The sequence below is a fragment of the Diabrotica undecimpunctata genome, chromosome 3, assembly GCF_040954645.1.
Source record: "Diabrotica undecimpunctata isolate CICGRU chromosome 3, icDiaUnde3, whole genome shotgun sequence".
In the NCBI taxonomy this organism is placed as follows: domain Eukaryota; kingdom Metazoa; phylum Arthropoda; class Insecta; order Coleoptera; family Chrysomelidae; genus Diabrotica; species Diabrotica undecimpunctata.
Window position 1 is genome coordinate 60,760,967 of NC_092805.1, and position 125,078 is coordinate 60,886,044.

Sequence of the window (125,078 nt, forward strand, 5' to 3'; positions counted from 1 at the left end):
CATATGATTTTTAAAAATATTTACTTTTGAAACTGTTAGTGTAAGAATTTCTTGAAATTTAATCATTATATCACAATTAAACTAAACTCTAAAAAATAACACGACCAGTAAATAACTTAACAATAACTATAACATAAATATAACACAATATATTAACTAAAAATTAACACGATATAATTTGAATTTAAAATGCTGGCAAGTTTGGATCTGTAACATGAGAGTCTGTCTGACTTAAGGTAATAAATTATATTGAATAGCCTCTTGACGAATGAGACAACGAATATCAACACGTGCTCATGTTTACTGATGGGAATTTGGTAAACGAATGTACTTTATGTAATAATATTTGAAGACAATAGGAGTATCACGATCGCACAGAATAAAAATGACGATACCGGACCACCTATTTTCGAAGCGGGAGTAGAAGCTGCTATAAACAGCATTTAGGAAAAAACCGCAGGGCTAGAACTTACCCCCAAAATACCCCAACAGTCGCTTAGGTCAACATTCATAACAATCCCTAAAAAAAAAACAATGCGAAAAAATGTAAAGGTCCAGGCGCAGTCCGAGGCCGTCCTGGGCCTCGCCCATCATCGCCGACATGATATTAGTGTTCAGCGATCCCAAAAACCACCGAGTAATCGTGGTGGGATTATTTCCGATTTACAAATTTATCATTTTTCATCACTTCGAAATACACATTAGAAAATGAATTTTCCTTGTTCAATAATGCAATTTTCATTTCTAAATCATCATTTTTGTTCACAAAAGTGCTTGATACTCATACGAATCAAATGTAAAAAAGTTTCAATGAGATCCATCCTACTGCTTAAATTTGGTAGATTTATTGCTTCATTGCCTCGCCTATTTCATGAGATGGCTCATTTTTTGTTTCAGTAATAACTGTTATATCTAGAGTATCAGTAATAACTGTTATATCTTCTGTTATATCTAGTTTGAGTTCTACTAATTTATGTAAGACTTCATTAAGTTTTTTTGATAGGCCTTGAACGTTCCTGGTACCAAAAAATCGTGTCATTTTTCGAAACTTATGTTGTCTTTGTTGTTCCATCCAACCTCTTATTCTGAGGTTTGTGATTGGGTCTTTTAACATTTTTTATTTTTTACAAATACTGAGATATTAGCCCAATGCCTTAACCCACAACCTGGGAGACCAGGGGTTTGGGTTCAGAGCTTGTTTCTCCTAGACGGATTGAGGGATCTACCCCTAACGGGTTCGGTTCACCCGGTTTGTTGGTCCGCGGGTGTTATTTTATTTTCCATCTACCCTCTGGCAAATTTCGGTAAGAGCATTCCTCTATCCGCCGCATGGGTTCGCGTCCTTCATGGGTTACAGTCTTCCTCGAGGGAAGTTCAACATTAAAATATTGAAAAACATAGTAACCATGTTCAAAGGTAGGACAGGAAATTTCGTAATTTTAAAGCATCAAGAACTTTTTCGGTAGTAGAACTTGGGCGCATTGAATATTATATGTATACTAATAATACTTGTACAGTAAAAGCCATTCCAGGTAAACTCATCTACAATTTTTATTAACATTTTTTAACTATTCACAGGATCATTTTCCCCTGTTTTCGCTTGATTGATGAGTACAGGGAGACAGGTAGTTGGCAGGAAAGTTCTCAACTTTGACACGACGCGTACCAATGGCAAATAGGGAACATCCTATAGACATATAGGATGGGTGTGAAGAGGGACACACAAACAGACACACACACACACACACATACACATTCAACACTTATAACATGCCCAGTGGCCAAATCACAGCCGCACTACAACTGCATGGTACAGTGGAAAAAGTGTTTACTTAAGCGTGTCCTATAGAGGTAGCGAAATCTGGGGAGATTTTAATCTTAACATGGTAAAGGTTCTTCTCCACTTGTGCGAACAAGAATGGACAACGGGACAAAAGAAAAAGCGATTGCCCAGAAGAGGGCTCTGAAATAGAAGATCCTAAAAAGATCTCCAGTGCAGACTCTGTCTCTTTCTCAAATATTGAGCAATAAAGTATTTCGAGAAGAACAGACAGCAGGAAAAAAATAGCTGCCGGGACCTGTACTAAAGAAAAAACGTACAAAACCAGAGCGGTCGAGCTAGTAAAAGAAGGGTATAAAGAGAACTGAATGACAGAACTATTCAAAAACCTAATTACTACTACTACTTGAAATTCAACTTCCTGTTTATATACATTTTCTGACGTTCCAAACCTTACGAGATATTTCGGGATATTCCAATTACATCTAAAACATTCTAGATTTTTAATATTTCTTTTTCGTCAAGGGACTTTTTCTATATAGAATAAATCTTGTGGAACTGTCGTAACAATACTATGACCCCTTGCAACATAAAAACGCTAAAAATCCTAGGAAGACTAACGAGCAGACTAGGTTATATAGCAACATCATAAAACTATTCAACAGACATTTAACAGTTAGTGCAGGGACCCTGTGGGTGAATTTGTACAATGGATGTACAATCCATTGAAGATCATACAATCTGTCTCCTCAAGAACTTCCCCGTTTATTGTTAAATAATTACAATAGTTGACCTGAGCTCTCCAATCTACAATCCAAGATAGTTTGAACCATGTTCTTTCAACCATCAACTAATAGAGTACCGGCATGTAAGTAATGTTTATTTATTGGTTTATTTATTAATTCATTACAGTTTAATAGACTATGTTACCAATTTGTGGGTCGTACCTTGTCTGCTTAAACTTTTTATTCATTTATAAAACCACAGACATGTAATATTGGCATAATTACTGTAATTTATATAATTTATATCACCTACCTATGTTTTTATCTTTGTTTTATCTTTATTAGACAACACCCTAATATGGGATTATTATTTTCAGCATTTTAACTTTGTATCGTGACCTGAAGATGCTTTGCATATTATAGAAAGCGAAACCGGTCGTCCGATTAGTTAAATTAAATTGATTGTGAGTAAGTCTAACTTATTATTTCTTTTACCTTTTGAAATGGACTTACACAAGCAACACATTCATGATCACAAAAGGTATTAAAAATGACATGTGTTAGATGAGGTGTCTTGTTCGGACCATCCACGCATCTGTTTTGAAATTACAGGTAATAACTCTATCAAGGAAACTTATTTATCGTAGCCCTCGTAAAATATTCTAGACAGCATATTAAGCCAATATTGTTTAGGTAGGGATAAATGGACGATAAGTCATACACTGGCTTAAGAACAATTTCAAGGGTTTGTCATGTCGGCGTTTGAAGATAATTAATTGACCGGAGATACGCCTAACCGAGTGAGGAATTTCAACAAGAAAAGTGCCCTAGAAAGGTGGAATAACAAATTTGTCCTTTGATTGGCATTAAGCTTGTCAAGTAAGGACAGAAGTCAGATAACAATTTTATTGCCAAAAGAGTAAGTGGTTTATTATCGCAAAGTTCTGACTCTATACAATAAAAAAATTAAGAAGGGTAAAAAGAGAATCCTATAAGAAATTGCGAGATGATAAAACAAACTGTAGAAATGTCAAGGCCCTATACGTTCTCTCTAAGCACCTTCAGATAATTATATCCTTACCTGAAAAGGAGTCAGGTGAAAACACTCAAAATGGCGAATATACTTTGAAAAAACTTTTTAATGTGCACTTTTCTGAAGAAGAAGAAATTTCGATTGATTAGGTCCTCTAAACCTTAATGATACAAATCTAAAACTTGTGAGTGGAGTATAGGACCTTGAAGTAATATTAGACTCGAGGCTTACATGGCCAGTAGATAGAACCAAGACAGTGGTGACTACCTTAATTTTATCCAGAATTACTCATGGAAATATTAGGGGATAAAACCAGACATATTGTATTGGGTTTGTAACATGCTGGTAAAAGCGACAGTAGGATATTCATTAGTGGTATAGTGGCCAAAACTGCACCAAAACAGTACTAACTTTAAATTACGCAAGATGCAAAGGAAGGGGCTTCGAGGGGCATGCCAAGAGCAGCTATGTTCGTCCTACTGTGATGACATCTCTCTCCTCTGCACATCGGTATAAGGAAAGAGGGGATGATAGAGTATTTTAGACTTCAAAATTACCTGAGAAATGTAATTTTTAGATCACATTAAATGGTCGATGGCTTATAACCATATGATACCCAGATACAGGCCTAAAATACTTTTTCAGGTGAACATCTGCCCACGAGAGCCATGAGATAGAGAACACACAAGCCAGGCTGCAAGGTTATACTTGGTACACAGCCGGATCTAAAACTACACACGGGTCAGGGGTAGGAATATATAGTAGTGGTGAAAATGTCTTCTTCTTCTTGACTGGCTTTACAACTCGGGGTGAGTCTTCGCCGTATCTACTATAGCCCTCAATCTTCTACGATCTTGCCCAATCTTCTACGATTCTATTTCCCATTGTTGTACCCCAATCCTAGATAAATCAGCATTAACATCATCCTTTCATCTTTTTCTGGGACTGCCTACTGATCTTCTACCGTATGGTCTCCAAAAAAAACACTGTCTTTAGCACTCTGTCTTCCTCTAGTCTTACCACATGACCTGTCCATCTAATCCTTTTTAGCTTTAGGTTAGCTTTGATATGACGATTTTTTAGTACTATACAGAGTCACCAATTCAGCATTGCGGTGCTTTCTCTACACTCCTGTCAATTCATCTCTTTTGAGGTCCAAATATCATTTTGAGAACCTTTCTTTCAAAAATCAGCAGCTTAGTTATTAGAGTCCATGTTTCACTTCCATAGGCTCTATTCCCAGCAGCTATCCTTGTCGAGATCTCTTTTTCTATGTGATTGTCATCTGTAATCATCGTCTCCAGATATTTAAACTATTTTACTACTTCGAAGTTGTGGTCCATAATAATTATTTGAATTTTACAAATAAAAGGCAGATACGAACGCAGTTTTTTATTAAATGTTATGCTCGTTTATGCAGTTTATGCTCGTATCGGGCACAGTTTTTGATTAGATCTTGCCCAAGTACTTTTGCTTTCAGAGCATCTTCAGGGGCATTTTGTCAAAAATTGCCGGCTATCCAGCACATCAATGAATGTTATAAACATTAAATACATTTACACAAAGACTAACTCTAGACAAAGGACAAACAGTTTAAAAATTGTTTCTATGCAACATTGTGGACAACGGCAGGAGACTGGATGGCTTCTGGTCTTAACGGAAATGTTAAAATTTAACATTTAACACTTTATATTTACAATTTGACATTTATTTTAATAAAGTATGTTCTGCCTAACTCTTGGTTTTGGATTTTTGGTTACTATAATGTATTTCGTCTTCTCTTCATTTATTTGAAGACCCAGACTACCTGTTTCCTCCTCGAATTGTGAAAACACCTCTCTCACGTCTCTTGTAAAATGCACTCTAATGACTGCATCTAGATTATCAGCAATGCCAACAACAGTTTTGAATCTCGATTCGCAAATCTCTCTATTAGCTCAGACGATATTTTACTTATTGCATATTATAAGGCAAAATTGAATAGTAACGGTGATATGGGGTCTCCTTGTATAAGTCCTGATGTTATACTATGATGATGATGATGATGATGGCATCGATGTTCTGTTTTATATTTTTACCTTTGTATGTGAGTCTGTCGTGCACATTTGAGTTAGCTCCACTAAATTTTTTGGTATTCTTATTTCTAGCATTACTAGCCATAGTCTACTTCTTTTTATCGAATCATATGATTGATGAAAAACTACGAAAATTTGGTGTACATCTCGGTTCAATTCTCAGTTGTTTTCTAATATTTGTCGGATCGTAAATATTTGATCTATTGTTGACCTTCTAGCACGAAATCGGCATTGGTAGTATCTTTCGAATACGGAGTGAGCCTCTTTAGCAAGATAATTGATCCATCCTTCGATGGTTTCTGTTTCTATCATTATTAGTTCACCTGCTTCATTTCTCTCTCATAGCTTGTCTTACCCTAACAGTTTTAGCTTGTGACTGTCTTCACTTCCCTAAAGAATTTCCATCTCTGATGTCTCTCGCCACTTATGTCCATTTCTCGTATTTGCTGTTCTACGCAGCCCTTCTTTTTAGTTCTGAGTAGTCGCCTTGTCTGTGCTCTTGTTGTATGAAAATCTCTGCATTATTCTCATCTGTGAGAATGTAAACATTTGTATTCTACTATGAGAATATATCTCTGTGTTCTAGGCAGAGATTTATGTAATTTTCCATCTTGGAAGAGAAATTAACATGAAGGCTTTTGAATATATACACAGGTTTCTAGTGTGGGAGTGTCGAGAACTGGATGGACTGGCGGAACATAATAGTGTCACACTGGTATGAGTGCCAGATTATCGGAGAATACATAGCAATGAAAGTGCTAAGTTTTCCAGAAGAAGATTAGCTGCAAAATACTTCAATCCACAGCGGGCGTAGGAAAGCCAAAAAGAAATTCCAGGAAAAAATGCTGGATCCGAACACAACATATAAGGACTCTAACTGGGAAAGTATGCTGGGTCAAATATTGGACGAATACGCGCTAATAGTGCCGAAGTACTTAAAAAAAAGCAGAAATCCGCTCAGAATCATAACAGGCTTCATTACTGGGCATACGCCAATCAAGGGACACATGCATATAATGCGGATATTTCATACATAGGGACTTAAGCTGCAGACTTTGGCCATCTGCAAACAGTTTACCCTGGTCCATTCTGCTAAAATAATGAGGCAAGTTTTGTACATATAAAAGAATAAAAAACATTGAGAAATTTTACCGTAACTTGTAAGGGGTGTTTTTTTCATCATCATCCAGCCTCAAGAGTCCACTGCTGAACATAGGCCTCTTCCTCGTGTTTCCAACCCCGTCTATCTTGCGCCGCTCTCATCCAGTTTTTATTGAGTCTTCTTAAATCGTCAGTCCATCTTATAGGTGGTCGACCGACGCTTCTCTTGTCTTCCCTTGGCCTCCATTCCAATAACCTCTTTGTCCATCGCCCATCTGTCATTCTGGCTATGTGTCCTGCCCATCTCCATTTTAGTCTGGCTATCTTCTCGATGATGTCAGTCACTCCGGTTCTTCCCCTGATGTCTTCGTTGGTTATTCTGTCTCGCAGAGTTATTCCTAACATGGACCGCTCCATTCTTCTCTGCGTGACTCTCAGTTTGGTAGCTGCTGCTTTTGTTAAGGTAAGTGTTTCTGCTCCGTACTTCAAGACTGGGAGGACGCACTGATCAAATACCTTTCTCTTTAGGCATGTGGGCAGCTCACTTTTAAAAGTTTCTCTCATTTTTCCAAATGCTGCCCACCCAAGGCCGATTCTTCTCTTTAGTTCATGAGTCTGGTTATCCCTGCCAATCATAATTTCATGTCCCAGGTATTTATATCTATCTACGAGTTCTATTTCTTTCCCACCAATACTGATGTTCTGGTTGGGTACCAAATTGGTCATGATTTTTGTTTTCGAGATATTTATATTTAAACCTACACTTTCTGTAGCCACAACGAGTTCCTGTACCATCTCTCTTGTCATACCTAGATCTTCGGCTATTATATATTATTATTATTATTATTTTTATTCCCTTTGTCATCCAATCCAAATTCTTAAAAGCATGTTCTAGCACCGTATTAAAAAGTTTAGGTGACATTGGGTCTCCTTGTCTAAGCCCCGGTTCTATTTTTATGCGATTACTGTTAGTATGTAATCTGACAGTGGTTGTTGCCTGCAGGTATATTTTGTATAATAGTTTAGTAAATCTATAATCTAGCCTGCATTCTTTAAGCGCCTGTAATATTTTGCTTAGCTCAATTGTGTCAAAGGCTTTGTGAAAATCGATAAATATTAGAACTAGAGGTTTATTGTATTCCACTGCTTTCTCTATTAGGGTTTTTATACTTTGTAGATGGTCATTTGTTCCGTACCTTTTTAGGAATCCTGCCTGTTCCCTTGGTTGATAAGTCTCTAATTTTCTTTCCATTCTCTTAACTAGTATTCGCGTAAACAACTTATATATATGGCTGAGGAGGCTAATCGGTCTGTAATTCTCTAAATTTGCTTTGTATCCTGCTTTGTGTAATAGAATCATAGTAGCGTTGTTCCAGTCTGTTGGAAATGTAAGTTGGTAACACTTTTTTAACTGTTGGCCATTTTGACAGCTGTCAAGTGATTTATGTTAAGTTTGGTTTGGCATTTCAGCTTAAATAGACTTGACACCTGAACAACATTTTCAAATTGTACAAATTTATTTTGAAAATTGTAATTCTGTCCGAAATACGTATCGCGCACTACGTCCATTTTATAATCAATATTATAATAAGATCAACTAATTTGATTAACCATGAAACGTTTTTGCACCACGGTTACTCTAAATGATAATATGCATCCACAGCCATCTCGTACAGTGCGCACAGACGAAGTTATTGCTGCTGTAGAGCGTAGCATATAGGCAGACCCGAATCAGTCTATCTGCTATGCACAAGCAGTTGGATACGTGTCCATCCACTTTATGGAGGATCTTGCGAAAAAATCTTGCTTTGCGTGCTTACAAAATCCAACTCATGCAAGAATTGAAGGTACATCATCACCTAGCAAGGCGTAGATTCGGTGAGGGGGTCCAAAACGAGTTTGCCGTTGATTCAGATTTTCATAAGCGAATTTTGTTTAGCGATGAAGCTCACTTTTTGTTAAATGACTACGTCAACAAACAAAACTGTCCTATGTGGAGTTAAGATTATCCTGAAATGTATGTTAAGTATCAATTACATCCAGAAAAACTGACTGTTTGGTCTGCTTTATGATCTGGTGGAATTATTGAACCGTACTTCTTCAAAAACGATGCTGGCTAGAATGTTACAGGCAATGGTGTCCGCTATAGAGCCACGATTACTACATTTTTCATTTCCCAATTGAACAACCATGATATGCAGGAGCTATAGTTTCAATATGTCACACAGCTCGTGCCACAATTGATTTATTGAAGGAAATGTTTGGTAACCGCATAGTTTCACGTTTCGGACCATGAATTGGCCACCAAGATCGTGCGATTTAACACTGCTAGACTATTTTATGTGAAGGTGCTAGTCTACGCCGATAAGCATGAAACAATTGACCACTTGGTAGGCAACATCCGCCGCATTATTGCCAATATACAGCGACAAATATTGGAAAAAGTGATCGAAAATTGGACCTCCAGATTAAACTACGTCAGAACCAGCCATGACGGTTATGTGCCGGAAATCATATTTAAATTATAATGCCAAAATATTACCTTTCTAATAAAGTCAATTTATAAAAATTATCTTTGTTTTATTCAATTTCAAAGTTCTATACCTCTAAAAAAACACTATTTACCTATGTATAAAAGAATACTGGAAAAAATTAAAAATATCGATATCTTCTTGCCTTAGTTTTCTTCAAGAATTTATAAACATTTATAAACATAAACATTTATACATGAGCTGTACCATAAAAACTGATGGAGTATAAATTTTTATAACTTGGCTTACGGTAATACGGAATTATTAACAGAATGAAATGCACGGAAATATAGAAAGGTAAAATTATATTTTATGCTTATATTATTACTGTTTGGAGTTAATTTTTAGTTAGCCCTGTTTATTTTTATACAAAATAGAAATAATTTTACTGCACTAAACTTCCTTATTGATTAATTTTCGCCCGTGCATATTGTTAAACAACGGATTTAATGTCGGGTATATTTAAACCCTCCATCGTCAATATGTCACGTTTCAGGACGTCCATGCCTTCAACGTGGCAGTCGACTGATTACCTTTCGACAGTTTTGCAACTAGCAACTGGATTATATACTTATTGGCAAACGGAAACGAACAAAAACTATTTGCAGTATGCAAATTGACGGATAAAAGCCTTTTTGTCGCCGATTTGCATTCGACTATTTTATTTGTATGATTAGCTTTTAAAATTTTCGAATGCTTTTAATAGTATTAACTAGGTTGATTCATTCACTCATGATGATGGAACATTTCTGTCAAACAAACGAACAACATTAACTTCTAAGTGTTGGATGTTTTGTTTTATTGTCAAAATAGATTTGAGAGCTGTCATATGATAATTTGGCCATTTTCTACATCAATTTAAATGTGTTTTAAATTATAATATCTGGCGTTTTTAAAATATATGATAATAAGGTTGACAAACACAGTGACAAAGTTATATCTATATCTAATATATTTATTTTAATCAAATAAAAGGCAGATATTGAGCACAGTTTACTCATTAAATCTTGCCCAAGTACTTTCGCTTCTAAAGCATCTTCAGGGGCATTTCGTCAAGATTGGCCTATCCAACAATATATTTAGAATGTCATAAACATTAAGAATTATACATTAACACGACACGACACAAGGACAAACAGTTTAAAATTTAAAAAAATGACGAAACTACATATTGGCTGGCATCAGAAGAGAGAAACATTTTCGAGCATTGAATCTTATATCATATATATATATATATATATATATATATATATATATATATATATATATATATATATATATATATATATATATATATATATATATATATATATATATATCTAACCTGTCCCTGTGTGATAACAAAAACTGTAACTAAAATTAGAGGAGAAAACCTTCACTAATACAAAACCCAGTGGAAAAACCACTGAGAACAAATAGAACAGGTGGCTAGACATCATTCTAATATATTGTTACCCTAACCTTAAGGTGTAACACCATCGTGCCGAAGGGGTGAATGGCCCAAGGGGAAAAGTGGGTCTCAAGCGATGCCCTAAGGAGGGGCGAACCAAAGCTTTATTTTATTTCTTGGTAACAGAAGATGCTGCTGACGCAAGAGTGAAGGTGGATTTTAGTGTAAGGTACCCGGACCTCCCCGGATCATACGTGGAAGAAGATGAAAATGGAGGAATTGGGACTGTGTCTCAAATAACATGTTTAGTAGAGGTAAATGGGAGAGAGAAGACATCAAAACAATTTGTTCAGAAGCTGAAACAAAGGAGAGGAGAAGAACCAATGGCTGTTAAATTCCTGGCAGCAGCCAGGAAGCTATTCGATGGTATGGAAATAATGGATAGAGAAAAGATATGGATAGCAGCACTAGGAGTGGAAAAATCAAGAAAAGTGCTAGAGTGCGCAGCAAGAGGAAAGAAGGTAACGGCAACGATATACGGCAAAACGTCTAAGGAAAGGCAAATAGTAGCCATAGAAAAGAAAGGGATGGTAATCATCACAAAACCGAAGGACAAGCCCTATGCTGAACTTGTAAAAGAGTTAAGGAAAGAGCTAGGAGAAAGAAAGGATTTCGTCATAAACAAGGTTAGACAAACCAGAAAAGAAGGTGTGGTCCTGGAATTAGATGGAGGCAGGAAAATGGCGGAACAAGTCAGGAATTTAGTAGCATCAAGACAAGGATGCGCAACAAGAGTAGTGGCAAAAGGTGAAAGAGTAAAGAAGGGTTTGATGCTGGCAGACATGGATAGCTTAACCACAGAAAAAGATATCGCCGAATTGGTGGAGGAATTTGCTGGTAGGAAGGAAGCAGGTGAAGTAGTTGGAAAAATAAGGACAAACAGGGAAGAAAGTAGAATTTGTTATGTGGAGGTGGATGAGGACATAGCTAGAAGACTTTAAGCGGCAGAAAGAATAAAGATCGGGATGGTACACGTCACGGTAAAGGAGATGGTGAAGGTGACACTATGCTATAGATGCCAAGCACATGTCTACATAGCAAGAGACTGCGTAGGAGAAGCAAAAGGGGGTGCTGGAAGTGTGGAATAAAGGGCCATGTGCAATCCCAGTGTCAAAGTAACACTGTCGGATGCAGGGGAATTATCAGAAGAGCAAGAGGTGAAGGTGGAAGAAGGGTAGGAGGTTACAGACTGAGCGACAAAATGGGGAATAAGCGTGAAAGAGAAGGCGTGTTAAGAGTGCTGCAAACAAATGTTGGGACGACTAGGCTAGCTCACGACCTCGCTGTGGTCTCCGCAATCGAAAAAGAAATTGACATCCTGATAGCGGCGGAGCCAAATCCCACGTTAGTGCGCAGTAGGAAATGGTTCGTGATACGTCGGGGGTGGTAGGAGTGCGGATACTTAAAAGAAGACTGAGAGTATATGGTATTGATACGCATGAGGGATTTGTGATATTACGTGTGGAGGGAGTAAATGTGGGGTGCTGCTACATTTCATTGATTTGTACAGCTAAGAATTATGAAAGTAGACTGGATGAGATTAGGAATGAGGTAAGATTATTGGGAAGAGAGTGTGTAGTGCTGGGGGACTTGAACTCCAAGGTAGTGGAGTGGGGTTGTCCCAGAACGGACGCTCGTGAACAAATGCTTATGGAATGGATAGGAACTCTGGACTTAGTTGTCTTAAAAAATGGTCGGGAACCAACGTTCGTGAGGGGAAATTTGCATCCATATATCGATGTCACCTGTGCCACACAGAATGCGGCGAGAAAAATTAGAGACTGGACCGTACTACCAGATGACACTGCTACAGAACACCGCTACATTGGCTTTTCGATCGTCGGAGTAGGGACTACCAAAGTGGAGTCATCAGCGAACCAAACAGGAAGCAGAGGTGGAGATAGAGCGGACTGGCTAGCGTTTGATGAGTATTCTAGGTGGTTGATAGAGAAGAGAAGATGCCAACCGCCATCGGTAAAAGGACTTGAATCAGTAATAAGAGAGACTATGAGAAATTGCATAAACGGAGTAGAGTAAAAAATAAAAATGGGAGTGCGACAATGGGAATTACTGGCATAGGACCGATAAACATGGAAGGCAATAATAAATGCGGCAAAGACTCACGAAGAGTTGTAGCGCCATTGATGATAATGATGATGAAAAAGTAAAAATGCCTTATTGGTAGTGCGAAGAGATCGCCAATAAGAGGAAGGAATGCAGTGCCATCAGAAGACAGGCTACAAGGGCAAAAGATAGAGGAGAAGTAACCGAAGTTAGCAGAATGGATATGGTATTCAATTCACGAAAGAAGGAACTAAACAGGAAGATCCGAGCCGAGAAGAAGAGGCACTGGAGAGAACTGTGTGACAAGTTGGTTGAGGAAGTTTGGGGTGAGGGGTACAAAATCGTAATGAACCAGTTCAAGATGTACCCTCTGTATGAGATGTCACTGGATAGGAAGCTTAAGGTTACTCGAGAGCTGTTTTCGCCCGGCCATTGGCAAGGAGTGCAGTGGGACGCCGAAGCTGACCGAGCTGTACCTTTTACCGTAGACGAACTCAACGAAGCGTTGAGTACCCTAAAGACACGAAAGGCTCCGGGACTCGATGGAATAACACCAGAAGCGGTGAAACGCATTGGCAGTATGGAGCCGACGTGGCTTTTGGAACACATAAATGTACTGCTTGAAACTCAGCGATTTCCAGCAAATTGGAAGATCTAGAGGCTCGTGCTACTCCCAAAGGGGGAAGACAATCCATCTGGCGATGACGGAGTACTGATCGAAGCGATCAAACTAGGTGGAAATAAAAATAATCCAGGCTTCGGCCAAGCTTTTCAGCGAATGCATATACTAAGGAAAAACTCCTTCTCAATGGAATAATGCATTCATTACTTTATAGCCCAGTCTGGTTATGCAAAAATCGTTGATTTAACGGCAAAATTTTTCGCAGATATCTGAAGCTTTTAAGACATAGGTGGGGGTTACTAGATGACGAATAGATGAAAAACTACTCATATTTTTACCTTGCGTTTTTTTTAAACAATAATTTATGGTCACAATTTGATTTTTTTGTCTATAAGTTTTTTCGCTTATATTTTAAATAAACAATATTTATATAATTTTTTTATATCAAGAATATCTTTAATTTCCCGTTTTTTTCAATTAAAATTGATAAATAATTTACGGAAATATTTGCAAAAAAGCAGTTTTTTTGCACTAATTTATAAATTTTTTTTTTTTTTATTCAAAATAAAATGTTATTAATACATTTGAACATCGAGGAATTACCGTCTTTTAAATTTGTGCGAACATTCCTCCCGATCGGTCAAATAGTTTTAAAGTTATTTAATTTATTTGTCCCTGACACTAATTCTTTAAATTATTGAACTTGCCCTATGAATGATACTAGACACATTTAGCAAATTTCATAGGATTCTTTAAGACTTAAAATATCTCAGAAATTAAATGCATATTGCGTTTTCATCGAAATTATTTACAAAATAAACGTTTGAAAAAGGAGTATGTTTTTTACTTATAAACAATTGTAATAACTTCTATATTTTTCAAGCTACAGATTTGTAAGTACAATCATTGGATAACTGGTAAAAAAACTCACATTAAAAAAACCTTCTATGACCAATAGGAACGAAGTTAGCGACTATTTTCGTAAAAATCATATCTCCAGTGTTTATAAATATTAAGAAGTAAAATCTGCACAAATTTTGAATGAAAATCTAAACTTTATATTAAATATATCTATAAAATTCATCAAATATTTTGAAATTTACAGCCTTTCGAAACGAAGGTACTTTCGAAAGATCGACATAGAAAAGTGGAGGGGAAACTGTTTCAGCTCCACAATTTCGTCAGTCTCAGTGTAGTGGCTTTAGAAAGCAATATACTTATACTTTTTTGACAAGAATATTTTGTGTATGTTGAACAAAAAAGTTTTAACTAAACGTATTTAATTACTTTTTGATTGAAAATTGTAAGTAATATTTAAAACTATTGAATGAATAATTAATTATAATAAATAATTTAATTAAAACACAGCGATACACTTTCTTTAAATGATTTAAGATACTTACAATTCAGCAGAAATATCGGTAAATATCTTTTAAACTAGAAACTCTGCCACCAACTGAAGGTGCAGCCAAACAGCATGTTCTTCGGGTTTACTATCAATTACAAATGTGGTTAGGTAATAAGTTAGATGCTTATGCCTATGGTTGGAGACAAAGTGCCACTGGTTTTGAACCAATTTATACTCTAGATAATTTAATTCCCGAAGAGACATTAAAGCACATTACATGCAAATGCACCACAAGTTGCAAAACTACTAGATGTGGGTGCAGAAAACGTGGTTTGAATTGTACGAACTTGCATAAATTATACTGAGAAAGAAGTAGAGGACAAAATATGCTGCAACCTCGGTACAGTTACGTTTGACGACGACAGTGATTCTGAAAATGTATATTTAGAGACTGATTTAATGTGAAGACAAACAACCTGCAATAAAAAGGTTCAGAGCTGACGGTGAAGTCAAATGAATTAACCAAATTTTAACTTTTAAAAAAATGTATGTAAAGAAAATAAAAAAAAAGTAAAAGTTCAATAAAGATTGCAAAATTTAATAAGACAGGTGATGAAAAAATCGACTTATTTTATCAAAGCAGTAACGCAGATTAGATTAATATTGTATATCATATGTGTACGAAAAATAGAATAAAAATCAATATTGTTAATTATAAAAATACAAACAATTAGTAAGATTTTACGGTGAATTTCAAATTTTTTCCGAGGTTTCCCATATTTTCCAGCCAGTGAAAACTATGTAATTATTCATATTTCGACAAGCTACCGCAGAATAAAGGAAGCCAAGATAATGTAAATTTTTCCTACGTGTTTCAATTTGAAATTCCGATGTCGAAAAAAAAAGGAGCTGAAACAGTTATCCTCTCCACTTTCCTATGTCGATCTTTCGAAAGTACCTTCGTTTCGAAAGAGCTGAGGGAGATCTATGTCCAGCAATGAGCGCATACAGGCTGATGATGATGATAATATCGCTTTACAAAATACACACATTGCTTATCGCATAAAAACTAAACTTCAAACGCTGAATCACCGACTTAAATAATCAGATCGTAATTTCTACATTTTGCGTGTCTATTATGTGAAAGTCGAGAACTGCTGACTGGAATTTTCGCGAATGAAAGCGAAGCTTAGCGTCGTGAAGTACAGGACCATAATTAGGGGCACATAACAGAACTCCATTCTATTAGGCTGTTGTGCCACCTAAATCGACCCGGTCGTTCTGTCCTTCATAAGGACGCAATCTCTCCAGGTGCACGGCCTTTGGTTTACTCCGTAACGTCAGTTGGAACCTATGTAGGTCATTTATCTTCTTAGTGGTTGGTTGGTAGAGCCAGACTGCATCACCTTCCTTAAAGCTAACGGGAGTAGATTTCTGATCGAACCTAACCTTTATCCGGTCATTGGTGTAGGCCACTGAATATTCGGGGAGTGTCTCTTGCTCCGCCTCTCCGTCTGGTAGATTGCTGTGTAGAAGATCGATAGGAAGCTTCATCTCTCGAGCAGTCAATAATATTGCTGGAGTATAATTAGTTGCTTCATGTTAGAAAGTTCGGTAAGCTAGGAGGAACAGAGGCACCAGTTTGTCCCAGTCATTGATTTTCATGTACAAATAGGGACAAGTAGTTGTTGATGGTCCGGCTATGTCTTTTTACCATGCCGTCGGACTGAGGATGAAGTGGTTTCGTCCTGATCTTCTTAATTCCTAACAAAGCCAACATGGTCTTCCAACCCTCCGATTCGAAATTACGTCCCTGGTCAAAATGAAGCAGAAGTGGAACCTTATGTCAAGAAACGGCATTCTCAAGCAGGACCTCACCAACTGTGACTGCTTCTTGGTTAAGTATTGCGACTAATTCTGGCCATTTGGAAAAATGGTTCATACTAATCATTAAATACTTCTTTCCTGATGTTGTCACTGGAAATGGTCCCAGAATGTCAACAGCTACTCGTTCCCATGGAGTCTCGGTGATCTACCGTTGGAGTTTTTCCCTAAGTCTCATAGTGGGTCCGTTCTTGGATTCACCATTCTCCACGTCTTGCTGACAATAAACCCAAAAATACTACTCTGACCGTCTAGTGTCCAGTCAAATGACAGCTTGCCTTCACCACACTTAAGCATAAATTAACAACGGCTCGAATCCTGGCATATCCGAAAGAACAGGGTCTTTTCGTGCTTGATACGGATGCTTCTCAAAATGGCATCAGGGCGGAAATTTCCTAAGTGAAGGAGGGTGAGGAACACATCATAGGATACTTTAGTAAAACTCTGGGAAAAGCGGAAAGAAACTACAGTGTCACCAGAAAGGAGTTATTGGCGATCGTTAAAGCAGTAGAACACTACAATTCGTTCTCTATGGCAGTATGTCTCTTTTAATATTTTATTTACTCACTTTAGCGGCCTATATTTTTGACAAAAGACTCATGAGCAACTCTCTGTCTTCCTGACGTCGTTTCTCTTCAGCTTCTTGTTGACTTTTTTCTTTTTTTTACCGTTTTTCGTCGGCCTCTTTTTGTTCTTGATGCTGTCTCTCTTCAGCTTTTTTTTCTTCCTGACAACGTCTCTCTTACTACAAAAAAACTCACTTATAACAACTATCGCTTTACAAAACAAATACTTTGCTATTCGGATAAAAACTAAACTTCAAACGCTAGATTACCGCCTTAAATAACCAGGTCGTAATTTCTAGATTTTGCTTGTCTATTATCTGAAATCCGAGAACTGCTAACTGGAATTTTCGCAAAAGAAAAGAGTATGGGGTCGTAATTATGGGCACATAACAATATGTTGAAAGGCAACGTCGGTTATAAAATTTAGCTTGACTTGGAGCGCGTGGTCATCAACAAGTATAGATGGCCTATATCCCGATATACAAATATTAAAAAGTTTACACGATAATATGAAAATAAAAAGACATATACTAGATATATCTCCATTACCCTATTAACCATACCGCTATGCCAACTGCGTCCATAAAAATACTTACGAACTAACATTTGTTACAAAAAAAGATAGCATAAACGGCTACGTCAAATACATGCACCAAACTGAAATGACATAAACGAAGTAATTATTGTTGTCCTCTTAGCCAGTTGATATACAATACGGCCACAACAATATTCAAAACTCACAAGAATAACTGCTTGAAATGCGCCATCCATGATTTCTTACATATCTTCTTAAATATCCGAATAAATTTAAAAATGTAAGGAGTGCGATAGAAAAAAAAGTATCCAACTGAATTCTGTTTTAAAAATACCACAAAATCATGTTTAAAGACTGACACTGTAACTACTTATCTTATTTTAAGCTCAAATCTTTCCACAAAATAGTCAGACATTTTTTGAAATCTTCCTCGTATAAATAATTATGTTAAAACTAATTGAATAACTAGTATATAATACCTACTTTAATGGGAGACAATAATACATACCACTAAATAAGACGTAAAACAAAACATTTCAATGTCATATGAATATACCTAACGAGCAGTTATTTTCGGTATAATTTACTTTAAATAGCTTTAAAAAATTAGTCCAAACTGATTTGAATATATGAGTTATTTGCACATGAATCTCTACGTCAATTCCTTCACTGATTTTAGGGCGTCCTGTTCGAGGAGGGATTTTAACATTACCACATCCATCGTATTTTTTTTGAATTTTGTTTTGAGAATTGACGTTCTATCTACATAAATATTTAGCGTTAAATAAATCGGTGTCCGGGTTCTATTTCCATAGCCAATCATACACAGAATTTCAATTCTTTTGCGTTCGCTGAATGAAGGCATTTTAAAACTATAAACTATATAAAATTATTTCGTTCTATGTTGACTCTGGTAAATATACGTAGCTAAGTAAAACAGTGAACGTGATATTTTATTATACTTTTGAAAGCTCTAGTTAATTTTTGTATGTCATTTCTAGTATTTGCATTAAAAACTTACTGTTATATTTGAACAATAAAAAAATAGTTTTGCGAACATTCATGTATTTTCAGATGAAGCTACATTTTCTCTTAATGGCAATGTGAACAGACAAAATTGTTGGTATTGGAAGCCATAAAATCCTCACTGAGTCTTAAAAGACAACACCATGTTCTGCAATAAAAAATAAATGTCTCGGCAAGAATTGTTAAAGATAGAATTATTTGTTTGTCCCGCTTTTGTAGTATCTGTATTTTTCCAAATACTGGTAACCCAGACATAGCCGACAGTCGTTTATGATTCCAACAAGACGGGGCTTCACCGCATTTTGCAATAAAAGTGCGCTAATTAAATCATTATTTGTTTCCTAATCGGTATATGGGGCGAAGGTGAAAGATATAATGGCCAGCGACATCACCTGAACTAACATGTTTAGACTTTTTTCTTTGAGTATATATTAAAAATAAAGTGTAAAGGGACGAATCAGAGCCAGTGGCGGCCGGTCAGGGTCGGCAGTGCCGACCCACACCTTTATAGATATTATAGTTTTTTTAATATTTAATTTTATATTAATTATTATAATTTTAATATAATTATTATAATTTTTATATTAATTTATATATATATATATATATATATATATATATATATATATATATATATATATATTATTGTGATATTTAAAGTCTTGGTGCGCCAAGCAATAATTAGCTAATTAATTTTTTTGATTAATTAAAATTATTTAAATTATATGATTATGACTCTATCACAATTTTTAATTCTTTTATCTCAGGGTTAAATTCGTGCTTCAATATCTATGCTATTACATGTGAAAGGTAAGGTCCAGAGAATACCGGAATAATAAAAAAAAACACATATGATCTAACACTATATATTGAAATAAAAATAATGAAATAATTCACACTCAAAAGTTTTCAATAAACAAATCTCATATAAGGATTCTCAAAATTTTGTTCTCCGTACGTGAACAATCAAAATTTATGGTACAAACAATATTAATTGAAAACTCAAAATCCCAAACTATTCTAACTCTCCTAATCAAAATATTTATATCCTTTCTAAATTACGAGTAAAAATTGTGTTATCAATAAAAGAAAAAAAAAACTGCAGAAAACAAAAATATCTCTCTCTGATGATGAGTGGTCCAAATCCTTGTTCCTTGTAGACTGTATTATCTCCTCTCAACCGCTCCCTATGTAATCAGCAATCTTACAACAGATTGTTGCAAGTATATCGTCCTTAATGATCTCCTTCAAAAGCAAAAATCATTCAAATTATGATAGCCTTTCTCCTCTCGATAAACTGAATCTCTCGTTGGCCCGAGTGAAAAATGACTCTTGGAATATCTTCTCTTTACGATAAACTGAATCTCTCGTTGGCCTGAACAGTGACTCTTGGAATATAAGTAGGAAAATATGACTTACAATATTTTGCTACTTCAGCTTCTGTCAGATACACTAACTCCACAAAAACTCACTAACATTCAACACTACTGCTTGCTACTTCTTTGGAACCACCAGAGAACAATCACTGTTCCTCTTACAGACTTGGAAAATCAACTGACTATTTTTCTCTCTCCTCCTCAATCTCGCTAAACTTTTTCGTACATACCTATCCCACCTTTTTCAATCTCCGCCAATCAAAACTCGTCACAATTCCCCCATTTTTTCATTTCGATAACAAACAAATTTTTACCTATAATTATAAAATTTCCTAAAACTTATTTACAAATAATATTTTCTATAATTCTTAAAAACTAACAAAAACCTCTATCTAAAATCTCTTCTATTTGTCCCTAATCACTGCATTAATGTATTTTGGAAAACCCCGTTCAATTGTCTTTTTGTTTTCACTTAAAACTATGCGGGTCACTCAAGTATAACAAAGAAATAATTTATGCAAAGCTTACTTTTTGTTTGGTACAGGTAATTCAAGAAATTAATAACTCTCCTTCTTCGAAATGTTTGTTGGATATTATTCTACTTATCTGAATTATTTTAATGTTATTGAATTTTGAAATATTTTTAAACAAACCAATATTTTTCTCGATTTTACATATCATAACAATATATATATATATATATATATATATATATATATATATATATATATATATATATATATATATATATATAAATTACAAATAAGTTAAATAAGTTCCAAAATAGGCTAAGCTATTGTCTAAGATATGTGGCTGTATGACATTTTGAGCACCTGATATTTATATTTATTTGTTGCTATTTGTAGCATATGTATTAAAAACTTAACTAACAAAAAAGAAGGTGATTGGGTGTATACCATAGTTTAACTAAACTTACAGTGAAGTGATAAACTTGTAGTGTAAAACGGTATATATTTAAAATTTAATAAAAAGAAAGGTGCCAAACGGATTGATTAAAATTCCTTCAGAATGTTTTCGATCAGACCATCATCAGTGAAAACATAGTTAGCAATTGAAATTAGGCACTTAATAAGGTGTTCGGTGTTGTATCAAGTTTTATATTCTTGTTGATAAGATAAGTTGATAGATTCCACTTGCTCCAATGTATTAACACATTTGGGGAAAGTGGAAATCATAACAAAGGGGCAAGTGGATACTTGTACTTTATTCAAGTTTATTTTATTTTATTGTTTCTGTTAATTTAAACTGCAATATTGACTGAGAGCTAAAAAAATTTTTCATTATTAAAAAGTTTTTCGAACTCCGCCTCCGGTAGTCGGTCCCAAGCTCGGATAAAGGAGGAGGGTTGAGGCGATGGGCTAGCAACTCATTCCTTGTCAAAAGAAATAAATGTTAAAAATTTCGACCAAAAGCCTCGGAATACAAAGGATGGATTAAAACAAATACGACTAATGCAACGGAAAAGGAAAATGATATTGGCTACATGGAATGTACAAGGACTTAGAACCAAACAAGCAGAAGTATTCAAAGAATTAGCGGAAAGAAAAATAGATATATGTATTCTCACCGAGACCAAGACAAAGGGAAAATGAAATGAAGAGATAGGAGAATATATACATATCTACAGTGGAGTGAGTAAAGATAACAGAGTTAAGAGAGGAGTCTCTATTGCCATTCGAAAAATCTTAAAAACAATATTGAATCGTGGACTGAAGTAAAGAAACAACTGCTAATACTGTAAATGAAAAAAAAAATGGGTACAACATCGTAATTGTCGGAGTGTATGACCCAAATGAAAATGCAGATCCAGAAAGTAAAGATGATTTCTACAACAAACTGAATGAAATACTCTCTGAAGTTAAAGAAAATTGTGAAATCTTTATACTAGGAGATTTAAACGGCAGAGTAGGGAGAAAAGAAAATAACAGAGTCGTAGGAAGATATGGGGAACAAATAACCAATGACAACGGAATGAGTCTTGGAGATTTTTGTGAAACAATGTCTCTCAAAATTATGAATGGATTTTTTCAACATAGAGACATCCACAAATTTACATGGATACAACCTACTAGGAATCTGCGCTCGATAATCGACTATGCAATCCAACGTCAAACTTCCCAGCTGAAAAGAACTGATGTAAGGGTATACCGTGGATCAGAATGTGGATCCGACCATCGTTTACTTATGGCCAACGTGATAGTTAACTGTCGAAAAAACAATAACACTCAGGTACAGAATATAGAAAAGGGACAAGAAGTAACATCTCCTAAATATAACCTAGAAAGCTTAAAAGAAGAGTCAACGAAATTTCTTTACAAATTACGACTGATCACAAAAATTACAAAATCTGGATTAAGAAAATATATCAGCGGAAAAATTATACCAGGAACTTAAAAAATGCATTAATGAGGCTGCAAGTGAAGCTTTGGGTTATAAAGACAAACATGAAACAAAAAATCAAGAATGGTGATCGGAGAATATGCAAACGTTAGTGAACAAGAAAAAAACTGCTTATCAGAAATGGAGATCACGAAAAAAGATAGAAAAAGAATAGAAGTAGTAGAAATGGATTTTCTAAGGAGAGCGTGTGGTGTATCCAAAAAGGATCATATCAGAAATGAAGATATTAGAAGGAAGACAAATACTGTATATTCCAGTGTAGGTAGAATTGAAACGAGACAACTAGTGTGGTATGGTCACGTGAAGCGAATGACTGAAGATAGATGGCCAAAGAAAGCTTTAAATTACATACCACAACAAAGAACAAAAAGGGGAAGGCCTTCAGTTGCCTGGGAAAAAATGTATGGCACATAATGAGAGATGGAGCCATCAAAGAAGACGAATGGATAGACAGAAAACGACGGCGGTCGAAATGCGAGAAGCAGCAAAGGCTGTAGGAACCTCGCTTATATATATATATATATATATATATATATATATATATATATATATATATACATAATTTTCGAAAAACTGAAAAACGTGATTATTTCGACCAAAAAACAATTGATAAGTATGTTGGAAATATCGGTTATGTGGTCTATATTAAATAAAAATCTTTGTTTTTTCTAAAGCTCAATATTTCGCCATTTATTTAATAGCTTCATCGGGAGTAAAGAAGTTAAAAGATTATACACATAAATAAAATTGAATATTAAAATAATAGTATTGCTGATAAGATGGAACAAGTGTTCCATCTTATTTATTGTTAACGAACGTGCTGACTTGACACTGAGGAGTAGGCAGATTGAGACCTCAGTGCCGAGAGACAGTTCAAAGATATTTTAAATTTCAACATGCATTTTATTGGATGTACATATACATCAGCAATAATGTTATTTTAAAATTCAATTTTATTTATATGTATAATCTTTTAATTTCTTTACTCTCGATGAAGCTATTAAATAAATGGCGAAATATTGTGCGAAATATATATATATATATATATATATATATATATATATATATATATATATATATATATATATATATATATATATAGTTTTTCGAAAATTAATGTTTTTTGTTGCAGGTTATAGTGGTTCGAAACTACATTTAAAAACAACCTTCCAGATTGCTAAATGCTAAGATAAGGCACCTACATTCGTGAGAGGTAATAGTGAATCCTTACTGGACATTACACTGGTTTTAACGTCATTTCTAAACAGGGTCGTAAACTGGTCTTTTTTGGAAGAAGAATCGCTCAGCTTACACAAGTATGTGAGTTTTGAATTAGCGAGCAAAAGGCAGAAACGGAAAGATAGGGATATTAAAGTAAAGAGATGTTTAAATGAGAAGGTTTTTGTAGTTGCTTTTGGCTTAATTGATCTGGGATGCAAGGATGTGAGGATGTTAGTAAGTTGATTGAGGGTCTGAGTGCTGCACAAGAGTTAGCTTGTGTAAGATCAAATGGGAGGTATAAAAGAAACCAACCATACTGATGGGACGAGCGGCTTGAACATCTGAGGACAAATTGCATGAGAGTAAAAAGGGAGTGTAAGAGATTAAGAAGAGTGCAAGCAGGAGATTTGGAAGGGAGAACAAATAATTTAAAGCGAATGCAGAAAGAATACAGAAATGAGATAAGAAGATCTAAGGGAGAAAGGTGAAGTAACCTGCTTCAGGATCTCGAAAGAGATATCTAGGGGCAAAACTTCAAGATTGTCTGTACCGAATTGAAGGGGAAAAAGACAACCTACCTCCTGCTTGAGGAGAAGAAACTCCGTTTAATACGGGAACTCTTTCCTCGGATGGAGGATAGACGTGAAAGGGTTACTGGTTTCGTAGAGGTGGAACCTCCTACTGAGTTGGAACTCGGCGAGGCTGTTAAACGGATAAAGATCCGAAACTCACCTCTCATAGACGGAGTCTAAACAAACTGCTTAAACAAAAGCAGTTTCCAACACTGTTGAAAGACGCTAAAGTGGACCTTATCCCAAAAGGTAGAGGTGAAGAGGAAGGGGGCGCTTTGGGCCAATCTGCCTTCTTAATTCAAGCAGTTGTACGAGCCGCTTGTGAAAGGCTGCCTTGAGCGAGAAGGTAAGCATGCGCTGAGCTACCGCCAATATGGTTTAAGGGCTAAAAGACCCACCATAGATGCGGTCACAGAAGTAAACTCCTTAGTCACGCAGATACAAAGAGATGGGTGGCTCCCATCCTGCTTGACGTCAATAATGTATTGGCATCATGGCAATAAAAAACCTTGTCCAGACTGAGAAAAGTGGGCGTTAGTGAGCACCTAGTCTACGTAATTAACAGATACTTTACTGGCAGGTCCAAAAAGGAAAAAGATACCAGCATCAGTTTGTCGCAGGATGTTCCGCAGGGTTCAGTACTAGGTCCCACCCTGTGGAATGTCCTGTACGACGAGGTGTTCAGGCTACAGATTCCAAGGGGTTGAACTCTTGTAGCTGTACCGATGATCTCGCACTGGTTGCGAAGGCGAGTCAGAAAACGGAGTCAGAAAACATAGCCCTGTATCGTATTAGAAGGTAGATCAGACAGAACGATCTATAGCTAGCAACTCAGAAAACTGAGGTGGTAGTTCTCGAAAGGAACCGGGGCAAATCCTCTCTTCGCTTTATAGTGAAAGGTGTGGAGGTTGCACCGGTTAAATCGGTTAAGTATCTCGGAGTCTGGTTTTCGGAAGGACTTAGGTTCGGATTACACATCCAAAAGACGGTAGAGAAGGCAAACCGAAGTCTGGAAGCATTGATACGGCTGATGCTAAACATTGGAGACCTAGGTAGCACCAGAAGAAGGGTTTTAAATGGAGTTTTTCAGTCGGTAGTAACCTACGCTGCCCCTGTGTGAAGTAGCGCACTGAACACGGTGAAATACGTCAAGATAATGGAGACTTTGCAAAGGCGAATGCTCCTCAGGGTATCTAGCGCATACCGGAAGGTTTCAAATAATGCTCTGTATGTCATTGGAACGGTGATACTGATCGTTTTGTTGTGCAAAGAGCGAGCAAGGGTATATGCGAGAAGGAAGGATGGAAATATAGATGAGAATGAGAGAGAGAGAGAACAATAGTGGAATGGCAAAGAGAATAGGCGAATGATAGCGGAAGGACAAGGTGGGCGAAGGGGTGTATTCCCGATCTGAGGCCGTGGTAGGAATGTAAGTTTAGGAAACTAGACTACTTCCTGACACAGTTTCTGACCGGACATGGTAATTTTGGCATCTTCACAAATAGAATAGTCAAATCTACCTCAGACATTAGGCAGACAATATTGTTTGTGGGATACCGGACGCTCCCGTCCATATTTTTAACTGTCAGAGATGGGCAACTAAGAGGGGAGACTTCGATAGGCAAATGGGTTTCAGGCTGGATGAAAGAAACATTATAAACATAATAATGAGATGAGAGAAAGAATGGAGAGAAGTACACTGTCTGATTTCTGGGGCGAAGAAGAAGAAAGAGCAGGAGGACAGAGGAGGAAATTGAACCAGGGATCTGAAATCTTGTTTCTTTTTTCTCGAGAGCCAAGAACTGGTAAGTAGCAAAATTAGTTTATGTCTTCACGGAAATATTTTCGTTCTTTTTATTTCTTTTGGTAATAGGCAATTTTTAAACAATTTTTTTCTGATTTTCGGTGATAGGTATCGTTATTTATAAGTTTTTCTTGGTGGCAAGACCACTACTCTGGAACGGTGGTTAAGATTTTAGCCGGCACACGATTAATTCGGCACTACCCTGGGGTCTTCTGGCCTAGAATCCTACTCGGTCTAAAGATGCTAGGGTGTCTTACTCCGTGACGTTAGATGTCTAAAAAAGATTTCCTCCACCGTTACCTGCCAGAATTCAATGGATACCTTCTTAGGCTCGTACTGGAATCTGGTAATACGACAATTAAATAAAAAAAGCTTGCTAAATGCTATACCCAGGATCAGATTTTTTTTCTTTTAAGACAAGCAGCGTTGACCTGCTTGTCTTAAAGTTATTTAAATTTGAACAATATACTTAGCACTATTGCATATTGTGATCACTTGAACTTAGATACATAATTTTATTTTCCATGCATGTTTGTACCTAAATTTTTAATTTTCCACTTAACCCGGTGTAACTTAACAACCTTTTGATAACATTTTACATGTCTTCAACCTCATAAAATCCTACTCGAAACGGAGACTACATTTGGAACATATTTAAACATATCAAATAATTAACAATATATCTTCGATATTTGGACATCGTACAGTTTGGTGGTACAATGCTAGAATTGGACAGTAATTTCCTTACAATGCTGGGATTATCCAATTTCGGACTTTGCTCGTAACATAGTAATATATATATATATATATATATATATATATATATATATATATATATATATATATATATATATATATATATATATATATATATATATATATATATATTCAATGGTTGAATAGCAGAGGTTTTATCGGTCAATAATTGGCAAATAAAAGTCGTCAACTACTTTATTGATTTATTCGAATACGTTTCGCTTTTATTTTTAAAGCATCATCAGTTCACTACAAATAAAAAAGATTTTAGAATATAAGTAAACAACCAACAGGGTTCATACTTACAAAAACGAACGGGGAATTCCCGCTAATTCCCTCAAGAACCGTACCTGCTTGCTACATTCCAGAGAAACACATGTACGACAATAAGTCACATGTAAAAATTATGACATCTTAGAGCTGATAGAAAACAATCGAAAAGATTAGTGTGGTTTGACCCTCGAAAGAGCTTAAACCAACATTCAAATGAAGCCATCGGTTAAAATCAAATCAACTAGTGTTCTTACAGTTTTTCTTGTATTTTTTTGTTTCGTTTCTCTCGTTTAGTTTTTAATCTTTAATGTTAAGTTATCGTAGAGTTTTTATAACATCTACAAACCCTAAAAATTGTTTTTGTAAGTATGAACCCTGTTGGTTGTTTACTTATACTCTAAAATCTTTTTATTTGTAGTGAACTGATGATGCTTTTAAAAATAAAAGCGAAACGTATTCAAATAAATCAATAAAGTAGTTGACGACTTTTATTTGCCAATTATTGACCGATAAAACCTCTGCTATTCAACCATTGAATATATTTTAAATTTAATCAACGGTCGTATTTTTTGCTATATATATATATATATATATATATATATATATATATATATATATATATATATATATATATATATATATGTGTGTGTGTGTATACACATTTTGGAGTCTGTTTATACTAAACAAAATGCTTCTTCGTTTGATCTCGTTCCGCCTATATATTCATGAAATAAATAGGAATTTTGCCGTCCCCACTCACGAGAGAATGAATTTTGAATTAAATTCACTTTCATGTTGACAACCGTTAGGGTACGATGAAGTACTACTATTATATATGTACAGCAGCTAAGTATGTAAGTTCAATTTAATTTTAAAACTTGTCAGCATAGTTAGAGATATGGTCGCACATGTTTTTGTCTGCTGAATAAAAGAAATAGATGTAATTTCATTTGTAACTTTTATTGCTTACGTATTTAGTGCAGTGCAGTGCCACGTTTTTTCTGCGACACTGCATTCAATTGTTTTGTATTCCGTAATAATATTTGTTTTTTATGTACAACCTAAAGATTTGTACGTTTGGTAATACTTTTTGTTCAGTTAATTTATAGGTATTTTTTTAGATAGCTAGTGATAATGCCGATAATATCATGATAATTATGCTATGCCATTTTCAAAATGTACAAATTCCATTTTGATTTTATATTGCAAAAGTAGGTAAGTTCAAAAAGTCCATAAAAAAATTTAAATAACGTTACGTTTCGAGACATACAGTGCGCGCATAAAGTATGGGAACATAAAGATATCTGTGACATCCCGTATATAGTAGACTAACCAGCGATTTAAAGCTTTATTGACGTTGTCAAATGTACAGTTTCTGAAATATACGGATAATATGCGTATTTTTAAGGGACCCCTGTATATTTTACAACTTTTTGTTACAGATTTTTATTGCCGATGCAAGATATAATCTGTTAATGGCCAATATTGACCATTAATATGCAGAGATGATGAACATTTTTATTTTGTAATTAATTTTTCAATATGACCACCTCGTCTTTGGAAACAGAAATCCATTCTAAATGAAAATTCTTCTAAGACTTGTCTAATCGTTTCCGGAGAAATTAGTGCTATCTCTTCTTCCGGGGAAATTAGTTCGATCTCTTTCAGTTCTTGGATAGCCGGTGGCCTATTTACATATACTTTGCTTTTTAAATAACTCCGAAAAATTATCATCATCTTTGGCTCGACAATTCTCTGTAGATCCTGGCCTGCTCTAAGATTAGTCGCCATTCTGTTCGGTTTTTGGCAACGTGTTGCCATCTTCTGATCTATCCCTATCCCTAAGTCGGTTTCAACTCCATCAATTCTAAAAATGCCCAGCATTATTCATCTATTATTGTTCTATCCCAAAAATAAGATCCAATAATAGTATTATTAATAATTTCTGTCCACACAGTGATCTTTTGTCGATACTGTGTGTGTGCCTCCTCCATTAAATGCGGATTTTTATCTGACCAGTACTTGCAGTTTTGTTTATTAACCGTGCCATTTAAGTAGCCTCATCGGAAAAAAAATGATTTGGTTTAAAAAATTAGGATTAGTATTAAATCTATTTCACATTATGTCACAAAACTTCATTTTGCCATCTGAATCGTCTTCATTCAGTTCCTGTGCCAATTCCTTATAGGGATGCAATTTTTCTTTTTTTAATGATCTCTGAACAGTTGTTTGACTGATTTGATTTTCGGTTTTAATTATTCTAGTAGCCTTATAAGGATCTTCAACCATTGAGAAAAAAAGTCAGCTTTTGTTTCCTATTGAATACTAGCGCGAACACTTTTTAGTTCTCGTACATGTCCAATTTTGTGTCAAAGACAGTAACGGGTTACTGGTTAGTATCGACATTAAGGTAAGATTAAAGTAACATCTAATTATGATATTGTAAAGAATGTTTTTCCATTACAGCAAGTTCTGATGAAGCCCAAAATTATGTGGCAAAAGCTTGACTCTTAATAAAAGACACTCACTTAGAAGCACCCGTTTTTTATTGCTTCCTTAGTATTGGGTCGTTCCCGGCTATCCTCAACTGTCTATATATATATATATATATATATATATATATATATATATATATATATATATATATATATATATATATATGTGTGTGTGTGTGTGTGCATACACATTTTGGGGTCTGTTTATAATAAACAAAATGCTGTTTCGTTTGATCACGTTCCGCCTATATATTCATGAAATAAATAGGAATTTTTCCGTCCCCACTCACGAGAGAAGGAATTTTGAATTAAATTCACTTTCATGTTGGCAACCGTCAGGGTAGGATGGAGTACTACTATTATATATATACAACAGCTAAACAAAGATAAAATAAAGTGATGAATTTAAAATTAAGTTAAAATATTAGAGTCAATGTAAAATATTAAGAGTAACTTTTATTACTTACGTATTTAGTGCAGTGCAGTGTCACGTTTTTTCTGTGACACTGCATTCAATTGTTTTGTATTTCGTAATAATATTTGTTTTTTATGTACAAGCTAAAGATTTGTACGTTTAGTAATACTTTTTGTTAAGTGATCTTTTGTCGATAGTGTGTATGTGCCCCTCCAGTCAATGCGGATTTTTATCTGACCAGTACCTGCAGTTTTGTTTATTAACCGTGCCATTTAAATAGCCTCATCGGAAAAAAAGGATTTGGTTTAAAAAATTAGGATTTGTATTAAATCTATTTCACATTATGTCACAAAACTTCATTTTGCGATCTGAATCGTCTTTATTCAGTTCCTGTGCCAATTCCTTATAGGGATGCCATTTTTCTTTTTTTAAATATCTCTGAACAGTTGTTTGACTGATTTGATTTTCGGTTTAAATTATTCTAGTAGCCTTATGAGGATCTTCAACCATAGAAAAAAAAAGTCAGGTTTTGTTTTTAGTTCTCGTAAATGTCCAATTTTCTCAAATTTATTATTTATTTTAGATCCAGTCCCACGTGTTATAATCGTTCTGTCTTCATACTTATTATTAAATATTTTACATACCTCTTCGTTTGTTCGTGTCCTGCGAATAACGAATATATTAAGATAGAAAAAATCAATCAGTTTTTAGTTGTTACCACCCGTGGAGAAACGATGACAACTATTAGACCGAATTCTGTTTGTTACTAAGTGGTAAACACGATACTATAGCTTATTTTTAATGTACCGTTGTGTGCGTCTTAAAACGTTTTATTTTACATTTTTCATATACATTCATAATATCAAAATAAATCAGCATAGAATATTTTTTGTGTGACAAAACAAAAGCATTTTAGTAAAACATCATACGTTCTAGAATCCCGATGCGTTAGAATCGGGCCACATTCTAGTTTTAACATAATTTCCCAATTTATAAATTTTTTTTGAAAAAAATTTCTGCGTTGGGGTCGAAAAGTCAAAACTAATGTACAATATAATTCTCATTGCAATCAATTGTAGTTTAATCCCTTATATAAATAAAATATTTAAAATTGTGAAATTATAAGAAATTCACGGAATGGCAAAGGTACGTTATAGAGACATAACGATGGAAATAATTGCTAATAAAATAATTCAATTTCAAAAAAGACATGAAATACGGACGCCCCTGAAATTGTGGAATTATTCAATAATTTACGGTGCCAGGTTTCGTTTTTGAAAGTGAGTCACTCTCTCCGATATATTGTTGTAGTTCAATTTATAAACTATAAGTACAATTTATTGTTCTTATTTAAAGTCAGCACCTTAGTGATTGTACCATACAGTGTGTCAATTTTAAAACTTAGAATGGGCTATATCTCACGAACAAAAGCTGATATCGAAAAATGCTTGAAACAGATTCTAGAATAGTAAGGGGGAACTAAAATGACATGAAAGAAATCTCACCCCCATCAACCCTCTAGGCCCCACCCACCACAACCAAAAAAGTTTAAATTTCAAACCCCTACTTGTGATACATCATTGAAGAGACTATAAAAAATGCTATCCAATGGTATAAATAATTATTATAAAGGATGAAGCAATAATTTGGCCTAAATGGAAAATTTAATGAGGTTTTTGTTGAACTCCAAATTTGTTAAAAATGTCAATTAATTAAATGTTCAAAATGGGTTTTGTTGTTTTGTAAATATTAATACAGCCTATAGTCAAATTCTGCACGAACTTTGGCAAATGTTGTTCTAGTAATAGAGCGACATGCTTGCGTAATTCTTTCTCGCAATTCCCTAAGTGACGTGGGTTGAGTTTTATAAACAACTGACTTGAGGTAACCCCATAGAAAAAAGTCAGGTGGTGGTAAGTAAGTCTGGTGACCTCGGTGGCCACTCAGTTGAACATCTCCTTCCAATCCATTTGTTCGGATAATTAGTATCCAACCAGTGCCTAACTGGAGCTGCATAGTGAGGAGGTGCTCCATTTTGTTTGAAGTGCAGCAAATCTTCGTCTAGAGATAGGTTATCTTGATCGTCCCTTTGGTTCTCTAAGTCATGCACAATTAAAGGTTCGATAGCGTTTTCCAGCATATCGAGATAAATGTCGCCACTTAAATTGCCTGGTATGAACAAGGGGCCAATTATACCATCGCATAATATTCCTGCCGAAACATTCAGTTTTTCAGGATATTGAGTTTGATCTTGTATGAATCGATGCGCGTTCGCATCATTCCAGTGCCGGCAGTTTTGTTTATTTACATTATCATTCAGCATAAAAGTACATTCATCAGTGAAACAAATATTTTTTAACATTCTCGGTTCAACGCGAATTATTTCAGTGATTAGTTCACAAAACTCAATTCGTCGGTCTGGATCATCATCGCCTAGTTTTTAAAGAATTTGTGTTTTGTACGGGTGAAACTTATGTAATTTCAACACCTTTCTAACCGACTCATGTGAAAGTCCTGTAGGCTCTACTGCAAAATTTCCAAGGACCTTAATTTGGGATGCTTCATGTGGTAGGTGGGGCCTAGGGGGTTGATGGGAGTGAGTTCTCTTTCATGTCATTTAAGTTTTCCCTTACTTATCCTAGAAACAGTTTCAATCATTTTTCGATATCAGCTTTTGTTCGTGAGATGTAGCCCATTGTAAGTTTTAAGATTGACACACTGTATATTTAGCTTTAATGAAACTATAATTTTTTGTATCGAAAAAATAAACAAACAGAAAACTCATCTTTATTTTCTAAAAATTTTAAAATCATTTATTATATTTAACTTTAACGCCTCTGTTGTGCAGTGGTAAGAGCATCAACTTACTGAGCGTAAAAACGGATCTGGTCGGAGGTAGGATATGAATTTTTACTTAAAAAATATAAATTTTCATCTTCGTATGACGAGTACCTACTTACTCGAAGTTGCTTATTATAAATATCGTTCGGATATAATAAGAAACTCTTTGTAAAGGGCATAAATGCGACTTTATTTAGTAGCAAGAAATTTGCTTAACACACATATAAACTAGGTATTATACAAACAAATTCAGCTAATAATCTAGCAGGGTTGAGGCACAGTAAAGTTGAGGTGATAACTACAAGGAAAAAAATTACTTTTGTTATGCAAGTCACCTAACTTATGGCGAATATTCCAAATAAAAATATATGCTTGCCACAGAATTAAACAAGAATTAATTCTAAAACTAAAATATAGAAAGCAATTTTATAAATACCTTATATCTGTTACTCTTTAAAATATTCCCACCAACTTTTAGATTTTTGGTTCGACGTTAATTTTAAAAAGAAGCATTGAAAATTGAATAAGCCTCTATTATAATATATTGTCCTGATATGCTATTTCTAATATTTTAGAAAAAAAAAGTGAGTGAAAAGAGTGAAAAATATTAGAAAAACCTCCCAGAAAATATAAGTATAAAATGAACAATTTAAATTTTCAATACCAATTTTTATTATCCCTACCAGACCACAGTACCAGTTGCTGTCACTGTCAGTAGTGTCAACAGTAACTTTGTTGTGTTTGTGGAAAGAGGAAAACTTGATATTTTTCGATACTTTTAATTAACAACCATACAATTACACGTGAAATGAGAAAACTAACAGCTTAATTTAAAAATAAATGACTTTGTCTAGAGAAATTGTGCATCTGTTGCCGTAGTCATTTTCACCTTGAAGAAAAGGTAATATACTATTAAAATAATCTGCATTTCCTGTGGATATCCTGTTTCTCATTGAGCTACCACTTAGACGTCTTTTTTGAAAATGAAAACCTGATACCGTGTGAATTTGAACTCACATGAAATAAGACAACTCAGGTACTATTTTATACATTGATTTTTAAATTACTTTCACTCATGTGATGTAATTTTCAGTCTAATGCATTGTTTACTTTACATTACAGTGAAAAATGTCAGAAGAAGGATTGGACTGGTTGGGAAGTATATTATCTGAAGTTCAATTGAGCCAATTTTTGGTTCCTATTAGAGATGACTTGCAAATATCAAGGTTGGAGCATTTTGACTTTGTAACTGCTGAAGATCTGGAAAATATTGGACTTAGTAAACCAGGTAATTTGCCCAAAAACCTTTTGCAAACTTAGAAACATAAAATTATTTATATTTCAGGTGGTAGAAGACTGTTGGAGGCAGTAAAGAAGAAAAGGGCTCACCAGAAAAAGAGGAACCTAATAAATAAATTTATACCTGTTTCAAACAAAAACCATACAAACAAAAAGCATGATGAAGTTGTGGTTACTGATTTTACCTCATGTTTAATTCAAGAAAGTAACATTACTTTGTCTGTCAAACTAGGAGATGGAAGTTTTGGAGTTGTTAGAAGAGGTGAGTGTTTTTTAATAATATAAACAAAGAAACTAGAAAGTATCAAGCAAGTTGTGTATTTAGACTTAATCACTATCCAGATATATTTATGTGACCATCTTAGTAGATGAATGTAGAATGTAAAATTACAAAGTATGATTCTTTGAATTAGATTTTCATAAACCTGTTAACTGAATTTAGTTTTGATTAATTAGTACAAGAATAGAATAGACTAGAAATATGCACAAGGAGATTGTTAAAATATACTTAGTTGTTTTCATATGAATCAGTCTTTTTAAAAGAATGTTAATTTATTGAAAAAATATTTGTCCTTATTGGAATCTCTTTCCATTGTCTTAGTGATTTTATATTGTTTTACCATCAATTGAAAAATCCAGTAGTTATTAGTATTTCTTACAATGAGTACAGCTGTAATTGTCAATTATATCTTAGAAATCTCTTCTTTTTCTTAACATTGCTTTTCCTATTGGAGATTAGAAATCATTTTGGCAATTTGGACTTTATTTCCATGGATCTTAAATAATTGACTTGGGTTCATAATATGTAACTACTCTCTGTTCTAACTCAAGAAATTGTTCTTCCTATGCTGTGCTTTCCCTTTATATTTTATTTTAATATTAGTCCCAGCATTGTATATTTAATTTCCCTCATTACATGAACAAGTCATTCCAGTTATGTCTTTTTTACTGTTTATATTACTCCTTGCCTGTTATCCATTTTTCATTAGCATCCTAATAAGATTTCTTGAAACTAGTGCTCTACATAGTATGCCATATGTAAGCAATTTCTTTGTTTTTCACTTTTTCAAAAAGGAATCTTTTTAAGAAGGCTCTGATTTTTAAATTCCTTATACCTACTTTGTAACTTCTTTATATTAACAACTTTTCAGCTTAAAATCCTTAATTCAAAAGTTTTAAGTTCATTAACATGTAATGTGGCTCATATATTATTATATAGTAGTACATTTAAACAAAAGTTAAGCATCTTAAAAACAACAAACTGAAATTCATTCTGCAATGCATCAAGGACAGGATTTTATTTTGGGGGATATCTACTCATTTAAGTTAACCCCCCCTTTTTCCTACAAAACATTTGGTAATTGAATCCATCAATGGATTATTTGATTTTTTTTAATAATTATTTTTATAACATTTTTTTATAACAAGAATACTTACTATTTTTAATATATTTTTTGAGTGAGCAGTGGTTTGTCATTAAAGAAAAAATGATTACAATACAATGGGGCTGATAAAGTATTTTTGTAGGAATTATTAATGAATATGTAAATATGTAATTTAAAAAATTCTAATAAATAAAAATTTATAAATCATTTTTTGAAATCTTAGGGTGCCAAAAATAATATCGTGTAACTTTATTTAAATACAAAATTTCTAAGTTTTAAGTAAAGAATAAAAAACAGCATACATAACAGTAAAAGTGAATCTAGTTATAATTTGATTTTTCTACTTTTTTACCATTATATCTAGAACATTGGCCCTATTCCTCAAATAGGTTTTTACTTGCTTCATAGTTGAAAATGAGTGAGAGTGAGAGATAAAACTCCAAAGCCACCAAAACTTCGGTATCAGTCTTCAAAGTTCTTATTATTTTACACCATATTAAATACTCTCCTGTCAGTTCTACCAGAGAACATTTATATTCAAAATATGGGGATAGCTTTGTTAACTGGTTAGCTTTAGGAAATGCAAAACCAGGAAGATAAGTATTTAAAATACAGTCAAAATTTCTTCATTGTTTATACATCTTTCTTTTAAACTTGAAATTAGATTGTCTAAACATGGAATGAACATAGATTCTCTAAAATATTCTTCAACTGAAGTTATTGGATGATTATCTCTACAAGAGAGTAGAGTATTTTGAGTTATTTGTGTGCATTGTGCAAATTTATATTATTAATAAATCTCATGAAACCACATCTGTGTATGAGAGTTAAAATCCCAAATTTATCTTTGGACATAAAACAGTTTCTTTAACCATATAGACCGGATGAAGATTCAATAGAAAGGAATTATAATAAAACGAGAGGAAGATGTATTCAGATGAAAAAAAGAAAAATATAACAACTACCATCATTTGTCAGAGTTGGAATCAACCAGCATGTAAGTTACATGTAGTGACGACACATGTTTGTTTACAGTGCAATCAGCTGAATGAGGAAGGTAGTCCGTAAACTGTATTTAGTTAGTATCAATATTTTTGTTTAATGTTTTTTTAGTTTAAGTAAAAAGGATTTTGGAATATAGAGTTAATTTGTGTGTGATTAGTATATAATTTTTAATTTTTTTATAAATAATAATATTTGTGTGTTGTTTTGACATATTATATTTTTTGTGTCAATAAATCAATATTTTGAAATACTAAGGATTCCATATTTAACTGAATACTAACTGGATTTAACGAAAAAAATCCGCACTGTTTATGAATAGACATTCTTATTTGAGTTGCATACAAAATATGCCAAGCGACAAGTTACGTAAAATAAAAAGGCATTCAAAAATCTTATATTTAAAAGTACGTCATATTTTTCACAATGTGGATGTCCGAATCACAATTCTGGAACTGAGAATGGATATAAGAGGAAGCAATGGAAAGGTAAACAACAAATCTGTAGACAACAAAGAATTAAATACAGTAATGTCTCGTTTTATGCGGTGGATACATTCCACAGAAAAGCGCATATAAAAAAAGGCATAAAAAAGACATTACTTGCCTTGAAAAAGTTGGAATACGTTCCGTAGCCTTCTAAAATTACATAAAACCAAGACAAAAACAAAAAAGTTTGCAGAAATTAAAAGAAATAGGCCGCATGAAAAATTACTTCGAATATCTGAAAGAAATTCATATAAAAGCTTAAAAAAACAAGTATTCAAAACTTAATTTCATTTTATTTTATGGGAAAGTAATAGGTACATATAGTTTTACATTTATATTTTTAATCATTATTGCTATCTGATAATGGTTTGCACCGTTTGCGAAATGGCTCAGAATCATCTTCATCGTCAGAAGAAATTGTCTCTGCAATAGATATTTGCGGTAAAGACGATGGATTTTCACAAACTTCATTCTCGTTCTGTGTAGCTCTTCCTTTTCTAACAATGTAATCAGTAATTAAACTTTGCGATGATAATGCTAGTAATTTTTTATGTAGCTCACGATATCGTGGCATGCAGTTCTGCAGCTTACGTTGTAATTTAAACGCTCGTTCAGAATTGGGGTCATTAATAAGAAAATGATTTTCTAAATTACTGCAAAATTGAAGACCTTCTCGAATTAATTTGGCAGTGAGGGGTGTTGGTTTTTCTTCCTCATCATTATCATCTTCTAGACTCACGACGCAATCCAAAGTTAGATCTAAAGTTTGATCAATAATATGATGGTCACTTAATGCATCATCCACAAGCAATTCATCTATATCATTGTGGCTGAAGGTATTAAAACCATCTCCGCCAATTTCATGTGCCAAATTAATTATTTCATCTGATAGTGTAGATGTTTGAATGATTGCATAGCTTATTACACATGCTGGCCAAACTTTTCCAACAGGCATTTAAAGTTCTTGGTCTTATTTGAGCGGAAGCAGATACAACATGAATCAAACAATCAAAAATAGAAAATTGGTTCCACACTTTTTTTACTGTTAATGACTTATTCTCTAGTTTACTCATGATGGATTTGTAAGTTACCTTTATGTAATATTTTTTAAACGTTGCAATTATGCCTTGATCTAATGGCTGAATAAGGCTTGTTGTATTGGGCGGAAGAATTACTATTTTAATGTTTGGATGTTCTAAGTATGGATGACCTGCTGTATTGTCATCCTGTGATAATTAATAAAACTTTAAAATCGAGAGATTTTTCCTTCATATAGGCTTCTACTTTTGGCACGAAGCAATTATTGAACCATTCTGTAAAAATAGCTGTCGTCACCCAGGCTTTCTTGTTAGCCATCCAATGCACTGGCAGTTGTTTTTAAATCTTTGCCTTTTAAAGCACGTGGTCTAAGAGATTTATTTACTAAGAGCGTTTCAACCTCCGATCTCCTGATGCATTGCTACAAAGTAATAATATTATTCGATCTTTACTTGCTTTTTGTTCACTTGCAGTTGTTTTTTCATCCTTTGTGATGTAAGAACGGTTAGGCATTTTCTTCCAATACAGTCCCGTTTCATCAGCGTTAAATGCTTAATAGCTCCTATGGAAATATTTTTGCTTTATAACAGCTTGGGAAGTGGAAGTTGGTGGCTCTGACTGTATCATTAATTCATAAAACTGAAGAGCTTTTTCCTGGATTAAATTACTAATTACAAGATTTCTTCTTTGAATTAGTTCCTCAATCCAAATTGCGATGGCTCTTTGTGTTCTTTCTAATAACACATCCCTTGAGTAAGATGAAAATTTGGCGCTTAATTTAGTACCAGAAATTATAGATTTTTTTATAGCAATCTTTCTTAATTGCTCGTACAGTTGATTCGCCTAAATTAAAATGCTTTCCAATTGCCGTAGATTCTTCTCCTTTTCCTAAGCGATCTAAAATTGCAATTTTCGTTTCCAATGAAATTGATTGTCTTTGATGTTTTTTTCTCAATTGGGCCAAATCAAATCTTAAAAAAAGAAATAAAAAAAATTAGACTTACGATATTGAAAAGCGTGATGCTTATTATACTGCAACTTGGTATCAGCAAAATTTTAAACAACTTATTATAAAACGAAGCACCACTAAGAGAAAAATTATTTTAAAACAATAACAGGTTATACCTTTCAATGCGAAACTCGCAATGATGTAATAGGGACATCATGTAATGTAAATGTAATGTAAATTGAAGTTTATAAGTAAACATATTTTTATATCAGAACTGGTTAATTTAAAGTGACACTTTTGTTTAAAAGTCACTGATAACCTCTATAATTAATAATAATTAAATTAGCTTGCTATTAAAGAATACATTATGTAAACATTAAAAATGTTGTAGTGATTATCAAAAATGAATACTAATGGGAATACTAACAAATAAGTAGACATTGCTTCGTTGTTATTGATATTAACTAACAAACATTTAACATACATTGCGAGAATACTAATATAAAAACCACGAAGGTTAAATAGTTTTTGTAAGCTGTCAATATATTTTTGTACACATAGTAACTTTATTCATTTTGGATTTAATTGGTTTAAAGAAGTATTTAATTATTGGAAATACCAAACAGTATTACTGAGAAATGTAGCATATACATTTTAATGTTAAATTTACTATCTGTTAAGATAAACATAAACACAAATTCAGTATTCACAAGTATTTATATAATGCATTTTAAAAAAAAACCTTAAAACAGTGCATAGTTACAAAATAAAAGATGTTGATATTTATGTGTCAATGTAACAATCTTATAACTAGTGAGTTTTAAGTATGGATTATGGAACAGTTATCTCAGCAATGACTTGCGTGACTTACCAAGCCTTGTTATAAATTTTGGATTGTTAGGGTTTTGTAATAATACTACTCTTATAGTAGAATTTACATCGTTGTCAGATTTTCCGTTTTTCTAGAAATATAATTAACTTTGTTATTTCAACTGGATCACCCTGTATATTTTTTTCTTTTTGAACTCCTTAAAAGTACTGAATGTTTTTATGTTATATTCCCTAAATTTAAATTCCATACATTTGGAGTTATAGCTAAAGTACTTTTCTTATGTAAAAGTGGTTTCAGCTAAATTTGTTGAAATTTTGCAGAGAGGTAGCTTTGGTCATGCTGATCAAGTTATCCATGCGCCAAGACTTGAAATCAATGAAAAAGAAATCAATTGTTTCTGATTTACAGAGGTTCAAAGTGTTGATTTTTAGTACTTTTGAATAATACATCTTCTTCTTCTTCGTCTAGCCATTCACGTCCACATCTGAACATAAGCCTCTTCAAGTCTTCCTTTCCATTGTTTTTTATTGTACGCTACTTGTAGCCAATTTTTCCCGGCAGTCCTTTTCAGATCATCTGTCCATCTCATAGGAGGTCTGCCTCTGGGTCTTTTGTGTTGGTATGGTCTTCAGGTTAAAATTGATCTGTGCCAGTTGTTTAGATCGCTCCTAGCTACATGTCCAGCGTATTCCCATTTCAATTTTAATGATTTTTGCACCACATCGGTGACTTTGGTTTTCTGTCTTATCCATGTGTTCTGTCTTATCCATGTGTTTGTTTTCTTGTCCTTAAGTGATATACCTAGCATTGCTCTTTCCATCGCGTGTTGAGTGACTCTAAGTATATTCATATTCTTTTTTGTGATTGTCCATGTGTGTGCCGCATAAGTTAATATCGGAATAATGCATGCATCAAAAACTTTAGATCTAAGATGTAATTGAATTTGTTGATTTCTGAGTATATAGTTCAGTTTACCGAATGCTGCCCAAGCTAACTTTCTTCTTCTTTTTATTTCTTCAGTTTGAATTTCCCTATTTAGTATTATTTTTTGTCCTATGTATATATATTCTTCAACTTTTTCTATAACTTTATCGTTTATTATTGTCACGGTGTCTTCGGAGTGCATGACTTTTGTTTTGTTTAAATTCATTTTGAATAATACATAATTATTGTAAAATATACAGTTTTAGTAAATACGTGTAACTCATTTCAGGGAGTGATTCTTCATGAAAAATAATGACAGTTTCCTATATAAACGTATGCCCGCAAATGGAGATATGCCTTTTCAGATATACGGGGTGTTAAAATTTTTCTTACAAACTAACGATTTATTTATTGCCCTGAAACTGGTTGAGCTATAAAAATGAAATTTGGTGGTTTTTAAGAGTTGGATACTGCGCATTTATTGATATACAATTATAAATTTTATATTCATTATTATTATTTTATTATTATTATTATAATTTTATATTAAAAAACAGAAAAGCACCTGGTCCTGATAAGATAAACAATGAACTGCTAAAATATGGAGGAGAACACTACGCAAATGGCTCCTAAAATTATTCGTCGATATAATAAATACCGGAGTAGTACCAGCGGAATGGAAGGAAAGTCTCCTGCTACCGATACTTAAAAAGGGAGACTCGAGAAATCCTGAAAATTATAGAGGCATTAGTCTGATGAATAGTACATTAAAATTGTTAACGGCAGTCATAAAAGATAAAATCGAGGAAAAAGCGAACATGGCAGATGAACAACAAGGCTTCCGGAAGAACCGGAGCACAATAGACGCAATTTTTATTATCAGACAAATAATAGAGAAGTCTATTGAATATGGAAAACCAGCATACATGTGCTTTGTAGATTTAAAAAGTGCTTTTGACAGGGTGAAGCGAAATGCCATCTTAAATTTATTACAAGCTGAACAAATAGACCATCAGATAATAAGGACAATTAATGAAATTAACGAGAACAACAAGACCAGAGTTATAATGCCAATAGGGAAAACAGAATGCATAGAACTAAAAGGAGGAATCCGCCAAGGAGACTCGCTCAGCCCATTGTTATTCAATATGGTGATGAATCAAATAATTCACGAAGTAAGAAAACGACACGGATACCACATGGGAGCGCATAAAAGCACGATACTATGCTATGCCGATTATGCAGTACTAATTGCTGATAACGAAGATAACCTACAAAGGCAACTCCACACCTTCAATATCACAGCAAACAAACTTAATATAATATCAGTAGAAAAAACTAAATGTATAGTGATCAGTAAAGAGCCGCGTAGATGCAAACTAGAAATAGACGGCAAAATTGTAGAACAAGTAATGAAATTCAATTACCTAGGAGTAGAGATCACTAGTGACAAGGATATAAGAACAGAGACCACAAGGCAAGCATCAAAAGCGACAAGAGTAAGTGGTTGCCTTCGAGAAACCATATGGAGAAACAAATATCTGACCACGGAAAGCAAAATGAAAGTATACAAGACAACAGTAAGACCAACCCTAACGTATGCAGCGGAGACAAGGACCGATACAAAAAAGACGAAACAACAAATCAACAATATCGAAATGAAAGTATTAAGATCAATAGCGGGCATATCATTAAGAGACAGACAAACCAACAGAAGTATACGCGAACAATGCAAAATTCAAAATATTAACAGGTGGATAAAAACAAGAAGAAAAAACTGGAACGAACATGTAAACCGAATGGGACCAGATAGATTAGCGAACATCTGTAAGAACAACAAGCCGTATAGCAGAAGACCCGTTGGAATGCCGTCAAAAAGGTAGAAAGATAATGTACAGTCAACAACGACTGAAACAGAATAAGAGGCAGACAAACAGGAGTAATCCTAGTCCCGCGAAGAAGAAGAAGAAGATATTCATTATTGGCGTGCATAGAAATTTTTTACATAAGAAACCACTTTTACATAAGAAGAGTGCCGGAGTCCTTTATTATATCCGCACAATTTTATCTGAAAAAGAATTCATTGAGATTTTAATGGTATTCATATTTGGTGATATGGATAGAAGCAACAAGAAACAGATAATATCCTTAATAATTTATATCCTAACCTAAATCTTATAACAAGGTCTACTTTAAGTTGATAACAAAGTGTAACTGGTGCAGTAACAGATTTATTCAAATTAGAATATAGAAAAACTGCGTCAACTGTTGATTCAAGAGTTCAAGTGTTGCAAATCATTCAAATTAAACGAGTTTATTCAATAATAGCTTTAATGTATTATGTTAACTTGGACTGGATTGGTTTAAATAGTGTGTGTTATATAATTTTATTTTATTGTGCCTCAAAATCTTTTAATAAATTTTTAAATGTAAAATATATTACATCACATTACATTAAAAAATTGTTTTAATTTAATTGATATAAATATAATCGGATCTTATGTATTTATTAACACTGACAATTAAATTTTAACGTATTAAAGTTATGTCCAGTATTAGATCATTTCTGACGCAAGCAGGAATTTTAAAATTCCAACGAAATTGCTTACATGATTAATATTATTTTTTCAACTCTATAAAAAATAGCCTATTTCTGGTATGCGACTGGGAAAACCTCTAGCTAGAGATTAGAAATAATCAGGGGTCTGGCGTCTGGTATATCAGTTACATTGGTTACTTTCCTTTGTTTTACATCAGTTTTAGATTAAAATAGGCTTGTTTTTTGCATATTTTATACAAATATGAATAAGAAAAGACAATATTGAACAGTAAAAAAAGTCCTGGTGTTATCATAATATTGTAGGAAGATAGTTTACGAGAGGAATTCAGAAAGTCTGTAGTAAGATACAGAAGTAATTGTCTTTTCATGCGTACCGGACCTCTTTTATTATTTAACCAAGTTCATCGTCTTTTCTTTGGTATTTTCACACAAACTTCATTGAAAACTATAAAACGCTATATATTTTCCTCGATACTTATTTCCTAGAAAACTATTTTTTATGTGTGTGTATTTGTGGTGGGAGAGAGTGGGATATATTTTTTATGTTGTAGTATTCTGCTTTTTATTATCAGTAACATTCAAACAATGTTTTTGGCAATGTCCTTCATCGAACATCTCATTGGGCATTGGGAAGAAATGTATCACATTAACCCTTTCGATACTGTTGCCGTAAAAGTACGATTTTTATTTGCAGCTTTGATGAGCGAGCGCCGTACTATTACGCAAATTAATCTCCATCGTTCAGATTCTGTCACCGTACATTGTTAAGTATTTACATCTTTGAAGAGCTATAATCGTAACAGTACGTTCTACATTGTCCATTTTGCTTACTAGTACCGTTCACTTACGTTACGATCCGCAAATACACCATACTGATGCCGTACATACACGGCAGCACATCACTCACCCTAGCGCCGTACTTTCTAAATACCGTTTTTTCAAGTTTTACGAAAAAAACATTCCACTACTACGATAAAACGAATATAAACAAAATGTCGACAAACGAAAAACGATTCAACCACTTCAATATAAAGACTGTAAACTACGGAGGGGCCGTCTCTATCGCGAAGTGTACAATTTTCCCGGCGCCGTATATGAGCAACGCGCAACCGATACTTGGTCCGTAGCGGAAGGGTTAAGCACATTCGTTTCTAAAGACCACTTACGATCTGCTTGCGTACTCTAGAAAAGTTGGTAACAAATTCCCTTTCTTACAATACCGACCTGTCATCCTGAAAGTGGGTCTGGAAATTCGAATAATTACATCCGTAACTATAATAGATACCGATGGAATTTTAACAAGGGTGACTGGAATAAATACACTGTGTAGTTAGAAAAGTCTGTCAAATGGATCCCTTCTTGGTTAGTAGCCGAATCAACTGATTTATATATCCTCAATTCGCCGGTAATTTTTTCTTGAATTTTGAAATTTAATTCATTTACATCTATGTTTTTTGCAGCCAATATAGCCCGTTCGCTAAACCAATCATGGTTTCTGTAATTTTGAGCAACATCTGGAAACACCTTTTGAATAAGTTCATCTTTTTATCGAGTTAAGTGACAAAAACTTTGAGGAAAGTTCATGCAACCAGTCAAGGTATCTATAGGAAATTTGCCATTACTAATGTGAACTCGACACGCATATTCTTGCTTAGGTGTAATACCTTGAGATGTTTCCACAAATTGGAGGACTTTAAACATGCATTGAGTTCATCAGCTGGCGTTGATCATGGAATCACTGGCAATGATTGACGAAAATCTCCTGCTAATAAAATCATTGCACCACCAAATGGGTTATGATTGCTCCGTAGATCTTGTAAGGTTCTATCTAAAGCCTCCAAAGATTTTTATGTGCTATCGTGCATTCATCCCAAACAATCAATTCACATTGCTGCAAAACCTTTGCCATTGCAGAGTTCTTCGAAATGTTGCAGGCTGGAGTTTCGTTGCTTTGCATGTTTAATGGCAATTTTAGTGCTGAATGGGCTGTTCGACCACCTTCAAGCAAAGTTTCTGCGATTCCCGATGAAGCGAATGCAAGTGCAATTTTATTTTGTGAGTGAATTGTTGCTAATATCAATGAAATCAAAAAAGTTTTTCCTGTACGGTACGTGCATCTAAGCAGTAAATCCCTCCTGTTTTATCATTTGTTACTTTCATAAGTGTATTAAATACATACTTCTGTTGTTTATTCAATAGTGGAAGATTTCTTTGAATTAATTCTTTCAAAGTGTTGAGATCATACAGTTTTTCTCGGTGCAACTCTTAGTTAAAAGCATTATGCATTGGACGATTGGGCGCGGCCAGACCTAATTGAAATACTAGTTTGTTTGACATCATCAAGCACATGTCCTCAATTGAAATCAATACTTCATTGTAAATTTCTTGTTTGATTATTTGTATATTTGGATTTCCCCTTCTAATCCATATTTGATACAAAATATCATCACACATATTATCTTTGTACTTGATCCACAAATCATTTGGGTTTGATGGGAAGCATGTAGATATGATTATAGAAAACAATGTTCGTATTTGATGAGCTTGTGATGATATTACAGCATCATTGAGAGTTTGATCCCAATAAGCGTCATTTTCTAGCAATTGCAAACGTTGGCAGGCTTCTCTGTGATACACACAAATCACCATCAACTGCTCGTAAATGTTGGAATGATGTTGGACCACCTACAGTGACTAATAGTAGTCGTAAATAAAAACATTCATCATTGCTTGGATGTACTGAATATATTCGACCAATCGCATCGGTAGAATATACATCTGGATATCCTGGAACTGGTTTTCCTTGTTTCCGTCGTATAAATCTCCTTGAGGATTGATTCCAAGTATAATATTTTGGCATTTCAGAATTGCGATGTTTGAGCAAAAGCATCGTTTTGGCATATCTCAAAAAAACTGGTTAATATAGTAGATGGTGGCTGAGCAGCTCTTTGTACTGCGTTCTGTGCTGTAAAATATACTCTTTGTCCATTTTCTAAATGTACAGCTAAATGAACAACAGTAGGGTGTCTCTCATGAATAGGAAAAGAAAATATTCGCCAAACTGCTTCATTACTACTAACATAGCGACCCATTTGGTATTGGGTAACTTTATCATTGGAATTCTCTGCATTAATATCAATCACAGCCATATCACTCCCTTTGGTTACATATTTGCAAATGTATTTAATAGATTTTACTGAATGCCAAGATTCAACGTTGATGTGCGCTTTGAAGGTCTTTGATAAAATGGGTGAATATGGAACAATCCAGCGATTATCTATTTCAATATCTTGTTGTTTTAATTTGAAAATTGTTGATCTTCCATTGTCTGCTGTCGATCGGCGACGATACAGTGGATAACCGTCATTACCAGTGATTGTTTCAGATCTTAATGTCCGTGGATATCGCTTTGAACATTTACCAACCACCATAGTATGTGAATTTTGATTAAGAGTTCCACATGGACCATGTATCATGTTTTTGATAACTACCTCATGCAATCCAGGAACTACTTCTACATTAGGGATTTCAGCTGATATTACTGCATTAACTTTATTTGGCCTTATCTTTTCAACTAACCAAATCAAAATGTGTGCATGTTGCAATCCCCGTTTCTGCCACTCCACAGAATATATCCAGCAGCGTGTCTCTCCGAACACATAATGTTTCACAATAAAATCCATTAAAGATTTCAACTTTTGTCTAAAGACTCTGGCTGTAATATCATGACGATCAATGGGTGATTGCCCAGGGAATAACTCCTGCTTGATTTCTATCCAGTGTGGATTGCATGTAAATGTGATGAACAAATCTGCTGTACCATAATGAAGAACATATGACATGGCATCTTGAGTATATTCATGTATATGTCGAGGGCTTCCGATGTATGTTGCTGGAAGAATAGTCATCCGACCAACATTATGTGCATTTCCATCAGTATTAATCGCATCTAGAAGGTGAATATACTCTTCAGATCTGAGTTTGATCTGATTCAACCTGATGAATGTTAATCTCTCCGTTTCAATTTTAACATACATGTCTACAACATACTTGTGATATAATCGCCGACATTTGAGTATGTGATTGTCTTCATTTTCCCGAATCATTAGGCGGTATGAATAATAGTTCATTGAACTGACTTTTTTGTTGGTTTCAGAACCTGAAAAGAGATTTTTATTTTCATAACATTGAAAATTAAAAAAAAATAATATAGTGACTGATAATATATCCCCATAGCTAAACTAATATTTCAATTACCTGTAATGGAATTTATAATCTTGTTTGAGAAATCATAGCCATCTTCACCTTGCCAAAATATAATGGGATATTGCAGTGCGTCATATGAGCGGTGTGTTTCCTTTATACGTTGTAATTGATCATTCCGACGATGTAAAACAATATCACGGGATTCCAAGTTTTCTCCAACTACAACAATGGCAACTTCATCAATAGTTGGTGCATTAAAACGTCTTGCATGTTGGCCAACAGGTGTTTTATCAGCTCTGATTACAATTTTGTGAATATCAGATGGCATCAGATCCAGTGCAGTTTTAAACAACATAATTAATTGATTGTGCTCATGAAATAAAGTTTGTAATTGTTCTACAATAGACCTCTTTAGTGAATTGTTGTGTGAACAACGCATATCAATGAAATGACGCAACCATGAAATAAATTTGCAGAAATTTGTAATTGCTATCTAACACTGGTAACAGTGAACCTGCTCTATGATATATTTGGCCTTGTATCTGTAAATTAAAAAAAAATGATTTGACCAAATATAAATAATATTTGTTCCTAAAAAGTATATGTCTCCTAATTTGAATCACCAAATAATAATTGATATGCTTAGGTATGTCAATATGTAATAATTAGTTGTAACTAATATCTATCATCAAATAATTTTGTGTTTCAAAATAATAAAAGTGTTGCTAATACTGTATCACCAAATAATATTATGACTAAGTAATATATTTCTTGGGGATTAGGGAACTGAAGGTTAATGACACATCTTTACTTAGTTAACAAGGAAATTGTGTGTACTAAAATAATAATGAATCACTGCTATAATACATACCTTAAAAGTTAGCATGAAATTTTCCCGAACTACGTTTGTTGCCCCAAATGACGTCATTTGAAAGCAATTGTTATATTGTTGGATATTTGACAAAAAGTGTATGGAATCTGGTCCTATTCCTGAAACCAATGAGTACAATGGCTCTGGTGGTGGATCCAATGGTATCAATTTCCCATTTGCGCAACACAATCCATTGGCTTCATTTTTGTATTTCAATGCCTTACAATGAGAGCAAATCAAGTTCATAGATCCAATAGTAACACATTGGTAGTTATTGACAAATTGATAAATCGTAATTGAAAGCAGCTGGATTCAAACTTGCGCGATTATGAGTTGAATCTCTCGCTCTACCTTCCCACGTTCGTGATATACGAATTCTTTCACGTTCATTTCGGTCGTCACGTTCTTGTGCAGTATGATTAGATCAGTAATTAGTTTGGTTTGTAGCATTTAGGGTTTTTCTACCTAAATTACTTCGTCTTATAGGAGGCATATTGAATATATTAATCACAGGTATTAAAACACTTTGCACAAAACACGATATAAAACAATCAATCAAAAATAAATCGAAGAAAACTGAAGAATTTGTTTCGTTTATCAAGTTGACAAAAGAAAACTGAGTAGATAAGGTAACAGAAAATCCAAGAAAAACACGTGTGTGTACACCAATATACACCGGCAAGTTGTTGTTGCAGTACAACAGCAAGGTTGTTGTTGTCTGTGAAATCTCTACTTTGTCTGTGAAAGAGAATATAATCAAAGAGGATATAACACTACGTTTTAGTTTTTTTTTTAATTTGATATGACTTAGAGTCAAGTCCTTTAAGTCAAAACAATGTTGTATGTGTATAGATTATACTAAATTAATAATAAATTAATTATTAAAGATAATAAACGCTTTTTAACGCGGTTTGTTTGACAGATGCAACGACGTGAAAACTGATGCAATTTATGTCGCGTTACGAAACTAAAAACAAAAGAAAGAACATTGCGAGGCCAATCAAATCTATAGCTCTTACATTTTTTGACTTTTCAATTTGGTCGGGTTCACGATATTATCACTTTTGTGTGAACGCATTAGATCCTCCAACGCGAATACGCACACACACGAACGCGTACACACATTTGATTGAATTTAAACTTTGTGCAGCGACAATAAAGCGCAAATTGACTCTTCGACGTTAGGAACACACCTACATTCTTTAGACAACAGTGAGTGCTTGTAATTTAATATAAACTTTATTGAATAGCAATAAAGTTCAAATTGACTCTACATTTAGTTAGAAAATATTTGTATGAGAAAAAGAAAAGGGCTGTTTTAGGGTTTTCCCGGAAATTATTCGAATTTTTTTCGCCGTAAAAACCATCCTTAGAGTTCAAGGAACATTTTAAAAAAATAATTGTTAAGATTGGTCCATGCGTTGAGTTATGCGCTTACCAACACATTTTGCGATTCATTTTTACATTATAGATTATTTTATTTTATGGGACTACGTTTACTACTCCACGTAGTGTGGAGTACATGGCATAAATGGCGTGCCCTCCAATTAAAGAATTGGCAGGACCCTGGGCTACCTGGCCTTTCGGCATACGCCCGTTAGTGAAACCTCTGCCCCTACGAGTCCGACACCAAAGTGAAGGTGCCACGGGGCGCGTGCCAAAGACGTCCCGTGGGTCCCCCCGTGGGGGTACCCCGTAGGGTTACCACGACACGTCTAGCACACGCAACCCGCGGGGGCTCCACCTTCCCCGTAGTACCTGTGTTGTGAGTACCTTGCCTACCCGTTACTCCCACACTACGGGCGGGTAGGTTCGGCAGGCGGAGGAATTTCCACCTCACACGTAGACAGGTCGCCGCCGAGGATCTCTCCTCTACCACTCTTGGATCTCCCGGTGGGTACGTGCCGGGGCACCTACACCGCTCCTGACCGCCGTCAGGCGCGGTGTATATACACCCCTCCTGACCGAGGTCAGGAGAGGTATTTACGGGCCCAGCTCGTTCAACCTCACCAGGCTCTTTTGGAATGGGAGTAGAGTGGTCCCACGAGTAGTCTCGTCTCGGATACTAGGAGTGTAGACCGGTGACCGTGTCGCCGAAGCGACCGTGTGCGTTTCTACAAACCCGACACCTCAGGCGACGGCTCTCCACCTCCCTATTCCTACCCATTAGTCGCCTCTTACGACAGGCAGGGCTTTCTGACCCCGGCCGTATTCTTATCTCCGCGAGCCGGACGGAGAGTGTGGAGTACAGTCGTTTTATTGCGTTGAAGTCGTTTTTATTTTATCATACCTCTGCGCGATCCACCGCACCGATCAATTCAATCCTTCCGTAGCCCGCGATAAGAAAGCTATGCTTCCAATAAAAAATAATTGATTGTTTAATTTTGAAAGTTGCTATGTTTCTCCTATAACTGTTTTTGTCTTTAATTGTATTTTGTATTAAAGTTAACGTAAGTTTATTACTGATATTTGTGCTAAAAGCAGAAATTTTAACTTTTAGGTGAGTGGTTGAGTCCAAATGGCAAATCTATTCCAGTTGCTGTAAAAGTACTCAAAGCGGATGCTTTAAGTCAACCAGGAATCTTCGAGGACTTTATAAAAGAAGTTCAAGCAATGCATGTTCTAAGTCATCAGAATTTAATCAGGTATTGTTTTAAAAATTCATAAATATGTAAAATTGTTCAGATTAAATTAAATTAAGGTGATGATAACTTACCCAGAGAAAACAATATTTCCAAAATTGCTGAATCAATAGTTGAATTCGATCTTCAAGAAAGTAGGTACACCAGGAGGAATATACTCAAAAAATTAAATAGCAAAGCTGAAAATAAATAGATTTGAGGTTAAGTTTGAGGTATATAAATAAACATAACAATGCAAACTTCTGCTTCTAATGGCGCTGGCGCTCCAACCCTTTGTGGGTCTTGGCCTGCTTAATAACGGTCTTCCATTCTGCCCTTTCGGACGCTTTCCTTCGCCACTGCCTGATGTACATAGTTTTAAGATCTTCCTCTATATCGTTTTGTCCTATTTCCTTGAGGTTTCTATCATTTGATTACTTTTACAGCTCGATTATCTGGCATTCTTTCTAAATGGCCAAGCCAGTTTAGTCTCTGTGACTTAACAAATCTAACATTATCTGCACTCTGCATTAATTCATACAGCTCATAGTTCATTTTTATTCTCCACGAATCATTGCTATTATGGGTTGGTCCAAATATCTTTTTTAATATTTTGCTCTTAAATATTCTCAATTGATTTTCATCAGTGGTTGAAAGGGTCCACGTTTCACATCCATATGTGACCACTGGTCTAATTATTGTTTTAGATTCTAAGCTTAGACTCACGATTCAGTAACTTACTTTTCATTAAGTCTTAGTATGCATAAAAGCACTTATTACCGCTTAGAATCTGTGCTTGTAGTTCTTGACTGACATTTTTGCTGTTATTTATTATTGAGCCTTGGTATGTAAAAGTGGAGGCATATTCGTAGGTATGGTTGTCTACCTTCAGATTCTCATGTAGATTCGACTTTGTGCACTCTATATATTTTGTTTTACTTTCATTTATATTTAGACCAAATGCAGCGGCTTACCGTTTCAAATCTATAGCTTTGTCGCTTAATATCCTTCTATTCCGGCTTATTATGGCAACATCAACCGCATATGCGCATATTTTAGTGGATCTTGTATTAATTTTGCCGTTCATATTTAGTTATCTGATAATGGCTTCCAAAGTTGGATTAAAAAGTGTTGTTGATAAGGCATCACCTTGCCTAACTCCATTTTCAATATCAAATGCCTCTGTGATATATCTCCATCTATTCTCACCATGGCCTTGAAACCCTCCAAAGTCATTTGTATAATTTTAACTAACTTTTTCCATATTCCTAATATGGATACCTAGAACATTTTTGTCTATCTGCTCCATCAAATGCCTGTTTGAAATCAATGTACAAGTTTTAAATTGGTATTTTATTGTCCACTGTATTATGTTTTCAAGAAAGTACATCAGGAGGAATATACTTACAAAATTAAATAGAAAAGCTGAAAATAAATAGATTTGAGGTTAAGTTTGAGGTACTTATACAAATCATAAAACTTAACAATGAAATAAATAGACAGAAAAAATAATAGATACCCACAATATTAAAAAAATATATTTAAACGGTGTGTACTCTCTGTTTTCATTTATGAGTCAAAAATCTAAAAAGATAAATATGAAAAAGAAAATGTTTTAATATTGCATATCAAACGGAAAAATCGCGAAGGAAATGATTGAATTAAATAAGTTTAGAGGAGAATTTCTTAGCAATCATTAGACATAACTGACAAGTGACTTCTGCTGAGTAAAATTTAAAAAAATATATATATTGTCCATCACATTTAAATGCTTTTCATTGAGCATTCCTGAAAAATTTACTCTACTTTTATTAATGCACACAATAGTCGTTAAATTGACACTTTTCATGTCGTTGCAAAGTAAAATGCCCCAGCTTCAAATTTTCTGAACCTAAAAATTTTGTAATTTGCGACATTTTTAAATAATCCACGAATTTATTACTGCTCTTTCATCAACTTAGGTTGATGAACTATAGGCTATGCAGAAGTTGTTAAAATTGTTATTTCAATAATAAAACAAATGTTATGAAACGTTTTCTTGTGGCACCTCTAAGTTAAATGTTATGGTTTATATTGGATTAAGCCACAATTGATTGTAATGAAATCAGTAAAGGATAGGAAATACGTACCTAATACGTAACCTTTTCGGTTATCTTTAACGTCAAATAAAAATTATAAAAAGTTATTTTATATAATAATCAATTGTGGCTTAATCTCATATACCTAAACATATTATTTAAGTAAAAGAAATAATACAATAGTTTATTTTTTTTTTTTTTTTTAGGTTATATGGAGTAGTTCTTTCTCAGCCGATGATGATGGTAACGGAACTAGCTCCTTTAGGCTCTCTATTAGATTTTTTAAGAAAACAATGCCAACATACTCCCGTTCCCATGCTTTGTGAGTATGCAACTCAGGTAGCAAACGGTATGGCTTACCTCGAAAATAAAAGGTTTCTGCATAGGGATCTTGCATGTAGAAATGTTTTGCTGTCAGCCGTTGATAAAGTAAGTATAAGTTAAATGGCGAATAATTGTTTAAGCATACTTTTTAAACGTGTAACTGCTGCTTTAGGAGGCGAGAAATATTTACAGTACATTTTATTTTTGATGGACGAAAAGATCAAAGTTATTTATTTATATCTGAGCGAGTGCTGAAAAAAGTGTCTCGTCTTGTCATATCTTCCATTATCAGATGTCAAACAAACTAAGCTGTACCATGCAGAATTTGACATATCTAGAGAAACCGCACCTTCCACTGTTTATTTTCGAATGAATGTGAATTTCTGTCGAATATTATCGAACTACAAATGTTACTTACTTAAGAAGTTACTTGATTGATACACTGTTATTTTACTCCACGTTTAGACAAGATGCATTTTAAAGTAGATTAAACACGAAATATCTATGTATACTGCAACCATAATCAACCTAAAATTGATCCTTGTGAAATTTACCAAAGACTAATTTTTATATTATATTATTCAACAGGTAAAAATAGGAGATTTTGGACTGATGCGGGCACTCCCTCAAGAAGAAGACTGCTACGTAATGACAGAACATAAGAAAGTTCCTTTTCCATGGTGCGCTCCAGAATCGTTAAGGTTTCGACAGTTTAGCCATGCCTCTGATACTTGGATGTTTGGGGTGACGGTCTGGGAAATGTTCACATTTGGAGAAGATCCATGGATGGGTTTGATCGGTACGTCCAACAAAAATTATCAAAAACCAAATAATAACAATTACTTTAAAATTGTATGGTATAAGAAAAGTGTGCAAAAGTTATATAAGGCGATGTTTAGGTTTGGGGTGAACTTTTTATAGTCCGATGGGTTTTGATAACAAAAACAAAAAAGGCAAACAAGGTTTTTGCTATAAAAAATATATCATCATTATCATTGGTGCTACAGCTCTATATTAGAGCATCGAGTTTCAAATTTCGCCAGTCAGTCCTATCCATTGCCAACCGTTGCCTGTTTGCGGTATCTCTTTTTCTAGTATCACCATCTACACCATTCAGTACATTAGATATAGACCCTATAAACGAACTTCTACGAACATGCTTCGTTGACCCGTCGCCAATAATTTGTCATTATACAGTGGTTGTTTAAAGCGTTAACAGCGTAGATCCTTAATTTATTTTATGTCATACTAGTTTATTATTGTGTTTTTATTGCTTAGTTACCAACTACGTAATAGTTTACTTTATGTCCGCTCTGGCATAAAGTGTACTTTATGGCCCGCACGGGTGTAAAGATACAAACAAAAAGATAATAAGTTTTCCGTAGCGTAGCAACATAACACGGACGATAGAATGTCTACTAGTAAATATATTGTCAAAATGAAATCGAATTTTCGGATTTTTTAGAACATATTTATTTGTAGATCAGTGGCGGCTCGTGGCTTGAGAGACAAGATCGGCAAGGTATTTTTTGTCTCCTCAGATAGGTATACCGTCTAATAAAGACTTAAGTAAATCATCATAGGAGATTTTTTGTTTTCTTGTTTTTTGTTTTTTTTTTGTTTTTTCCTATAAATTTAGAACCTAAACATGTTTATAAATTAACTCAAGTCTACGTTGTTTGGAAGTAGCAAAATGGGTTATAACGTCATCGTAAAATTTATTAGAGTTTTGGAGAGATTTTAAAAGTTTTTTTTCTATTGACATTTGAGACAAGCTTGACATTCTCTCTTGTTTCATGGTATTTCGACAATAAGTTTTGATTCTTTTGGGGCAAGAGAAATCTCGTTCATTTGAGGCAGACGTTGGTGGTAATGAGAGAATTAATGACAATAATTTATTAATTTCGGTAACAGTTTGTTGTAATGAATTGTAGTATATAAAATTATACATATCTTGTAACTTATCCCATCTTCCGAAAATATTTGGATCAGCATATAAAACTTTTAATTCATTTTCTAATTTTATTTTATTAAAGAATGATGGATAATTTTTAATTAACCTGTCTAATAAATATCTTGGAAATTCTTTGGCGTAACTTTTAAATTTTGAATCGTCAAAGAGGTCAAAAATGTGCAAATCTTCAAAATTCGAAAAACGAGTATCTATTTGCATAATAATAGTATCCAAAATTTCAAAATATACTCGTTTTTCGATATCTGTTTCTGTGTCATGCCTTTGTTTTTTTTTTTGGGGTTCGGAAATATCAAGCGAGTCCAAAACTTCACTGCGTATATACTGGAAATTACTATCATTACGAAAATCTCTGAGATTTTGCACCAGTCTTGTTATTCTATTTTTGGAATGAATAATGTCAGTTAACTGATTTTGAACAACATTGAATATCAAATCGGTTTGGGTAAACACTTTCTTAAAAATATTTAAAAGTATGTTAAAAGAGTAATCATTTAATAAAGTTTTCAAACCGATTGCTTCACGGATCGAGATATCATCACTTTCAAAATCGTCGCATTCAATAATAAAATTAAAAACTTCCAAAAGCTGTTCACGAAAATCTGCTACAGTGAAAACTAACCGAGATTTAAAATTCCGTCGCGTCTGACAAACTGTTGGCATTTTTTTCGAAACAAACCGTTCTAAAACATTAGTCCGTTTAGGTGAGCTTGAGAAAAATGAAGCAAATCCGCTTAAACTAGCAAAAAAAAGACGACATTCTTTAATTTTTTTACATGTATCCTGCAAAACTAAATTCATTCACCGCAAAACTATTTCACCGCAAAGCTTGCGGTGCAATAGTTTTAACTTTTGCCTGGAGACCATTTAATTCACCAGACATCACGGCAGCGCCGTCATAAGTTTGCCCTACCAATTTATTTTTGATATCAAAAAATTTTAATCTGTCCTTTAAAACACCAAAAATATATTCTGCCTTATGGTTTTTACTCACGTCTGTAAAACCTAAAAACCTCTCATAGATATTACCACGTAACGCGTATCGAACAACAATTGATAATTGTGAATGACATGATATGTCGGTAGTTTCATCTACTTCTAGTGAAAAGCAAATGGTTTCCTGAATCTCAGATTCAATAACGTTACTCAAATTGTAACTAATTGATTCTATTAATTCATTCTGGATTGTTTTAGATACACCGCTAAATGTCTTCGAATCAGAAAGTAAATTAGAAAATTCCAAATCGTATTTCTTAAACATTTTTATTAGTTCTCTATAATTACCTTGATTTAATGAATGCTCCGATTTATCGTGTCCCCTAAAAGATAATTCCTGACAACTTAAAAAAATTACAATATCAGTTAAACGACGTAAAACTGCGTGATTATTTTTTACAATTTCGTTATGTTTAATAGCATTTTCACGTTGGGCATTATCTAATGAAACATAGATATTTTGTTTTCCAAATAACTCTTAATTTAATCTGGCTGTAAGTATGATCTTTCGAAATATCATGTTTATGTAAAGCCCTAAATAATTCCTTTAAATTATCGTTACCAGATTCACACCACAGATTTTGATGTTTGCCCCTATTTGTCGAAAATAAAATGCAAGGCCAACAGAAAAGTTTGTTTTTTATTTCACTCCCGGTAAGCCATGAATACTTGCTGTACCAATTATCTGAAAATGATCTATTACTTCCCTTACCTGCACTAATATTTATAAGCCGGGACATTTTAGGCAAAGGACGCCCCTTATTTTTAATAACAATTTGTTCTTCGTATGGAATAGATGAAAACCCATTATGCAAAATATAATTTACAATATCGGACTTATCAATACTTACAGTTTCTCCCATGGCTTGCATTTTTTAGGTTAATTTACCTGAATTTGTTTACACTTTAATTAAAAAAAAAACTTCTATGTCAAACCCTTTAACCTTTAACTATTTACGGCCTACGTAACGTATCACAGTATTTAGAAAATAAAATTAAATCACATAAAGAAAGGCTAGTTCGTGCACCTAATATCACTTCACTTTACTACTTACGTTCTTATATGAAATAACATTTCATCCCGCGGTTGCAATGTACAGTTCGCGACCAATCACCAATCTAAATGAAGCATCGGCAAATTTAATTTTGCCGTACTTGGTAATTAAGTTCATATGAAAAGAAATGTATATTTGGTTGCTAATCAACTAATATTCCGTTGATTTTTACAAGTAAATCGTCAAGATTGGGATCGGCTCGCCGAAAACGCAAAACGTGCCTTTTTAAGAATCCACAGGCGGATGGATGTCTCCGATATCGGATCATCAATTCGAAAAGTGTCTACGCAGGGATCACTTAACACTCAGATTGGACGAATTCTTTTAAAAACCATGAATAAAATTTAGTCTGGTCGAATTGGTCGAATTCTTTTAAAAACCATGAATAAATTTTAGTCTTTATTATCTCATTATCTCACATATATTTTTTTATTTCACAAAAACAAATGACATCAACTGATTACCTGTCGCAATTAATTATTGAAATACTGATTAAATTAAATATTAAAAAAATCTATAATATCTATAAAGGTGTGGGTCGGCACTGCCTACCCTGACCGGCCGCCACTGTTGTAGATGCAATAACGAACTAGTATGACAAAAATTTGTATGCACCACCAGTAAACCCTCGGGCCAGAGGCCCTGGTTTCTGAATGTGACTGTCTTCTGTCTTTGATTTTTAATTTGTTGAATTGGTACTAAACGAAGTATACAGACAATAAAGAGTTAAAAAAATGGTAAGATTAATGAGATACATAGAATCATTGCGCTTAAAAGTGAACCAAACTACTGGGTCGAGAAGTCGCCCAACCTGGTACTGGTCGTTTTAAAATTCACCCGGTATTAGGAAGATTAACTAAAGAGTATTTTTAACGAGTACTTACCGTTGTAAACGTTAAGCACGATTTGCTTTGCATCGTGTGTGAGATGAATATAACCAGAACGTTTTTCAGGTTCAGACTGGTCTTCACTTCCTGAAATAGTGGCAGGAATGTACAGAACATCGTCACTAATCATTTCTATATCACTCATATGTATAGTTATTACACTGACTTCTGTTCTAAATGAACGACAAAAGAAAAACGAAATTCTTTTCAAATAAACGTTCTTCTCACAGACGCCTATTTAGTGATAATTTGATATTAAGTAAACATTATCCCTTTACCTGAATAAAATTCCAAGAAATTTTCTAATCCCTTATAAACACTGGCTTTACTTACCTTGAAATTTGTAATTCTGAATTACAATTAAAAAATGCAATTAACTGATTAAATTTAAATACAAAATTATGCTCAAAATTTTATTTACCAATCGTTAACAACTCAAAATTGAAATACGTACCTGGCTACACCTACTTTGTATCATTTAGTAAAGTACCTTTAAACTTTGGATAGAATTTAAAATTGAACCTAATGTAACGAAAGACTAAGGGTGACTATTCGTTACAGCATTAAGGGAGTACAGTCATTTTGTGCTTGATATCGGCCCAGTCTCTTAATTTGGGGAATTCCATCCGAATTATCTTGCAACGGATGGTACCTATTCAAAAAACATATTATATATATATATATATATATATATATATATATATATATATATATATATATATATATATATATATATAACCAATAATATATATATATATATATATATATATATATATATATATATATATATATATATATTTGAATAAAGAATTGTCGTACCGTGAACAAAGAATATTTTAAATGCTATTTATATTGGTTTTTTAATAATTATGATAATTTGTATTCAAATTGTGATAATTATATTCTGGAAAAATTTATCTTTGTATCTGATTTTTTAAATAATTCAAATATAACAATATATTCTAAAAAGGACAAGTATTGGTGTTAAGGGTGCTGAAGCTTTTTGAATCCGAAAAAAGCTGGATAAACTTATTAAAGCTTTCCTTCTAGTAAGTTTAAAATTATTTTAAATTTAGCAATATTTTACCTCAGCATAACAGGTCTTAAGACGCTATGCTTTCCAAATATTATAGTCCAGTCGTCAGAGAGTAGACCTTTAAAAATCATACGAACAAGCTGAATTTTGCAGAGAATATTAATTTTGAGACCCCAAAAAAGATGCATAAAAGTTTACTACTTTACCCCCGGACTTTCCCCTAAAACTCACCTCGCAGGGGGGAAAAAACCTAAAAAAATCGATTTACGAAGAATCTGTACACCGTAGAAAAAAAGGTTTCAAATAAAAAATGTAGCTGAGTTAAACAAAAATGTTTATAAGCATGTTTTGTGTAGAATGAACCGTTCACTTAGAAACAACGTTTGAAGAGACCGTCGATTTTGCATGTCAGTTACGCGCGCGAAATCAATGTTCAATAAAATTTGTATCAGCTGGACGGTAAAAATTCGATATCTTTTGATCCAAATGAAATCGTAGGCTTCCACGGCCAGAGTCAGAATTATAGTTTATTCGTCTTCCGGGTTTGGACCGTGTCATTTGTGAGTGACCCAAAAGTGGGTTCATCTCGACGTTTCGCTACAATTGTATGTAGCTTCTTCAGGAGAACAAAAAAGAAAAAGAAACAAAAGAAAGGAAGATGGGTAGTTAGCAACGGTAACTCAGTTACTCAACGCAACCAGAGGCGAATACTAACTACCAAGATGGGCATTTGGTCACAGTAACTCAACTACTCAACGCAGCCAGAGGTGAAAACCAAATGCCAGGACAGGGATTCACGTCCAACAGCTCAGAACACTAACGCGTCGAGAGGCAGGGAGTGAATCCGACGATTACTCCGCTACCGCTCTATTTATAGTCGCGGTGACCTGTCGTGTCGGGACGTATCGGCACACTCCGTGGCGCGAACGTCAAGAAGCGCGCGCTGGCCAATCATGTGGCTGCATTGTGGTAGCGGGACCGGACGGCGGCTCTAGACTGGGATTCCAGATGGGAGACAAGTAGTATCAATCGAGAGGAAGGATACTACTTGTCTCCCATCTGGAATCCCAGTCTAGAGCCGCCGTCCGGTCCCGCTACCACAATGCAGCCACATGATTGGCCAGCGCGCGCTTCTTGACGTTCGCGCCACGGAGTGTGCCGATACGTCCCGACACGACAGGTCACCGCGACTATAAATAGAGCGGTAGCGGAGTAATCGTCGGATTCACTCCCTGCCTCTCGACGCGTTAGTGTTCTGAGCTGTTGGACGTGAATCCCTGTCCTGGCATTTGGTTTTCACCTCTGGCTGCGTTGAGTAGTTGAGTTACTGTGACCAAATGCCCATCTTGGTAGTTAGTATTCGCCTCTGGTTGCGTTGAGTAACTGAGTTACCGTTGCTAACTACCCATCTTCCTTTCTTTTGTTTCTTTTTCTTTTTTGTTCTCCTGAAGAAGCTACATACAATTGTAGCGAAACGTCGAGATGAACCCACTTTTGGGTCACTCACAAATGACACGGTCCAAACCCGGAAGACGAATAAACTATAAATCTTTTGATCCAAATGTCCTATCGACAAAAATCAAGATGCGTTTTAAAGGCAAAGAGAGTAGCTTTAGAGCGTTAGAGCAAGATAGCGTTTATTTAACACCTGTATAAAATCTGAGTTTATTTGCGCAAAATACAAAAACTTCATACAATAGCTAAACTCTTTACCTATAAAACGCATCTTGGTTTTTGTGATAGGTCACTTAAATCAAAAGATATCGAATTTATACCGTCGAGCTGATACAAATTTTATTGAACATTGATTTCGTGCGCGTACCTGGCATGCAAAATGGACGGTCGCTTCAAGCGGTATTTCTAAGAGAACGGTTCATTCTACACAAAAAATGGTTTAAAACATTTTAGTTTAAAATTATCTCAGATACATTTTTTATTTGAAACATTTTTTTACGGTGTACAGATTCTGTGTAAATCGATTTTTTTGCGTTTTACCAAGTGGTTTTAGGGGGAAGCCCGGGGGTAAAAGTGGTAAACTTTTTTGCATCTTTTTTGGAGTCTCAAAATAAATATTGTCGGCAGAATTCAGCGTGTTTGTATGATTTTTAGAGGTTCAGTGGCATTTTCGTCTCTGACCACTGAAGTATTAATGATGACTGATAATCAGGAGTACACATCAGAAGACCGTAGCAGAAAAATCAGTGGGAAGTTACAATAATATTAGACTGTCTACCTATCTATTTCTTGAATTTTTCCTTGTTTTATTTCCCTTTTCCCATCTGTTTTATTCTTAAGATCTTAATTATTAGACGAAAAGACAGATAAGATTTGATTTCACGTATAGTGGCTCTGTATATTCGCTTATACGTATTTCATTCTAGCAGGAATCATCAGAACGACTGGTACATAAACTCTAAACGTGAAAACAAATCTTTTTCGCCAAAAGAAGTAACGATAAAATGCATCTTTAGCATCGTCTGTTTTGCCTTGCAAGTTATAGAAGACAGATTAAAGCAAAAATCTGAATTTTGGTTTCGTCAATAGAAATCTTCGCATTTCTACTTTCGTGATTTATCTTAATTATTCTTTCAATATATCTGCCGACAATTTGCTTTCCCCTGTGTGTTTATAATTTTCCTTTATTACTTCTTTTATCTCTTCTTTTGTTGGGTATTGTATTGTTTGTTCTTGGTTTTTTCCTGTATTCGTTTTATTTATGTTATTGTTATTTTCTGCATGTCATTTTATAAGTCTGAAATATTTTTCCCATCTGTTTGATTCTACTGCTACATCCCCTAAAATAACTAGGTTTTATTTTTACAAATGTTTGTATAACTCCACGGTGCACCTCTGTCTTTTTTATTTTCTTTGCTTCTAATGCTCGCTTCCATTCTTTCTAGCATTTTCCAGTTTTATTCTCTTTTGTATCTATTTATGTCCCATGTCCCATTGACTGTGATTTTACGTAATAATAATCATAATTAACGTGATATTTATATACCTAGTTTAATTCATTTTCAGGTTCTGAAATCCTGCGTAAGATAGAAAAAGAAAACGAACGGCTATCCGCTCCCGAAGCTTGTCCACCGCCAATTTACACAATTCTTCTCCGTTGCTGGGCGAAAAATCCTCAAGATCGTCCCACCTTCGCTTCGCTCAAGGATTTCTTTCGAAAGAATATGACTCCAGTAATGAAAGCCATGGGCCGGCAAGAAGAACCTGGCAAACTAAAATTTGAAGAGGGCGATGAAATTGCCATTATAGATGGTAGTGCTGAGTTGTACTGGTGGAAAGGTCAACATCAACAGACGTTTGAAATTGGACTGCTACCTAGATGTTTGGTGGATCCGATGAGGCCGAAGCAACCAGAGGATATTAGGTAAAACTTAGATGTATATTTCTGTTACCGTGACACTTAGAGATTTTTTAACAATGGCTAACGTTGCTTTGAGGTTTCTTAAGTCTTTGACCCTGCTGGGACAATATTTTAATAAGCATGAAAAGAGAATTAGAGTTTCTCGTTCAAAATCTTCCGCAGAAAGCGACAATTTGTTTAAAAAAAAACTTCTTAAAAAAAGAAAAACTTTTGCTCTGTCATTTATATCACACTAATGTTATTAATAGAGTTGGGGCCAATTTGAGATCTTCAATTTGTTTATTTGTTACATTTGCAGAGATTTTTACTGTTCTATATTTCACTGTTTGTTTTAGTAGATAAAGGTGTCCCTCGAATTTTTTTTAATGTCTGCTTTATTCTTAAAATCCGACATTATTTGAACCGCAAATTCAAAGCCTCTTATTAGGGCCTATCGAACGATACTAGGAATAACCCTCTATGTCGACTTGCATCTACAGTTCACCTTTGAAAACAGTATCTTTTTCACTCTTTACGTAGAGAAAAGCGTTAAAATGAAAGCAAAAGATTGTATTTCAATTCGAATTCACGTGTTTCGAGTTATATCAAGTCTCATCAGGAACACTTGTAGAAGTTTAAACTGAAATGAAATGCAGTCTAATATTTGGTCTTCTTCTTCTTCTTCTTCTTCTAATGGCGCTACAACCCTTTGTGAGTCTTGGCCTGCTTAACAATGTTCTTCCATTCTGCCCTGTCGGATAATTTCCTTAGCCACTGCCTGATGTTCATGGTTTTAAGATCCCTCTCTACGTCGTCTATCCATCTTTTACGGGGCCTTCCTCTTGTTCTGTTTCCTTGGGGCTTCCATCTCTGGACTACTTTTACAGCTCGATTATCTGGCATTCTTTCTAGGTGACCAAGCCAGTTTAGTCTTTGTGATTTTACAAATCTGACAATATCTGCGCTCTGCATTAGTTCATCCAGCTCGTGGTTCATTTTAATTCTCCACGAACTATCGCTGCATTGGGTTGGTCCAAATATCTTCCTTAGTATTTTGCGCTCAAATATTCTTAGTTGATTTTCATCAGTGGTTGAGAGGGTCCACGTTTCACATCCATATGTGACCACTGGTCTAATTACTGTTTTATAGATTCTCAGCTTAGACTCACGATTCAGTAACTTACTTTTCATTAAGTCTTTGTATGCATAAAAGCACTTATTACCGCTAAGAATCCGTGCTTGTATTTCTTGACTAATGTTGTTGTTGTCATTTATTATTGAGCCTAGGTAGGGAAATGTGGAGGCATATTTGTAGGTATGGTTGTCTACCTTCAGATTCTCATGTTCATTCGATTTTGTGCACTCCATATATTTTGTTTTGTTTTCATTTATATATAGACCAAACGTAGCAGCTTCTCGTTTCAGTTCTATGACTTTTTCGCTCAATACCCTTTTGTTGCGGCTTATTATGGCAACATCATCCGCATATGCGCATATTTGCATAGATCTTGTATTAATACAGCCGTTTACATCCAGTTTTCTAACAACAGCTTCTAAAGTTAGATTAAAAAGTGTTGTTGATAAGGCATCCCCTTGTCTAACTCCATTTTCAATATCAAAGGCCTGCGTCATATCTCCATCTATTCTCACCATAGCTTTGGAACCCTCCAGAGTCATTCGTATAAGTTTAACCAACTTATTGGGTATCCCTAACATAGATAGTTGATTTAACATCTTTTGTCGATCTACTCCATCAAACGCCTGTTTGAAATCGATATACAAGTTGTAAATAGGTATGTTATATTCAACACATTTTTCATGTATACCTCTTAACATATGTATTTGGTCTATAGTTGACCTCTTAGGTCTGAAGCCACATTGGTATTCACCAATAATCTCCTCCGAAAACGATTCCAGGCGGCTATATATAATTCCTAATATTTGGTCATTATAATAAAAATAACATGCCTGGTATGCTAGCGTAAAATGTAAAAGTTTTAATTTAGCGTTTTTATGCATATTTCAAGAGCTTTACATTGATTGCCAAAACTCAAAGACCAAAATTTCATGCTATAGGTTTTGACTATTGGGCTCTAACAATGTAAATTCCATAGTAACGGGTGAATAAAAGTAATACATTTTATTGATTTCATGGAATTAATAAAAAGTGGCAAAACTTTATTTGCGGCAAAATACAAAAATTGCATAAGAAACCTGTACCCTTTACCTTTTAAACGGATTTTGATTTTTGTCAATAGGACACTCTGATCAAAAGATATCGAATTGAAAATCGCCGGTCGCTTCAAGCGTTGTTTTTGAGAGAACGGTTTATTCTACACGAAAAGTGCTAATAAACATTTTTGTTCAACATTATCTCAGCTACGTTTTTTATTTGAAACATTTTCTACGTACAGATTCTTGATAAATCGATTTTATCCGTTCCGAAGCCGGAAGGTAGGAGTGGTAAACTTTTTTGGATTTTTTTGGGGTCCCATAATTGACATTTTCAGCCAAATTCAGCTTGTTCGTTTAATTTTTAAGGGTCAAATCTCTGACGACTATGCTATTATACAAATATGTACTTAAAATACATTTCGGCGCGCATAAAAGCATCAGAGATATAATGATACACATGATATTCTATATACTATGATATTCTGTCATATTCTAATGATGCACATATAATAAAACACAAATAATGTTCTATGTATAAACTAATTTGCTGGCTGCAAAGCAAAGGGCTCCTGTTGGCTTGGTGAGGTCTTCTCCAGTGACAAGACCACTATGGGATTATGTTCTATTAGAGGTTAAAGTAAGGGGTTACTGTGTGATTCCAAGGAAGAAGATCTGTTGGCCGAAGGCAGAACTCATGGTTGAAGAATCTACGTGATTTGTATCAATGCAGATCGATTGATTTGTTTAAAGCAACAAGTTCAAAAATAAAAATAGCCATTATGATTGCCAACCTCCGTAGGGAGACGGCACTCTAAGAAGAAGAAGTGTGTGTTATCGCGTGCGCAGTATTTTCGATTGGCTTCTTTGAATTATGGTTGTATTTGACTTGCTCGCACATCCCTAGAGTTGAAATCCATACTCCAAACAGGTGTTATAACAGCTTTATACACAAGGATTCTATTTTCTAGGGTCTAGCCAGTTTAGATCATTCATTCTTAGGTCAAAATGTCTCCGCTTCTTAAGAATATGTTCTTTTCAATGGAGTTTTGAGTCACGATGTATTCCTAGGTATTTGGTGCTAGAGGATTGAGGAAGTTGGATATTGTTAAGTGAAACTGGGGGACTATGGTCTCTTCTCAAGGTAAAAGTCACTTGGACTGATTTTGTTTTATTCATTTTAATTTTACACTTGTTTGACCACACGGCTGATGGTATCGAAAAAAAAAAACGTCGATAAGTATTCATACGATGACAAAACTGTAGGAATTGAAAAAGAAAGTGTACGGCAAATTTTACATACCAATTTTAACGTATAAAAAATTTCTGTTGTAGACTATGCCGGAGCTTCATACTATGTTTTCTGTATTTTTAAGGTTTAAATAATATATTTAAAATTAAATAAAGTAATTTTATGTTTAATTTATTTGTTATATTTTAAACAAATTCAGTAAATTATTATGTTTGTTCCAACTCCAACTGTTAACGTATTAAAGCATGCGGTGTTTATTTAAAACAAACCTGTCAAATTTAGACAAAATATTTATAATAAAATAGAAATAAATATCATTTGATAGTAAATTTAATTATTATACAGGATCTCCAGAAAGTCCGAAAATGCTTCCTAATGGAGCTGACCTCTTTAAAGATGGTGCCTTGTAATTAGTTTTTTTTTTTAAATACCTCCAGAACGCTTCTAGTTAAAAAAACGAAAGTTGGTGCAGTTATTTATCCTCCATCGAGTTGAATCGATTCCATTAATTGCGAATTTCTAGTACCGTTCATAGGCGTCGGTTTTGTGAAAGAAGCACAGTTTGGGGAAAGAAGCAAAAAATCAATTTGAAACAAAATTTTTTTAAAGGTTTTTCAAAACTAAGTATTTATTAAGATGGAACGAAACTACGAGTAACACAAAAGAACATGTATCAACGGTAGATAGTAGCAAAAGATGCTCAATGTGATGACCATTATTCGTTGCAGGCATCTTGTACCCTTAGCCAAAGTTCTGCATGATTTTGTATGGGAACAGAATAAACAAATGCTTTTATATATCCTCAATACAATAATCGCAAGGGTTCAAATTCGACGACCTTGCTGGCGAAGTAACTGGACCGCCTCTTCCAATCCAGTGGTCTTCGTAGTTATTATCAAGAAAGTCTCGTACATTTCTGTTAAAGTTAGCCCGACAGCAGTCATGTAGAAACCACGAGTTTTGCCGAATATTTAAAGGCACATCATTTAATAAATTAGGTAAAACATTTTGTAGAAAATGTAAATAATCAGCACCATTCAAACGGACAGGCTATTCCAAGGGTCCAAGTAGATAATCAACTATCCTATCCAGACGTTTATGGTAAACCTATGCTGATACTTAAATTCTTGAACAACTTGGGGATTGTCACCAACGTACGAATAATAATGTGCGTTATTTACATTAAAAATTTAATTTTTTGTGAATGTAGCTTCGACGCAAAACAAAATGAATCTGAAAAAATCTTCATTTTGATTTTTCTGATTTTGTAACCATATAGCGACTTTTTCACGAATAGGAAAATCTCCTTGTAGCAGTGTTTCTACCTTTGTAAAATAAAAAGGTTATCAATTTTCGTTGTGTAAGATATTTCCTGCGGAAGATTTTGAAATTGTAGGAAACATGGTAGGTAGTCTTCGAACGCCAATTTCTAAATTTTTCTTAACTTCCATTAAAATAACATCCTCATGTGCTGCTGTTATATAATTATATCGCCCTGTTTCATTATTTTTTGGGAACTCTAAACTTATTTCTCTTAATCGGGAAATTTTTCAGCGTATCTTTGTTACTACTCGAGCGTTACACCTCATTTCGCAATAAACTAAATGTATATCAGCGTATTCCTTATCAGTAAAAACCATTTTTGTTGAATTGAAATTGTTGTGATTGAATGCAAAAAACTAAAAGAGAAACTTCACGGACTGATAACAATTTAACAATGTAATTACTATTTAAATGGGAATAAGCCACAATTAAAGGTTAAATACTCCAGTCACTGTGGAGGAAAAGAGGTCAATACCTCTAAATTTTTTATAACTGAATCGATTTTGCTAATAATTTGGAATTAGGCTTATCTTACCTCCCTCTTCAAAAGTTCTATATGCGATAGGTGAGCTTTTTATTTTTAAGGGGTGAAATCACCCCTTATTGAAAATAATGAAAAAAATTTATATTAAAGCATTTTATGGATTTAAATCGTGTTAAATTAGGTAATTGAAATATTGTCAATTATATTAATGGATATTGTGTACATTCTCAACCCTTAAATAATCTTAAAAACCACCCCGTTTAATAAAAATAATTGTAAAAAATCGTTTAACAGGTTCAAACGCTTTTGTAGTGCATTTATATCATCTACAATGTAATTCTCTGCTTATATAAAATAATTTTGGTTGATTGCAACACTTCAACCCTTAAAAACTACCCCCTATGTCAAAATATATAAAAAAATCTTTTTAAACAACTTCAAAAGTTTTTAATGTACATTTATATTCAAAAATTCCTTTCTTATCAATAAAATATTTTTTGATTGGTTGCTTATTTTCAACCCTTAAAAACCACCTATATGCTCACGAAACAAATTCCCCTTTGGTAAATGTCTAAATAAAAAAATTAAGTATACTCATGCTGTTTTTATTGTAAAAAATTATGCATGAAAATACTTTACATTAGAAAGTATACAAAATATATTTACAAAAATAAAAATTATTTACAATATATCAAATTATTCATTGTCTGAAGCGTCATTCTCGTCGTGTTCTAACTCCACCTCTTCGTCTATTGCAGGACAGTTTTGACAATTGTCGCCAGAGCATGTTCCACACGTAGCATTGCAAAATAGACCTAGTGTACGACAGCCACACGCTGTGCTTTTGCAATTGCAAAAAATCAGTTTCAATAGTTCTTCTGGTGCAGGTGAACTTGTCATTTTTATTGGTTGTAAAATATCATCACTCTTGAACCATCCCCAATCCGTTATATCAATCTCTTTGTTTCCAAGCCATATCTGAGTTTGTAAATAAACTCTTTTGATATGCTCATTCAGGGCACATACAGTTGGTACAAGAAATGATAATTTAACTGCACTATTTTTAGTTGTGGCTTTAATAAACGATTCGTATCGCATTTGTTTAAGTAATGATGAATAATCTTCGACCTTATTCATTTTGTTCATGTGGGTGTCTTTGGCAAGGCCATACAGCAAAATTGTACAGTATCTCCCAGCTTCTAAAATGTCTTCGAGATCTGAAGTACTCCTGTCATTGGCACTCATTGGCGGCTTGCCCACGCAACTTCAATGGAGTGTCGGTTCTCTTTGTTCGTTAGTTCTCTGAAGCAAATGTTCAGTTTAGAGGTGCCTATATTATATACATAACATATATATGTATGTATGTATGTATTATATACATATTTGTGTGAGTGTTAGTGTGTCTGTTACCAGTTTTTCGAATATACTTGAATAAAGCATTTATATATACAGAAAATAAGTTGATGCTCCAAAATATAAATAACATGCTCCACAATTTTTTTAGAATAACTCCGTTAATTTTTAAGCTACAGTGTCCATTAAAAAATATTTTGAAGGTCATTTCAAAAGCTACAAGACTAAGTAGATTAAAATATGTTAAAATTCTTTCTTTTTAAATAGTAAAGGGCCAAAGTGCTGATTACAGGTGTGTCAGCCGCTGTATCTCAAACTTAAATTGGCTATATCTCTATTATTTTTCGAGCTACAACGAAAATAAAAAAATCAAAATTTTTGTTAAGAAAAAAACTACATTTTTTTATAGAACCATTTTCACGTATCTCTTATAGTTTTAGATTTATTTTGAAAAAATGTAAATTTTTAGATAATTAAAAAAAAAGATGTTTTAATTTAAACATGATTTTTTCAAAAAATACGCATTTTAAACAGGCTAAACCTTTAAAACTTATAAATAACACTAAAATAAAATGAATTGTAGAAAATATACGTTTAATTTCAATTCTGATCGAAATAGTGTTACTTATACTGCTCGTTTTTTTTTAAACGCTAGAGTAATTCAAATTCTTTCCTTCGTATGTCGCTTTGTTTTAATCGAAATGGCTTTTAACATAGCTCATTTTAAAGGTTTTTTCTAGCTCTTTAAAAAGTGTTGTATGAGTTTTTATCAAAAAAGATGTCCATTTTCCGATATTTGATGTTAAATGCATCATGAGTATAGTATCCCAAAAATAAAAAGTCATCTTTAAACAATTATAAATCGCTTAGTATTGTACTTATAAAACTCAATAAAGAAAGAATCTCTTTGTTTTTTATAAGCTTTTTTTTGCTCATTATAGATTTTTCAATAAAACGCTTTGTTTTTGAGTTATTCGTATAAAATCATTGGAAAACATGTTATTTTTTGCGAAAAGTTTACTTTTTCAAGTGCGTATAACTCAAAAAGTATTAATTTAGCGAAAAAAATTTATATGACATTTTTTGTTTAAAATTTGATTCTATATCAATTCCCGGGGTTATTTTGAGTGTAAAAAGTTTAACCTCCTAGATGGGGTGCCAACCACCCCAGGGGTAGAAGCACACATCGACACCATATAACTTATGTTTTTTGAGTAATTTACTACCCACTGTAAAAATTTCAGATAAATCGGTGCAGTTATAAAAAATTTAAAGGGAAAATGCCACAGTAACTGGACTAAAAGTACGTTTATTGAGGTTTCAATTTCCACTTCCGAAATCGTTCTCAAAATACAAACATCAGTAAATTAAACAAATTTTGTTTTTTTGTTACTTAGTGAAAAATTCTTCTAATAATTTAATTTTATGTGACTCATTTATATTGACAATTCAGACATACATTATACATTTTAAAGTAGACAACTTTAAAATGATATTGCCAATATTGTTGAGTTGCGTTCCTGGGACGACTTTACTTGTAAGTCGACCTGGGACGACATTCGATTACGTGAAATTTACTTTAACTTGAGAATATCCGTCAGAAAAAATCATAGCATGTAATTCGTCTTTAAAAAGACAAACACATGCCGTGATGACAGTAAAAATCTCCTGTTAGTGATTGCATAGTAAATTATGAGGGAAAAACCAGGAAAAAACCTCATAATACTATCCCGACATGGTAAGTATTTGGTCGTGCATTTAGTTTACTTTCAATAAACACCAAATTTTTTTCCCTAGGACTTTCCCTGGACTAGGTGAATTTGGTTAAATTGTCTTAAAATTATCTGAGGAATCTCCGGTATTCGTTTGCCAGGAGAGTTAAGAATTTTGGACTAGGTGAATTTAGTTAAATTGTCTTAAAATTATCTGAGGAATCTCCGGTATTCGTTTGCCAGGAGAGTTTTTGGACACCCAGTATAAACTAAATAATATGTTTGAAAATAATAATTGTATTTATATGAAATTATTTTAAAACAAGAATTATTATAAAACTTTAAACAGAGATTTAATGTTGTTATTAATCGGATGATATTTATGATTTTTGTTAAATTTTGACAATCGTTACGAATCGAATCTTTTAGTGACAGATATTCTTTTAATTTTTTATTTCCCATTTAATGTCTATATTTTGTTGGTTACTTTTCATGCGGGTTTTAATTTAAGCCTGCTTAGAGTAAATATATGATGACTAGAACGAATTGATCTAGAGCATTTTATTGTAGAGAAAAAAAAGGAATATAACGCCAGTATAGAAGCTTTGCTTCAAGAATAGTTTTTTTCTTATTATAAAATACATATCAACATACACTGTATTGTTATTATACTTGTATATTTTTAGCAAACCGCTTCAACATTCATTTATCCATACCGGTCATGGATCTGCATTCGGAGAATCATGGGGTAGCCCCTCTCACATCGATGAAATGTACCTGAAAAATCCAATGGATCCACCTGACGTCATGGGTCTGCAGAGGCAACCCAAACCGTTACCTGAACTCTGTGATAGAAGGAAATCTTCAAAGAATTGTTGTAAGTATAATGATAACTAGACAATACAGTTCTTTTCGAGGTCTGTTTTCAGTACCTTTTGTTATAAATATTGTTACAAACATGCTCTCGGCATGGCCCAGGTAAAGGTTGCATTGCATCTCTAATACCCTTCCAGAAGCTTCTCCGTGTATCGAGTGCGAGAGAGAATAACCGGTCACGTAGGCGAACTAGAGGTGGGACAACGCCAGAATATTCTCGAACGTAGTAACTGTAGTATATATAGGTGACAATGTTAGAAGTAGAGTTAGTTATTAAGATACTACCGAACTGTAAAGTTATAAATAAATATATGTATATAAATTCGAACCGCTCGTTTTATTTAATCTCGTTACAGTTGGTGTCCGGTGTGAGATTTGCAAATAAATTCAGCAGTGATTTTTGGAAAAGACTTTTGAACTTTTGAAAAGTATTGTTCGTCGGGAACATCCGCGTAGTTCGGTAGTGCCCTTTGTACGAAAGAACATTTAAAAAAGTACGTGTGTGCCTAAAGAAAGATGCTGCTAGTACAACTCTCAGTAAAACAGTTGCGAGAGCAACTAGAAGAACGCGATGAAGATTGCAACGGGTCCAAGAAGATCCTCCAAGAACGACTGAAGAATGTTCTTAACAAGAATGGAGATGATCCAGAGACATTCCATTTTCAGTCAGCAGAAGAAGCAGTTTTATTGAAGATAGAAGAAACTTCTAAAAAAACTGATGATAAATTCGAGACTGTTTCCAAAAGATTCGATGAAACGTCTCAAATGATTGAAGTAACTTCGCAAAAAATTGAAGAATCTTCTCGAAAGAACGATGAAAGATTCAATGAAACGTCTCAAATTATTAAAGAAATAGCTAGACAAAATGACGAGAAATTTGAAAATGTGTCTAGAAGATTCGACGAGACTTCTCAAATAATTAAAGAAGTATGTAATCAAAACAATGAGAAATTTGAAGAAGTCTCAAGAACATTCGATAACATACAGAAAAATGTAAACAACGTAGAAGACAAGATCAAACAGTTAGAGAGCATGATAACTAATACAAAAGTGCTACCAACAGTTAATACAATAGCCTTAGATCCGGTAGTGAAAGAAGAATCACCTAGAGACGAAACGACACATAATATGAGATTCAAATTGCCACCATTTGATGGAAAGTCTTCTTGGTCCATATACCTTAGACAATTTGAAGCTATTGCGACAGCCAATCATTGGACAGAACAAGAAAAAGCTGTTTCCTTGACTGCTGCTTTACGAGGTGATGCTGCAGATATCCTAAGATCGATTCCTAAGGGTCAAGAAAAATGTTACCAGACCTTGTTTACCCGACTAGACAAACGTTATGGAGATGCCCATCTACAACAAGTCTACAAGGCGCAACTAAGAAGTAGAATTCAACGAGCAAGTGAAAATCTGCAAGAGTTTGAAGCAGATGTTGCTCGTATAGTGCGGTTGGCTTATCCGGAGGTACCAGACAACATTTTAGAAGAAATTGCTGTAGATACCTTCGTCAATGGGTTAAAAGAAAGTGAATTACAGAAAGCTTTAAGACTAGCAAGACCAAAAGTTCTAGATGAAGCGCTCGCTATTGCCTTGGAACATGAAACAGCCAGTCAAACTTCACGGAGTCATCGAGTAAGAACCATTGAAGAAGGCGACGAACCAAACGATGAACGTCTGGAAGAAATGGTACGAAAAGTAGTTCGTAACACGATGCCGAAGAGACGCCAGCCCAGATGTTGGAATTGCGGTGACGTAGGTCATATTCGCCGTAATTGCAAGAAAATGATACAACAGTCGGAAAACTAGAACGGGTCGACAACAAGGGGCAACTGCCGACCTCGAGAAACACAGCCCCCATAGTAACTGTGAACATTACGTCCTCAGGTGGAATTCATAGCTTGTACATAGAGGGTCGTATCAATAATAAATGTAGATCGTTTTTGGTAGATACAGGTGCAACGAGAACTATTGCACGGCCAGAAGTAGTACGAGGCCATCTTAAATTATTGCCTGCAACAGTAAAGCTTAGAACAGCAACTGGTGAGATAATTAATACATATGGCGAGGCTAATATGTCAGTATCCATTGGCCAGACCACAGTGAAACATACAGTATTAATTGCAGAGATCTCCGATGAGTTCATATTGGGGATGGATTTACTAAGGAAAGTTGGGGCTGTATTGAATGTCAAAGATGGAGTTCTCGAGATCAGTGGTGAAGAGTTGCCGTTTCATGAAGACAAAGAAGACGTTATCAGCTTAATAACTACTTGTGACGTAACAATACCCGGTAATAGTGAGAAAATTTTGATGACCAGACCTGATGGTAACTGCCGAGAGGGAAGTTTAAGGATGGTCGAAGATGTGAATAATGCCGAGTTCCTAACGGCAAAAGCTTTGGTGAGAATTCGAGATGTCGTCCCTGTAAGAGTTATGAATTTAAAGGGAAATGCTATTAAGTTAAGTAAAAGAACTTTGATCGGACAGTGTGTTCCCGTGGCTTCGATTTGTTCCATGAATACTAATGAGAAACCGTCGAAATCTAAGTATCCAAAGGAGCTTGTTGAGACGATGATTAAAACGTGCCAAGACCTTGATGATGAACGAACAAAAAAAGTGAAGTCTATGCTGATAGAATTTCAAGATGTTTTTGCCATGGATAAGAAGGATAATGGCAAAACAAGCATAGTAAAGCATAAAATTAATACCGGAGACGCTCAGCCAATCAGACAACAACCTAGACGACTTCCATTTGCGAAAAGAGATGAAGCCGAAGACATCATCAAAGATATGAACAAACAAGGGGTAATTGAACCATCAAATAGTCCATGGACATCACCAGTAGTGCTAGTAAAGAAGAAAGATGGTTCAACACGTTTTTGTATTGACTACCGACAGCTCAATGCAGTAACTAAAAAAGATAGTTATCCTTTGCCCCGAATAGACGATACTTTGGATACACTTTCTGGTTCTCGTTGGTTCTCCACACTCGATCTGAAAAGTGGATATTGGCAAGTAGACATGGAGCCAGCTGATCGTGAAAAAACCGCATTCTCGATAGGATCAGGGCTTTGGCAGTTTACAGTTATGCCCTTTGGTTTATGTAATGCCCCGGCCACATTTGAAAGATTAATGGAGGCAGTTTTAAGAGGTCTAACATGGAAAACATGCCTGGTTTATTTGGATGATGTAATTGTGGTTGGAAGATCCTTCGATGAACATGCCAATAATCTGACAGAAGTCTTTCAACGATTGAGGGCAGCGAATTTAAAGTTAAGTCCAAAGAAATGTCACTTGTTTCGACGAGAAGTGAAGTACTTGGGACATATTGTAGCAAGTAATGGTGTAACAGCTGATCCTGAAAAACTTTCAGCAATTAAGGATTGGCCTGTACCAAGAGATAAACACGAAATTAGAAGTTTTCTTGGCCTATGTACATATTACCGACGTTTTGTCAAAGGATTTGCCAACATCTCCAAGCCATTAACAAAGTTGACAGAAGAAGGCAAAGAATATACATGGAGCGAAGAGTGTCAAAGAGCTTTCGAAAACTTACAAATGGCTCTAACCAGCGCACCGATTTTAAGCTACCCTAGACAGGCAGGAAAATTTGTGTTGGACACCGATGCAAGCAACAGTGCAATAGGAGCTGTTCTCTCACAAATCCAAGATGGACAGGAGAAAGTCATCGCTTACTTTAGCAAAGTCTTGTCAAAACCAGAAAGAAACTATTGCGTTACTAGGAGAGAATTGCTAGGCGTAGTAAAGGCTTGCGAGCATTTCCATAAATACTTGTATGGCAGAAAGTTTCTTCTTCGCACGGATCACGCTGCTCTAAAATGGCTTCTACAATTCCGTAATCCAGAGGGCCAGATGGCAAGATGGTTAGAACGATTGCAAGAATATGATTACGAGATCGAACACAGGGCTGGCAGAGTTCATTCAAATGCTGATGCCCTTTCGAGACGGCCGTGCAGTGCAAACTGTAATCACTGTCTTAAATTAGAAGAACGACTTTGCCCCGTGAGACGAACCACCGTCATTAATGATCAATGGCAGCCTCAACAGCTACAAGACGCTCAAGCAGATGATCCATGTATAAAAAGAGTATTGGATTGGATGCGTCGAAGTGAAAGACCTTCTTGGCAAGACATTAGTGCATGTAGTCCAGAAGTCAAGTGTTACTGGAGCCAATGGAATTGTCTAGTGCTGAAAGATGATCTTCTGTATAGAACCTTTGAGAACGATGATGGTACAGAAACTAAGCTTCAGTTGATTGTACCTAAAAGTAAAGTGTCAGAAGTATTGCGTCAGTTGCATGACGGTGCATCAGGTGGACACTTTGGTATCACGAAGACTCTGCAAAAGGTTCGAGAACGGTTCTATTGGGTGAACTGTAAAGATGATGTAAGAAGATGGTGCCGGAAATGTGAACTGTGTGCAACCAGTAATGGGCCAGCTGGTAAAAAGAGGGCACCCATGAGACAGTACAATGTTGGTAGTCCTATGGAAAGAGTAGCAATCGACATTGCAGGTCCACTTCCAGAGACAAATGATGGAAATAAATATATCCTGGTAGCCATGGATTATTTTACGAAATGGACTGAGGCCTATGCGATACCAAATCAAGAAGCTGCTACCGTTGCAGAGGTACTTGTTAAAGAATTCTTTAGCCGATTTGGTGTTCCTTTGGAGATCCACTCCGACCAAGGGCGAAACTTTGAGTCAACCCTATTCCAAAACGTTTGTAAATTGATTGGTGTCAATAAGACCAGAACGACACCCCTGCATCCTCAATCAGATGGAATGGTCGAGAGAATGAACCGAACAATGGGTAAACACCTGTCCAAAGTTGTATCAGAACATCAAAGAGATTGGGACCAGCACATTCATTTATTCCTAATGGCCTACCGCTCGGCCGTGAATGAAACTACAGGCCAGACTCCAACCTGTCTGATGTTAGGTCGTGAAGTTCGTTTACCCTGCGACCTAGAGTTTGGCTGCAGACCTTCCGAAGAACATGTTGCAAGCGAAGATTATGTCGACCGCCTGAAGTTAAGAATGAACAACATTCATGAACTTGCCCGACAACACATCCAGATAGCCAGTGACAGAATGAAAGATCAATATGATTCTCGATGCAAGAGTGAAAGCTATAAAGTAGGTGATCTTGTTTGGCTTTATAATCCACAACGTCGTCGAGGCTTGTCTCCCAAACTGCAAAGACAATGGGAAGGTCCATATGAAATTAAAAAGAAAATAAATGACGTAATATACCGAATTAAGAAGTTGCCGAAAGGTAAACCAAAAGTAGTTCACATAAATCGTCTTGCACCATATGCTGGCTCAAATGAAACAGAAGAAGCACGAACCCTTCAACATGAGAGCAACGATGACCGGCGACCAAGCTTTAATGAATTTATGTCAAATTACGCAGAGAGAAAGAGTGCTAGATTCGGCGTGACCACAGAAGTTCAGCAGGATCTTTTTAGTGTTCCGCATAACGTCTCTCTAGCCCACTGTGTTGCCCAAGATCTTGAGATGACTAAAGGAATCTCATCCGTATTTTATAAGAAATTCGGTCGTTTGGACGAGTTAAAAAACCAGCAGCCTAAAGTTGGAAGAGTACTGAGATTAGAAGATGGTTCTCGATCTTTGTTGTATATGGTGACTAGGAGGTCGTATACAGACAGGGCAAGCTACGAGGATATATGGCGTGCTCTAACTAATTTGAAGAAAATTGTGTGCAATTACGACATCAAGAATTTGGCCTTACCCAAGATAGGCCATGCACTAGATAATCTGGATTGGAAGATTGTCAGAAGCATGCTTGAAGTAATCTTCCGAGAAACCGGCGTACGAATTACTGTGTGTTGCATTAACCCGATGAGATCGTATCCTTCAAAGTCAGTAGACTGTTATTTCTTTCTAAAGGGTTCATGCAGAGCTGGAGAGTCCTGTAGATTCCGCCATCCTGTGCCTACATATAGAGTTGATGATCGGGACGATCAGATTTAAGAGGGGAGCAGTGTTACAAACATGCTCTCGGCATGGCCCAGGTAAAGGTTGCATTGCATCTCTAATACCCTTCCAGAAGCTTCTCCGTGTATCGAGTGCGAGAGAGAATAACCGGTCACGTAGGCGAACTAGAGGTGGGACAACGCCAGAATATTCTCGAACGTAGTAACTGTAGTATATATAGGTGACAATGTTAGAAGTAGAGTTAGTTATTAAGATACTACCGAACTGTAAAGTTATAAATAAATATATGTATATAAATTCGAACCGCTCGTTTTATTTAATCTCGTTACAATATAATTGTAAGTAACAAAAAACTGTACTTCGGTGATTATTTCTCAGAATAAAAGAAAAAAGTGAATCACTCACATATTTTTATCTATTCAGAATGAATATTTTTATACAATACTTTATAACTACGATACCAACTTAAAATACGATAATATTTTGTGTGTTCATTATAACGTAGAAATATTATTTCTATATTTGTTTTCTTTTACAATTAAACTATTTCTCATGCGCCAAGATATTCTAAAAAATATTTATGTTAAGAATGTAGGACAAAAGTTAAGACCTATTGTAGCTCCGCATGAAATGTGTTTAGAATAGTTAACAGTTATGTAAAATTTTAGACTTTTCTTCTTTGTCGTTCCAGTTATTTCCTCCATTAGTCTAAATATTCATTTTGCTTTTTTCTTTATAGAATCACAGTCGTTCGTTCTTTATTTTTGTGTCTTGAATATCATTATTTTGTCTTAAAACTGCCTCTATGCATTGCCAGTTTAACCTATTAGACAACGTTTGGTCTGACGACAAAAAAAGTATTTTGGAAAGAAGCAATTGAACAGATAAAATAAAAGTCTTAGTTAATTTATACTTAGGTAAGGACTTAAGTATCATTTAAAGCTAGACCGGAAAAATGGGGAAACTATATCAGGTATGCCAAAAACGGTGCTAATGATTATTGAACGACAATAAAGGTACTTGATGCTAGTAACATATCTCCTGTTGTTATTAATTTAAATAATGAATCAGTTGTGAATTGGATTATGAGTGATGGGAGGACACCGAGGAAGCAATTTAAATAAACTACTGTAACGCTTAAAATATAAAACCATTGATGTGACATTTGTATATAAAATTACAACATTTAAAAATTTGATAATAGGCAGCAGGGATACAGATTGTGACTTAATTGAGTAGAGTTTCAAGAAAACTGGTTCTCATGACGTCATACTTTCTATGATTATACTTACATATCGCAGATTATCAAACCAATACAACATTCTTTTCAAGAACTCCATAACTCCAAGAAAAGCCCGAATCCGAATTGGCTCAGCATTATAACTGGACATGCGCCAGTTAATGGACACCTTCATACAATGGAGCTGTTTCATCGATAATTAATGAAACCGAATCTATGGCATAGAACCTGAATCCGTCAACCAGATTTTGAATGACTGCAAGGCACTAGATTGTAGGTAGCAAACTAGGCATCAGCTAATTTAACAAAAAATCCCCTTAACGTTTTTTTTAAGAATTAAATTTTTTTTCATTCTTTTTTTGATACACTCCCAGAAAAGTACGCCACTGGCAAACGGGAATTTTGTAGACACGTTCATTCTGGTCAACACTTTAAACAGTATACGCTTCTTTCTGCCCTTTTATATATATTAAACTGGAACGTTATTGGTGATTTTTAGTATATTTACAATTGAAATGACTATTTTTTTCTTCAAATAAATCAATTTAAAACAGTTATTACAAAAGTAAGGAAACACAAACTTTATTTTTTAATCCATATTTACTGAAAACAATCCTGACCATCAGATTTATCTAGAATTATTGCATACAGTACTCGACGTACCCATAACACAACAATACATTAGAACTGAAAAAATGTTTTGGTAAGAAATGTACGTGTCAAATCTTAAATTGCTAGTAAATAGCTGGTATAAATAAAATCACAAAAAAAAACAGTGGGATTAGCCGAAATCAGTAAGATACTATCAATGACCATATTTTTTCACTTGATTGTTCTATTCGTTATTGCAGAATATAAGACCTCTTATTTCTTAAGTTTCCTCTTATTTTCTAAAATTTGGGTAGTTGGAGCATATATAGGACAGGACCATATTTTGAAAATGTTTTTAAACATACAGGGTCACCCATATTGACAGGGTAAAACAAACTATCTTTTTTTTAATGGTACACCCAGTATATTTTTGGGCTCTTCTCGATGTTCTCGTTTTTACAATATAAGGTATTGTAATGTAATGCCAGACGGAACCTAAGATGACGAACCACGCAAAAAAAGGAAAGCGAGAAGGAAATATAAGCCCACAATCAGATTACCAACATGGAACATTGCTTCTTTCAACAACAAAGACCAGGAGATAATAGAAGAACTGATAAATAAAAACATAGACATTTGTGCAATCCAAGAAACCAAGAAGAAAGGTAAAGGCCAAAGAGACTATAACCAATATTTTCTAGCATACAGTGGAGTGAAGAAAGAAGAACGAGCACGAGCAGGCATTGGTATACTTGTCCATAAAAAAATTAAAGACAATATAAATAACTGCCGTTATATCTCCGAAAGAATAATACATATGAACATCACAATAGGCTACGAAAAATTAAATGTCATATCTATCTATAGCCCCGAGAACGGCAAATCTAAGGAGGAACGAGAGGCATTCTACGAACAATTGCAAACCATCCTGGATGAAATACCTCATGAAGAGCCCTTAATTCTTTTGGGTGGCTTTAATGCACGAATCGGAAATGAAATAGTTCCAGGAGTAAAACAAAGATTTAATGAAAATCATGTCAACGCAAATGGAGAACTCATGGTTAATCTCTGTGCATTTAACGAACTGAGAATCAATAATACATTTTTCGACCATAAGCTCCAGAATAAGTATACATTTGAAAACTCCAGGGGGCACAAATCTATGATTGATTTTATATTCACTAATAGAAAAATCCACCCAAAGCAAATTCAAACACAAAGGGAGTGAACACAAACTAGTACTAGCAAAAATAAGAATGAAAATAACACCAAAACATTTTCTATAGGAAATCACCGAGGAAAAATTCAATGTAGAATCACTGTGGAGCGACTCTACAAGAGAAATGTACCAAAGGAGGCTAGCACATAAGATACAGCTGAAACAAATAGACGACATCGAAGATATAAACGTGAGCTGGGTAAAAATTAAAAATAAATTTGAAGAAGCAGCAACAGAAGCTCTAGAAAAACGCAAAGTCATACTGAACAAAAGAAACAATACACCATGGTTCAGAAAAGAAATAAAAGAGAAATGTAAAGAGAAACGAGAGGCCTATACGAAGTACAAAATATCAAATAATCCAGAATCCCGAGACACCTATAGAAGAATACGAAATGAAATAAATCAGTTAGTAAGAACAACAAAAACTGAACACTGGGAACAGTTTACAAAAAGGATGGAAAGCTACTTCTACGATACACAAAAACAAATATGGAGATTCATAAGAAACCAACGGAAAGAAATCGCAAAATTGAAGGAATACAATAACATACCGACAAAGAACTGTTTAAAGGAAAGGAAAATAATAATCAACACAATAACGTACCTGAATTAAGACACGAAATAGAAATCAGTTTTCAGGAAGTAGAGATAGTCATAAATTCACTCAAAAATAAAAATTCACCAGGACCAGACGGAATAACCAACAAGCTTCTAAAATACGGAGAAAGTATAACCCTAGAGACGACAAAACATATACAAAAACTAATATTGCATTGCAAGATACCAGACGCATGGAGAAACAGCATCGAAATATAAATCTACTGAACACCGCACTTAAACTTACCAGAAAAGTCCTAACCAACAAAATCAATAAACTGATCAGATGAACAACAAGGATTCGGATCTGGAAGATCCTGCGTAGACGCCGTATTTGTACTAAGACAAATCATAGAAAAGGCCATCGAGTACAATAAACCAGTGTATCCATGTTTTATAGACCTGACAAAGGCTTTCGATCGCATCCAAGACGAAGACGTCTTACACGTACGGTAAAAAAGAAACATACCAATTAATATTATACAAACCATCGAAAACATCTATTTCCATAATCGAATACAGGCAAAGAATGGAAAACTAATACAGTGTGTACCAGTACAAAGCGGGGTCAGACAGGGTGACTCGTTAAGCCACTTCTCTTTAATATAATAATGGACGAAATAATACAAGCAGTACGTAAAAGTTATGGTTACAGAATGGGGAACAAAGAAATCCAAATATTATGTTATGCAGACGACGCCTCATTAATTGCCGAGACAAAAGACGAGCTCCAAAGATTACCACACATCTTCAATAATTAAAGAAATACAATATGATAATATCAGCAGAAAAAACCAAATATATGACATCTAAATACCCACTACGATGTAAAATCGAAATTGATGGGAAAATAATAAAGCAGAAAGCAAGTTTTAGATATTTGGAAATAGATATAACTAGTTACGGAGATGTTGAAGAAGTACGACAACAAAGCTTAAAAGCAAGTAAAGCGGCGGGATCTCTTAATGACACAATCTGGAAGAACAAACACCTAAGGCAAGACACACAAAAACAAGAATCTATAAAGCAGCAATTAGACCTATATTAACATACACGGCGGAGACAAGACTTGACCCATCTAAAACAAGACAACTACTAGAAACAACAGAGATGAAAATCCTTCGAGGAATATCAGGGAAAAGTCTGTTGCATAGGGAGAGAAGCGAAAACATAAGAAGAGCATGCAATATAGAAGACATAAATGGATGGGTGACAAAACGGAAACAAAAGTGGAACGAACACATTAGTAGAATGGCAGATGATAGGATAGTACGAATAGTATGAGATAAGTCACCAAATGGACGAAGAAGTATTGGCAGACCAAGAAAAAGATTGTGCGATAATTTAACAATTTAGGAGGCTAATATTGAAGAAGAAACAGGCGAAGAAAAAGATTGTGCGATAATTTAAACAATTTAGGAGGCTAATATTGAAGAAGAAACAGGCTTTAAAGCCTACATACAAGAAGGAAGGTAATTACGTTTTTTATTAATTTCATAGCAACATTACCACACTGTATAAGAGATTTGACATCAAAGTCCGTTTATTTAAATATATTATCCAATATTATCCAAATCTGTTGTATTATAGGTATTTTCTGTTGTTGCAAATATTAATCCCTGACTGATTGACAATGGTGGAACAGTAGATCAACTAAATCTTGGGTATGCATTCTGCTCTATTAGCCGTTCCCGCTATCTTAGTATCTCATCTTTCGGGTACGGAAATATATGCGTAACTCGGTTCTTACATCTTTATTCATAACACAATATTTACAACTTATAGTTAATGATTTATATAGTATTTAATTGAAGATGTAACGCGATTTACTTGGATCTGCATGTTGATATCATTGACTACACGTAACTAAAATTACATCTGTTTAATTACACAGTACCGACTGACTAAACTACATTACGTTTATTAAGGGACCCGATTTCTTTCGGCTTAACTTTTTATAATATCAGGTTTCTATTACAAATCAACTCGTTACTAGGGCAAATAAATTTATAAAACTACTTAATCTACAAGGTTAACTTAAAGTGTAGCGAAAGTATTTTGAAACAAGACACGCATGTTATCCAATGCGTGGGCCCTAGCTTTCTATTGAAAAACAATTATTTATTGCAATAGAATATTTTTGATACTTGTAAAATTTTTGGATCATTATATTTATCTCAGTATTTTTAAGATACATCTTTTATACCACTTTAATACTAGTGGTGTGTCAACTAGTTAAACAGAATAACCATTTTTTTGCTATGACATCAGATCATATGATAACAACTAAAATAGCTTTAACATCGATTACTTGTCTTTAAACATTTTATACATATGCAACTATTGAGTAACTATTATACAGTTTTCATTGCAAATACGCAAAGATAGAACCAAAAGTCGTTATTTTGTTTTTAATCCAGTTATAAAGACATATGCTGAATTGAATTAAAGAAAATATTTAAATGCATTAAATTTTTGTTAAATATGTACCAAAAACAGTAAAATATAAATTGAATTTTTCCTGAATTCTTCTAGTAAATGGTTCATTGCGACGACCACTAGAAAACCAGTTCAACTACAAAAAATTAACAAACCAAGAAAGCTTTAAATCAAAAAAACCGCAGAGGCCGCCAGATCCAAAGATAGATACAAGTAGAGAAGGGGTTTTGGTTGACATATCACCGGAAGATGCTCCTGTTCTAAGAAAGAAGGAAGTAGTCACTAGTAGACCGGAGTCACGAGCTGTATCTTTGCTGGATGAGCCTATAGATGTACCTCAACAAGGTAGTGTCGTAGGTAATATATAAATATTTTTAGTATTCTTTGTATAGGTATTTATCTTTATTTGAATACTTTCCAATAACTTAAGAATTTACACTTTTCTTTGTTGAATCCGTACTCACTCGAATCAAAGTTTATAAAAAAAATCTACGCCTAAAATTGGAATAATTGTTACAAACTTTTAGGAATTTATAGTACTCTTAGGAATTTATGATTTATATATATACCCACCCTGTGTGTGACACCCTGTCACCGTCACAATAATGACCACACATACACAATATAATAGTGTTCATGAACTTATTACAATATATGGTGATTGAACATAGTACTGCGAATAAACTCTGTTAGTGTTTGGTCCATCATTAGGAAGAATTTTCAGTTTCAAAATATTTCGGCAACGTGGGTTTCATTGCTATTAAACGAAAATGAAGGAACTGTTCTGGTTTAAATTGCTCAAACGAGAAAAAAGAAGAGAAGAGAAGTGAAAATTGTCCGACACATTCTTGTATCTCTGGGTATAGTTTTGACCACATTGTTTTGGGATTGTTTAGTGGTTTTGTTATTGAATTTTCTTCACGGTTACCGAACCGTTACTAAATCCTTCTAGAAAGGCGGAGATATTCCACATACATTTGCGACTGTCATTAAAAACTCCATTTGGTTCAGACCTTTCACCAATTTTTATAGACGTTAACTAGCTTTCCAGGTGTAAGTACTCCTTTATAAAAAAAACAGGTTTATTATTAACTCTGTAAGTAGACCCTTCTTCTGTCTTACTTGTTATTAAGAACTGCTTTGCTCTTTATTTTTACATAATGACCACAAACCAACAAGTGTATGTTGTGTTGTGACGACAACAAGTTGTAAGCTCTTCAGATACTTAGACCACCTAAGGCAGGTCCATTGAATCTCTAGAATACGGACTAGGCCTATAGCGGCCTGTTCTTGGGCGTTTCTTGGGCCCAGGTTGCTCTGGGCTCTCATATCTGCTGTAATCAGCAGGGGTTCCGAATCCGAGCCTAGGATTTACCATTTCTGATAGGCCAGTGCCGGACACTTCCAGAGGCTCTGTAAAGAGGTTTCCTCCTCCTTTTCACAAAGACGGCACCGTGGGTCATACGCCAATCCAAGCAGATGAAGGTGCCGCCTGTGTCTCAGTGGTCGGTAAGCATACTGACCACTAGAGAGCATCTTCTACGGTCTAGATGGAGAAGTTGGGTTGTAACTTTTGGATAGCCCCACTATATGGCGCCTAGCTTGTCTCATACCTCCACAACTGGCCCAGGAGTCCTGGAACCTCCACAGAAGAAGCTCTTTGTGACTACCCCGACCAGTACTGAAGGGCACCCCAATGATAGGTTCGGGTCTCACAGGCATAGTGAATAAACCCAGTCTTGCCAGGGCGTCAGCCCGTTCGTTCATTTTCACGCCTGTGTGTCCCAGTACCTATACCAAGTTAACCCTATTGGTCAGCGCAACATCAGCAGGTTATCTCTTGACTTTGATACTGCCCCAGCAAACCGTATCTATTATCTCCTGAGCAAATCGTTTCTATTATATTCTGATCACATAGCAGGATCTCAAGGGTATTAATATACTTTTTGTTCATTTCGAGAAGGCGCGTGTACAAAATGAATTATTAGCTAGTATTTTGCTCATTTCAATGCTGATATGTTAACGAGTAATATGCAAAAAGGTTATGGACCAAAAAGAGTGCACATTAACTAATTGTTGCAAATGTGCATGTTATTGATTTTCAATTATTTATATTATTTTGATCTGCACCTACATACATCAAGTTCCAGGACACTGATAATAAAAGATAATCCAGATAATAAAAAATGATGTTTACAAAAGTTGTAAATTTTTTCGAACCTAATGAAAATAAACTGGGAAAGATAAGTTTTCATTTTACAAAGATATCCTTTATTAATTTTCAGATGATATCTGGCCTGACGAATCTCCACCTAAAAATATGGAACTGGCTCCTCCTCCATACAATTCGCCACCTTCCTACTACAATACAACCGCCTTTGCTACTCCCGAACCTACCTTAGATCCCTTTGACACCAGAACAGTATTTCAACCTGTTAGTCCCCAAAAATCGCTCTCTCCGACTACTTCCACACCTACAAGCACTTTTATCGATAAGATCACTCAAAATTTATTCGATACCAGTCCGAGTAGGAATTATAGTAGAATTCAGAATGCAAATTATAGCACCAGTACCAAAGTACTCCAGAATCTTTTGGAATCCAGTCCTAGCAAAAACGCAGAACCAAAGGCGAATTATGTTCAAGGGGATATATCTAATAGGAGTTTTAATTATTTCAGAACAGGTAAATATATTGTATAGAACTAAAATCATACTTTCAAATATGTAACCGTTATAATTTTACTTTTACCATTTACTCTTAATAATCTTAAAATTTCATTTTCAGACATTACAGAGAAAGACTCGAATATAGTTACTTCAAAACAGACTTCTGCAGCTCAAAAAAATTTGACCTCATCCTTTAATAAGACTGATAATAATCTAGACAATGATCTGTTGCTCTTAAAGTTAGAATCTCCAGAGAAGAATGAAGACCAAAAGAAGTTTTTAGCCGAGTTAGAGAAGTGTTTGCTGGGGAAAGACAATGAGATACCAGTTTTGGATCCACCACAACCAGTTAGGAAAGAGAAAAACAGTAATGGGGTGGCAGGGGCGTTTCCAAAAGTACAAAATAGTAAGTTTAATATAAGAATTTGAAAATTGTAGATACATTCGTAGTTGTTTAATCGTGTTTTGTCTTGTAACAAAAAGTCAATTTCGTTGATACATTTTATCCCCTTTTTAATATATTTACAACATGAAACTTGTGATCTATTTTAATCAAGAAAATTTGAAACCTATTACCAGGATTAAAGAAAGATTCAAACCCATTGTTTTTTAATTTCCATAGAATACAATGTTTTTAGCGTTGTACGAGGTAATATTACGATGAACGTGTTTGTACTTCTTTTTTATTTCTTTTATTTGATTTTGAAAACTGGGTATACCTGCAGGTTGTCCGATAACATCTACAGTAAATAAATATTTAAACCGTAGTAACCAGAAATTAAGGTGTTTTCATTGCATATTATAAGTTAATAGATGGATTATGATATAAACACTGAACAGAAATCTACCTCAGGGCTCCATCATTTTGATCATTCTGTTTATTCCGTGTTAACTAGAGTTTTCAGATCTAATTAATGCCTTTGTTTTTACCCCTATTGAGTAGATTGATGGATTCAAGATCGAAGAGCTTTGAACCTCGTAACGGGTATTATTCACACAAAATTACTAAAAACTGTAATAAAAATTATTATGTTTAATAAAACTGTATTAAACATGTTATCAAACTAAATTGAAAAAAATATATATGTACCTAAATTTTAAGATTTCTTCACTGTCAGAATCTGAGCTACTCATATAACCAGTGACCATTATGATTGGTTGAATGTTATTGTCAAGCATATTTTTTCTCGGGTATACCTCTTTTCGTGAAACAAGAAATATTCTTGCCTCCAGACATAGTATTTAAAAAATTCCTATGGTTAATAAGGGACGAACAGACAGAAAGAGTTGCAAAATTTGCTCCGAAAACAAAATTAGAAAGCAGACAACATGTCACTGCGAAAAATGTCCTGATCAACCCGGATTTTGTGTTGAATGCTTTGAAATTGCTCATATGTGAATCAAAATCAAATCAATATGTGAATCTTTCTGTATTTTATAGAATAAATAAAACTTATTTTTGTTTCTAAAACTCCGTTATATAATTATTTTTCTAGTAAACATTGTAATTTGCCATGTGCCCACCGGAGCCAGCCAGAGCTTAGCTATATTTTGAATTTTGAAAATGTACAGATTTTTTAAAAAGAAAAGAACTATAACAGAGTATGTATTGGAGATGATTCGCATAAAAAAGATCAAAATGGTATTAATAATAAGACCTATATAAAAGATCTCTTGTGCAATCATAGTGACCAAGACGACCTCAGCTACATGATGAAGAAACTACAAGAAGAATATACCAAGGCTGGCCTAGATATTAACCTCGCGAAAACAGAGTACCTCTCTACAAGTGAAGAAGACATAGAAGATCTACAGATTGATGGCAACGTAACAATCAAAGGAAATGATAAATTCAAATACTTGGGGTTTATAATCACGAAAAAGGCAACAACAGAGGAAGAAATTACACAAAGATTAGGACAAACAAGAACAGCAATCCGACAACTTAACTCAGTATGGTGGGATAGACACCTAAATATGAAGACAAAAACACAGATTTATAAAACATTAGTGCGAAGTATTATGACATATGGGGCTGAAAATTGGATCATAAACAAAAAAACAGCAGTAAGATAGTAGCAACAGAGATGAAATGCCTGCGAAGATGCTGCAGAGTAACAAGAATGGATAGGAGAAATAATGACGAAATAAAGCAAAGAATATATAAAGAATAGAAACAGACATACTAACATATATATAGAACAAAAAAGACTAAAGTGGTATGGACATGTAAGAAGAACTAGCGACAGCAGATGGATAAAAAGAATAACCGAATGGAGCCCCATAGGAAGGAGGAAAAGAGGACGACCCCGAAAATCCTGGAGGACCTAAGTAGACGCCGCCATGAGTAAAAGCGGCCTAAACGATGGAGAATGAGACAACAGAGAGAGAGAGAGAGAGAGAGAGAGAGAGAGAGAGAGAGAGATGGAAACGGTTGAGCGAGGGAAGGCAGTGAATATGTAGAATCCCTGAATATATATAACAAAAGATCTCCCCAATATATATCACAATTTAATAAATTGAGTTGTCGTAAATGTATCGAATGCAGATATTTTCGTATCGTATGCATCTTATGCAGATAGGGTACAACCCTAAATCAGTCGTCGTTATAAGTGTCTGCCATATTTAGTGTAGAATATCACGTTTTCCATTCCATCACAAACAAACAGTGATTATATAAATATAAAATATAATTAGTAATGTTTTTATGTAATTAAAAGTAATGTTTTTATGTAATTTAAGTGCTTATTGAGAATGGTGAATGTAGCCGAAACGTTTAAGCAATAATAAAGTGTTTTTAGGTCTAACAGAACGACAAACCCAGGAATTAAAAAAATTTCTATTTAAAAATTTACGGTCAGGAAATAACAAATTATATATATATATATATATATATATATATATATATATATATATATATATATATATATATATATATATATATTGATACTAAGACATTTTTATATTTTTTTTTTCGACGTTTCGGCAGGAAATCCATGCCTTTTTCAAGAAATAATATTGATTTGAGGGTTATCAGAACAAATTGCAAATCTTCTGTCTAAACATAACATTACGGTTGCTCATAAAGGGCACAGTCTTTTGAAAAAGAATTTTACTTACAAGACTAAAAACAAAAACCCCTCTATTAAAAAAATCGCATGTTGTGTATGAAATTCCCTGTTCGAATTGTGATGGAGTATATATTGGACAAACCAGTCAGCTACTTAATTCAAGAATACGTTCCCACAAATATGACAAAAAAAACTCAACCGCCCTCACTAAACATGAAAACGAAAAGAAACATAAATTTGATTTTGACAAAACCAAGATCCTAAAAAGTGAACATAACAGGAAGAAGAAAGAACTTCTAAAGTCTATACAAATCAAAAAGAATAATAACGCAATAAATGATAAAAAAGATGTCAAAAATTTAAACAAGATATATTTTAATTTAATTTAAAAACACGCAAAAAGATAATCTCAGAACGCCTATGATGTTAAAATAACTTATTATTTAAATGATAAACTAACATCAATAAACAACATATTAAATTTAAAATACACTTTACATGTAGTGACTTAGTGGGTCTGTCCTATGCTTTTAATATCATTTTAATTTGTGACGTCTATGTTTACTTGTTACTCTTGTTAGCACCGAATTTTTACATGCTTGGTAAGTCAAAAGTTTTTATTTTAAACTGTATTATGTCTTTGATAAAATATTTTTTTAGTCAATATTATTTCTTGAAAAAGGCATGGATTTCCTGCCGAAACGTCGAAAAAATATATAAAAATGTCTTAGTATCAATATATATATATATATATATATATATATATATATATATATATATATATATATATATATACACTCGCGAACATAAAATTCGGGTCACCTTAAAAACCGCCGTTATTTCATTTTTAACGAGCTTTATCGTAAATAATAATAACACAAATACAAACTAATGCATGTTTCTGAAAATTGTTGTCGGGTTAGCAGTTTCCTTTGTAACAAAGAATTTCAATAATGCCGATTTCGCGGAAAACTATACACTTCCCAAAATGAACGGTACCTGTAACTGCCGCTTGTTTTAAATGTCTTATTATGCTTCTGTGACTTTCTGTGTAAACGCAAGAAACAAACGTTTATTATTGCCACCATTAGTGTTTATTAGTGCCATTATTAGTGTTTATTATTGTTTATTTTTTGCCAAAAATACATTGACTATTTTAAAACGGCACGCATTGTTGCTTTTGTGGAAGGCGGTCACACTTAACGGCAAGTCGCAAGAACTGTTGGCGTAAGCCTTTCTACGGTTCAACGAGTGCTTCAACGCTTTCAGAAGACGAGTTTGCTAACCGGACGACCTGACTCTGGACGAAGAAGAACGACCACGGCACGAGATGACCGTTTCCTTGTGTTTCAGGCTTTACGAAACCGGACCTCAACTGCGGTTATGCATCGAAATTGCCTACAGGAAGTACGAAATTGTAATGTTAGCGTTGCAACAGTCAGGAGAAGACTTCGTTCTTCTGGACTATCTTCTCGGGCAATGGCTACAGGACCGCCACTTGACCGGGCGCATCGAGTTGCACGACTAGCTTTTGCTCGACAATACGCGCATTGGGGAATTAATGATTGGAGCAAAGTATTATTCTCAGATGAATCCCGTTTCTGCCTAACTGGATCCAATGGACGTGTAAGAGTTTGGAGGAGAACCGGTGAACGATTTTCACAAGCTTGAATTGCTCCAAGAATGCCATTTGGTGGAGGCTCAGTCATGGCTTGGGGAGGTGTATCTTCTGACTTCCGCACAGAATTACCGTTCATCGAAAATGGGTCCTTAACTGCACGAAGGTACATTACGGAGATTCTGGAAGAACATGTTATGCCCACCATGGCAGGGCTTGGAGAAGACGCCGTTTTTATGCAGGAAATGCGCGACCGCACGTTGTCAGGATCAGTATGCAATACTTGGACGAGGTTAAAATTACGAGGTTACCCTGGCCAGCTAGGTCTCCGGACCTGAATCCCATCAAACATCTCGGGGACGATTTGAAAAAACGTATTCAAACCCATACACTTCCTCCTAACAACGCACAGGAGCTTAAGGATCTGTTAGTGAGAGGGTGGAGTAACAGACCACAACATGTAATCTGGAGAAAAATTAAGAATATGCCCCGTCGTCTACAAGGTTATTAAAGCAAGGGGAGGCAATACACGATATTAGTCATTGAAATTCCACTGATGTTTTACCATGTTCTGTATTTTTCATTTTTTCTTTCGTATGTCTGTTTCAACAATTTGGTTTGTTTTCTGCTTTTTCAATAAAAACAATAAAAAAACCGTTTTTTTTTTCTTTCAAAACAAACATTGATGACAAATAAAAAATACATTAGCCTAAAAAAAGGTTATTACTGCACCAGATGCAAAAATATTCAAGAAACTTAAAATTTTCAAGGTGACCCGGATTTTATGATAGCGAGTGTATATTCAAAGTACTATATAAACATACATACTACAATCAAAACAAAACCTACAATTACCATTAGTTAAAGTAATCACCGACCATCAGTTCGATGTATGCTGTTGTGTACGGATAGACGGTTTAAGTTCATCGTTCATCCTGAATAATGTCATACTTATGCAAAGATTTAACTTCTTACCAAATAAATAGTACACGTGAAAGCCTGTCAGTATTGAACTAATCTAATATTTTTCTTTTTTTGTTAGAAACATATTCTAATATAGGAGATTTCTACGGAAAAACGTTTGACAATTCTCCGCAGAAAAACGATACGGCATCTGTGATAAACAAGATCTGGTGTGAATCGACGAATAACGGAAATATGAAACAAAATAATAAGAATATACAAATGGACAATCAAAATAAGATCGAAAGTGTTGCGAGCAATGGAGATAACGATCCATATCGGTCGACGAGAAGATATGATCCTGTGTACTCCTCAACCAACTCCGTTTTCGGAGGGGGGAATTATTATGATTTAACACCAGAACCATCTGGTAAGTAACATTATTTTTCTTTTAATTTTTCCTATTTATATAAGATATTCTTCATAAAAGTATACTCTAAGAAAAAAAATTTAAGTAATTTTTATACAAGCTAAAAAAAGTTAACATTTAATCCTGACCAGTGCTTCCTTTGTTTGAAATCACTTATTAGTAAAAGCTTAAACACTAAATACATATGTAGTTTTCACAACACCGTGTTAATATGTCATAAACATTTATCCATAAGTTCTTTTTGGAATGTAGCTTAAAGAAATTGAAAAATAATATTGATAAATCGTATAGATACACAAACTATTGCCCAATTATTTAATTAATATAGAAAGTGTGCTACTATGTGTATACAGTGTGTAAAAGCCAAATGGAATAAATTCATTATTTAGGTTACTGTACATATTTATAAAAAATCCCGAAATACGTCAAATTTAAATTATAACTTGACATTCTTTAACGTTAAAATGCAACCCCTACCTTCAACCCCCTTAGAATGACAGGTACAACCCCCACTTTTTAAAATAGGAAGTATAGGCTTGTGATATATCGTTTGAAAGGTCTTTTCATTCTCCATTCAAAAATGTTGTCGCTTTCAAGTTTATTAAGATTAATTAAGATAAAATAAATTAAAATCATGTGGTTACCGAAATTCGCTAAAATATACTCAAAACTTATTTCCCGTTTAGGTCTTGATAATGAGAAAGTGAACAAAAACCATAGCAATGTGGTTTTTAGATGGTAACCATTAAAAAACTTTAAAGAATTTCCGTGGCAACGTTATTTTAACACGCATTAGTAAATTGTTTTATTTTAGTTGTCAGTATTTTAATTTAAGTAAAAAGTTCGTTCAATTCAATTCTGAAAAATGGTTAGATTAACGGAAATGCATAAAATAACAGTTTTACAAATGATTGGTTACGGAGGTAACACCCGAACACAACAAGTAACTCGCCTATTTCATGAGAAATTTCCTAATTTACCGCCTATATCCCAAGGAACAATAAGTAAAATAGAGAAGCAGTTTCGCGAGTTTGGTCATGTAAGGCAGATAAAAAAAGCAGCTGCCAATGCACTGAGTGATGAACTCAAATTAGATGTGTTGCTTGAGTTTCAGGAAAATCCACATACATCGAGTAGACAGGCATCCACTACATTCAATGCTAGCCATACATCGATAGTAAACATATTATATATATATATATATATATAAGCGGGGATCCTACAGCTTCTGCCGCTTCCTGCATTTCGATCGCCATCTTTTTCTATCTCTCCAGGTGTCTTCATCAATTGCTCTATCTTTCATGGTTTCCATAACACCTTGTATCCAAGACTTGGCTGGTCTTCCTCGTTTCCTTCTATTACTTGGATTGTATTCCATAGCTCTTTTTGGCCATCTGTTGTCGTCCATCCTCTGTACGTGTCCATACCATATTAACTGTCTAGTTTCTATTCTTTCAGAAGTTGTATGTACTCTATCTGTTTTTCTTCTAATTTCAGAATTAGGTATACGTTCTACTCTTGATATACGGCAAGCTCTTCTTAGGTAGTCCATTTCAACCGTGTCAACTTTTTTCTTTCCTTTTACTGTCATTTGCCAACATTCTGCTCCATATGTAAGAATGGGCTCTACAATTACTTTGTAGATAGTCATTTTAGTTCTCATAGTAGCTTTGTTGGACCAAAGTATCGAATTCAGAATTTGAACACTCTTCCTGCCTTGTTGCACTCTATAGTCTATATCTCGTTCCGTTGTTCCTTTACTGCAGATAATACTTCCCAAATATTTGTATTCGTAGCACCTTTTCATTTGTCTAATTTCCAAATCCGGGTCTTCGTCTTCATTGCCTATTCGCATATATTCTGTTTTAGACATATTCATACTCATCCCCCATTTTTCGTATTCATCTTTGAGCTTTCTAAGCATATAATCTGCATCTTCTTCACAGCTTGCAATTAGTACTTGATCATCTGCAAAGAACAGCGTTGTCAGATAATGGTTGTTAAGCTTCAACCCCATTCCCGCACATTTTTGTCTCCACTGGTGCAGTGCTTCTTGGATATATATTTTGAATAGGGTAGGGGAAAGACAACATCCTTGTCTCAAGCCTTTCGTTACTGTAAATACCCTTGAGAAAGTATTTCCTGTTTTTACAGTGCTTTGAGGACATTTATAGATGTTCAGTATTGCTTTTAGATATGTTTTACTAAGGTCCGTTTTCGTCAAGACACTAAATAAGAGTTTTAAAGGAACTGTATCATAAGCCTTCTCCAGATCTATAAATACCAGATGCGTAGGGAGGTTTCGAGCTGTTCGTTTTTCAATTACTTGTTGAAGGGTAAATGTGTTGTCCACGCACGATCTTCCTGCTCTGAAGCCGCTTTGTTCTTCAATTTCTTTATACTCCTCTTCTATTCTTAAGTATTCTTAGTAAACATATTAAAAGAAAATAAATTGCATCCCTATAAGACGATACCTACTCAGGAGCTCATGGAAGACGATTTTGATAGAACTTTTTTTTGTGAGCAAATGATGGACATGTTGGATAACAATATTATCCAATTAGAAGACGTTATGTTTTCTGATGAGTGTATTTTTTCACTTAACGGCCATGCTAATCGGCAAAATTGCCGCTACTGTGCCACGGAAAATCCTCACTGGATGAGAGAAGAACACACTCAATACCCTCAAAAGGTTAATGTTTGGGCAGGGATTGTAGGAAACAATATCATTGGTCCCTTTTTCATTGAGAGCAACTTGAATGGCAACAATTATTTGGCACTACTTCAAAATGATGTCATTCCAACGTTGGCAAATTTATATCCTGATCCAGGAAACCCTCAAGTTCCAGCGAATACGATATGGTTTCAGCAGGATGGAGCACCACCACATTACCAACTTAATGTCCGGCAGTACCTCGATACAATATTTCCCAATCGGTGGATAGGGAGGCGAGGATCGATTGAATGGCCAGCGCGATCACCTGATCTTACATTATTAGATTTCTTTTTATGGGGATCTGTGAAGAGCCATGTGTACAAAACGAAACCTTCTGATTTAAATGACTTAAAAGAACGAATAACGCTTGCGATTAGGTCGATCACGCCTGTTATGTTAAATAATGTTAGAAGACAGTTTTATTTGAGATTAGGATATTGCCAAGACGTTCGCGGTGAACATTTTGAATATCTACTTCATTAACATTCATAGTTCTTTTTCGTGTTCTACATTTTATTACGTTTTGCATTACATTTTAGTTTTTGATTGTATTGTAGCGAATTTCGGTAACCACATGATTTTAATTTATTTTATCTTAATTAATCTTAATAAACTTTTTGAAAGCGACAACATTTTTGAATGGAGAATGAAAAGACCTTTCAAACGATATATCACAAGCCTATACTTCCTATTTTAAAAATTGGGGGTTTTACCTGTCATTCTAAGGGGGTTGAAGGTAGGGGTTGCATTTTCACGTTAAAAAATGTCAAGTTATAATTTAAATTTGACTTGTTTCGGGATTTTTTATAAATATGTACAGTAACCTAAATAATGAATTTATTCCATTTGGCTTTTACACACTGTATACAACGACTCGTTTATACTTCTTCTTGCAACTCACGCAATAAGAAAGCCCTATTTTTGATTTCTAATTTATTATTTGCTAGTTAACGTGTTCGTCTAAAATTCTCTATTTTACAACCTAGTTAATTTTGAACACCTTGGTCTGTTTTATATTCATATGATTTATTAATATGAAGTTCCATTTAGTAACAATCGATTTGATTAATAGTTTAAAGAAACATAAGTTATATTATGCAATTTGCAGTTCTCTTCAAGAAAAAGAAGAATTATATTGTCACATATTGGTGTGTAAGATTATTTTATATTTTTATATGGAGTTAACCCACAATTGATTGAACTGAAATTATTTCCACTCCGGAAATCGTTTTCAACAAAGATTATTTAAGAATTTTCTTAAAAAAAGAGTTTATAACCGCCAAATCATAACCATCAACAACTTTGGAGGTTATACCTAGTACACTATTTTTTTATTCTTAATTTTTTTTTTTAAAAACGATTTGCGGAGAGGAAATTACAACGTCAAATTTTTAGTCAAAAATGTATTTTGCATTGCAATTAATTGTGGCATAATCCCATATAAACACAATATTTAACTAAAATCAAAGTACCATCAAAACTGCTTGATACCATGTTCTAAACAATAAATAATTTGTGGTTAGAGTATGATAAAAAGGAATGGTAATGTCATTTAAGAGACCCTAATAATTTTGTGGAATCTGCTATTATAACCGCCACATCATAACCATCAACAACTTTGGAGGTTATACCTAGTACACTATTTTTTTATTCTTAATTTTTTTTTTGAAAACGATTTGCGGAGAGGAAATTACAACGTCAAATTTTTAGTCAAAAATGTATTTTGCATTGCAATTAATTGTGGCATAATCCCATATAAACACAATATTTAACTAAAATCAAAGTACCATCAAAACTGCTTGATACCATGTTCTAAACAATAAATAATTTGTGGTTAGAGTATGATAAAAAGGAATGGTAATGTCATTTAAGAGACCCTAATAATTTTGTGGAATCTGCTATTATAACCGCCAAATCATAACCATCAACAACTTTGGAGGTTATACCTAGTACACTATTTTTTTATTCTTAATTTTTTTTTTGAAAACGATTTGCGGAGAGGAAATTACAACGTCAAATTTTTAGTCAAAAATGTATTTTGCATTGCAATTAATTGTGGCATAATCCCATATAAACACAATATTTAACTAAAATCAAAGTACCATCAAAACTGCTTGATACCATGTTCTAAACAATAAATAATTTGTGGTTAGAGTATGATAAAAAGGAATGGTAATGTCATTTAAGAGACCCTAATAATTTTGTGGAATCTGCTATTAGAAACAAAAAAAAAGCGGATACAAATTATAGTATTTGTTAAATCAAATTTAATTTTCGAATAAATGTCTCATATCTTCATTACTAAAAATGATATCACACAAAGGCTAATTGAAAGAATAAAAAAGAAATGGAAATGAAGTCGGCGTCGTTCAAGGGAAACCTAACAGTAGCAATCGCTAAGTGAAAGATTAAATCAATAAATAGAGTAAGGGGAGGAGATAGAGGATAATATGCTGGTTTTAATCGGTCCATTTTTCGTTTTAGGTTCAAATCAGAATCTCTACAATCATCTTCCACAAACAATCCACAACAACATCACGTCTTCATCACAGTTAACCACCACAAACACATTATACAAAACAAACAACTACAATAACTCAGCGGTTGTTCAGCGAGATCCATACTCTTCAACCAATCTGTACAATAATCAATCAGCTGCGTACGGTTATAGTAGTGTTGCCGGTAGTATTAGTGGAAGACCGTATGAAGAAGTCGGGAGACATTACAGTGACGTGACTGGTAATAGTTTGTACCACGAAATACCAGACAATGTATATAACGATGTAACTGATGATTCTTTGAAACCTCACAGGCCCGCTCCAACAAAACCGGGAAATTTGCAGCCTTTAAGTATGCAACAAATACAGAGGAAGATTCAGCAAGGTCAAGTAAGTATTGATTATTTGCAAAATGAGCAGTTGAAAGTTAAATGGTATAGATGAACAAAACCAAGTGACCAGTATAACATTGTTTTAATATCGTACCAATTATTTCATCAACTACTGAACAAAATTAATACACTGCTAACCTTTTTTTGTAATAAATGACATTTAATATACTAACTGTCTTATACTTAGGCTTTGGACATCCTATGAAATTTAAAGGAAGCTTATTTCAAAATTACTAAACTAGATTAGTTTTCTATGATAATTAACTTAAATTTCTGAGTCACTACAATGAGTGTAAGTTTTCACTGTCGGTGTTTTATAGGGTGTTTCCGCGGTTATAGGCTTTAGTCTGAAATTTTTTCTTCCCAGCGTTTTCTCTCCAGTGAGCCGACAATACTTTTGAGGCTGAGAAATTTATCACCAACGCAACTCTGCCAAATATGGGATTAAGTATCTATTATGTTGCTAGTATACTAGATGTCTACTGTCTCAGCTATCGATCGTGGATTTTTGTTAGCTCTACCGGGTTATCCTCCGTGGTAGCCATTTTCGCGGCACCGAGGCATGGCTCATCAAAAACGGACATCTGACCACGTTAAAGCTCGTTAAACCAGTTTTTGACGGTTGCCAAGAAGGAGAAGATTCACCGTACACGCGCTCTTTGATTTAACTGCGCGATTTCCCTTCCAAAAACAAGAATCGAATCACCGACCGATGTTGCTCTTTTTCCATTTTTCTAAAATCTGCGAACACGCACGCTTTCACACGCGTTAAAAACAAAACTAAGGGTCTGATTCGGCTGAAATCATGGTACAATGAACACAAGGTATGATATTGCGTATGACATTAGACAGCTGAGCCAGGCCTGTGACGTAGCCAAGAACCCTCAGACCCATTATTTGTAATGATAGTTAACGAGTTATTTTGACATTGTAGCAATTTACCGCGTTTTTTCTTCAGTTAAAGCATGATAGTGTCTTAAAAAGTACTTGAGTTGTTTAGTTGCTGTTTAGTTATTATATTGTATAGTAGTTTTTTTGTAAAACTTGTAGTTCCCTTGTTTTTAGTGCCTTGGGTAGCAATGAAGCAAAAGCGAAGTTTATGGAATGCACAAATAAACAATTCGTTCGGGGTAAGTACGTAACAATGATAACAGCAAAGATAACACAATATAAATTCGAAGAAGTCACAAGAGAACCTAACTGTGAACAAGAAATACAGAAAAGAATTATGTCTGGGAACTGCGCTGTATATGCTCTCAATGGGTTGATAAAAACCAAAATATATCTTGAAGAGCAAAACTAAGATCATAATAAGACCGTAATAAGGCCAATAGTGACATATGCTTCTGAAAAATGCATCATGAAACAAAAAAACACCATGAGATTTTATTAGTTTAGGAGCTCAAGATCTGGTAGGAAAAAGTTAAATGGACAATGGATATAAACAAATATCGAGCTAAAGGAGCTCTATCAAGAACCCAACATATTTGCAGCAATTAAGGTTCAAAGACTTAAATGGTTGGGCCATGCGTAGAGAATGATTCCATCTAGACTTCCCAGAATAGTACTACCTAGTGCATTAGCAGGCAAAAGACAAGAAGAAGACCGAGGTCAAGATGGAGCAGCGAAGTTAAAGAAGATATGAGAAGACTTAACGTAACGAACTGGGAAAGAAAAGGGAGTGTTTAAAACATTGTGCAATATTGTATGACTTCGCTACACTCATATTCGATGTCCAGCTAGCTCATCCGATCTAAATAAAGTTGATTTTATCATTATTTATTTTGATTTTGTGTTTAGTTCAGTACATACGTACAAATTTTGTGTACCTAAATTACAAAGTGATCATTAACAAATTAAGAAGTGGAAATATCTTGTATTATTTGAAAATAATTTTAAAATTTTTAACTGTACTCGACCTATTTTTGTGTAGATACCACTTTTATGTATCTTTTTAAACAACTAAAATATTGAACTCTAGAGAGTAAGTTGATCAACCAGTACTTATTTATAATAAAAGATAAATAAAACATGTTTTATAAAGGATATATATGTTAACAAAATAACTGTACCAAAAATAATTAAATTAACTAAGTATAAAATATTTTTTATGATTAAATATTATATACTAACACAATTTTATCATCTTTTCATAATTACTAAAATTATATTAGCCAAATTATATAAAAAAACTTAATATTAAAAGTCTTTCCTATACAACTACCTTCAAATGTTGCGTGAAGAAGGGTTCTTGACTACGTCATGCGCGAAGCGAACCGATTTTGGAGCATTATGTATCATACCTTGTGTTCATTGTACCATGGGCTGAAATTTAGACATTAGCAGTCTACGAGAATGTATTACACGATAGTAGATTTATTTTGAGATAGTGGCGCCATAGGGCGGTTAAGCTACATAAGTACTTATCGGAACGTCTACGTATGTGGCGCAAGTAGCAATGTTAGATGTTTTAAGGAAACAAAATGTCTCATTGGTTTATTAAGAACTGTGCTTTAAAAAACATATTTTTATTCTTGTGATGTTTACTTACTATCTTTAATGAGAATTAACCACAATCTCAGTTGAAAATACGTTTATTTTAACGTTTCAGTATCCACTTCGGAAATCGTTCTAGAAATAAAAATTAAACAAATTATTTTGTTTTATTAATTGGTAATACAAAAAAATCTTTTAATAATATAATTTTTTTGCCTCATTCATATTGACAATTCATCTATCAAACATTTTAAAGTAGATGGATTTAAAATGATATTGTCAATATTATGACATATCCATGTGCCTCTCCCTTATAGGGAACAAGGAATTTTAAATAATTCACTTGTTATAATTATTTGGGAAAATTATTTGTTATAATTCACTTACGACAGAAACACAAGCTTACCTAATCGAAAACTGATAACGCAGCGAAACTATGAGTCTAAAACCCTGACCCAGTTTGGAAGATATAAATTGAACATTTTAGGTTAAAGACAAGGACCGTTCTACTTAGATTTTATCGGTGTCAGATGTTCGGTTGTAACGAGTAATGTAATCAACCCAACGGTTGTAACGAGTAATGTAGGTATAGTAGAAATAAACGTATTCTTTAAAATGTTTTGAATTTGTCTTCGGAAGAATAAGTTAAAAGGAGTTCTAACATCACGCTTTATTGGAGAATAGTTCCTAAAGGCGCGTTTTCACGGGTCGATCTGGATCGAACGATTTAGATCGATTATTAAATTGAAAGCAAATTGAACATGTAAACCGTAAATCGACTTGGCCGTTCGGCGGAGTGAGGCGATTCGACGGAAGTAGAAAGACTGTCTACTTTTGATAGGCGATTGCCGCCGAATCGATGTCGAACGACTGGAATAATCATTTTTTACTAAAATAGATGTTAGATAATAATTATTTTTCTTCCTAAAACGAATTGTCATTAGAACAGGCAATTTTCATTTTTTTTTGTTTTGGTTTTTGGTTTGGTTTTTTGTATACATTAGTCCCATATCCACTATTTTCCTTTGAGATTAAAACATGCAGAAAAGGTAACGAGTTATTTTATTTCTTTTCCATTGTAAATTTTATTGACTCCTCCTTTTACCTTTTATTTATATTAATCAGAAATGTATCCAACACAACATCTACATATTTCCAACATATTGTGGGCTTTAAATTTTGATTAGGAATGTTTGTTTTGAAGTCATTCATCAATATATTAGCTAATAATGAATTTAAAGCACAGCCCAAAAATTTTGTTTATAGAGATCATTGTTTAGATAAAAATAAGTGTTTTCAGTAGATCGTGTCAACAGTTCCATTATAGCTGATACATTTAATTTGGTTCTAGTTGTTAATCTATCATTTTGTAATTTGGTTCTAATTGTTTTCAAAGTTTTATCTAAGAAAATACCATCTTAATGGTGCATTTATAAATAGTCTATTTATGTAAAACCTTACTTAGAAAATATTACATATACAAATCAATGTACCAAATTATATTAACATTTAAAAATATAGATAATTTTAATAAAATTTGTTATTTTTTTTTTCTATCTAATTTTGTTTTATTTAAGTCAAGCATAGCTACAGCTATACAGATCCCTCTTTATAATAATAACTTTTCAGTTTTTTTTTTAATAATACATCATACACAATAATAATACACAAAAAGGGTGCTACATACTTGATTCATTCATGCTTAATTAATATATAACATCAGTCAACCTCCTGTATATAAAATACCAAAGTTTTATTGGAAAAAATGCTGAAAAATATTTTTTTAAATAATTTTTAAAAGTAGGTATTTTAAAAGACCTTTAATTTTGATTTGCTATTATTTACTATTAATTTTAGAGTTATTCTTATAATTTATAATATAATTTATTTATAAAAAATGTTGCCGGTAATGCTTAACGCATATTTGTATCGATTTTTTGAATTTTCCCAGCAGTTTTTTCTAAAAGTTCTTTAAAATGTGCATTATCCATTCTTAAATGATTTCTATAGGCCTCTGGATCTCCCACAACCATTTCTTGGAGCAGGCTTTGTGATGCACCATGAGTATTTCGTCTTAAAATTCACGGTCGGGTCCACCACCTTCGTTTATTTTTCTTTTTGTTTGATTTGGCGATTTCTTCTCGAATTGCATAACAAATTAATTCCATACCTACATTAAGAATTTCACGTGTAGCCATTTTGTACTACAAATAATTCAACATTCATCGACTGTCGTGTAAACCTTTTTGCTTTCGGCACAGATCGCATTATGGTCGAACGATCCAAATCGTTCAACCCAAATCGACCCGTGAAAACGCGCCTTTAGATAACATAAAGTTAACTTTAACTTAAGAATACCCGTCAGATTTGTCTTGAAAAAGATTTGTCTTTAAAAAGACAAACACACTCAATTGTGAGAAAACCCATAAAAAACTTATGAATAGAGCCCAATATGGTATTTATTTGGTCTTCCATTTAGTTTACTCTCAATATTATCATTAAACTCTAATTTTATATGTATGTGACTCTAAAACATAATGGTGTATTCTCGATATATTATAGACTTACTAATAGTGGTATTTTCTTCTTATTGATTTCTTCTTATAATAATGCTAACCAGATCCTACTATATTCTGCCGAGGAATTTGCGACGCAGTTGTTGCATTTAACATAATAAGAGCTGATTCTTTGATTTTTCTTTTCTTTTACCAAGGAGTAGGATCTGGTTACCAATGTTAAAAGAAGAAATCAATAAGAAGAAAATACCGCTATTAGTAGTAAGTCGAGAATATATCATTTTTGTTTTAAAGTCTATTATATAAAAAATTAAAGTTTGGTGTTAATTTTGAGAGTAAACTAAATGTAAAACTAAATACTTACCATGTTCGGATAGTATTATGAGTTTTTTTTTACGATTTACAATGGAGTTAATACCTAGAGAATTTTACTGTCATTATTAGGTGTGGTTGTCTTTTTAAAGATAAATCACATGCTATGATTTTTCGGATGGATATTCTTAAGTTAAAGTTATTTTATGAAATCCAATGAACTACAGTGGAACTTGGATATCACGGCCTCGGTAGTTACGTCATTTCGGTTGTAACGTCAATTTTTAATAGGTCCGGCCGAAAACTATTCGATAACATTATTAAAAACCCGGTTTATCGACTAAAGATAAAGTAAGCCTCGTCTATAGCGTCATAAAATTTTACAGTAGGTTGTCGTTTTTTATTTTATGAAGAATAAAGGGCAATGCGTTTCCGGCTTTGCGGCGTTGTTCCTTCCAAGAATATGAGAGTCCGATTATCCCTTTACAGGTATGTGACCTTGACAGTTCTATGATTTCTCATTTATCAGTGCCATCCTAACAGTCAAAGTTTCTGTTTCAGAACAGTCAGTTTAAGAAATTTTCGCTACCGTGAAATTGTGTTCGGGTCGTTTTGTTTTTAGATGTTAATTTAGTAGTTAACTTTTTTATTTTTTAATATGGCAAGTTATAGTACTAAAAGAAAGGCTTTGCCTATTAAAGATAAAGTACGTGTTATAAGAGCATTTGAAAGTGATCGAAAAATTGCTGATGTATGTCGGCAATTTGGACTTCGACGGTAGACGTTAATTCGACTGTCGGCTCGATGCTAAAAAACAAGGTCAAAATTTTAAAAGCCTTTAATGAGGGAGAAAATGTTAAAAAGATTAGGAAGTGCATTCGTGGTAATCTAGATTCATCTCTACTCAAATGGTTCAAGCAGTGACGCAGTTCTGATATTCCTGTGCTAACGCCACTTTTAAAGGAAAAAGCTACAGAGTTCAGAAAACTGTTTGGTGAAGATTTCACATTGAAAGCACATTTTGAAAGCTTTCAAAACGAAGAGTCGCGGCTTTGTTTGTGCAAACAGGACAGGTACAGAGAAAAGAACGCTTTTGGTTATTGGGAAAAGTTTACATCCTAGATGTTTCAAAACCATAAAAACACTGCCTGTAAACTACACAGCCAACAAAAAAGCGTGGATGACTTCTGCTATTTTTGAAGAATTGAGAAAGTGGGACAAAGTACTCTCTTCAAAAAAAAAAGAAAAATTCTTCTCTTAGTTGACAACTGTGCAGCTCATTACAAGCTTAATTTGACCAATATCAACCTAGTTTTCTTACCAGCCAACCGCACGAGTGTCTTGCAGCCTATGGACCAAGGAGTCATAAGAAGTGCCATAGAGTGCCATTATCGGAAACAACTTTTGAAAAGGATGATTTTTTGTATGAACAATAGGGAACCCGTGAACATTACCATCCTTGATGCAGTTCAGTTTTTAGACAATGTGTGGAGTGCGGTTACGTCAGTGACAATTTCTAAGTGCTTTCGTCAAGCTAATTTGACTGTAGTTTCTCCCAATGTTTAGAATGTTGACGAGAATGAGAAAATGCCTTTGTCAGAGTGGATACAAAAATTTAATGTAAACCAGAGAAAGTTTGGAACTGATCATGACTCCTACATTTCAGTAGACGATCAAGTAGAAACATTTCAAGTTTTTTTAAGTGATAAAGAAATTGTGGAACAAGTGCAAAATGTGGATGAACAATGGATGTTGATGGAAATAATGAAGAAGAAGAAAAAGACGGCGTTGATTGTCTTACAATCCAATAAGCATTGAGCTGCTGAGACCATATCTATGTTTTAATAGTTCAGGGAGTCATCCGCAACTACCAAACCAGCGCAGATTATTAAAAGCACTACAAAAAACTTTATTTTTCGGAAAGGGTTGTGCAGAAGAAAATAACTGACTTTTTTCAGCATTAGAGAACTTTTTCATAAAAAATGTAAGTTTCGTATACATGATATGTTTTCTTTCTTAATTTTTTTATCCTTAATGCAGCTATAGTAATAAATACTGCTGTAATAAAATTTTGCCTCGTTAAAAATTCATTTTGTTATCTACCTCTTTTGTTTTGTCTACCTCTTTTATACCATCACTTAGATATAGCGTCATTTTTTACTGGACCCTTCAATGACGCTATAACCAAGTTCCACTGTATTTTCCAATAAGGTCATCCCAGTAACGCACCTCAAAATCATCTACTTTAAAATTATTGATGGATGAATGGTCAATATAAATGAGGCAGATAAAATTAAATTAACAGAAGATTTTTTTGTATTACCAAACAACAAAACAAAATAATTTGTTTAATTTGTATTTTAAAAACGATTTCAGGAATGAAAATCGAAACGTCAAAATAAACGTATTTTCAACTGAAATTGTGGTTAATTTCCATTTAAAAAAGTAAATATTATTAAAATGCCATAAGCTTCCGAACAATATTGTTATTTTTTGTTTTTGTGTTGCAACAACAAAGGGCAAGCCAGTAATTTGACATTTTTATTTGTTTGTTCTAGCTGACTGCGGACGCAGAAAGGTTAATGACACCTGAATATAGAAGCAATAAAATTAGTCAAGTGAGGGATTGTATACCCGATGTAGATATTGATGAATGTCTATCCGTACTGCAGGCCAGCGGTTGGGATGTTGCCTTTGCTATTAAAACTTTAAAAATTAACAAATTAGTTAGGTAAGAACAGTTTCTACTACAGTTGAAAAATCTGTTTTATATCAAATACTGCGCCAAGGTTTATTCTATATGATTTAACTCTTTAGGGTACTACAGGTAGTTTTGGAACAAGAGTAAATTCTGAATAAAACACATTCTTTAATTCCCTGTTTAAGATTGTGTTTATTACAGATAATTCTACATGTTTATTTTCGCTTTATCTACTTTATTTTGTATTTGTTACTCAATATCACTGAGTAAGTAGACATTATGTAAAATAATATAGGCAAATGTACAATATTCCCATTTGTACCGATCTTTCGAATGACATTTTCTTTTTTGGTGAAGAATATATCAATTGCATAATGTTGAGAGCAAGTGATCCCTACACAATGTTAGAGTCCTTTTCTTTTGCTTTTATATTTATACGTATTACAGTTTTGACAATACTGTAAGAAAAACTCAATTTCACATCTTTTCTATTAAGTGGCAAATTTTTGAAGTTTTTAGAGAATAAATTTTTATGAATTTGTGAGAATTAAGTTTGCGATGTCATATTAATAGAACATAACATTGAAATATCAAGTGCTTTATACATATTAGATCACTATAGTTAACACTTTAAAGGATCAACTTATAGACGCTTAGATGGCTGAGTTTTAATACACAACTTAAATCGAAATTTAAGCTGCTAGGACTTTCTGTCAAACATTTCTGTAAGGGCTCGGTGAGACATATGTTTCAATGCAATTGACAGTATTGGAACAATTCTAATGCGTTTCCGTGTTTAGCCAACATCATTATTTAGAATTGGTCAGATTCCCAAGGTAGTTGCTAGTGACCGCTTGAGATGGTGAAATTGGAAATGTTCTGGGTTTGTTGAGGTTGAGTCTTGTAAAAAATGGCTTTATTCATCTTTGGAAGTGAAAACTTTTGCTATTTAATTTGAATTTTTTGAGGTCTTAAGGAACAAGTTGGTATGGTGTCCCATTGATATGTACAAGATAGCTCTACTTTTTATTATCGAAAAGTTTTTTTGGAAATATCGTTGTCATTGGATTGTGTAAACCACTGTATTAATATGTTCGATATTAAAGTGTTTCTGGATACTCCCCTGTTTCTGGAGGTGTTTGGGAGCCAAATATATGTATATAAAGCCTCAAACGTTATGCGCCATTTCGTGTGATTATCACCTTTCCTTGAAATGTGACAAGCCAGAACGAATAATTAACAGTGTGTACCACATACAAACAGCGCTAAGTTTGTGTAGCGAGTTAAAGGTTCCAGTAGGTTACGAGACGAGAAAAAAAAACGAGAAAAATTCAGGAAATTGTTGAAAAACAAAGTTAAAAATGGAACCCTGTTAGCAATTTTGTCATCTTTTTCCTCTTTATAAGCAATTCTGCTTGTTCATTGGCGGATTAATACCTCTATGGAAAGTTGTCGCTCCATCTTTTGCGCGGTCGTCCGATACTTCTTCTGCCGATTGATGACTTATCTCTTGCTATTTTGAGGACACGGCTCTCCTCCATTCTGCTTATGTGGTTATTCCATTCTTTTTTTTTCTATTTTGTGTCCATTTATACGCTGTACGTTACATTTTCTCCTAATGTCTTCACTTCTCTTTCGATCTCTCAGCGTATTTCCTGTAATTCTTCTCAGTACTCTCATCTCTGCTGTTTCCAGTAGCCTGTGCGTTAGTCTTATACTGGATTTATAAATGCTTGTCTTCATCTCAGTGTTAATGTGTCTATTTCGCCATATAGTGTTATTAAGGCATCCTGTCAGTCTATTTGCTTTTTGTACTTTATCTCTCACTTTATCCACGTCTCCATAGCTAGACAGTGTAATTTCCAGGTATTTTATTTTAATTACTTGTTCAATACTGATACCATCAATTTCTATTTTACATCTGGTTGGTACTTTGCTGACTACTATTGTTTTAGTTTTCTGAGGTGAGATTGTCATATTATGTAAATTCTTTAGCTCTTATGTTAAATCTGTGGACCAGTCTTTGTAGACTATCTTCATCTTGGGGTATCAATATTGCGTCGTCTGCGTAACAGAATATTTTTATTTCTTTGTTTCTCATTCTGTATCCTCTTCCTTTGTTGATGCTTTTGATGATTTCATCCATGATCAAATTGAAGAGAGTGGGGCTCAATGAATCTCCTTGTCTTATTCCGCTGCTTATTTCGATAGGTTCTGTAAGTTGTCCATCTATTCTGACTCCCATTTTGTTGTTTTAGTAGATGTTTTCGATAGTTTTTATAATATTTAGGGGAACTTATCTATTATACAGAAGATGGATTACATCTTTAAGTCTTACTCGGTCAAACGCTTTCTTTAGGTCAATCAGACACAGAAATGCTGGTCTATTATACTCTAGTGATTTCTCAGTAATTTTCTTTATAACGAAGATTGCATATGTACACGATCTTCAACTACGTAAACCCTGTTGTTCACCTGTTAAACTTATCCTCTGATTTATTAGCACTTGTAAAATTTTAGTTGTAAGTTTTAGCGTAGTATTTAACAAGTTGATACCTCTGTAGTTTTCTGGCTGATTTTTATCTCTTTTTTTGAATAGTAGAATTAGTTCGCTCGTTCTCTATTCTTCCGGTATTTTATTGTGTTTTATAATTTTATTAATTAATGTTGTTAATTGTTCCGTCATTGCTGCTCCATAATGTTTCAGTAATTCGTTTGGTATCCCGTCTTTACCTGCTGCTTTTCTGTTCTTCATGTTTTCAAGTATTTGAACTTCCTGTACAGTTATATTAAGTTCTTCATTTGTGATAATTTCTGTTGTTTCCGGTTCTAGCGTCGTTTGTTCTTCCTCTGCATAGAGCTTTTTTAGGTAGTCAATCCACGTATCCTTTTCTATGTGTTTTGGTTCTATTAGTTCCTTTACCTCCGTTTTTTGGCCTCTTATGAAGCGCCATATTTCCTTTTGCAGACCGTAAAAATCATGTTCCATTTCTTTCGAAAAGCGTTTCCAGTGATCATTTTTTATTTTTCTTACAAGTTCATATGTTTCGTTTCTAATTGTCTTGTAATTATGGTATTCCTCTTGTGTTTTGGTTGACATGTATTTCAGGTAGGCTTTTTTCTTTTCTTTACATTTTTCCTTCACTTCTCTACACAACAATGGAGTTCTTCGCCTTGGGAACGATTTATTTTTATTTATATTTCTTTCACCAAGAACTTTCTTGGCTAAGGTATTAAAATTTTTGCCCAGCGTTCTTCGACTCCATCACTTTCTGTGATATATGTGTTTCTGATTTTTTCGGTTATGCTTTTTTGGAATAAGTATCTTATGGAGTCGTCCTGTAAGCTTTTGACTTTTATCTTTGTGGTGTATTCTGGTGATTTGTTATCACATATATGTGTTTTCATTCGGATTTTGCACAATACCAATTTATGATCGCTTCCTATTTCTGCTGATGTTATTTCTCTTATATCTAAGATTTGAGTGGGTTGTAACTCTCTATTCGACATAATATAGTCTATCATAGATCTTTGTCCTCTACTGTTTTCAAAAGTGTATTTGTATTGTTCTTTATGAGGGAAAAATGTATTATTAATACGTATTTCGTTTATGTTGCAGAGGTCGTCAGAAGGTCTCCGTTTTCATTTTTGATATTTTCATTATACCGCTGTTTTATTCCTGGAACTATATCATTGCCAAAACGGGCGTTAAAATCACCCATAATGATTATATATTCATCGTTTGGGGTGTCATTTATTACAGTCTGAAGGTATTCGGAAAAGTTTTCTTTTCCTTGTGGTAGTATTTCTGTTGTTCTCTAGTGCATAGATTGCTATCACATTCAGAGGTTTGACATCCAGTTTAACTTTTACACTTACTATTTTTTCAGAGGTATATTTACATTCTTATACTTGGTGTAAAAATTTTCTTTGTACCAACAGGGCGACTACTCCTTCTTTGGCTTTGGTTTCTTTCGCAATACCACTGTAAATCATCAGGTAGTCATCTAGCATAATTTGACCCTTTCCTTTTTTTCTTCGTCTCTTGTAGTGCACATATGACTATATTTTTTCCTACAAGCTCTTTTGTAATTTCCCTCTCTCTTTTTAGAGACTTTACGTTCCAAGTACTGATGCGTACTTTCTCGCGTAAGTCGTCGTAATGAAATCATTCCTGTTCCAATATCCATAATCCTGTTTCTATGAGCTGTATGGTTTTAAAGTCTATCAGGAGGGTGCTTACCTGGCTGCAGACCCCTCCTTTATCCGGGCTTGGGACCGGCAACAGGTCTGTCGAGCTACTCGATCCACCCAACAAAACTGCAGGCGGAGTTAAGAAGAATTTTGTACCGTCCAAATTTAAAAATAAAAGTAAATAAAAAATAGAGGGTAATTATTTGGTCCTAGGCCAGAAGGAAGTTGTCTGTACAATAAGTTCACATGCCTGAGTATGTATTAAAAAAATAAACAAAAACTTACCGTACTGACTATTATACTTTTGTAAAACTATCTGTCCTCAAATATATGTCTTCACGATATTTATGTTAAAAATAGAAAAGATTGTCACTTATTACTCTTGTAAAAGAAGTTAATAAATAAGAAATTAAAGTCTATGCACTTGGTATAGTCTAATTACACATATATGTGGGTTCTTTAGATGGAAGAAAATTTAAATAACTTACAGTTTTGGATAATTTGCTTGCTGTTTTCCATAAAAAAAAACAGAAATTAGAGCTAAATGGACACCAATAGAGAAATTAACGAAAGACTGGATGCATATATAGTGGATGCTAGATCACATTATCTGGATAATGTAGATTTAACTCGGCACCCATCTGACAGAAAAACTTTTTGCCCTAGATTTTTGACGATTTTGCACTTCAGAAGCAAACTGACAAGGATCAAATACAGATATAAATGTACAGAAGATATTCCACAGATCAAACATTCTGGGCTTTTTAAGTTCATCTACCTGAGAGTCTCTTTAAAGTGAAGATACTCCCATTCGATGAATAATAAATCGAAAATACCGGGGCCGCTTTGGGAGCAACTCCTAAATTGTCGAAGTTAAAATATGTATTATCCGAAAGATAATTCGAAAGTGGTTCATCTCCCTCTGCTGGCAAAAGTAAGTATTGAGGTGCGATTAGGCCGCAAATAATTGATTGATTGAAATATAACTTGTGATGCAATATGAGGAAATGAGGACAGGGTTTTGCAAGAAAAACTTTCTTATAAGCAAGAAGATACTTATTCCTTTAATAGAAAAGAGACAAAAGATTTCAAGCATTGTTCTAACACATTTCATTACACTATAAATACGTGAAACACAAATATTATTTTAAATTCATACAAATAACAAATGGACTTCGTTTTTAGGTTAGGAGTAGCAGATAGTAGCCGATGCGAGACAGCTTTACAACATACCAATTGGAACGTTGAATTGGCAGCATCAGCTATACTTGACACTTAATACTTTTAGGAAATACGTTAAATATGAAATGTAGTTAGGAGTAGCTGAAGATATTCGAAAAGTCACTAGTCGTGCGATAAGTTCTTTCCCTATGAAACAATTATATCTCTAAATGTAGTAGTAACAATCACCTCATAAAAAATGATTTTTTTTAATATTCATTAATTTGTATATATGTACTTATATGGTCCAGCCATGTTTACATCACAATAAATAAATAAGTCAATAGATTTTGTTCTACAGAAAATTATTAAAAAAATTATTTTTTAATAAAATAATGAAATAATTTTTAATTGATTTAGTTTAGAGGTGCTATAAACTGTTTTTTTCGAATTACAAAGTAGCTTTTTAGTAATCATAAAGCCTTGTACTAAGTTTTATATTGCAATAAATTAATCATTTGTGCTATTCAAGATAATTATATAATCCACAGATGGCACTGCTAACGCTTGTTGGCCTTTAAGTTCTGGTGGCTAGAAAATATTTTTACTTTTTAAATTTACTACACTCAAGTAGATGAGAAATACTTATTAATTTTCAAATATATTTTTTTATTTTTGATCGTTTTGAAATTTTTAAGATTCGGAATAAAATTTTAGATTCTATAATGACACATAAAGCATTTGGTTATATAAACAAAAAAATCAAAAGGTTGGATTAAATTAGAAATGACGATCCAACGAGGTATTTTTCAGTTATGGATTGAAAAATACTTTATTATAGTGACATTAATCTAGATTCTGATGGATATTTGGTACTGCCTTCCCAACGTGCCAGCAAGTAGTTTAAAAGATTAAAACGAGTATAATTAAAATGTTAAGTTTAAACCATATATTACAGAGAAAAATTGTTCATGAAATATGTAGCAATTTTCGATATACAATACCAGGCATTTAAGCTACAAACTAACAAAGCACAGGGTTTGTACCAAGCACTAACCTATCAAAATGCAATAACACAAAGTACTATTCTATCTTGTAGAGCAGTCACTTAAAACGATAAGATCTATAGTTAGTCTTAATTTGAAATAAAGCCACCATAATTTTTGAAGAACATAGATTTTAATTTTGTTGAATTTGATTTGACAAAAAACCATGATATTTTTGCAATTTGGTTTTTTACAACTTGTTGTTTAAGTTGTAACACGTTTTGTAAAGAAGAATATGATACAGCAACATAATCATATCCAATGTATCTATTCTCATTTCAGAAAAGAATCGAATATCTGAATATTTTATACATGCTAATAAACCATAGTTGGGAGAGGCCTATGTCCAAAAATGGACGATAGAAGGTTAAGTTTCTTTAAATTGAAATTGAAGAGATAGATTTTTCTGAAACCGAAGCCATCTTATTTTAAGCCAGCTAAAGTTTGTATCCATGAGTAGTGACTTTCCGGTTGGTAATCATATTCTATAAGCTTGCTGTGCTCAAAAACTCTTCATGTTGCATTTCAGTCACCACAACGCTGGGTTTTTTTCTCTTGGAGTTTTTAATGCACTTATCAATTAATGCACAAAAATCAAAGCGTCGGCTTTTACCGTCGATTAAACCATATTGGCCATCATTCGAAAAAAAAAAAGTGCCCAGGTATCCAAAATTTGAGATCTATAATGTCGATATCAACATCTGGAGCAAAGAAACAAATGTCAACTTGTTTCTTTGTAGATTAATTGCAGTTAATTATTAGACATTTTTTTAGCAATTACCCTTTGATAGATTGGGGGATAGATTTGGCAATTGTCAAATCAGCAGTTGCCAGATTACTACAGATGTTTGCAATTAATCTCGAAAGAGACAAATATTTACTCGTTATTACTTTATATAAATTAAAAATTGCAGAATTCATAAAATAGTATAATCAAAATGTACTTTTTAAAAGATTTATCTCTTTATATTTGAAGCATACAACATATGCATTATAACAATATGCCAACACTGCGAAACTGAAATATTTTTGACATTTGCGGCTATATTTAGCTTGTACTTTCGGTAAACTAAACCAATAAACCTGTCTAAAAACAGAATTAATTCCAAAAAATAGTTTGCATTTTTTAGCTTCTGTGCGTGTAATAAAATTAATGCAGCTAAAATTATGGAAATTACGAAATTAGACTTACCAGAAGAGACACCTCATTCACTAGGTATATATTCAGACCCAGACTAACAGAAATCACTAAATGCATCCAATATAAAACTCTTAGTCTTCAGTAAAAACAAAAGTGATAATTTTCAAAATAGTGGATTTATACGATTTTTATTCTGCCTCATATATATTTAGCCAATTCCGTTGGAAGGCACATATTAAAAAAGGTTGAGACAAGAAAAGGTTATATTATGGGATCAGATCTTGTCTTTTTTTAAAAATGATTCTCCTTTTTTATGCTTTCTTTTTTTAATGGAGAAAAACATCCAAAACGATATTCTTACGTCCCCAGACTAGTTATATAAGATTTAGTACAAGCTGCACAGTTAAATAAATATATTTAATCTGAACAGCGGAAATTCTGTCTAGTCTATTACTGATATTTATTTTTAAAATTAACAATTTGTATATATTATGAAAAATGCAACCAGAAGGGTAGAATTTATTTTACAACTAGGTATTAATTGAAGAGGATTTTCTAACGTCATCACATAATTACTCAATTAATTAAGCATTGTTAGATAGTACACGTGCCAAAGGAAATCTACTTAAAATAGTGCGTGCTGATTCATTCATGTGAATGAATCAGCAAAAAAGTAGGACAAAATAAAAATTTAGCCAGTTTAATATTAGCGTAATTTATAAATTTAAGACTTTTTGATCAAATGGTGCACAGTATTTCAGCATTTTTTCTGAAATGTCCGTTGAAATGTTCTGACATTAAAAATAATTATAAAAATTTAAGATAGTTTAAAAAACCATTGATACGTAATAAAACCATAGTACTGAATTAATAAAGTGCAAGAATCGACTTTTAATATATAGATTTTATGGCTAATAGATATTCAGGACAATAACATCCGTTAAAAATTAATTTTATTAAAATAAATCGGCGAGTCGCGCAAGTGGAAAGTTATATATTTAAATGGCCAAATTGGAATGAGTTAGAAATAAATATAAACGGATAGTTCTTTCAGTACGATCAATCACGATATTGAACCGGTATCATATCCAAGAAAAGTTGAAAAACTACTTTCGCTATGGGGCGGGTCTTAAATCACGAATTACCCAGCTTAATAGAATAAAATTTAGAAGTAGAATTTCTACATGGAATAAACGTACTCAATGTGCACCAGGAGAACTGGGTAATGCCGCAAGGAAATGAAACTGCTGAATGTTGATATTTTATGAATCTGTGGCGAGGTGACCTGGAAACGAAATATATCAACAATAAGACACACCGTTCTACTATTCAGGATGTAAAAACAACGATCCACAGCACAGCACGACGTCGGATTATAAATAAGAGCAATGTAGAAATCGGTAATACACGTTGAAAACATGCTCTCAGACCGAATCATCGTGATGCAACTAGCGGGTACACCATTCCACATCAACATCATCTGAAAGTTTGGAATAGTTTTACGCAAAACTGCAAGAAGTACTAGAAACTGTAAGAGAGAATCAGTTCAAGGTGTCGCCGGTTTGGCCTAGGTGAAGGGAATATATGGGAAAAAGTTTGTATGGAACAGGATCTAACCATTCTTACGATTTATACCCAAGACCACAATTCTCTAATAGGAACCTAATTTTGCGGGAAAACTGATACAGATTCCAGAAAAAAAATAAATATACGTCATAAAGGCTGGGAGGGACAATAACAAGAAGGAAGTATTTAAAACTGAAATAGAGAGTAACTTAGAACAACCTAAACCAACTGAGGAGCAAACTGTAGAAGAATACTAGGAAAATATAAAGCCAAATTTTAAGGTGAGCTAAACCTTAAAATTTGGCTTTAGTTAAAACATGAAATATGATAAACGGGCTAGTTCCCAAAGCCGATAATGTCAAGACCACAAACAACATACGTTATGTGGATGACACTGTCATACTCGCAGATAAGTTAGAGGGTTTAGGACAGAGGGACAGGAACTTCTGAATGATGTCGACATAATGGAAAAAGTATTTGGCCTAAAAATCAATATTGATAAAACAAAGTTTAGCAAACAACATAACCAAGCCAAAGCATTAGTGGATAGTAAACTTTTGAATAGAGTTGACAAGTTAAAGTACATTGGAAGCACTATCAATAACAAACTTAATGGTGATGTAGATATAAAAACAGCTATGGCAAGGTCAATAATAGCTAAATTCAAAAATACTTATGCTGGTTGGAGATTTCTCTAAGTTTAAGACTCCGCTTGGTAAAATGTTATATTTGGCCCATAATAACATACGGTTCTGAAACATGGTTTCTTAAATTCAAATCAATGAGTTACATAGAACTATTCGAAATATGGAAAGTATTGCGTATCTCTTTTGTTGATCATGTGACAAACGAGTAAGTATTAAGAAGAGATCAAACCGAACGTGTAATGTTACAAACTATATAACAATAAAAAGTTTTCTATTTGGGACATATAATGAGAGGTGATAAATATGAGATATTAGATATCAGTTAATGAAACTGATCGATCAAGAGTGGTACTACCATTTAGAATTTGACAACGGTATACAATATTTCTAAGTAAGTATTAAAATCTAAAGACGATGCCACTAAATAACCCATTAATTCTTCCGAAACCAGGATTGATTTCACAGCGACTAACTGGTATTGTCAAATGTAAATGTATCTTTAACAATTTGATTTCATTTCATAAAAAACAATGATCTTAACATACAAAATTAAATTCTGTATGAGCTATGTATACAGAGAAACGTTTTACGTTTAGATCAGAGCAAAAAGAATTTTTAAATAACTAATGATTTTAATACTGAAATGGTTTACCGTGTACTTTGGATAAATTGGACAAAATAAATCATGTACTTCTCACAAAAGCATAAAGTAATGTGATGCTAATAATTAAATAAAAATGTGTACTAACTATACGTATAAAAATCATTCAAACTATGTCATACCAAATACAAGTTTGAGTGTATTATTGAATTTCATATATCAATAGATATCTAGTGTACATGTCAAAAGCATAAAAGTAAAAATTACTGTGCTCATATTAGGAGAAATATAGTTGTTTGTGATTAAGTGTACACATATATACTTCCGATGGTTTGCTACTAATTACCTCCAAAACACGACCTTCTCCTATTTATTTTATGTTTATGATTTCTAAAAAAAAAACACTGATGTCCTTTGCTTATTTGGATGGTGTTATGCAAAAAAGTCAAACCACACAAATCTAATTTTGAGATAAATAGCTTAAAAGTCTATAATTTGTTGCAAATCACATGTTTTATTATAGTATACCTGTAATATACCATTATATCAGTAAAATTTGGAATTACTTTTTCAAAATAATTTAAAAAAAAATACCAATCATTATTTCTGTGTAAAAAAAATAAATTTTTTTTAAACAGTAACCCACATACTAATTATAAAATGGTTTTAGATCTTGTTGTACTAGCTTTAATATTTGTTTGAGATCTTTAATTTTTTCTTTGGATAGTGGTTTACCTGTTGGCCATAACTGCTGATCCAACTCAATATCTTTGAACGATTTCTGCAGTCGACTTTTTTTCTACGTCTACTATCTATACGTTTTCTTCTACATTCATGTACAGCAAGAAAGACTCACTCTTTAAAACTTTGATTTCATGGGTCTTGAGCCAATTTACTTTCTCTTTATCTGAGGCAACTTTTCTGTCCGTGATTCATTCCAGTGGTTTATCAATTGAAACCATTTCTTCTCTTCCTATTTTGTTAACAACAAATTTGTTTTTTCTCCTACATTCTTTCATAACATTAATATAGTCTACATCCGTGTTTATCAAATTTAAACCGCTACTATGTAACCGCAATCTTTCCTTCAATCTCCGCTACAGGATTAAATGGTATGTATGGTCCATATTGTTATACGGCATCATGGACGTTAAGAGTTCTTTCCATTAATAAGTTGGATGCCTTCGAAATGTGGACGTTGCGAAGAATGTTCCGCATACCATGGACAGATAGGGTGAGAAACGAGGAAGTCTTAAGAAAGGCAAATACTGAGAGAGAACTACTCAATTTGATCAAGGTACGAAAAATTGGATACCTCGGCCATATTCTCAGACAAAAAAAAATACGCAATCCCTCAACTAATCATCCAGGGAAAGATTGAAGGCAAGAGCGGAGTAGGTCGCAAACAAATGTCGTGGCTACGGAACATAAAGAACTGGACAGGCATAAATAACACTGGCGATCTTCTGCATGCCGCAAAAGACAGAAGTCTGGCCTTAAGATAATTCGCCAACGCACTATAGATATAAGAAGAAGAAGACATCCGTGTTTCAGCACTGTTGGATCTTTAAAGAGCACTTAACATCTCCAAATTCTAAATCATTGGGCAGAAAGGTATATCCTGGTAGTAAGAATCGTCAAGTGATAGAATCGAGAGATATATGGTGTATAAAAAAGGGTGTACATATGTGAAATTATTATAATTTCAGTGTATGAGGATTGTATTCCATAGGGCTGGTTCAAATAAATTAGGATGTATTAAATGGTTATACAGATAATAGCAAATCAAGTTTATAAAAAGTCTTACCAATACTGCTGTTACACACACACTCGCGGTATTTGTAGGCTTTCGCTTGCGGTGGTTCCTCGTACGGCGAAGCTGTCTTTACCTGTTTCTAAACACGTGTTTCGCGGTACTAACACTAAGATCAAGGGAGAGAGCACATTTGCGTCTGTATACGATTCAAAAGAGGATTCCCGGTTTTTTTCGCGTAACTATAAGCGAGAGAGAGAATGTCTGTTACTAGCGACAGTCAACAGTCGAGAGAGAGGACGTCTGTTGCTAGCGAAAATCAACAGCCAAGATAGCACGTCTGTTGCTAGTGGCGGTCAACAGTAGAAAGAGTACGTCTGTTGCTAGCGATAGTCAACAGGCAAAGAGTGTCTTTTTCGTTTGCTATTTTACAACTGTGTATTTCTAAAGGAGTGGGGTTGAAGTGGGAGTAGGAAGTGTTACTAAGGGTTGGACTAGGGTAATGATTTTAAAATTGAGGTAAACAATGATAGGAATTAATACAGCGAAAGATGACATGATATTTCGCGTTTGAAAAATTGAACAGATGGTTATGCAATGTGTGCATCATTATAGAGTACTTAATTAATGCTGTGGTTTTAACCACCACTACAATCTGACCACAGAATCAAGTTTTTAATAGGTGGATTAATACGATCTTTTACGTACTTCCTTAAGCATGATGCATCTGTTGGTTGGGTTCCTCTCCCAGCTTCATGTTCGCTTTAAAGTATAGTAAATAAAATGTTGACTTACCTTTTTATTATTAGGAAAGTTCTACCGCTTTCCACCTGGTTTAAATATATGAAGTTGAATAATATAAAAACTATTAACCAAATAATAAAAGATACGACGATTCTCTAATCTGCCGTTTAACTTTTGTGGCGCTAATATGGGTTGATACAGGATTGCGTGATTATTGCAAAATAAACTGAAACAGCTGACTGTGCGTTGAGTGGTTTTTAGCTTATAATGGCTATAATCTACTATGTAATTAGGATAACTCCGTTTTTAATGTTTTGTGGTTTAACTGCTTTTTACATAACACCATCCAGTTTACCTTTGAATAACGTTTCTAGATACATACGATGTATAAATTCTCCAACACTGGTTTCTATTTTGTGGCATGCTATATGACACGATTCTTTTATATACTATGATTGTGCACAAGGCAAAGGAGAATAATATAACAGAATATCTACACTGAATTATATGGTACAATATTATTTGACAACCAAAAAGTACGATTTTCAATGGTAAACAACTTTTAATAATAATAATATATATATATATATATATATATATATATATATATATATATATATATATATATATATATACATAAATGAATTGGTAACGTTGTATTTAATAATATTTGTTTTTTGGCTCTACAGTAAAATAAGTTTATTTCTGTGATTTTTACATTTATCTTGTAATTTAAGCTTTGTTTACCTCGTTTGATATCGCTTGTTCTTGTATTGATGTTATACAAGGCAGTCTATAACTTTACTATCATCGATGGCATTTCCTAATCGTTGTATTTTACAGAAGTTCTTTTCTCAGTTTCCCTTATTTCTAATTGTTTTCTTTGTCTTATTCTGAATATATCTTTATTAGAAAAGAATGGTAATGGTATTTTTACACTCTACAACACATTAACAGTGCTATTAATAACAAATATGAACAAAAACAGAATACCAATTTTAGAGAGAAGTATAATATCCCTAATAATAAAAAAATTGGATGGCATTTTTTGCCGGGGAGATCCTTTCGGATAGGTTCCGGCGCCAATTGCATCTTTAACCCTGTTTCAAGTAGCTAGTGTCGATGCACATTAGCCCAGGGAACCGAAGGCTTTACGTGCCCTCCGAAGCACGGTGAACGATTCGTGTCATTTTTAGAAAGGAAAATGTCGTTGTTGGTGCCGTGATTCGAACTCGTGCGCTCTGGCTTAGGTCAGTGTCTTGCCGCTGAGCTACGGCCGTCCATCAGCCTAGGGAGAAGTATATACATGAGACTTAATTGCATGCAATAAAAGGAACATATAAGGCCTATATCTAACAAAATCATGTGTACGTCACGTTTGACCATGTCGGATAAATAAACCATGCATCTATAAACATCTTAAATGTAGGACAATCTAACGACATAGAGGAAGAAGAAGAGGTAATGCTTAGATCAAATAAAAGAATAAGTAAAAAAGAAAGAGACCTGATCTATCTCACGTTCACCTTTTGAGTGAAAATTTTATTATGCTTACCTTGTTGCTAATCAGCTCTATAACTGGTGTACTGTCAGATTTTATAATAAATTTAATGCTTCATTGAATTATGTTAGAGAACGGATTATGCCTACCTATTAATTCAATGTCGCACGTTTCCAATATCGGGGAAAGTTTTAAGTAAGGGCTATTCCAAGATTTAATTATCTCTCTATGTTACAGTGTAAACCACACTAATCATTTAAATATTATGTTTATATGGGATCAAGCCACAACTATTGGGTATAATGAAATACACATACACATGCACACATTTTTAACTAACTAGTGTTTCACGTTTCTCGGTTTCCCATAGTTTTTTTATAATAATCCTTTTTTTGAGAACGATTTTCGCAGCGGAAGTCGAAACGTCAAACACTAGTTAGTTAAAAATGTTATTTTTATTACAACTAATAATTGTGGTTAATACCATATAAACATAATATTTCAATTAGACATGCCACAAGAAAGTAGTTTCAGAACCTTTCCACACTACTCATGTAATCATGAATATAAAGATTTCGAAGAAATTTTAACATTTGCTATACCAAAAATTTGATTATTATTTGCTGTCTATGTTACAATGCAAACCACGCCACAAATATAATCATGAATATGAATATTTCGAAGAAATTTTAACATTTCTTCAGCCATCTCTCATTTATGGTCGAAAATCTCAGTAAGCTAATTGATATCAATCAAATTTTAATTATACCCATGTTAAATGTTTAATTATAATATGAATTATAAAATACAACGTCCCCCAAGAAATGTTCGTAACTAACTCGAAATTCAATAGGAGTTTCAGATAACGTTTTAAAAATATAGACTGTGGAGGAGTCTGCTACGAGAGACGATTGCAGTTCAATGGTAGCGTGTAAATTTATTATAGTCTGGGAAATCATTGTAAGGACTCATCCGCATGAAACATTATGCAATGTATTTGATAGTTACTTTAGAATCTTTAACAGAATATTAAGTTATTCAGTCGCCATTTTTTTATTAATTGACGTTTGACTCTTACACAAAAAAATGGTAATAAATGTAAGGTATTACGTACTTACAATATCCTATAAACATAGAATGAAGGATCTCCCAGGTACTTTTCGAAGTTAATAACAAAAAATAAATACAATAGAACTTTATTAGTTATTACTTAAAATATATGTTTAAGCTGAGTCACTCTGTTTCATAAAATGTTAATTCACTATCACTACTATCTACTTCTAGAATAATAATAATGGTCTGGATAATAAAGTCAACACGCGTGTCTACATCTATGTTGGACTATTTATTGCTTTTCTTCTAACAGTGATTTTTAATACTTTATATTGAATTCAGTATGAAATTAAAATAGTGTTTTTAGGATTCTTTTTTTTTTTCGGGCGTGCGTATTTCCAAGGTTCATGAAGTTTTGAAACATCCCTCCCATATTCACGCGCTATTTCGTCGACTGAAAATCTCATGTAAGTGCTCTTATATTTTGGCATTATAGCAAGTAATTGAATCTTAAGCACCGAGACATCAACATCTATATTTTTTTTTATGCAATGTGCAATATCTGGTTTTGAGATGTAAAAGTCGGTATTTTTTCCGTACGACGGCTGCGGTAAAGTTCGATATAACTATCGATCCTGGTTCTATAAGAGTCAGTATAGGTAGAGGAAAACCAATTTTCAAAAATGTTCCAGTTCATATCTACATTATAATCATCCATTTTAACCGAGTTTAAACAAACATATTCAAACTACCTTGTAAAAAACATAAATACTTCCTATATGCGCAATAATATGTCGTCTTCTTTTACCCGAGGGTGCTTTTAGCCGGTTGAAAGTCCCTGATTAAAAAGACTCTCCGTCATATCACTATGTGTTTATCGATTAACAAACTGTTCCGATTTCTCTTTACATACCGAAAATTCGTCTCACGGAATATTCTGTGTAATATTCTTAAAGATTTTTGTTACCTTGAATTATGCGAAAAGCCGTACGAGCTGATACTTTCGTCGAATACCTACACGATGCTGCGACATCATTTATCAACTTATCTGGATGTCTTCGATGTAATCCGTCATATACCGATTGGACCATTTGTTTTCTCTTACAGATAAGATAACCATCACCACTATATTTCATCTTTTTTATCAACAGATATACTGCACGTTGGTTCCATTTCATCTAGTTTACCCGACTGTAGACTGTAGCAACTAGTTGAGATTACAGAATGGTCATAAATATTTTACTACTATCGAAAAATATAATGCTCCCATTGCCCATTCCGTGGCATTCATGTGCTGATAAGGATAAACCCCAGATAGTTAAGCTGTACGCCGTAGTAAATAGTTTGCAACATGGTGGGTCTACATTGTGTATAACAGATGTTAGCGGCAAAAATGTTAATTGAGACGGATTTGTATGTTGATAAATAAATCAGGATTCATAGATCATAAAAATATGAAAAAAAAAAATAAAATGAATTACTGACAATCCTATTGAATTTTGAGTAGAGTATATGTATTTTTCATAATCATTTACTTTTAATGTATCACTTCTCCAAGTTATTAGAATTAAAAAATGTTACTCTAGAAATATGGTAAAAAAATTTATTCAGTAAACATTTCAAGTATATATAAGACATGCGGAATGTATGTTTCCGTTATTTCCCTTCTACATATAATATAGTAACTAAGTTTCGTAAAATTGTTAATAATTTTATGAGTTTCCCTCTACTGTATAGAATAGCTCTGCATCAGTATGTTATAAATTACCTAACATTATTTAAAGAAAGTAAAATATTTTTTCACAAAAATTTTTGTTTCCTTCATTTCATTTCAAATTTTCTACTAAAAGCTAAGAATTAAGATATACTTTCATTGCTACGGAATGAATCCGTTAATGCAAGGATCATATTGATCTTAAATTAATACAATTGGCATTACTGAGTCTACTAAAGTTTATAACGAACATACAAAGCACCTGTGGTCGAATATGGGATAGAAAGAATGATAACGCTCAAACATAATTGGGTAGCACACTCTTAACAAGAATTCCAAAAACATTGGATTCAAATAATCATGGAATGGAGACTCAGAATATACAAAATAAATAAGTTTGCAGATTTGATTTTTTCTTCAAAATCAAAATCTGAATGCAGATATATGTTTGTTAAATGGCTTGAGGAGAAACTGTTACCTAGTCTCAGTGAACCATGAGTTATAGTTTTAGATAATGCACCTTACCATTCGGAGATTTTGGAGAAACAACCAAAACAGTCGTGGAACAGCATAAAAAATTGGTTAGTTAAAAATAATATAAATTTTCCGGAATACACTTTATATAGTTGACCAAATTGTATCAAGTTATGGACATCAAGTACTACGGTTACCGCCGTATCACTGCCAGTTTAATCCCATCGAACACATCTATGGTATATGTAAAACGTATTATGATAATCACGTTGGATGCAGTCAGTACAGTGACGATGCAGTTAGGGAAATGTGGCAAGAAGCTCTTAAAACTGCAACTCCAGAAATATGGGCCAAAACTGTAAATAAATGTAAAAAATTAATAGAAGAGTGGTGGATCCGGGAAAATAAAATTAGTGAAATTAATCCAGTGATTATAGATTTACATCATGATAGAGGTAGTGAATTTAGTGACGATGATGATGATTTATAAATTTAAATAATCAGTAAGTACACCATTATAATGCTATTTACAAAATAATTGTACAGCAGGTTAACCATTATATTTATACATTCAATATTCGCCAAATAAACAATAATATTTCAAATTCCATTTGAATTTTTGCTCCTCATTTTATACCAATTAACTCTGATAATACAGGAAAAAATATTCTAAACAAAGTAAGTAATTAAAAAGATTATGGAGAACTCCAGTTCTGTTTACCGCGCCTTTTACTACAACGAAAGGTTTTCTGCGAATTCCATTAATCGTTTAGAGATGTAAGTTGGTTGAATGTACTGTACTTCAGTACTTATCCCGAAATAACATTTCATTTGCGGCCAATCCAAATGAAGCATCTGCAGATTCAAATTTGCCGTACCTACCGTTTAAATGCGTACGGAGAGAAATGTATGTTTGCTTGCTTATCGACTAATATTCCGTTGATTTTTACATGGAAATCGTCAAGCTTGGGATCGGCTTGCCGAAACGGGTCTTCATAAGAATTCATACAGTCGGATGAATGACTCAGATCATTAATTTGAAAATTGTCTAGATGCGCAGGGATTACTTAACGCTCCGATTGGTTGAATTCTTTTAAAAACCATGAATATTTAGTCTGTATT

At 33.9% G+C, this 125,078-nt stretch overlaps 1 protein-coding gene across 3 annotated transcripts; it reads left to right on the forward strand.

The window, feature by feature from the left end:
• Positions 1 to 33,642: 33,642 nt before the first annotated feature.
• Positions 33,643 to 114,991, forward strand: Ack (activated Cdc42 kinase). 3 transcript variants are annotated; one of them, XM_072525984.1, is made up of 15 exons: positions 33,643 to 33,950; positions 34,037 to 34,202; positions 34,260 to 34,475; positions 50,969 to 51,113; positions 53,374 to 53,596; positions 54,080 to 54,290; positions 62,459 to 62,816; positions 71,775 to 71,965; positions 84,137 to 84,397; positions 86,326 to 86,724; positions 86,827 to 87,114; positions 92,440 to 92,730; positions 97,931 to 98,334; positions 106,219 to 106,391; positions 111,741 to 114,991. In XM_072525984.1, exons 2-15 carry the CDS (start codon positions 34,043 to 34,045, stop codon positions 111,832 to 111,834), a joined length of 3,414 nt encoding a protein of 1,137 aa, XP_072382085.1. In that variant the 5' UTR covers positions 33,643 to 33,950; positions 34,037 to 34,042; the 3' UTR covers positions 111,835 to 114,991. The 3 variants fall into 3 exon arrangements, with proteins under 3 accessions (XP_072382085.1, XP_072382087.1, XP_072382086.1); XM_072525986.1 differs by having other exon boundaries at positions 84,137 to 84,385; XM_072525985.1 differs by having other exon boundaries at positions 33,643 to 33,815.
• The last annotated feature ends 10,087 nt before the right edge of the window (positions 114,992 to 125,078 follow it).

Bases quoted from the DNA above. Each gene is read 5' to 3' on its own strand.
- Ack (XM_072525984.1), top strand. From the start codon at position 34,043: ATGTCAGAAGAAGGATTGGACTGGTTGGGAAGTATATTATCTGAAGTT. The intron at 71,966-84,136 runs GTAAGTATAATG...GAATTCTTCTAG, and splicing joins GAAATCTTCAAAGAATTGTT to TAAATGGTTCATTGCGACGA. The intron at 98,335-106,218 runs GTAAGTATTGAT...TGTTTGTTCTAG, and splicing joins GGAAGATTCAGCAAGGTCAA to CTGACTGCGGACGCAGAAAG.